General features: G+C 46.8%; 1 protein-coding gene and 2 long non-coding RNA genes across 9 annotated transcripts; 1 reads left to right on the top strand and 2 right to left on the bottom strand.

Moving 5' to 3' along the window:
* Nucleotides 1-41,424: 41,424 nt before the first annotated feature.
* Nucleotides 41,425-107,607, bottom strand: Syk (spleen tyrosine kinase). 6 transcript variants are annotated; one of them, XM_006516895.4, is made up of 15 exons: nucleotides 106,612-107,607; nucleotides 93,163-93,259; nucleotides 78,965-79,421; nucleotides 77,762-77,922; nucleotides 69,278-69,416; nucleotides 67,456-67,537; nucleotides 66,941-66,972; nucleotides 65,441-65,509; nucleotides 58,473-58,560; nucleotides 57,152-57,329; nucleotides 51,970-52,179; nucleotides 49,423-49,612; nucleotides 48,212-48,352; nucleotides 47,065-47,177; nucleotides 41,434-44,494 (listed from the first exon to the last, which is right to left on the bottom strand). In XM_006516895.4, exons 3-15 carry the CDS (start codon nucleotides 79,376-79,378, stop codon nucleotides 44,422-44,424), a joined length of 1,890 nt encoding a protein of 629 aa, XP_006516958.1. In that variant the 5' UTR covers nucleotides 79,379-79,421; nucleotides 93,163-93,259; nucleotides 106,612-107,607; the 3' UTR covers nucleotides 41,434-44,421. The 6 variants fall into 6 exon arrangements, with proteins under 6 accessions (NP_001185906.1, NP_035648.2, XP_006516958.1 ...); NM_001198977.1 differs by lacking the exon at nucleotides 93,163-93,259 and having other exon boundaries at nucleotides 41,425-44,494; nucleotides 106,612-106,780; NM_011518.2 differs by lacking the exon at nucleotides 106,612-107,607 and having other exon boundaries at nucleotides 41,425-44,494; nucleotides 93,163-93,335.
* A 9,384-nt stretch (nucleotides 107,608-116,991) lies between these two features.
* On the top strand, nucleotides 116,992-120,337 carry Gm2848 (predicted gene 2848). Its single transcript, NR_046069.1, has 4 exons — nucleotides 116,992-117,092; nucleotides 119,382-119,517; nucleotides 119,717-119,817; nucleotides 119,943-120,337. It is a non-coding gene; the product is annotated as a predicted gene 2848 (long non-coding RNA).
* Nucleotides 120,338-132,820: 12,483 nt separating this feature from the next.
* Gm33168 lies at nucleotides 132,821-139,261 on the bottom strand. 2 transcript variants are annotated; one of them, XR_382373.1, is made up of 2 exons: nucleotides 139,087-139,261; nucleotides 132,821-133,334 (listed from the first exon to the last, which is right to left on the bottom strand). It is a non-coding gene; the product is annotated as a predicted gene, 33168 (long non-coding RNA). The 2 variants fall into 2 exon arrangements; XR_382374.1 differs by lacking the exon at nucleotides 132,821-133,334 and adding an exon at nucleotides 135,159-135,412.
* Between the last annotated feature and the right edge of the window lie 4,918 nt (nucleotides 139,262-144,179).

Here is a 144,179-nt window from a genome sequence, read left to right as displayed (position 1 = left end):
TGCATCCCACAGTCTCTATCCACTGGCTAGCTCCTCAACATTTGTCACAGAGCAGGGATGAGGGTCACGTAGGTCCCAGGCATCTGGTACCTAGCGGGGCACAGGGCAAGTGTCCAAACCCAGAGACACCTCAGCTCTCAGGAGCTCTGTTTGAAGGCCAGGCCAGACACCTGCTCTACGCTAAGTCAGTTTTCTGAGAAGAGAAGTAGAGGGTGTCCTGTGCTTCAGAGGGGGAAAAACAGAATAAAAAGAAGAATGTTCCCATAAAGATGTGGTTGTACACACACACACACACACACACACGCACACACACGCACACACACATGCTTTCGTCTGTATATTCAAGTGTCCTAGTGCACGCGTGAAGGTCAGAAGACAACCTTGCTGTTAATTTCTTTTCAACTTCTACCTTGTGTGAGGCAGTCTCTTGTCTTCCCTTGTGTGTTCCAGGTTAACTGACCTATGTGTTTCTGAGGATTCTCTTGTCTACTTTCCATCTCACAGTAGGAATACCTGGAACTCAGATACACCCTACTACGTGCAGCTTTAGGTGAGTCCTCACCTTTGCATGCCGTGGGCTTTACGGAGCCTCCTGCCCAGTTCTTCCATTAATACTTAACGTCCAGAGCCGGGAGGTGAGGTGGGAATGTGGGCTGTGTGAAGCTTTCCGACTGTTCAGAAATTGGCTCTGGATGTCTGTGAAACCCACGGGCTGTGGATGAAACCAAGCATACAAGGGATCCTCAGCAGTATCCCCAGTGGGAGGTGGGAGGGAGGTCTCAGCCCTGCCGTGGGATGGTGACTGCATCCGCCAGGAGATCAGTGGCGAGATGCTGCAGCACGAGGCTGATTGAAGCAGAGGCTTACTCTGCCTGATGCTGTCCCTGGATACTTCCTGCCTCGTGTTCCTTACCCACGGATTCTTAGAGAATCCTCAGACCCCAGTTTAGGAACATCAGCTCTCATTGATGACTGTTTAGATCAATGAAGTCCAATACTAGGGACAAAATGATACTGAAATCCAGCTTTTTTAAAAAACATATAAACATAACTATCTGAAGAAAACATTCTTCTAGCTAAAAATAAAAACAAACCAAAATCCAAAAAACCATGTGCTGCCTCTGTTCGACACAAAGCGAGAATGCACCCTGCAGCTTTCTCTCCTATTATGACTGATTTTTCTGGTGTTCTTTTTAGATTTCCGTTTGAAGATTTGAAGCCATCCCTCCTAGAATGGGGTGGAAGTGAGCTTTGCTTCCTGATGGCCACATCTGGGGTCTACGAAGGGCCCATAGATCAAAACTACGAGGAACGCACTAGAGCATGAGTCTGTCCATGTGCCCACAAATCAAACCTCAGCCCTGGGATGGGGACTGATCTGGTCACGAGAACCATCAACTAGAAATGGACTTTTAGCCTAAGAGTGAGCTGGGTGTGGTTGGATCGTGCTGCCCAGGAAAGTCCTTACTGTTTTTTCCCTAGATGATCGGGAGAGGAAGAGAAGTTGTCTGAGCACAGATCTGACCCTGGTCCATGGTCTTCTCACCTGCTATGGGTTGCAGCAGCATTAGATGCTCTTGGAGAAGAGGCCATTACTATGTGATGGTGTGTGTGCACATATGTAAGTGAGCAGGCATGCGCGTTTGATGGGAAGGCCTCTGAGATTCCCCAGTCCAGCTGTCTGGAACACTCCATGGGCTTAAGGGTTAAGCTCCCAAGTTCCAGGCAGCTAGTTCTGTTCCCACAAAGGAATCTTCAAAAGTCTAGAACATAGGAGAGATCATTTCTGAGCCTCCACTCTGCCTCAGTTCCTTGTCAGTGTCATGCTGGGCTGTCTTTGTCCCTCTGTCAGTGCCTGTGTGGGCGTGCACGTGTGTGCGGCATGTGTGAGAGTGTGTGCGAGTGAGTGCATATGTCCAGTGTCACACCGTCTTTGTAAAAAGTGTCACCCTACGGCCTCATGTCATGCTGAAGAGCCAGCACCATTGCCGAAGGTAGGTGGTGTCAGGGACTCACTCCACTACTCTTTATACTTAAACTAAAACCAAAACAACAACAAAAACCTTCCTTTTTTGATCAAACTGAACCAAACAAAACCCTCTTCTTTTTCCCAACTAACCACCAATAGATTAGAAATAGGCAAACCTCTTCAAAGTGTTTTCCTTTAGCAGGAAACTTGGTTTCCGTAGAATCTAAACATTAAAGGTGAAAAACAAAGCAAGCCAACAAAGATGTAGTTCCTTGCCATTGTGATACCAAACAGAGTGGAGCAGGAGCCGGGAAATGCAGGCAAATGCCAAGCCCTTTCTCCATTGACATTTCTGTATTGTTTCCATTTAGTAAAATCCAATTTAATTTGCTATAGGCCCTCATCCTTCTGGTGTGTGCGGTTGTTTTCGAACTGCGTGACACTGACAGTCATCAAATCCTGGAAGTGCACCAACCATTTCCTTCTCATTCTTCACTACAATGTGAATTATTTCTTTTAGGTGGGGCAGGGTGGGAGGCGGTAGCCTCTTTATGTAGACCAGGCTGGCCTGGAACTTACAGAGATCCACCTGCCTTTGCCTGCTAGGACTAAAGGCATGCAGCACCATGCCCAGAAAAGATGTGAGTTCTTAATCCTATACATTTGTTTACCCTGGTCATACTGGGATCTCTAGCTGTATTTTTTTTTTTTTTTTGAGCAAAGAGCGTTTCCTAGTTTAGAGTATTTCCTTAAGCGCTCCTGTCAGTGTGTCCTGCACAGTGCTGGATGCTCTGTGGGCCTCTTGGAGCTTAACTCCCACTGGCTCTGCTTTCCTGGTTAGGACAGACTCCCCACTTTGTCTTGCTCTAAGGGCTTTGGCCCATGGTGCTCAGCAAGGATTCCCAGCCAGAGCTCTAAGGCACTTCATTGAGCTGGTGGTTAGCTCTGCACACACTCGCAGTCAGAACCCATCTGCTCTCCCCGGGCAAGCAGTGAAGAGGAGGGGGGCAAGTGGGAATCCTGGCAGAAGGTGCTTGGAGCAGAGGGTCTTTGCATCTTCGTGCCCTCCTGTTGATTTGACTTGTTTCAAGGAGATACAATGTTGATTTGATTTGTTTCAAGGATTGCTCCTTCACAGCTTCTCAAAGCCCTGTAAGGACTTTGCGATGACGATGATGTGAACTTGAGAAAGAGGCTCTGGTGTCTGTCTACTGTGAATAGCCAGCATGCTGGCCATGCTCCCTTGGGTCACAGTTTAAGTAGGACTAGAACAACTCCCACCTCCTCCATTCTGTCTGCTCAGGAGAAAGAAAAGAAAGAGAAAGAAGCTATTGCTACCTGTTGCCTCCTCATTGGAAAATCGCAGTGGAACTGGGAACTTAGCAGGGTAGAATGCTTGTCTTGGTGAGGAAGCCTCACACTGCATGAACCAGCTGTGGTGGGCACTCTTGCGAGCATCCTCAGCTACAGAGAGCAAGTTCCTGCTCAGCTGAGGTACATGTCCCCAGATAGTCACAAGTATGTCTCGGTGTCTCAGTAAGTGAGAATATTTCGTATCAAATGAATGATTTAAACTGAACGGCTACATCAAAATCCTGTGCTGGGCATTAAAGCTCTATGGATTCTCTCATCACCTTTATTGCCATTTAATTTTATTTTTGATTAACAGATTTCTTTTTGGAAACAAGGTCTCTTTACCTCAGTGGCTCCTCAACCTTCCTAGTGCTGTGACCTTTTTAATGCAGTTTCTCATGTTGTGGTGACCCCCAACTGTAACACTATTTTCATTGCTATGTCATAACTTTAATTTTGCCATTAGGAATTATAATGTAAATATCTGTATTTTCTGATGGTTTGAGGTGGCCCCTATGAGAAGGTCATTCAACCCCAAGGGGTCACAACCCACAGATTGCAAACCACTGCTCTACATTGTCTTGGCTGTCCTGGAGCATTAGGTTGGCCTGAACGCACAGAGATCCACCTGCCTCTGCCTTCCAAGTGCTGGGATTAAAGGCATGCATCACCAGGCCTGGCTTGATTAGCATTTTTGAACATTGTACATTTCTAATTAGTATTGTGCATTTGTTGTGTTGGTTTTTTCTTTTTTCTTTTTCTTTTCTTTTTTTTTCTTTTGTATAGAATAGAGTTTATTAAGGGCATGAGGAGGGGAGTTAAGAGGGTGGTAAAGGTAGAGAAAGAGAGAGGGGGAGAGAGGGAGAAGAGAAGTAGAGGGGTAGAGGTCGGCATGAGCTCATGGGGGGGGGAGGCAATGGAGAGAGGGGGGAGGGAAGAGCAAGGATGCAAGAGAGAGCAAGAGCTTTGTGTTGGTTTTTTTTTTTAAACCTTTTGTGTATTTGTGTGTGCACATGTGCATGCTCATTCACATGTGTGAGCATGTGCACATGGAGGCTGGAGTTTGACACTGACTGCCTTTCCTTTATAGCTCTCCATACTATTTGTTTGATACAAGGTCTCTCACTGAGCTTGGAGCTTATAAATTTGGCTCGATTGCCTGGTTAGCAAGCCTCGGAATCCATGCCCCACTCCCCATTTCCCCCGCCTGAGATTTCAGCTGTCCACCTTATTTCTGTCTTTTTATGTGGCTGGTGGGGATGGAAACTGGTGTCATCGTGTCCCTGTCCCCCATCCCCCATCCCTCATCCATGCTTGTACAAGCACTTTGTTAACAGAGCTAGCTTTGCAGCCCCTGTTTTTGAGCCAGTGCTTCACTCTGTAACTCGGGCTGGCTTTCGCTCACAGCAACTTTGTTGCCTTGGTCTCCCAAGTGATAGGGTTTGAGCATAAGTCACTGGGCCTGATTTAGGCACCAGATGTTTTGAGTCATAAGGTCAGCTTGTTTTGTGGCAGTGCTTTGTAGGGCTCCTAAGTCGGAGCAAAGCAAGCAAGACGGGGACACTGCGGGAAGAAAGGAAGAACCAATGTCCCTTGTGATTTGCTGCTGGGTTCCAAGTCCCTTCAACCCAACTCTGCTTGACCCAGGCAGGTGTGTCACCATGTGACCAATCGGTGTCAAACAATTGCAGATGAGAGACCAAGCCTCTTCTGACTTGACAATGGTGGCAAAAAGGGCACAGGTGGCCCCAGGATCCCCATTCCTGCAGATCCCAACTGTAGAAGTCATTTAACCACCCAGACTGCCCAGTTCCTACAGCTGGCTTGGCTCCCTTGAGAAGCCTTCACAGAGAGATTTGCTTTGGGCTCTCTGTCTCTGCTTTACCAGTGCCTCAGCATCTTGCCCATCCAAGGAAGACAGCTTGCCTGTTGGGTATCCTCAACAGAACCAGCGTTAGCTACTTCTCTTGTTATTGCAACAAAATACTTGACAGATCCACTTAAGCAACGGTCTGTTTTTAGCTTACAGTTCAAGAGCATGGCCCATCATGATGGGAAAGGTCCCAGTGGTAGGAACAGGAGGTTGTTGTACACACGGCATCCACAGGCAGGAATCAGGAAGAGTTAGATGCAAGTTTCCAGCTTGTTCTTTCCTTTTTATTTAGTTTAGGACCCCAGCTCATGGGATGGTGCCACCCACGTTTATGGTAGGACTTCCCACCTCAGTTAGGGCAATCTAGAAGAAGTTCCTTCCGTGGGAGGGGCACTGCTGCCTAGGAGGTGATTCTGGAGTCTGTAAAGTTCTTGATTAACATTAACCATCTTAAGGCTGGGATCTGAAGGCTTGGCCTGTATCCTGCTCAACTGGAGAAGATGCGTTCAGTCTGGAGTGAAGCGAGGAATGATGGTGTCCCCATACACCCAGAGGGACCAGGCTCCCTGTAGTGCTTACCATGGTCCTATGGATTTCCTTGGGCTGGGGGACTGAAGACTCCCCACAGCATCTCTTATCTCTATTACTCCTTCAAAAAGGCAGTGCTGGGTTCTAAAAGTCCTTGGACCTTGACTGCTTTGGGGTCTGGCTCCTCAGTACACTGCTTCTTCTCTCTTTCCATTTTTACTGCCCCCTCCCCCCTGCCAGGAACCCATAAAAGCCCTGAGTGTGGAGAGACTGCTGTCTTTGTCTTTTATGTTTACTTACCTGGGAAAGTGGGTGTGTGAACCTAGTGCTGCTGACGTGACGTGTAAGCACGGGTAGAGAGACCGTGCACTATGATAAGCCACACAAGAGAGAGCAGCAGTGAGAGGGTGAGGGTCTCGTCCCAGACCCTCGAACTCAGTGACTTTCCCAGGTGAGGGAGATGGTTCAGCTGAGCTTGCCACACAGCATGGAAGTCTGAGTTTGCATCCTCAGCACATGTGCAAAAAGACCATTTTTTAAAAAAAATATGGTGGACTGTAATTGAGGAAAGACAATCAATGTCAACCTGCAGCCTACACACACACACACACACACACACACAGAGAGAGAGAGAGAGAGAGAGAGAGAGAGAGAGAGAGACAGAGACAGAGACAGAGACAGAGACAGAGACAGACAGACAGACAGACAGACAGAGAGAGACAGAGAGAGCTTACAACAATATTCCTACTCACTCAGATTGATCTCATAAACAAATATTATTTTTAGCAGTATGCACTTTAAAAAAAAGGATGTGATTATTTCTACCAAGACTGCTTGCAGAGTTTTCCCTCTGCACTGATAGAGGAGCACGTTATCTACTGTGGACACCATAAACGTGGGTGGCACCATCCCATGAGCTGGGGTCCTAAACTAAATAAAAAGGAAAGAACAAGCTGGAAACTTGCATCTAACTCTTCCTGATTCCTGCCTGTGGATGCCGTGTGTACAACAACCTCCTGTTCCTACCACTGGGACCTTTCCCATCATGATGGGCCATGCCCTTGAACTTCTCTGTGAAGGCTCCTCAAGGGAGCCAAGCCAGCTGTAGGAACTGGGCAGTCTGGGTGGTTAAATGACTTCTACAGTTGGGATCTGCAGGAATGGGGATCCTGGGGCCACTTGTGCCCTTTTTGCCACCATTGTCAAGTCAGAAGAGGCTTGGTCTCTCATCTACAATTCTTCTGCCTCAGCCTCCTGAGTACAGAGATTGTACTTTGGTTTTACTCAGGATCCAAGCATGCTGGGTGTGTGTGTGTGTAAGAACCCTCTTTATAGAGGAGGGTAGCACCCAGCAGCAGCTGTCTGGCTGAGAGGTGCCATGACCCTCAGGTAGCGCTGCTCATGACAGGCACCAGCTGGCTCACCTGCTGAGGGTGTCTTCTGCCCTATCAGGAAGGAGAAAGCTGTCTCGCTCACATCCACTTAGATCTGCCATGCTGTGAATTATCTGCACAGGGCTTCAATTGTCAAACAAAGACAAGGCCGCTGCCCTCTGCTCTTGACAAAAACAACCATGGAATCCAGCAAGATGGATCCGAAGTTCCCCTGCCAGGGAGATCTTATGACCTGAGTTCAATTCCTGAATCCCACAGTAGAAAGAGAATTGATATCTGAAAGTCACCCTATGACCTCTACATGTATGTTCTGGCATGTGTGCTTCTGCGTACACTGTCCACACACATGCACACTGCACACACACACACACACACACAAATAGAAAATTAATGGTAAGAATAATACATTTGAACAGATCAGAGGGCTGAATGAAAGTGAAGAGGAACCACCTCCCAGTCAGCCTCCTCAGGAATGGTGGCGATGGGAGCCATTGTTACCCTGGTCATGTCTCCGTGACCATAGAACCGCGTCTTTGAACATAGGAGGGAACAATGTAAGGATGTCTAGAATCCCCAAAGCCAGAACAGGGCCAGCGGTGGATGCTTTCTGTCAGGTGAAGAGCTAGGTCTCCTCAGCTACAACGAAGAAAGGACATCTGCGCTTGCAGAATAAGGAAATGAATACCTCTGTGAACTCTGTAGAGACTTGTCAGGTCTTTTATGTTCAGAGAACAAAAGACTGAAGAGAGAGAGAGGGGGAAAGAGAGGGAGGAGGGAGGAGGGAGGAGGGAAGAGAGGGGTGGGCAGCCTGCAGCAGGCCAGTGCTCAGCTGCAGGCCTTTCTCTGTCCGTACTGGGCAGGACCAGAGGCTCTTGCTGTTTCATGTGCATCACCAGACTGTGATTTGAATGAGGCTTTGATGGACATGTGTGTCAAGTTTGAAGAAGAGAACACAAGCCCTGCGCCATGCTGTCCTTCCCAGCCTACTTTGGTGACTTTCCCTCCGTACATGTCTACAGGTGTTCTAGCCTTGAGCGGCTGAGCCTGTGGAGTGGCTCTTTGCCATCCTGCCATAGAGGGCTCCATCACCTACCTGGGCTGATTCCAGAAGCAACAGCACACTCTCCTCTGATTTCTTTGCCTCACCTCACACACTCAGACCATTTGCACATTTTCTCGTTTTAGAATGAGTCAAGCGAAAAAGATTTCATTTCTTCTTAGTTCCAATTCTTCCCTGTAAAATAAGACATGTGGCTTTTTTTTCCCCAAACCATGCACAGGTCCAGCCTCCCCAGCCCCAAAATATGGAAGTCAAGATTTGAAAGTTTAGGTCACAATATCTAAGGTTTCTGACTTCAGAGCACTTGAGTTTGGGATTTTCAGATTAGGGATGCAGTCTGCGTGAAGACGGCAACATGGCAAGAGCTCTGGAATCTTACACCCATTGGATTCAATTAGTGGTTTGCTGAGATCTGGCCCTCATTGGAAGTAGATGTTCAAGAAGACTGTGACTCCGTGGGGGAGGAGTCTGGCAGATGTCCGGGGTGCTGCTGTGGCCTGACCCTCTAATTCTTATACATATAACATGTCAAGGTGGATATTCCTCTGGCTGAAAATTAGGGAATTTGGGGTCTGGGGATGGCAGAGAAAGTGGCTGTTTTCCAGGACTCATGGGTGCATGCATATGCATATGTGTGATGTGATGTGTGTGTGTGCGTGTGCATGTGTGTGTGCAAACATGTGAATGCCAGAAGTCAGCCTCAGATATCTTTGCAATCTACTTCTTGTTTTCCTTGACAAAGATCTCTTCCTTTTATGTTGTACAGATTCAGCTAGACTAGCTGGCCACTGAGCCCCATGATCCTCCTTTCTCTGCCTCTCCAGTGTTGGGTGGGGTTCTAGGAACAGGCCACAACACCTGGCTTTTGTTGCTGCTTTACATGATTTGGGCATTGAACTCGAGATCTCATGCTTGCCAGGCAAGCAGTTCTCCCAAATCCAATGTCATCGCTGTTTCCTCCTGCTTTGGGAAAGCACATTCTTGGGGCCATAGAGATGGTGCCACTGGTGACATGCCTGCTGAACGAACATGAGAAACTGAATTTGGATTCCTAGAACCTATAGAAATAGGTAGGTGGAGCTGGTGTGCCTGTGATCCCAGCACTAGTGGTGGTAGAGACAGGAGGATCATGGGGGCTTCCTGGCCAGTTACTCTGGCTGAAATGGTGAGTTAATTGAGAACATGTCTCAAAAAGTAAGGTGAATCGGGCACTCAGAAGGCAGAGACACATCTCTCTGTGAGTTCAAGACCAGCCTGCTCTATATACCAAGTTCCAGGCCAGCTAGGGCTCCATAGTGAGACCCTGTATGAAAAAATAGAGTAAAGCCAAAACCAAGGCAGAGAATAGTGGCGGAAGACATGGGACTGGTCTCTGGATCCCACATGTGCACAGCTGGGCACACAAAAGCAAGCACTTGACCTTTAATGAGAAGATAAATTCTTGTCTCTGGTTCTATATGTGTGTGGAGGGATGGGAGATGGTACGGACTCTATATTTAACATCTGCGTATCAAAGTGTATCAAACACATATGGTGACTTCAAGTTCATGTTATACCATGTAGCCCGTCCATGGCTTTCCTTCCTTTTCTTCTATTCTTTTTTTTTCCTGCCACCAGAAGTTGGACACGATGTCAGAAAAGCAAGCATCTGTTTCCCCTTAAGTAGCCCAAGAAAATAAGAACCTTTACATTCTGATTCGGTTCCATCTCTCGCACATTCACAAAAATAGAATTGCAAAGCTTGGGGTGCTTATGGCCATGAGACAGGCCTGGAGGATGACACATTCTTAAAAGGAGGATCGCTACCGGGGCCAGGAACGAAAATGCTTGCTCCTGCTTAAAAAGCTGGTGTGAGTCATGTCTGCTGAGTTCACCCTTTGATTTAGGTGCCAGCAGTGATCAGCTCTTTCAGATACATTATCCAATTAGTGGGATGGGCCTGCCTACTGGCAAGGCCTGTTAGCTAGCTGCTCATGCCAGGGCCTTCCAGGGTTGTCATGGAGACCATTGGAGCAGATTCCTTCGACTGGAGAAGGTGTCTCTTAGAGACAGGACACCGAGTGCAGGACATTGGAGTCTAAGTCAGGGCCATGTGGAGCTGGAGAAGCAGCTGTTCATACCATACTCCTAGAAGAAGAAACCCCTGGACTATCATGGCGGAGGGAACCTCCACAGGGCCCATAGGGGGAGAACATTCTAAGCTTTCCTGCAATTCCTCCAACCCACGTGACTGCCGGCTGCCAGCTGTAATCCCAAGATATTCAGCCCACATCAAGAAGGCTTTAACTCTTTGAGTGTTGAGGGGTTGGTAGGAGGTGTCCATCAGAGGTACTGGCCAGTGTCCCTCTGTAACAAATACTTAAGATAATCAAAGGACTGTTTAGGATCATGACTTTAAGAGCTTTGGTTTAGGATTGGCTGGATCCATGGCTTTTGAGCCTGAAGCAACGTACCTGATGCAAACAGCCTTGCAAGGCAAAGCCATCCACTGCTTCACGGCCAGGATGCTAAGGAGATTCAGGAAGAGAGCAGAGGTCCTGTGAAGCTGTTTTTCCAATAACCTGCAAAGTCCTACTCAGCCCCATCTGCTGAAGGTCCTGGTCCTGCCACCTCTTATGAGATTGCAGATGCAGCACAAAGCTCTTAGGGTCTGTGTCATGCAGGGTTCTATAGAGAAAAGCACTGTTAGAGGGAATATATATTACAATGGGACTTTTGCTACCTTGGATTACATGATATGGGTAGTCCAGCAATAGCTGCCTACAGATCAGAGAAACCAAGTATCCCAATAGCTGCCCACCCATTAAGTTGGGTGCCTTAGTAGTCCTACTACGATGTCAAAGTCCTGAAAGATCCACATTAGAAGGCTGAAGACAAGGCTGAAGCCCAGAGGCAGCAGCTGATGGTGGAGCAGAAACCACAATGATAAGCTGATGCACTCACCAACAAGAGTGAAGGCAGCAGGCAAACATGGGTGATTTTCCTCCCTGACCTCCTTGTGTCTGAGTAGCTGCTGGAAGGTACTGCCTACTCTGGAGGGGAGGGTCTTCCTTCTCTCCAATTGACCCTCCCTGGAAATGTCCTCACAGGCCTGTCCACCAATATATCAGTTAGTTGATTTCAGATCCAATCACGATTAACCATCACAGAGGCCATTCTAGATCTGGTAGATCGTCCCATCCTTGCCTGTGAAGCACATAATCTTGAACAATGCCACCTTTTCAATCCATCTCAAGACAGTGTAACCAGAGTAGCTGCCCTGAGAGGAAAGGCAACAGTGGGAGCTTCTGGAAGGATCCTTTGTCGCATCAAATGTAAACCCATTTTTAGGCTGGCAAACTGGAGTTGATGGGGAAGATTCTGTGAGCTTCTTCTGTTACGTAATGGATTCACCTTTAAATATACCCATCAACTCTTATACGATGTGTAGGTGGTGAGGAAGATCTAATATTTAGGTAGATTGTCTGAGAGCCCCATAGCTGTTGGCAGAGCTGGGATTCGAACCCAGGCATTTCTGGCTCTGTATTCTAACAGGATGTCACATGAACTGATGACCACGGAACAGTGGGCAGGCCACCTACAGAACTTCTCTCTTACACCGTTGCTTTGATTTGAAAACAGTGTTTGGCACAGGACAGACAATCTGGTGGCCGAGTGCTTGCTGCTTTTGCAGAGGACCCAAGTTTGGTTCCCAGCACTGATGTCAGGTGTCTTACAACCACCAGGGACTCCAGCTCCAGGGGATCCCACATCCTCTTCTGGCTTCCGTGAACTCTGCAGTCATGAGTACATACTGCTCCCCACCTCAGACATATCAGGAAAACGCAGATAAATCTTCAAAGAGGCTATTTATTAAAAGAGCAGAGAAAAGACAGAAGAGTGTTGTAGGTGGTGCCTGTCAGCCATTGTGGCCACTGTGAGATCCTGTGCCTTTACTGCGATTGGTCAGTAACAAGTGCTTCCCGATATGGGTATCCCGGCAACCCTCATGAACCCTCATGGGAGCTGAAAAGGGAGGATATGAGGGCCCAGCAGACAGCGGAGGCAGTGCCTCAGCATCCTCTCATCTTCTCTTCTTGTTGTGAACGGCAACCTGCTGAGCCCATTGGTTCTCATCTAATGGCCATGCTTCCCAGTTTCTCCTGACACTTGTGGCCAAGTTAAAAAAAACTGATGAGATGGGGAATGGACAGATGGCTCAGAGGTGAAGAGTAGATGCCATCTTTGCAGAAGACCCAAGTTCAGCTTTGAGTACCCTTGTTCAGAGGCTCACACCAGCTTGTCACTCCAGATTGGGGGGGGGCTAGTGCCCTCTTCTGGCCTCCACAGGCAACTGCACTCATGTGCACACACCACTCCAAACACATGCATGCACACACAAATAAAATAAATCTTTTTAAAGAATAAATAAGATGAGAGAAGAAACAGCAAAACCATAGTAAAGGAAAGGGATGGCCCCACTGCCTGACCTAGGAAACCATAATGGCTCCAAGAACCTGGAGCTAAAAAGCCCATGTAGAAAGCTGCAGAGTGTTCTACCTGCCCAGGCCACCTTTCTCTTAGATCAAAGGAAAGCCAACCTATTTCAGCGACTGTATTTTGGAGTTTTATTAGAATCTTCAAGCCTATTTGTAACTCATGTGCTCCAAAGGTGAAAGTTGACCTGAAGTGGATCATGACTGTAAGAACTCACCCCAGGTTGACCCAGAGTGAAAGTGCCGACTGGCTATGCACACGAGAGGCCTCCCTTCCTACCCCTGGGTAATCAGGACCATGTGGAGTGAGGAAACACATCCTTGGAGGCTGATTGCAGGTTGCAGAAGGTCAGGCTCAGCCTGACCACTGTGCATAAGTGAGGTGTGGCTTGACTCCCATTCAAAGTGAAACCCAATCTCCTTTCATTTTGATCTTCAATAGACACTGGGTGGGAAATGTGTGCGTGCAGCCTGAACTCCTGTGCAATAAATAATAGATGAGATTTCTGCAGTTGATGCAGAGAACCTAGGAGGCTCGATTGAAGCAGGCAAAGAAAAATGGAGTCATCTCCTTTTGATGTTTATGTGTGTGTTTGTGTGTGTGTGTGTGTGTGTGTGTGTGTGGCATGTGGGAGTAATGCTGGCTGAAGGCTTGATGCTCAGACTCTGGCCCTGACTCAGACCTTCATCATGTGTGGAGGTGGACAGGATGGATGTTTGTTTCAAGGTTGGCTGGCTCCATGGTTTTTGAGCCTGTGAGGAAAACTTCTCCTTGAACCCCTGCGTTATTCTGAGGAAGCTGGGCACCATGACAACAGAACACTGACTTAGCTCTGTGGAGTATCACTTGAGAACATATCTCAATCCCTAACCAACAGCCAATACAGGTATGTTTACCATCCTGCAATAAGGTCCCTGACCCCAGATGAACTTCCCAACCTGACATCAAAACCCAGAGCCATGCAGCCAAGCCATTTCCCAATTCCAGACCCTCAGAAACTATGTGGGAAAGGATTTCTGCACAACAAACAGTTTGTTAAGGTACATATAGGAGCTAATTGTAGCTTTAGTGGTAAGTGCTCACCCAGCACATACCAGGCCTGGGGTTTAATCCTAAGCACCCCCTAAGTAATGTCCCTATGCCCAATGTAAGTGTTATGGTTTCATTTCTGTTGCTGTGATAAAATTGTTTGACAAAATAAACTTAAGGGTGGAAGGGTTTGTTTTAGCTCAGAGTTCAAGGAACGGGCTCTGTGGTGGGGCAGCAGGAACTTGAAGCAGTTGGCTACATTATGCCAGAGCATCTATCATGGATGAGGTGAGGCAGCCCCTCTCTCTCTGCTTCCTGTTCATCGGGCTACATGAGGAAGCCCCCACATTCCCTCTGCAGTGTCCTGAACAGCATAGGTACTTTTGGTGACAGCTCCTGGCTGTGAGCATTCCTCTGTGAATATACTCATGTCTGAATCACTACTGGGAATGTACATAGCTCCAGGCCTCATTCCTGCCCAGCCTTGTTTACAGATTATGTCAGCAATGGAATGCGACTTAAATTATTTTAATTTATTTGAGAATAAAATTTATGTTTTCAAAGGTGGAAGCCATGGACCCTGCTGGTCTCATATGTTCTACAAACTGATAGGTCCTTTATGACATGTGATAGAATGGGTCAGATGGTAAATGACCATTATAGTAATGTCATTAGGTTCCCTGTCCCTGTGGGAGGCTGGGGAAAGGACCATGGGATCACAGCCCACAGTGCCAGAATAGGTCAGACTTAATAAATGGAACTCAGGCATAGCCAGCTAAGCATAACTGGAAGTCAACTGCACTCAGCCAGCCACCCTACCCACGAGTCCTGGCATTTCTCATCCTAATGACCTCATAAAATTGCAACAAGGAATAAAATGAGGTCTAGCTAGTGCTTGAGCGTCAGAGTAAGATGGTTATGCTCGATGGTTTCTGAGAACAATTCTGATTTAACGATCTGAGGTCATCTGCGCGAGGCCATAATTTTCATACAAACTGTGTGCATGAATCTAAAGGTGAGCAATTTGATCCGATGGCCTCGCCATCTTGATGCATTCATTTCCTTCATTTCCTCTTTATTGTAAGGATTTAGATTGTGCGCCCAGAGGCCAGAGGAGGGCATCAGGTTCCCTGAAGCTGCAGTTACAAGTTGTAAGTCCAAAGTGGGTGCCGGGAATGGAACTCCACGTGCATGTGCCTTATACTCCACACGTACTGAGAAGGACTTTTTTTTTTTTTTTTTTGGCTCAGTCATAGCTCTTGAGTTACTGCAACTTTTGGTCTGGAGACATGCTGCTGTCTTTTGGAGATACTAGACTTAAGTTTCATGAAACTTTGATATGGAAAAATGATATGAATGAGAATATTTTGCGATTCCCCGTGAAAGCAGCTCCAGCCCACAGTGCACCATGGACGGAGGGGCGGGGGCGGAGGGGGCGGAGCGTGGTGGGGCGGGGCGGGGGTGGGGCGTTCTCTTCTGAGCAGACACTCAGGAGTTTCCTTATCTGCCAAGCACTTAAGGACAATACTAGTCGATCTAAAAGTAAGCCTGCTTTTGTGTCACCACACTCTAGGGACTCTCAACATCAAGACTGACATTCTCTTCTCATTTTCCTAGAACTTCTTGTTGATGCAATTCTGAACAGCTCTTTCAGTGATAGTTACACACACGTCCACTTAACATATCAGGAAGAGACTTTCTTTTCTCTTCTTTCTATTTTTTAAAACATTTATTTATTGTGGGAATACATATATATATATGTATACGTATACATATACGTATATGTATATGTATACACACACACACACACACACACACACACATATGCCAAGGCGCATGTGTGGAGATCCCAGGGCAATTTTCGGAAATCAGTTCTTTCTTTCTACCGTGTGAGTCCTAGGGGTAGAATTCAGTTTCTAAAACTTGATGGAAAGTGGCCCTTACCTGCTGCGCCACCTAATCCCTCACCCACTTGGCAGATCCTTTATTAATTATGGAATTCATCCTCTAGGTTCACATGGGATGTGTACACATTCATGTTGAGAGCCATTGTTGTATAGCATTTTTTTTCCTAAATAAATGCATCCTCTCCTAGAAGGACAATCATTCCACACAGGAAGTAAACAAGCCTCGGAGAGTTTCAACAAGCCCATTAGCACCCAGAGATCCTTAATCCAAATTATCACCTAAATAGCCTAGTTCTTAATTAGGTCTTGGCTCCCTTTCTCACTAGCCAGGCCTCCTCGGTCCACATTTCCCTCAAGATTTTTCTTCCAGGATTACAGCCTTATGTTACTGGCACTTGGAGCTTATCTAGTTTGGGGGCAGAAGTGGCATCTTTCATTTATGGGGTGTGTTGAGACAACCCTAGGCTCCCATTCTTTCTCATCTGCCGTGACATGTATCCCAGATCTGCTTCACCAGACAGAGTCCCTGCCAGTCTTCTGTGGGAGGCGACCTTGACCATCTGGCTGAATCAGCTCCTTTGGGTTAGGACTTCCTTCCTCGCGTTCTCTGGCCATTTTACCTCCCAAGTTCTGGATGAAACATAGCCAGCTCTGCAGAACCTCCTCTGAATTCAGCATGGTTCTGTGCTGGTCTTTGATCTTTTGAAATCTATCTTCCCAGTGGACTGATGGCATGTCTGGGATGGATAGAACATCTAAGAACCCCTGAATCCCTGGGGGGTGGGGGGAGCTTAGTCTCAGTAGCAACGTGATGCTTGATGAAATTCAGAACCTGCACGGGGTGCTAGGATTAGTAAGACTATCAGGTATGCACAGCATTGGAAGATGGTAACGAGGAGAAGCATTCCTAGCCAGCCCTTTGATATCCCAGAGAGCAAACTTTCAACTCTCACTTCTCAGTCAGACGGCAAGCTCAGCTGTTAGAAGTGTTCCACTGATGCTGTCTGCAATGTGGCTATCTCAGCAGCACAAGCCTATTACTGACATCAGATATCCACCCCCAGTCCCTGCTGGATGCTTACATGTTGAGTAAATACAAATATCCTGGAGTCCCAAATTCTGCTGAGTGTAACCTGATACCACGGAACGAGCACCATCAGTATTGGCTCTAATGAGCTTCCTGTTGCAACAGCAGTTATGATGCCATCATTTCAGCTGTTCTGTGGGTGTCTCAAAGGATGGATACCACCCTGCTCTCTGCAGAGGCCGCAGCCATGGGAAGCTGAGTCCTGAATATCCCATAAGGTGTGTCTCATAGGGCCCTAGTTTGCTGCCAGGAGCTGCCTCAAGGTGTACACTTCTTTGATCATACCCTCTGAGGTGTTTGACTACCTCTAAAAGCCTCAGAAGGGTCCTGTAGACTTCCCAACTCGCTTCCCTCAGGAGTTATGTCTGCTGTGTTATTTTAGAAAATCTATTTACCTTTAATATTTAAAGTTGTTTCATTGTTCAACAGCCCTTTAAGGAAGAAAGGGTTTCTTTTGGCTCATCGCCTACCATGGCAGAGAAGTCATGGCAGCTGGTCTGTGAGGTCTTTGATCACATCTACAGTCAGGCAGCAGAGAGAGGTGAAGGTTGCTGCTTTGCTCTTTCTCCTTTAATTCAGTCCAGGACCCCAGCCTGTGGGACGGTCCTGCTCACAGTCAACACGGGTTGTTCCTCTTCAATGAACTGAAGCTAGGCACTCTCTCATAGACATTCCCAGGGTTTGCCTCTTACATGACTCTAGTTCTTGGTGAGTAGATAGTATTATTAATCACAAGGAGTGTCTATCAACAAATGGTGATATGTGGGTCTGCCTCATTGGTGGAGTGGGCATTGGGTATCAACTGCCCAGCTGTACAGGGTTTAGGCAATCTTCTATCAGGCTGATTCATGTATGTTTCTAATAGTGATGATTCTTTCTTGACTTTATTGCCTTTAAAAAAAAATAGAACCCACTGTGTGGACTATTACTGTTGGGTATAAAATCTGGTCTTAGAGCCAGAGGGAGAGACAGGTGTGGTCCCAGGAGACTTGGGATGAATATGAGTTTACCACAGCCAGCAAACAGTGTTTAAAGTCTTGTTTTGGAAATTGATACATCTATACGCCAAGTTGTGATTGATACTTGTGATAGGTTGTATATGTTGGGCCCAGGGAGTGGCACTATTAGAAGTTGTGGCCCTGTTGAAGTAGGTGTGGCCTTGTTGGTACCAGGATCCATGGGTCCAGGAATCAGGGGTGGAAAAGAGAATAGTTCCACTCACTATCACTCTTAATGACCCTCTAGGAAAATTTTTGCTTCCTGCCCCACTCCTGGTACCAGCTTCTTAGTTAGGGTTTTACTGCTGTGAGCAGACACCATGACCAAGGCAAGTCTTTTATTTTATTTTTTTTCATAGAAACTTATTTATTTATTTGTTTTTTTAATTAGGTATTTTCCTCGTTTACATTTTCAATGCTATCCCAAAGGTCCCCCATACCCACCCCCCAATCCCCTACCCACCCACTCCCCCTTTTTGGCCCTGGCGTTCCCCTGTACTGGGGCATATAAAGTTTGCAAGTCCAATGGAAGGCAAGTCTTTTAAAAGGACAACATTTAATTGGGGCTGGCTTACAGGTTCGGAAGTTCAATCCATTATCATCAAGGCAGGAGCATGGCAGCATCCAGGCAGGCATGGCATAGGAGGAGCTGAGAGTTCTGCATCTTCATCTGAAGGCTGCTAGCAGAATACTGGTTTCCAGGCAACTAGGATGAGGGTCTTAAAGTCCACACCCACAGTGACACACCTACTCCTACAAGGCCACATCTACTCCAACAGGGCTACAACTTTAATAGTGCCAATCCCTGGGCCCAGCATATAAAAACCATCACAATTCTAGTGGACCAGAATTCTTTTTTTTTTAAGATTTATTTATTTATTATATGTAAGTACACTGTAGCTGTCTTCAGACACTCCAGAAGAGGGAGTGTCAGATCTTGTTACAGATGGTTGTGAACCACCATGTGATTGCTGGGATTTGAACTTTGACCTTCGGAAGAGCAGTCGGGTGCTCCTACCCACTGAGCCATCTCACCAGCCCCGTGGACCAGAATTCTACATGGTGTCTATTTTCCTCCTAGTGTGCCAAGTCTGGGAAGTGAAAAATCACGTCTTTCAAACTCTTGAAACTAGATTTGGAGCATAATTTTCTTTCAGTTAAATTATAAATCATGTGGTGATGGTTTATAGGGCAGAAGGGGGGAGTTGTTCTTCTGTGCTTATTATTTCCATAGAGCAGTGTGAGGGAGACCCCAGCATTTTGCAGCAGATTTTGCAAAGGTCCTGTATCCAGGCCTATAGAGTGTTGAGAGCTGGGCTCAGAGCAAATAGCATGTACTTCAGCTCTGATCCCAGACTCTCAGCTAAAGTGCAGCGTTTTTGAAGCTCTCTGTGGGCTACAACATCTGAGTGTTTCTGGACATCACTTCTACCTGATCGACTCTTCGCTGAGATCCAGCTCCAAGCTGGGGTAGAGATGGGCAGAGAACTTTCAACATACATGCATCTGTCCACACTGTCTGCCTGCAGAGGAGAAGAAAATGGGACCATTGCAAGGGATCTAGAGGGGGCTGTGTGCCCCTCCTGGGTGACAGGGAGCCAGTTGCATACAGTGTGGGTCTGGGTTTCTTTCTTCCTCCCTCCCTCCCTCCCTCCCTCCCTCCCTCCCTCCCTCCCTCCCTCCCTCCCTCCCTTCCTTCCTTCCTTCCTTCCTTCCTTCCTTCCTTCCTTCCTTCCTTCCTGTGAAAACTCATCTGGACACAGTTTTGTTCTTTTGTTTTTAAAATATTATTATTATTACTACTATTATAAATGAACTAAAAAGTCTGTATATGTAGGGAGGTAATGGGAAGGCTTAATATATGTGAAAAATTAGCCTATCCATCAGCTCACATACTGGTCATCTATTTGTATTTTTGGAAGGCAGCTTTGACATCTGTGACCCATATTTGGTAGCTATAGTCCCCAGGCCCTTGGGATGGTTAAGTGACCCTCATTCCTGTCTGAGAAGACATTTCACTTTTCTACTTGCCCCCACCCCAGCACCTCCTTCTCATGTGGTTCTTGGCAGCACTCTTTAAAGCAGTGGGTCTCAACCCTCCTATTGCTGTGACTCCTTATACAGTTTCTCATGTTGTGGTGACCCTCCCCCACCATAAAATTAGTTTTGCTGTTACTTCCTAACTGTAATTTTGCTACTGTTATGAATCATACTGTAAATACCTGTTTTCTGATAGTCTCAGGTGAGCCCTGTCAAAGGGTCATTGGAGCCCCAATGGGTTGCAGACCACAGGATGAGAGCCACTGCTTTAGTGAGACAAGCTTTGAGACCTCCATGATGGCCACCAGCAGGAACCATCAGGGACTGAATCAGGTATCAGGACAGCGTGGTCTAACCCACCTGGTGCTAGGCACATGGGACTCCTGCAGGTGGCACTAGAGTCCAGGTTGCTGGATGGGAGAGCCCAACTCTGATTCCATAAAGCAGAGCAAAACATTGAGTAAGCCAGGATAAACATGGTCATAGCCGGAAACAGACCAAGGCCAGTTGCTGCAGTGCTGACAGGGCTCTGTCTTCTTTAGGGCCAGATGCATGCGTGTGCATAATCTGTGATAATTCAACAAACTATACTTAAGGGGTATGTGTGCCACATATGTTTATGTGTGTATGTATGCATATGTGCATGCATATGTGTATTGAACATGCATGTAAAGTGTGTACATATGTGAGTGTGACTGTGAGTATGTGTATCTATGTATATATGTGTATATATATATATGTGTGTGTGTGTGTGTGTGTGTATAGGCATGTGTGCAAGTATGCAGGTGTGTGTGTTCATTATAATGCATGTATTGGTACATACATGCATGTATGTGACTATATAAACGTGTATCTATGTACATACACATTTGTATGTATTTATGACTGTAAATGCATATTCATGTGTGTGTTGTTTGCATACATACATCTTTATGGTGCCTATACATGCCTGTGTGTGTTGTATACCATGTATGTTTGGGTGTTGTATGCATGTGTTTGTCTCTGTCCATGTTTGTGGCTGTTGGTATGTATGTATGTATGTATGTATGTATGTATAGATATGTATGTATGTATGTGTATATTTGTATGTGGTATTTTGGTAACTGTGAAGTGCAGGCATGTTTTTGTGTGTTTATGTATTCGTCTGTATGAATGTGTTGGATCATGCATACATGTACACTGTAAGTGAAAATATATGTATAAATCTCCAGGTGTATGTCTGCATATTGTGTGTATGTTATATGTATTATCTTTCCGCAAGTACACCAAATACCCAAGACAATCAGCTTATATTGAAAAAATATTTATGCGGCTCATACAGCCCCTGATCAGTTGGCCCCGTTGGTGGTGGGTGTGTAAGCCCCTGATCAGTTGGCCCTGTTGGCAGGGGGTGTGTAAGCCCCTGATCAGTTGGCCCTGTTGGCAGGGGGTGTGTAAGCCCCTGATCAGTTGGCCCTGTTGGCAGTGGGTGTGTAAGCCCCTGATCAGTTGGCCCCATTGGTGGTGGCAGCTGTGTAGTAAAACTTCATGGAGCAAAGCTGCTTACCTCATGACCAGGGTGTGATGTAATGAAAGAGGGAGAATAAAATGGTGCCTCACCGTTCCCGTCAAGGCCAAGGGCAGATCCCAATGGCCTAACACTTCCTTCTGGGACCAGCTACAGTTTCCACTGGAATACACTGGCCTTTGGGGATACTTCAGACCCAAATTATTGCAGTATGTATGAATACATGAGTTTATTGTGTGTTGTGTGCATGTGCACACATGTAAGTATTGTATCTGTGTGCTATGTGCATGAGTTGTGTGTGTGTATGCATGTGTGTTGTGTATATATATGTGTACATATGCATGCTGGTGTGTTCATGTACATACTGTGGGTGCACATATATACAGGCATGTGTTATAAATATGTGTGTGTTTGTATGCATTTCATATGTATATGTGTGTGCATGCATATACATGTTATATATGTATATGTCTCTCTAGACCTTAATTTAAGAAAGATCAGAGTTTGCAGTCAGGCCTGATGTAGATGTAGTGATTTTTTTTTTTTTTTTTTTGGTTTTTCGAGACAGGGTTTCTCTGTATAGCTCTGGCTGTCCTGGAACTCTGCTCACTCTGTAGACCAGGCTGGCCTCGAACTCAGAAATCTGCCTGCCTCTGCCTCCCAAGTGCTTCTTAAGACATAACTGCCCTTAGCCCTAAGTTCTTGTCTGCTCCAGTCTATGTTGCTCCCAGGCTTGTAAGTGCTGTGCTCAGGGAGGGGCATTGGCTAAGATGAGCAGTCACTGTCGGTATATCTGGGACAAGTCCTGGCTGTGAGGATGCCAAAGAAGAAAAGTCATCAGTTGTCTCCATGGTGGTGGCTGGTGTCAACACGAGCACTCTAGGCTACCCTGAAAAATGAAAGCCCCGGGCCATGTTTGATCCTAAATTGGGAGGCTGAGAATTGGAAAGGGGCAGAAGCAAGATGGACAGTTCCTCCTCCAAGACATAGGAGGGGGCCAAACATCACAGAGCCAGGTAAGTAGATGGGCTCTAAGCTCATACATTATCTAGAGACTAGGATTTTGTTCAGTTTATATAGCTTGATGCCTGCAAACAGACTTCTTCAAATGGAGGAATTCATTTAGCCTTCAAAAACACACTGGCACCCCAGATAAAAGAGGACAGAGAAATTCATAGCACCTACTTCTTCATTCCTGCTGAAGTGCAAGCACATTGTAGGTAACATGCACGTGGACCCAAGAGTGCACGTAAGGATGTACACATGTGCAAGTGTGTACACACACAAAACACACTTACCAATACATGCAGACCCATTTTTAAAGCAACAGGCATTTTCCTATTGGCACTTTCACCTATTCCTGGATGAGAAACTAGACATCCATCCATTAGACTCTTCCCTCTCACTGGAAAGTCCATCCCCAGATCACGGAGCCTCTCCCTATCTGATTTTTCCTTTACCCTAGAGTTGGAAAGAACAGCCTTGAAATTCCTGTTTCCCTTTCAGTGAATGATAGAATGTCACAAATCATAGCAACCACTTCCGGTCTTCCACACAGGCTCAGATGGGACCTTGGTCCAGTCTTTTCTGCAAATGGGTACTTTAAAGTCAAAAGGTCCACTTAAGTAATAGAATTGTGTTTCTGTGGCCCCTAGGGCTGGTGGGTTCATTTTTACTGGCACAGTCCCAAGACTTCATCTGGAAGCTGATGCCTACACTGGCGATGTGAGGGTGATCAAGTCGCTGTGCTGAACACATTCCTGTTCCTGAAAGCTCACCAAACCACACACCCAGAAATGTCACAGCTCTGATCTGGACACCTTGCTCCACACAGAGAGAAGTCAATGGCTTTCTGGGAAAGGACTGACGACCAGGGCATTGTGTCACACTCTGTGTCCCTTAAGTCAGTTCTCTGCATCAGCCAGCTGCATATCATGGCAACCCAGGAAAGAGGGAAGGCAGAGGGTGAGCTGCCTGGTCTGTCACTTCTTCTTATTTGTAGGACAACCAGAGGTAGGTCACAGAGTGTGCAGGGGTCATGGGATAACCTTGGGCAGTGCACAGAATGTGTGTAGATAATGGGATAATCTCAGGCAGTACCTAGAGTGTTCATAGGTCACTGGGACATCCACAGGCAGCACACAGTGTGTGTGGGTCATGGGATAACTTCACGAAATGCACAGAGTGTGCACATGTCAATGCGGTGGAGTAAAATTGCAGAGTTAGGAGCCAGGAAGATTCACAGTGGTGAAAGCACTGTTGGTTAAAGTCTTCGTAAGCATGAGGACTGGAGGGCAGAAATTCACCCAAATGCTGAGAAAGCATCCCAGCCTGCTCACCTGTCTGTAATCCCAGCCTCAGAAGAAGGAGATAGGGTCCCCAGAGCAAGCCAGTTGGTGAGACTGGTCATGAGCAAGCTCTGGGTTTGACTGAGAAACCCTACCCCAGTGAATAAGGACAAAGAACAACCAAGGATTCTTTTTTCTGACCAACCTCTGACTTCCACATGCATGTGCATGCATGCGCACACACACATGCGACATATGCATGCATGTACCCATGCATGTAAACATGTACACACTCATGTATCACAAACGGGCACACATACATGCACGCACTCACACATTAAAGCATTTACTTATATAAGCCCATGCACACATGTGTGCGTATACTCACACATGCACAGGAACATTCATGTAGGCACCCACACACGTAAGCACATAGACATCCATGCATGTGTACACACACACACACGGCCACACACATGCACTCACATGCTAAGTTAGTTCTGGGCAGTGTGTCTACTGTTCTGGTGAGAGAAAAACCCATTCATATGTGAGATACTGTGTTGGACCAATAAATAATTCCTCATGGATCTTAAACCTTCTAGTATTTTCACCTAAAATTGACACTACACAAATCATCTAAAGCAGCGATTCTCAATCTTCCTAAAGCGACCCTTTAATAGAGCTCCTCATGTTGTAGTGATCCCCCACCATAAACTATTTTTGATGCCCCTGTGATTCTACTATTGTTATGAACAGTAATGTAAATATCTGACACACAGAACAGTCTTAGGAGACCCCTGTGAAAGGGGTCGTGACCCACAGGTTGAGAACCACGGATATAAAACTTGACCCTGATGACACATCGAGTCATCCCAGCAAACCCAGAAGCCCTTGAAGGAAGAGGAGGCTTTATATTTGGTAGCAGCACACAGCCATCCTGCGTTGGGTAGAGGTGCCCGAGAGAGCCAGCCCTGGCTAAGGTGTCCACCAGACTCAGAGACCGTTCTTTAAAAATTGACTTTGACCTTCAAAGGTAATGAGGAGTTATGGTTAGCTTACGGGACGGCAGCAAGTGCTGGTGGAGCTGTCACAGGCAAGGCAGGTTTTAGGAACAATAGGTAGGTGGGTAGGAGGCCAGGGAGATGGGGACGCCAACTTCTCCCCATGGCAAGGCCTCTCTTCAGAGCTTCTCTTCCCAGTGATGTAGTGTGGCCCCAGGGCCATGCTAGGATCCCAGAATGACCCAGGCGCAGTCTGGCTGGGCGCTGTCACTGTAGGATGATGGGCTGAAATACTAAGGATGCTTTGGAACACAGTGTCCTTGTGGTCATGCTGAACCAGAACCTGGATTGTGTGGTCCCCTAGGGAGCCCAGTGAGGGCATCAGGGACGGCACAGGACAGGAAGGTCCTGTACTGTTTGGGGAGATGCACATGGCCATGTCTGCACTGTAGGTTCATGTGCTGGTAAATTGTGCTTCCACACAGAATGACAGACATACACAGTACAGATAAATAGATATGTACACAGACATATCGCCACAAGGAAATAGATACATATACAGACATAAACACAGGTATACATAGAAATGTATACACACTTGTACACAGACACATATAAGCATGTATACATATAAACACAGGCATATGCACAGATAAACATACACGGACACAACGTACAGATACAACATACAGAAGCAAATAGGCATACAAACACAAAGAGCTGTGTTTGAAAATGCATAGACAAATATACAGACACATAAGTGTATGGCATACACAGATATACTTGTGCATAGATTCCTACAGAAATGTACACATACATGTGTTGTGTAGACACAGACAGACACACAAAAGCATATAGGCATACTAACATGCATACATACACAAATACACATAGGAATGTGCACAGACATACAGACATGAATATATAAAGAGATGTACTGACAGACATCCAGGCATGTAGATACACAGATACCCAAAGATACCCAGGAATGGATAATGTCTCTACATTCTTTAAATACAATTTGTTCTGATGAAGCCTATGTAAGGCACTGCTGACAAATGTGCCAGACAAGCTTGGCCCCCTGATATTTCTGTTCTGTAGTCCCGAAAGAGGCCACAGTAAACGCTCTCAGCCAGAGCCATCTAAGAGGGGAACATGGGAAGAAAGTGTTTGCAGGACAATGTGGCTGGGGACAGTGACTCTGGGCAACAGTACACTGAGGAGATGGTGTGGCGGGAACTTAGAACAAACCTGTAAAGAGAAAAAAGTTTGCTTGGGTTCAATGCTAGAGATTCTGGGCCTCCATTGGGAGGTGCCCATGGCAACAGCAGAGAGCACAGAGAGAAGCAGCCAGCTCCCATCGTGCCAGGAAGCAAGAGGAAGAAGAAGAAAAGACTGGGTTCTCAAAAGCCTCTCTGAGTGCCTACCCTGGTGACCCAAAGATTTCTTAAAGGTTTCATGATATGAGTGCCAAGGCTGGTGATCGAGTCCCTAAACTGCTAGGCCTTTAGGGAATGTTCTAGACCCACATTGTGGCAAGAGTCTTGGCCCTGGGCTTTGGGCATGGAGAAGCAGCAGCTGGTAAGTACTGTTATTCTCATAGCTGAAATGCTCTGAGGAGGACATAGAGGCAGGGACCAAAACCATCACCATGGTGACTACCTTGGACAGCTGCAGAAACAGCAGCCCGCACTCTGAGAGGCTAGACCGCATGTTCAAGGCCACCAGGCAAAGAAGCACAGCAAACATCCTCAAGTTGAAGTGTTCTTGACTCCTAAAGCTGATCCCATCTTCATGAAGGGTTTGAGGACGTACTTAAGGCACAATAGAGATGCTGGGACTGTAGCTGCATCTCAGCAGCTCAACGCAGGCCTGGCAGGAGCTCTGGGCAAGCTCTTCAGGAGGCTCTGTAGGGCCACATGACTGGGATATGTGGGCACCAGATGTCCTGAGTCCTTTAGTTATGGAAAGTTCCCAGGTATGGTTATTCTATTCCTTCAGTGGTGACTTCTAAAGAAATGGTTCAGAGACATGAAAGCTCCAGTGACCTTGCTGACAGAGATGATGTGGGTCTGTGAGCCAGTTCCCCCCAAGCCACCTTGTCCTCCCTTAACAACTGCTTCCCTGCCGAGCTCCTGGGTCTCTGGCAATGACTGTAGCATGAACAGAGTGATATTCCGGTGGTCAGAATACCAATTGCCCAGTGAGGCTTTAGCTATGAAATAATAAATTTTTGTTTCACTGGATTTAATTGTCCAGTTGTTCTGAGAGTGTAAGACTTACAGGGAACCCCCATGGATCTAGGACATGTGTTATCTCATCTACACCAAATAGACAGTAGTCATCAGGGCTCTCCAGAGAAACACAGGAGGTGAGTTTTTATTATAGAGATTGACTAATATGCTTATGGAGGCTGAGATGTCCCACAATGTGCTACCTGTGAGTTGGAGACCCCAGGAAAGCAGTGGCGTCATTTGGGCCTACCCAACATATCTGAGAACAGAGTAGGCCAATGGTACGTATCCAGCTTTAACTTTAAAGAACCCCTCTCCCACAAAGAGGAACCTCATTGGCTAAGGCAAGTAGGTGGGTGTCTTAGGGTTTTACTGCTATGAACAGACACCATGACCAATGCAAGTCTTATAAAGGACAACATTTAACTGGGGCTGGCTTACAGGTTCAGAGGTTCAGTCCACTATCATCAAGGTGGGAGCATGGCAGCATCTAGGCAGGCATGGTGTAGGAGGAGCTGAGAATTCTACATCTTCATCTGAAGGCTGCTAGAAAAATACTGGCTTCCAGGCAGCTAGGATAAGGGTCTTAAAGCCCACACCCACAGTGACACACCTAGTCCAACAGGTCACACCTTCTAATAGTGCCACTCCCTGGCCTGAGCATATACAAACCATCACAGTGGGTGTTCTAGGTCAAGCTCAGAGAGCAAATCCACCCTCCTGCATGTTCACACTCTATTTAGCCCCTTCATCAGCTTGGATGGTATCCACCCATAGTGGATCTTACCAGTTCAACCTACCAATGAATAGGCTACTCTCTCTTTGAAATTTCCTCCCAGAGCCACACAGACACAATGAAAGCTTTACCATCTCAGATCTATTGGGTGTCAACTTGACACCTGTGTGTATCTCCTCAGATGATACTTAGCCACCGGTCAGACGCTCTCAACGTCTTAATGATACCTAATATGATATAAGTAGGCTGCGCAAAATTTCAAGCTCACTAATCCCTCACCAGGAGAGAGGGAAAAGCTTTCGAGTGACATATTCTGTAATCTAGACTGTAAAACTTAACTGTCCTCATCCCCCATAAAACACCCTGACCACACCAGTTAGTTTTATGTCAACTTGACACGAGCTTGAGCCGTTTGGGAAAAGGGACTCTCGATTGAAAAGATGACTCCATAAGATTGGCCTGTAGTCAAGTCTGTCGGGCATTTTCTTGATGAATGGTTTATGTAGGAGGGTCCATCCACTGTGGGCAGGGCTGCCCGCCTCTGGGCCGGTGGAGCTGGGTTGTACATAGGGCTGAGCAAGCTAGGGGATCGAACCCGTAAGCATCGTTCCTCCTCAGCCTCTGCTTCAACTCCTGCCTTGAGTCCCTGCCCAGGCTTCCCTCAGGGGCTCACTGTGCTGTGGAACAGAGGCTGAAATAAGCCTCTCCTCCCCAGATGCTTTGATCATGGTGATTGATCACGGAAACAGACTTGGGGGTGGTTATTCTAGTTCACTACTCAAGGTTACAGGGAAATAAAGTCAAGACAGTAGGAACTGAGAAGTCATGTCATATCATGTCACATCGTGAGGTCAAGACAGCAAATCCATGCCTGGCTGCTTCTCAGATGACCTTCGCCACTCTTATACACAACCCAAACCCATTTTCAGGCTGGATTTTCACCATGAATTAAAGCAATCAAGATAATCTTCCATAGACATTCCCACAGGTCAATCTATTTAGAAACCTCCACATTGAGACTTTCTTCCCTGGCGATTCTAATGTAGCACCTTGGCCACCCCAACTGTAACACTTACCACCACTCAAATTCTTATGTAAAGTTGGCATGTTGTGTGCTGTCATTTAAGAGAAGGAAGCAGAGCGTTTTATTGTGTTGACACACAAGCATATCCATAGCCATTGGATATAGCCAGCTCTTGGACCTGGACCTGTCTGAAGGCTACAGCTGCCTCACCGCCTCTTCTGCTTTCCCCTCTCAGTCTCCAAGCCGCTCTACCTCATCACTGCCTTGTGGGGTGATCCACGCCATCTTTCCTAAAGGATCTAGACCCCAGAATCTGACTTGAGTTGGGTTTCTGTCCTTTGGGCAGATTAAACAGGTTCGTGGTTAGCTGCAAGCCACCAATAATGTGTCAGTATCACATTGAGGAAAGAAAGAAAAGCTCTTGCCCTTGGAGTCATTTAGCCAAGAGGGATTTCAGATTCAAATTCTCCACTCCATGCTCCCTAGGCCTTCTGTCTTCTGTCTACATGAGTCCAAGCCTGTGCCTGACTGAAGGCTATCCTTCGGATCGTTCCCTGTATCTGTCACATGGCTGTGTCTGTCTCTGTGTCTGTGAGTGGCGTGACTGTTCTACCTAACACAGGCCTTTGCTCTGCCTTTATTGAGAGTCATGGAAAGCATCTCTCGGGGAAGGAATGGGATTCTTTTCAGAAATCTTTAACGGAGGTTTTATAAGGGATGAAGTCACTGGCTCCAACTGGTCCTAACTGTCTCAGACAACAAACATCACTGCTTATTGGCCAGCGTCCATAAGTGGATGCCATCCACCTGTAGGATAGATTTTAAGAAGTTGCCTTCAACTTCTGTGTTTGCTGTTTAAAGCAAATGATACATATGCCTTGTTCCAGGTTGGGGGCATAGAAGAGTGCATAACTTAAGATTGCAGCTATGCATTAGCTTCGGTTGTAAAAGCTGATTACATGGGAAATCCTAGGCAAGCAAGCTTGGTTATTACAGTGTTCTCTTAGAGGCAGACTAAACAAACAGTTTGAGTCCACAGTAGGATAGCAGCCTTAAGTCTTAAGTGACCTCAAGGTGCATTATTAACTCTGGCTGTGAGGTCCAGCAGAAGTTCCAGTCTTGTAGAATATAAGAGATAATTTTATTATAGTGCATCGCCGTAGTCCTTGACTTTGTGTGCAAGGCATGGTAATGTTGCGATGCATTGTGGGTCCTCCTGTGCTGCAGGCAGACTCCTTACCACCTCCTTTGCGATAACCTACTTTATTTTCTCTTGGGACATTAAAGCAGACACCGACAGTAACTCACTTTTAACTCAGAATTATGAAGGATCCCAAAGGGGTCAGATCAAGTCTTCATATCCACTTCCGTGCAGCCGAGTTCTTGCTCTGTGCTGGAACTATCTCCTTCCCTCTGGCACTAAGATTTCAAGCCAAGCAGAGCATTCAGTCAGAAGAATGGGGAAAAAAGAAAGATGTTGCCAACGTGCCACTAGGGATTCCAGTGAGTGGCACCATCCCATGTCCACTCTTTGATCTCTGATCTGGGATCCCTAGGGTTTTAATCTCGGATGTCTCCCATGGGAATTCCCAGTATTGATCCCAGGTGGTGGTACTGTTGAGAGGGGACATGGAGCTTTTAGGAGGAGGCGGGGTCCAGCTGGGAGAATCAGGTTGTGGGGGTGGGCCTTTGAAGCTCATGGCGGCCTCTGGGCCAGTGCTTTCTTTATCTTCCCACGATGGGAACAGGATTCTCCATCTGTTTTGTCTCTTGGTGACTGAGCTTCTCTTCCCTCCATGGGCCCTTCATGGACCACTGCCCCCAAACCGGGAGCCACGAGAGAGACAGCTCCAGACAGATGATGTTAATTCAGGATATCTAAGTCCCAAGGAGAATCTCCGGGGTAGTCATGATTATTCAAAGCACTGAATAGTAAGCTTGGCTTCCTGGCAATGTGCTCAGGTTAGCCCCCTTCTCCCTCCTGGCACCATCATTAGGCCCTGATCGCAGTTAGCAAAAGGAAGAGCCTGTGCAAACAGACACATTTCTGCACCACCCAAGCCCTGTCGATCTTTCTGGCATTTCTCAGATATTTTCTTGGTTGTGTCAGGAGGATTGCTCATCGTTGGTTTTGACTCATGTCTCAAAATCAAGGAGAGACATTAGCTGTCCCTGTCTTGCGGTTTTTCTCAACACAGCTAGCATGCCTGGGCGTGAGAAGGTACTGGGACGGGGAGAAGGACCAGGTGGAGGCAGGGCAGAGCCTGGAGCCAGGGTCTTCACCTATGCCCATCCGAAAGCATCTCAAATGTGCACAATGCTACGCCCTTGCCTGGAAAGCACAGGCTGGGCTTGAATAGCTTCTCCCTGGCTCCCGGATGCTGTAAGCAGGAATCTTCTAGTCTGGAATAACTCATGAGTCAGTCACAGTTTGGTTTTCAAACCGCTCTCCCTTGGTCAAAATCCCAGGTTATCTGAGTGCCATTAGCAAGGCTGAGCATTCGTGTCGTCCTTGAAACCACTGGCTTCCTGGGAAAGGTCCCGAGGTTCCAGTAATCAAGAGACACTGGAGCAGAGACCAACAGGCTTCTCGCTTAGTCTGCACCCCACCGTTGCCAATCAAAGCCACCAAGATGACTCTATTTTGATGTCAAACTAGCAGACATGATTTTGTGCAAAGTGGACTCTCCTCCCCAACCCCCTTTTGAGACAGGGTCCAGTCAGGCCTTGCGTTGATTATGTAGCAGAGCAGCAAGCGAACACACCCGCTTTTACTCAGTACTCAGACTAAAGCACACTAGGCAAGCTGTCTGTCGACTGAGCCACCCGCCACCTAGGCTCCGAGTAGATTTTTAAAAGAGTAAATAAAGAGATCCGTTTAAATTCCCACTCAGCAGTACTTTGATGTCCAAGATTAGAAATTGCTTCCTTGTATATTATTTCTGCACCTGCTGGAATGTGATTCCTGCCGTGTATCCACTTGGCAGCGCTGACTCTTGTTAAAACAGGTACTTTGTTAAGGAGGAAGCAGCTCTTTCCTGCCTGTGGCCCCCGTGGCAGTCCTGTCCGAGGATCTGCTGCCACCTACTGGACACATGAAGAGTAGCACTGACAGGCGAATCCCCAAAAGTTGCACTGACTTTCTGAGTTGGTGATTGATAAGAGGGGGGTCTTGTCCAGCATAGAGAGGGGCCCACTGGCCAGGCACGTTCATCTTTGTGTTAGGGGCTTGGTGATATGATAGACCCTCCCTTCCTGCTCTTGTCTTCCTCTTCTTCCTCCCATATCCTCTGACCTCCTGGTAATGCTTGTGTTTATTTAACATGGTCCGGGCTAAAAGATATGAACCAGAAGAGCCAACGGCCACCTTCTGGACATTGCTTCATGATCATCTGTGTGACCTACCCTACTTCAGGATGTCCTTATCTGTGTGACCCATCCCCCAGGTATACCCCATGACACGTGCAGGAGGGCTGGCCGAAGGCTGGGTTGGTGTTACAGGGACGGCATATTCCAGGGCTGAGATTCATATGATGGGCCCTGGAAATCCTGGTGCAAGTCAGGGAACCCAGGGCTGAGCATTGAACTTGGAATCCTGCTGCTGTGTGATGCCTTCTGAGGGGTTCACAGTACGGATTGCCAAGAAAACACCCTGAACTGGTGGCCGAGGTACTTCTCGAGTGTGGGCTCAGAGCTGGTGCTGGGTAGTCTGGTGACTGGCTGTGAACAGACAGACAGATACTAGGGCAGGGTATGGGGACACTTGGAGCAGTCCTGAGGACATTGTCACATTAATGCCCACCCCCCCTCACACACACACTGTTACAACCGTTGCTGACTAGACAGTTAAAGGGAAATTCGTATGGCTTTCTCCAAGCTGAGGGAGGGGCTCTGAGAACGGGGGCCCAGTTGCTCTCACTAATTGTTGGCATGGCCAAGAGCGGCTGGGACTTTGTGAGACATCACCTCGGCTCTCAGCTTCCACTCCTCAGAGGAATGCCCCTTTAGAGTTAGAACAAGTCTCCACTAGACCAGGGCACAGCCAGCCGAGCCTGGCTTCACAAAACGGCTTGGGTCTTCTGGTGCTGTGGAAAACTTCCCCAGGGTTTCCCCTACATCGCGCTTGTCCCCTCTCTTCCGTCTCTTTCTGTATATCTGTGTGTACATCATTAATGTTGTCTCCCTTGTTCTCCCTTCTTCCCCTTTCCTTGTTCTGTCATTTCTCTCACACACATACACATATGTGTGTGTCTGTATGTGTGTCTGTGTGTGTCTGTGTGTGTATGTGTGTCTATATGTATGTCTGGATGTGTCTGTGTGTGTCTGTATGTGTGTCTGTGTGTTTATTTGTGTGTCTCTGTGTCTGTGTGTGTGTCTGAATGTGTCTCTATGTTTGTTCTGTGTCTCTATGTGTGCCTGTGTATGTGTCTGTATGTGTCTCTGTGTGTGTCTGTGCATCTGTATGAGTGTCTGTGTATGTCTGTATGTGTCTGCATGTGTATCTGTGTGTGTCTGTGTGTCTGTATGTGTGTCTGTGTATGTGTCTGTGTGTCTGTATGTGTGTCTGTGTGTGTCTGAATGTGTGTCTGTGTGTGTATGTGTGTCTGTGTGTCTATCTGTGTGTGTGTGTGTGTGTGTGTGTGTGTGTGTGTGTGTATCAATCTCTGTGTGTGTCTCCAGAGATCCCCTAGTCCCTCTGGGGAAGGCTGACAATGACGATAATGTTCATCTTTGTTCTTCAAAGTGTACCCCACCCCCACCCCGAGTGCAGAGATGGCTCTGTTCCTGGGGTTTTTGAGAGACCAGGCAGTTAGGAGATAGGACCCCTGGGTGATTATTTGTGTGGGAACCAGAAAACAAAGCTAGGACATCACAAGTCTTGCTGGATAAAGCCACATAGGCTGCTCAGATAGCAGCTAGCCCAGGGTTGACTCCACCAAGTGGAGTGACTCCAGCAGTGGCATGCATAATTTCCCTTTGAGCTTCTTTGTCTCACCTGGTGGCACTTGTTCTCTGTCTTGGCCTAGAAAGCCCATAAAGCTGTTTAAGGTGAGGAACCTGACATTAAAAAGGACCCTGCCTCACCCAGACGATGCCAGGACATCACCCTGCCTGTGCCATGTCTCTAACCAAAGTGGACAATGGCCACTGAAGAGGGTGTGTATGCTATTTGAATGAAGATGCTAAGAGCTAAAAGCAGCTCTGTTGGAAGCTGATGATGCATAGACCCTGGGAATGGGGAATGGGGTGGACATCAGGACAGAGTGGGCTGTGCTAGTGGATTGTCGGGGTTACAGCCTGGGCCCAGGAAGCCCTATCAGGCTATGTTTGGCCCGCCACCCATCCTTAATATGACCATTAAACAGACGGGTCTTAGTAAAAAGTAGGGAAAGAGATACCTGGTGACCCCCTAAGTCACCTTTAGGGTCCTGACATTAAGTTTAGGCTTAAGTAGAAGATAGGTCAAAGGTGGAGCTCTACCCGCCACTAAGCCTTCATTGTCTCAGCCCCAGTTTCTCCTGCAAAGTCACTACAGGTTGTCAGCACTGTGCGAATCTCTTCCCAGGAGAGAAAAGCCCTCAGCCTCACCCTGCCTGGCCAGTACTAGACGCTAGCACCTCTTCCCTCCTCCAGCATGAGACGCCTGGGGGAATTCCGTTTCCTTGTGGATGTTGTCTCAGAAGTCTGGGGTGAAGGGCTCTCTCTTTAGAGAATCTCCTTTCTACAGAAGACAGTTAGGAAACACAGCAGGCTGCCCACAGGGGAGGGGCAAGGTGCCCTCCATACAGGAGCCCTCACCAAAGACCATAGTGAAACATATTTATTTAGGACAATTTGGCCACATCTGAGGTTGTCCAATTCAGAGACTCCAGCTCTGGGAATGCTTTCCCAAGCTTAGACTTGACTTTTTGGGGCATTCCCTCACTGGCCTGTTGTTCACATCATTTATGCCCAATACAGCACCCCACTCCACTTCTTCTCTCCCTCTTTTTCCTAACTCCTCTTCTCTCTTCCTTCCTTTCATCTGTACCTCTCCTCCCATCTCCTTCCTCTCTTTCTCTTCTCCCTTCTCCCTTCCTCTCTCTCCTCCCTCAGTCTCTCCCTCCTCCCTCAGTCTCTCCCTCCTCCCTCAGTCTCTCCCTCCTCCCTCAGCCTCTCCCTCCTTCCTCAGTCTCTCCCCCTTCCCCCAGTCTCTCCCTCCTCCCTCAGCCTCTCCCTCCTCCCTCAGCCTCTCCCTCCTCCCTCAGCCTCTCCCTCTTCCCTCAGTCTCTCCCTCCTCCCTCAGCCTCTCTCTCCTCCCTCAGCCTCTCCCTCCTTCCTCAGTCTCTCCCTCCTCCCTCAGCCTCTCCCTTCTCCCTCAGTCTCTCCTTCCACACTAGTCTCCCTCTCCCCTTTCCTTCCTCCTTCCCCCTCTTGAGATATTCCTTCCCATCTTCCTTCACTCCCCCCTTTCTACTTTTATCCCCGCTTTGTTTCCTTTCCTCCTCTCCTCCCCTGCCACTCCCCTTCTTTATCATGTCTCCCTTTCTGTCTCCACACTGTGTTCTATCCTCACACCCCGTTGTTCTCTGGCACGCTGTCCCCTGGCCAAACTGCCACCGCGACTCTCTGTTTCTGGTGTCTGCATGGGCTCCTTCCAAGATCCCGAGAAAGGATGTACCAAGGCAGTCACTTTTTTTTTTTAAAAAAAGAACTTTCCCAAATTAACACATTTTTGCCTGCAATCTGTCAAGACAGCTGTCTCTTTGTCCCTTGAGTTCCTCGTGGCTAGCATCAAAAGCAGCCAGGGGCACTTTTAAGGTTTGGGAGGGGGAGAAAGAAGTCTGAACTCTGGCAGACGTGTGAATGGCGGACTTTCCTCCCTTGTGGAGACTAAGTCTTTGCAAGCTACCAAGGGCAGCACGGCTCACCCTGGACTTTACTGTCCACTTGCTTTTGAGACATGAAGGTGACCTAGGATGCACACATGTCAGTCACATGGTGTACACACATGTCAGTCACATGGTGTACAGTCCTAAAAGCACGAGGGAAAGAATCTTGGTTTGAGAAGGTGGAGACAGTGTTACTTCCAGGCCTTACATGGCTCAGAGGAAGTTCTTGTCATGGAAAAGGGATTAGGGAAAGGCCTCTTACAGAGGAGGCATCCTGGGGAGCTCATCTCATGCAGGAGGCTTCAAGGAGGACTTGCTCACTGCTTTGGGGCTCATGGATGCTCTAGAGGAAGGCTCAGTTCTTAAACTCAGGGTGAATTTATCTTCTTAGACATACGCAATTAGACGCATCCCAGGACTCGGGGTTTCTCTTGTGAATGGAGTTATGTAGAAGACAATCCAGCAACAGTCCCAGCTGGTGGCTGTCCCATGCTCAGCAGCCATATACGGAACTGCCCGTGGCTCTCAGCCATGGGACTAGCTGTAGCTATGCCAATGCTGTTGGTTCTGTAACTCGAACCACAGCCAGTTCTCATGGTTTCTGGCAACGCAGCCCTCAACATTCTTTTTTTCTAAGAAGCTTCCCCAAGCCACGTGAATATCAAGTTCTGCATCTTCCCTGACCCCCGAGAACAGCCTTGGGAGACCCTTGGCTTCTCTGGTGAGAGAGGCACGTGTCCAGGGATGACATCTTCTCCCACACGAAGTTCAACACTGAAGGCAGAGACTCCGGGGATGCTGGTGTGCGATGGTTTCAAGCTGAAAATACCTCAGGTGTCGTTCACCGCTTAGAATCTGCAGAGCGAACTGGGGTGGGCACGGTTAATGTCAGGTCAAGAGCCTCAGGCACCCAAGGAGCTGAGGTTAAAAAAGGTAAAAACGCCTATGCAACAGATACATGGCTCCACATGTGTAGGAATACACCCCCAAAGAATGAGACATGTATGTTACACATACACACACTTAGCACATGGATGCACACACATATATCACATTCACAGCACATGCACATAGACATATACAGATGCATGTTGGAACACATCACCATACATACATATACACATAGAGAGACACACACTATACATAGGCATATCCATATTCAAAAACACATACTACATGGGTAGCACATATAGATCTCTTTTCACCTCTCTCTCTTACACACACACACACACACACACACACACACACACACACACACACACACACACACACACACACACACACACACCACATAGAACCCCTTCCATAGCCATATACATACAAAAACAAGCACACAAAAACATAGACACACAAATCACACTACAAAGGAACAAAGGCCCAGCACCCCACTCTAGACTGTGTCTCTACATCTCACGTGGGGTGCATTAGCTGTGCAGGTGCATCGGGCCAAATGCAGCCCTGCCTGCGCAGACCTTGTGTAGGAGCCTGGCTACTGCTTGGTGCTGTTGTGTGACACTATTTCCTGGGGAGACATGAACAAGCCACAGATAGGGACTCCATATAACACGACAAAGTAACCTTACCACCAAAATTAAACTCGGTCAACCAACAAGTTTACTGGCATCACTAGCAGGAGTATGGGTGCGGGTTTAACTGTGGGGGCAGGGATGACTCAAACGCAATGGCAACACCAAAAAAGCCCACCCTAGCATGGGTGATGGCTCATGGAAGCTAGGGCCTCGGAGCTCACTGCACAACTGCCAGGCAGCTCAACAGGTTGGAAGAAGCATGTCTCTTCTAGGCAGCTTGGGTCGTCTGGTCTCTCAGCACTCCTTACTGCTTAGATAAGCTCGGGGAGGGAGCTTGGCCTAGTGCATTTATTCAGTTTCAGGAACTTCCTGAAACTTTTGAGTTGTTCACTACCTGAATCTTGAGGAGATTTCCTTGCCAGATGAAATGTTACATCAGGGAGAGAATTGATGTAAATGGGGTAATTGAGAATAAAAAGCTAGGAAACACCGAGAAAGATGGGTCTCCTGAGAAAACACTAAAGTATAGTATCTTATTAACTTCAAGGGAAAATTCATTCATTCTGGAATGAACATTTGTCTAATTTTTTTTTTTTTTACTCACAGGAAAACGTATCAACCAAGGTGTTTACACCATGTTCCCAGGACTCTATCTCTCCACCCTCCAAGACCTGCCCTCCTTCCTGACGGAGGCTTGCTTAGCTTCTGGTCTCTACTCTGTGGGGTTCCCCTGATGCGCTCACAGGCCTGTGAGGCACACAGCAGAGGTCTCTAGGAGTGGCTTTATAAGCAAGTACTCTCTCCTCTTCGCAGTTGACTATTAAATAAAACAAGAAGGAGGGGTGACCACTGTAGGAGGCAGTGTGCAGAATACGACCTGTCTGGAACTTTTACAGCTGGGAGGAACTGGCCTGTCTAAAACGCTCTGCAAACCTCCATGTTCATTCCAGAACCAAACCTCACGTGGTTTGGTGCAGTGACGGCACCGGCTCACCCTGCCTGGGAAAGATACTTTCTGTCTGGCAGTGAGCTTTCCTGAGTGGTGGGCTTTCTATTTCCTCACCTGCTCCCCACCCTCTAGGGTAGAGGCCTTTCTTGTGTAAGGGACAGAGGGACACGGGAACTTGAGAACCTGTTCCCAGGCAGTAGTCTTTATGGCCTGTAATTCAATGGTTTCGTCAGCCCTGGTGATTTATAGAAATTGATGCTGTCATCTGATAGGAGCTGTGGGGAAGAAACTGTCCCAGACACTGCCTCTTTATTTTCCATGAGTGAGGGAGAGTTGTTTATGAGTAGTCTGCATTTTGAACTCTTTGTTCCATGGCTCGATGACAACCTCGGTGCACTGAGTCACCCACAGACCTCAGAGACTGAGCCCTGAGGCCTGTGACTAATGGCTTCAGTGCAAAATAAATAAATAAATAAATAAATAAATAAATAAATAAATAAATAAAATAAAATAAAATAAAAATAAAAAATGCTTAGCTTATAAAAATAGAAAAAGGAAAAAGAAAGAAAGCAAGCAAGCAAAGAACTCGGTGGGTTTCCAGCTCTGATGGTGGCCGGCAGGGACAAGCCTGGAACACAAGCTTAGCAGCAAGGTGGGCTTCGAGCTCGGTAGCTGGAGCATCCCGGCGACCATTTCCTGGGTTTGGTAGTGGCAGCTTTGGAAGTGCTTTTCTTCCTGTGGCTTCATTTTGCAAAGCTGTAAACTATTAAGTGGCTGTAAAGACAGCTTTCTGTGATACATTGTCAAAAATCAGTCCTCTAGCGCCCTCTGCTGTAGACAAATGATACCAAGTTTCTTTTCTTTGGAGGAATTATTGGTTCTGTTGCCCTGGGGTGTGTGGGTGTGTGTCTGATGGGCAAGGAGAGGGGGGTGGGGGGCGGAGGGAGGGAGGGAGGGAAAGGAGGGGAGGGAAGAGAGGGAGTAAGGGAGGGAGGGAGGGAGGGAGGGAGGGAGAGAGAGATGCCTGAGGCCCTTGTTGGACGGTAATTATAGGTCCTTTGTGGCTGGAAGGACAGCTCAGTGGTTATGAGCGCATACTGCTCTTCTAGATGACCAGAGTTCAGTTCCCAGCATCCATGTTGAGTGGCTCACAACAACCTATTACGAGCTCTGGGGTGCCAACATTCTCTTCTGTCCTCAGAAGGAACCCTTGCACACATAGCACACACATACACAAGCACACACACACATGCGCGGGTGCACATGTGTGTGAACATGCACATACACACAAACAAATAAAATAATAAACTCAAAGATCTGGGGCCTTGTGAAAGGGAAGCCGTTCGTCAGGAATGCTGTTGTAGATGTTGGGAACCGCTCTCCCTCTCTCTCTGCTTCCTGACCACAGTAAGAGAGGAGCTTCCTCCACGGTGTGCTCCTCTGGTGAGAAGCTATGCCACCACAGACACAAATCAGCAGCGTCAGGTACCCACAGCTTTACCATCCTGGCAGGAATAACGTTGCTGTAGCGAGAGCCCCACGCATCTCCCTTTGACCATCAGAGCAGCAAAGCTGCAAACCAAGGAGCTGGTGGAGAAGGATAAGGCTGAAGCCCGGTGCCAGCCAGGAGGGGAGCTGGTCTCCTGGGGAGAGGTTGTGTCAGGGTGCTGCTCATGGGAGACTGGAGCTGAAACGTGTTGCCAGATGGGAGCATGCCTCCATGGGGACATGTTGCTGGTCCTCTCTTTAAACCTAAGCTTCGTGCCAGGACCCCAGAAGATGGGCTTAGGAGGGTCAGCAACCATCTTTGTCCCTATCTCTGATGTGGTTACATTGGCTAAACCTCCAGTCTCTGCTTTGCACCTCTGTATCCTGCATTGGCTGGATGTGGCTTGGTAGGCTGCCCAAGAGCCTGGGCTTGAACCCTCACTCCAGGAACAAGGCCTCAGAGACTGCTGCCAAGACAGGCCTTTCCTCCTTTTAAGTTGCTTTACTCAGGTATTTGTCACAGCACCGGGAAACCAATTGGTACAGTGTGGGAGCCTGCCAGCTTTAAAAGTCTGTGGCTCTTACACAAGTCCACATGTATGGATAGACAAGTGTTGATGCGTGTGCAGGCAATGCTCTTAAATTGAGGTTGTTCAGAGGCATTGCGTTCTTTGCCATGCGTGCGTGCATGTGTGTGCTCATGTGTATGTGTGTGTGTGCATGAGTGTGTGCATGCATGTGCATGTGTTCACATGTGCATGTTTGTGTGCACATGTGTGCATGCATGTGTTCATGTGTGCATGTTTGTATGTGTGCATGTTTGTGTGTGTGCATGTGTTCGGGGCTACATGTTTGTATGTGTGCCAATGCATGTGTATGTATGCATGTGTGTGCATGCATGTGTTCATGTGTGCATGTGTTCAGGGGTACATGTTTGTATGTGTGCCAGTGCATGTGTATGTATGCATGTGTGTGCATGCATGTGTGTGCATGCATGTGTTCATGTGTGCATGTGTTCAGGGGTGCATGTTTGTATGTGTGCCAGTGCATGTGTATGTATGCATGTGTGTGCATGCATGTGTTCAGGGGTGCATGTGTTCAGGGGTGCATGTTTGTATGTGTGCATGCAGAAGGTTGACACTGAGTGTTCTCTTCAGCTGCTTTCTCCTTTATTTTTCTAAGACAGGATCATAAGACCTGGAATGTGACAACCGTGCTGGGTGAGGCTGGATGGCCAGTGAGCTGTAGCGATCTGCTTCTCCCTCCCCAGAGCTGGCGCTGCGGGCATGTGCCAATGCACTGCCTCTCTACATAGGCACTGGGGGCTAAACTCAGGTTCTCTTTACCATACACTCTCTGTACCATGCTTAGATTAAACTATGAACTTGACACAGCCTAGAGTCACTTGGGAAGGGACTCTCCATGGAGGGATTTCCAAGATCAGATTAGCCTGTGGGCAAAGTGGCATTGCGAGTGGGGATGTGTCAACATGTACATGTGATTGTGGATTTGTGTACACAGGTTCATGTCTGTGTGTGCAGTGTGCATTTGCAGGCATGTTTTTAATGCACGTTTGTGCATGCATGTGTATGTGTTCCTGTGTATACATACATAAGATGCTTGTCTATGCACACATGCAATTATATGTAGTGTATGTATGTGTGCCTGCTCATAACTCCCTATAGAATGAGAGGAGCCCAGGGCTCGGGACCTTTACATCCTCACCTTCTCTGCTCTGATGCTTTCGTGTTGTCTTCATTGACAGTGGCAAAGCTCACCCCGCCCTCTCTGGCCACCTTGGGGTCTCCTTGTACCACTTTCTACTGGGTTTGAGTTCGGCTGTCAGTTCTCAGCCTACGAATCTCAGACACAGTTGTTTCCCCTCACAGGACCGGGCTCTCCTTGCAGGCTTCTGAAGCGGCAGAATAGGTGAGCTCTGGAGTCTGCGTTCCCACCCAAATGTAGCGAGTGGTATGACTGAGGGCTCAGTATTTCACAAGCAGGTTGCACTTACGAAGATGCTGGCCAGCTCTAGTCAAGGGTGTATATCCCATCATCTCCTGTCTGCATCCGTAAAGGTCATCACAAGACTAATAGTAGATCTTTATTTAAAATAATTTCTGAAATAACAGGGAATCACTGTGTGCTGCTCTGGGTGGCAGCATTCCCAGAGAAGGACAACCGAGGGCTTCCCTCTGCAAGGAGCAATGCAATCACAGACCTGGCATCCCTGTGGAGTCACTGTCTGGCACACAAAGCAGGCCCGGGGTACAGGGAGGACATGTCCCAGCGCACACAGAGACAGGTTTTTATGAATGGCTGGCTGGGGTGTTTACTGGAGAGACATTCGGTTCCGCATGAGGTATGTGGTGTTTGCAGTCAGTGGGAGGTGGCGAGGCAGCTTAGGTGCTCCTTGTACTCTGCTGACCAAGGGTCATAGGTAAAAGCACACAGGGAGCCCAGCTGCCAGGCAGAAGGGGCTCGGAGCATCAGAGGCAGCTTGTGGAGAGACCAAGTTAAGGATAGATGCCTGAGAAGGACCTTGGCTAGTTTCTGACCTTGCAAATTTAGTGGGCATTCATAGTCTAAATCCTCTAGGGAGGATCCTCTTGCCATCTGCCCTCCTCAGTGGCCCAGGGGAGAGAATTAATCTTGACAGTAAGACACAGTTTTCACCAGATGAGAGCCCTGGTCGATGGCCACATGTGACTCTGCACATGGGAACCGGTTTCGGCTTTCTGAAGGGGGGCAAAGCCCATCCCTCCACTCTGCTCAGTCATAGCCAGATAACGGTCAGTCCCAAATCCCTGGGAAGGAGAGGCACTGCTAGAGAGGCCAGGAAGAAGGCAGAGGCCTCCACAGACTTCTCACACATGCTCCCTGGTCTTCGAGGTGGCCTTTCTATAGCCCTGGGGACAAGGGAAGGTAGGCTAGGAGCTCAGCAGAGAACTTCTTGCTCAGAGCAGACAGTCCTGTCTCCATAACTATACAGTGGCCCTTCCTCTCCTGACTAAATCTACAGGTGGTCTGACCCATGGGACTTCCTCACCAAGGCTGTGTTCTGCAGGTCTGCTCAATGAATTCAACATACAGGGATTTCCTCCACCCCCTTCCTTCCCTCCACAGGACGGTTGACCTACTAACACAATTCCAAGACACACCAATAGCTTCTAAATACTTCCTAACCATGCTCTAAGCATAGTGCCTCCCTATCAAAGGCAGTGGTTCCCAACCTGTGGGATGTGCCCTCATTTCACATATCCTGCATACCAGATATTTACATATCCGATATCCTGCATATCAGATATCTACACTACGATTCATCATAGTAGCAAAATTACAGTGACAATGTAGCAACAAAATAACTTCATGGTTGGGAGTCGCCACAACGCAAGGACCTGTATTGAAAGATCTCAGCATTAGGAAGGTTGAGAACCACTGGTCTAAAGAGAGGCACCCATTTCACCATCGTCTCTGTTCATTGAGCCCACCACCAGCAGGGACTCCTGTACCATCCCTGGCTGTGAATGTCCCAGTGTCTCAGAGGTGAAGGTGAGATGCTCCCATCTGTACATGTCCCTAGACCTAGATGGAAGGCTATGCAGCCTTTGTAGCTTTTAGGTCCTCAGCAAAAGTGCCGTGAATGGGTGACATTCGGTGTATGGTCAGTAGTTAGCCAAGGCTAGGAGGACAGAGGGGGAATTCTCAGCTTGTGTGTCCTCAGCTCAATGTCGCACTTAGCAAGGCTTCCTTGTGGGGAAGGTCACATCTCTGGTTTTATGGCGAATGAAGATTCCATTCAGAAACTCATCCTGAGATGGTCTTGGTCACCAGGCTGCCATCGGCTCCAGTATGAATGTGTCCCCTCAGAATTCATGTGTTGAAGACTTAGTACCTAGGTTCACTTAGTACCTAGGTGTTTGGAGATAGGGCCTGGGGGGAGGGGAATGATCCAGATGAGGGGGGTCCCAAGGGGGAATCTGGGATGGTAAACGGGGCTCATAAGGGGACAGACCTGAGATGGCTCACCCGCTCTGTCAGGATACCACACTGTGTAATCATTCAGGAAGGCCCCTGCCTGGCACTGCACCTTGTGTGCTTGAACATTTGGTCCCCAGCTGTTGGCATTCAGTGTCTGAGAGGCCTGTGGAATCTTTGATAGATGGATCTGAAGGAACTGGGTCACCGGAGGTGGCCTTTAGGGCCTTATAGCCTGGCCCCACTTCCTGTTCATTCTTTGTTTCCTGAATGTGGATGCCATGTGACCTTCCAGCTTCCTTTTCATGCCACCAAGCCTTTCCTGCCTGTTGTCTTTTCCACCATGATGGCCTATCCCCTCCAACTGTGAGCTCAAATGAGCCATTCCTCCCTTAAGTTGCTGGTTGGCAATTTTTTAGTGGCAGCAACAAGGAGTCCTGGATGCATTCCCTCTGCAGAGAGGGGAGTCTGACCCTTGCCTGACACACTTCTGCTCAGTCGCAGAGGATCATGGGAGCTCACCTCCCCCGGCAGCCTCCACACAGAACGTTATTCACACCTCCTCCAGCAAACACACACGACTGCAGGGAGGTGGACTCCAGGGGCGTGTCAGCCAAGCCAGCACATCTCAGCATGTCATCCACACAGTATCTCTGTCTCAGCGCTGAGAGTAAAACCAGTGTCCAGGCTTGTCATTGTCCTTAACCACCTTCCAGCTTGCTGACTGCACCAGCGAGGTTTCTCTTTATGTCCTTTGCTGGAGTGGCAAAGCACTTTTCTTTTCTGATCTTCAGGGGACACTGAAATCCTGGACCCAGAGGAACGGAATGATGTCAAGAGAATTTGGAAATGGCTCCCAAACGTGACCGATAGCGAAGACCACACAGATGGAAACAAAGACCAGAGAGACGACTCCACAGGCCCCAAGGTCTTGCTGCTTGTCTGTCTCTGGGCACCAGACCTGTTGTGAGGGTGAGTCCTATGTTAGCTTAGCTCTCACTCCGGGCAGAGGGAGATGAAACTCTGAGAGCCAGTTCATCTGAATGAATTTCCTGTGATCGCTTGGGAATCCGTGGTGTGCACGGACAGGCGCCGGAGCTGTTAGTTAACCACGTCGTAGTAGTAATTGCGAAGCCTCAGTTCCACAGCTGTGAATCCTGGCCTGTTCTCCACACTGAAGAAGGAAGAGAGAGCTGTATTAGTGTTTATCCATAGGCTCATGGAAACATGATTAAGTCGCCGTGCCTCCTGGCAGTGGTGAATGCTGCTCACTGCGCCTGCCTCCAGCATGGTCAGAAATGTCTCTTCCTGCTCTAAACTTACAGAACTCAAGCCTGCATTTTATAGCATCCTGGGGATCCATGTCCTTGTGAGCCAGAAGAGTTTTGCACTATGGTACAGAATATCTTCTGTGTCTGAAGGCCAGAGGACAACCTTGGTGTCCTTCCTCAGACACCATCTACCTTGTTTTTTTTTTTTTTTTTTTTTTTTTGAGACAGGGTCTTTCAATTGCCTAGAACTTGTCAAGTTGGCAAGGCTGGCTGACCAGAAAGCATCTGAGATTTTCCTGTCTCCATCTTCCTTGCTGGTGCTGGGACCACAAGCACTTGCCACCAGGCCTGGTGTATTTTATATGGGTACTAGGGACTGAAGTCAGGTCCCTAGAGTTACACAACAGTAACTCTTTACCAACAGAGCCATCTCCTTAGTCCCTTGGCTAAAAATCTTAAGAGGAGAATATGGACACAGCTGTAATATACCATACCCACGTTCAAGCTGGACTTTCAAGGAGAGGGGGTATTGGTTTGTGCTCTTGCTAGAACTCACAGATTTCTGTGGCTGTGGTCTGGTTCAGAGCCCAACCCTGTGCATCCTAAGTCTTTGCCCAGCAAGTCTGTGCTGTCGCCTACAGGTTAGATGCTGAGGCAAGCAAGCGATGAAAGCAAGCGATGAAAAGACTTAACTGTAGCTGCTGGTTCATGCCTGGTGTCTGCCTGCCTAGCGGACTGGTCTGCAGCTGCTGAATCACATTTGGTGTTTGCTACAGGGCTGAGCTGCTGCCCAAGAGGATCAAGCTCGCCCCCCAAAGAACTATTGCTGAACAGGTCCACTTCCCCCATAGCCGAATAACTTTTATCTTCTGCTACCTCTGCTGAGTGGCGGGCTAGAGGGGAGGTTGAACCTTTATTAAAAATACGTTGCAAAAAAAATGTATGGCTACATTCAATGTCAGCTTTCTAACATCGAGTGCCTCACTAGCACCGAACAGCTTTATCACGGTGGCTGGGATCCTTCCCATAGGTAGGGCAGAGCATGCCCAGTGGCTCACAGTGGATTCACGCTCTCACCACGTGCACGGTGTCTGTCCTGCTCAGGGGATGGAGGGGAAGGCAAAATACACTGTACCCAAGAATAGGGATGGGGCTTCCGACCCTATGGGCTGAGCAGTGGTGAACGTGGCAAGTGGCAACTCTGCACCACTATCGGGAGACTTCTGGTACTGAGCTGTCTGTGGTCAGCAGGAGCATCTAGCCTCGATGTTAGGATTCTTGGAAGCAGTGATGCTCCCAGACATGTCTGAGTTTGTGGAAGGCAAGAGTGTTCTAGATGCTTGAGTTGACATCTGGGATTCTGTGACTTCTCCCAATCCACATCACAGTCTCATAAGATTGTAACAGCTGGCGACTTTGCAGCTGCCCTAGTTTGCTTACGTATGCTTTATGACATCCCCACAGTTACAAAATGCATATAGTAGTATGCCTGCCATGAAACACCATGATTGGCTAGTAACACAGCCAATCTCTGGCACCGCCTCCTGTGATGATTTACATAGAAGGTGGCACATTCCTGATGCATCAAGAGAACTCACGCTTCATTTTAATACCCAGTGTGATGGCTCAAATCAGGCATCCATCTTGGTACCTTCTAGGTGTTTTTTGTCTCTGACTCCAGTCCCTGGAAGATACATTCCCAGTTACCCCGACTTGTGATCTCCACCCTAAAGGGTACAGATGTGACTGGCTACTTGCCATGCCATGACTAACTGCCTTTTTAGCTTCTGTAACTTGCTTATGCAGATACCCGAAGATTGTTTTGAGTTGCTTTGGCCAATTAACTTGGGAGAACAGACCAATTTTTGGTTGCCTGTTTAGATATGGGAGGTCTTTCCATGGTTTTCCTCTTAAAAAACAACAAACAAACAAACAAATAAAAACCCTCAACAACAAACCCTTCCTCATATCCCTCCTTCACAGCAATTTCAAAAATTGGCTCAGAGATTGTTCATCCTGCTGGCAGCTAATCGATACAGCTTTTAATTATAATTGGATCGAGCCTGTGGTCTCTTCCCAGGGATCACAAACTCCATAACAGCAGCTGTGGCTCGTTTTAATTGTCAACTCTACACAGTCTGGAACGGCTTGGGAAGAGAGGCTCAACAAGGGCCTGTCTCCAACAGGTTGGCCTGTTGGGGAATTGGCTTGATTGTGTGAAGACTCAGGCTACCACGGGTTGCTGTTGGACCGGGGAATCCTGGACTTTCTAAGAAAGGAGATAAGAGAACTGAGCACCGGAACTGTGCACAGCTCTCTGATGTGTTGTGAGAGCATCAAATGGGTTAAGTTTCAACCGCCCTGACTTTCTTGTGAGCATTTTATCACAGCGGCAGAAATGAAGCAAGGACAGCAGCCACACAGCCCACTTCTGGAACCTTCGGGTCGATGGCAGGAAGGGCTGGGCACTCACTCGTAAGTCCAGCACAGGTTCATCAGGTCGTACATCTCTCTCGGGCATCCTGCAGGGCACCCCATCCGCTCTCCTTTCTCCAGCATGGCGGTCACTTCGCTCCCTTTCATCCCCTGAGACGTGAAAATGCACACAAGCTTTCAAAACACATACAAACAAGAGTACCTCACCTGCAGACACACTGGGACACAGACACAAGCTGCTTGATTTCAAGCGACATCAGTCATAAGACTAGGGGCCCCTCCTCTGGAATCCGAGAGTCAGATGTGGCTGCCCAGTGAGAGGGCTGGGTGTGTAGGGGAGAGGGGAGGCTCTAGAGTTTCTGTTCTGATTCTTCATTTAGGGAATGAGCTTTATGGGACACTTCATTTGTGACAACCCACTGAGTGACACCCTAGGATCTGCCTGCACCCAGGAACCCCCACACCTCCCACCTCCTATACACACACACACACACACACACACACACACACACACACACACATGGGATAGTTCAGGCTGCAAAGTGCTCACCTTGCAAACACAAGAACCTGAGTTAAATCCCCTAAACCCATGTAAAAATACAAGCGTGGTATTGAATGTTTGTGTGCCCAGTGCTGGGTAGAGAGACAGGCAGATCCCTGGGGCTCACAGGCTAGCCAGCCTGGCCTATTGGGTGAGCTTAGGCTAATGAAAACACTGTCTCAAAAAGCAAAGTGGAGAGTCCCTGAGGAATGACACCTGAGGATGGTCTCTGGGCTACACACACACACACACACACACACACACACACACACACACACAATGTGTTTGCACATACACAGGTGTGCACACACATGAGAACACACACGCTTACAACTAAAATACTTGATGTCATCCATCCGTATCACCATTTCCACTTAACTCTCAGGAAGGATGGCCTGTGCCTGGTGCACGTATGTGTGTAGCACAGTGAGAATGCATTCACTCAGTATCACATGTCATTCTCAAGTGAGTACAAGCGTAAGTTAGGTTGCACTAGCCGCCCACTGTTAGAAGGTGATGGGAGACCCCAGGGTGTCCTCAGATTCCAGGGGTTCAGGTTCTTGTGGCAATAACCCCATACTGAGGGATGGTTTCTTAAGTCCAAGAGGCTGAGACACAAAACACACAGCTAAGCATGGCTCACTCTGTAGGGCTTCTGCCCATAGGAGAACGCTTCCCACATCAGGACTCCGAAGCTCCAGACGTCACTCTTACTGGAGAACTTGTAGTAGTTGATGCATTCGGGGGCGTACCACTTCACGGGCCACTTCCCGTGGGTCTGGGCCTGGAAGCAGAGTGGACACTCTGTGATGCGTTAAGTCAGGTGTGCACACCCCGATGCACAAAGGAGCTGGGTTTAAGGAGTGGGGTAGGAAAAAGCCTCTGCTGAAAGTCACAGTGTCAATTCAGTGAAAAGGACTCGGAAAAATCTCTCAAGGATCCACCAGTTTTGGGGCCAAGGAAGTGGCTCAGTTAGCAGTGGTTTCCTTTAACACGCATAAAGCCCCCAGTAGTTCTCAGCCTATGTAGTGACCCTTTTGGGGGTCACATATCAGACACCCTGCATATCAGTCGCGAAATTACAGTTATGAAGTAGCGATGAAAGATTTTAGGTTGGGGGTCACCACAACACGAGGAACTGTGTTAAAGGGTCATAGTATTAGGTAGACTGAGTAACCCAATCGTGGTGGTGAATACTTATAACCCCAGCACTCAGGAGACAGATGCCAACCTGGGCTCCATGAAACCCTGCCTAAGAAAAGAAAAATCAATTTGTTTGATTTGTATGTTTCAAAGCAAGTTGACGCAAGCATTTAGAGGCCAGCAAGATGGCTCAATGGGTAAGGTGCCTGCTGCCGAATCCGAAGATCAGAGTTCGATTCCTCCGATATGCATGGTAGATGGAGAGAATCAACTTCTGTAAGTTGTCCTCTGCTCTCTATTAGAACACTACGGCACACATGACTCCATACACAGAGCAAGATAAGTAAATGTAAAACGAAAAAAAAAAAAAAAAAAACCACCACCACCACCAAAAAACTCAACATAAGATCCTAGTCTGAAAAAGATTCCAGTTGAGAAACATTACAGTATTTTTGGTTTGTGTTTCTTGATGGACAGAATCGATCTTAAGAATACTTTTCTCCAAGGTTACTAGTGAGATTTCTACCATAGTAAAATACAGAGAGCACACATTTATCTTTCTATATCTTTATAACCTGCAACCTTAACTATGCATGGAAGCTGTCCCCTCAGCTGCTCTGTGAGCCTGTACTGAGCTCTCAGCCTGCTCCGTGAGCCTGCACAGAGCTGTTTCCTCTCCCTGTTCTGTGAGCTTGCACCGAGCGCTCCTACCTTGTAGTAGTTTTCATCAGCACGCAGGGCTTTGGAAAGACCGAAATCGCTGATCTTGGCATAGTGCTGTGTGACCAGAAGCACGTTCCGCGCAGCCAGATCTCTGTGCACAAAGTTGCTCTCTTCCAAATACTTCATCCCCATGGAAACCTGGTGAACCAGCTCTATGATGTTCTTATCCTTAATGTGCCTAGAATCACACGACATCATTACCAAGAGTGGACGGCGGCCATTCCAAACACACAGCCGTGTCCCCCGAGTACATGGAAGAAGGGTCGGTCCACTCGTTCCTTCTTTGTCGACAACAGGACAGGCTGGGAAGATGACTCAGGGCGAGGACAGTTGCTGCGTGCACAACCTGAGGACCTAAGTTTCGATCCCCAGAAGTGATGGGAGAAAGTTGAGTGTGGTCACCTGTGCTGTAATCTCAGCACTGGGAGGGGATGGGGACAGGAAGAGGCGGAGGCTTGCTGGCTATCAGAATAACCAAAACCACACCAAATCAAACCACGCCAAACCAAACAGGCAGGACTTTCTGTTTGTGGGAGAACCTTTTTTGTTTGTTTGTTTGTTTGTTTTTGACAAGGTCTCCCTCTGTAGCCCCAACTAGCCTGGAATAAACTGTGTCGATCAGACTGGCCTCAAACTCACAGAGAGCCACCAACCTCGGCCTCTTTGGTGTTGAGATTAAGGGTCTGTGCTACCACACCTGGCTGTGTTTCGAGGGAATAAAGCAGAGAGTGATTGAGAAGGACACACACAGTGGCCTCTCCTGGCCTCTGCACGTATGCATGGGCATGCATACCCATGTACATGTGCATACACATATACACATACACACATGTGCATACACATATACACATACACACACTATATGATGAGTGTGCTTCATTTTCAGGCATGCTTTGAGATGGACAAAAATTCATAGCGCTATGGAGAAAGCTTTTTAGGAAAGCGCTCATCCTGCAAGCAAGAGGACTTGAGTTTGATGCCTGGCGCCCTCGTGAAATAAAAGCCAAACATGGCGGGCGGCCTGCACTTGTAATCCCAAAGCCGGGTAAGTGAAACGGGTGGATTCTTGGTGTTCCCTGCCCAGAAAGTCTAGCTAAACTGATGAGCTCTGGCCCATGAGGGACCTCTGTCTCAGAGGAAGCAGATGGTATTCTAAGGGATGGGCATGGGTTTGGCTTGACCTTTGGCCTCCACCTGCTGCACATGCTCAAACTCACACATCCATGTTGGAAATGATGACGAAAAGCTGTACAGAAGGAACCCCGGCTCAGAGGAATCGGGGAGTTACTCTATGTTGACCGCAGCATTAGAGCACCTATGTCTGGACCAGAATCAACGAACTGCTGCTGCCTCTTCAGATGCAGGCACTCAAGAGGTCGGCCAGACGAGACACAGATGGTGCCCCAGGAACATGTTTGTTCCAGGTGTTTACCAAAGAAGAATGTTCTGCCTGCTGGTGGGCAATGCCCTGTCCACACACATTGAGGATTTTATCACTGGACAGGGCTAGGAAGGTGCCTTAGTTGGTAAACTGTTTGACTTATAGGGATGAAGCCTGAGTTGGGACCCACAGTGCTCATATAAAAGCCAGGTATGCCAGTGAGAACCTGTAATCCCTGGGGCTCTGTTTGGCTGAATTGGTGAGCTCCGGTGTTAGTGAGAGACCTTGTCTCACGAAATAAGGCAGAGAGCTAACAAGATAGTTCCTTGTCTCACGAAATAAGGCGGAGAGCTAATGAGATAGTTCCTTGTCTCATGAAATAAGGCGGAGAGCTAACGAGATAGTTCAGTGGTTAAGAACGCCTTCTGTTCTTTTTTCTTTTCTTTTCTTCTTTTTTCTTTCTTTTTTTTTTCTCCTTTTTGGTTTTTTTTCGAGACAGGGTTTCTCTGTGTAGTCCTGGCTGTCCTGGAACTCACTTTGTAGACCAGGCTGGCCTCAAACTCAGAAATCCACCTGCCTCTGCCTCCTAAGTGCTAGGATTAAAGGCCTGTGTCACCACTGCCTGGCTACACGTACTGTTCTTGCAGAGGACCGGAGTTTGGTTCCCAGCACTTATGTTGGGAGGCTCACAAGTGCTGTAAGCCCAGCTCCGAGGGATCTGACCAGCTCCTCTAGCCTCCATAAGTATCTGCGTTGTGTGGCACACACTCACACCAACATTCACATAAATAAAAAAAAAAAATTAAGTTGGAGACTGAGAGAGGAGAGAGGGTGATCTCCAATATTGACCTCTGGCTTCCACATAAACACATCCACACAGGTGCACACCCTCAAAGATGTACACACACACACACACACACACACACAGAGAGAGAGAGAGAGAGAGAGAGAGAGACACGAAGAGAGACAGAGAGACAGAGACTCAGAGACACAGAGAGGAGAGGGAGAGAGAGCTTCCCCTAGAAATCAGGCCCGGCACAGCCCAAACTCGGGGGACAGGGCGTGTGTGGGGGCGGGGCCCCGGCACAGCCCAAACTCGGGGGACAGGGCATGTGCGGGGTGGCACCGCACACAACTCGCATGCCCCAGGTCACCTGTTCTGCTGCAGGTACTTGTTGAGCGGCCCCAGCTCCGCCATCTCCATCACCAGCATCCAGGACTCCGCCTCGCAGATTCCGATCATGCGCACAATGTAGGGGTTGTCCAGCTGCTGCATGACGTTCGCCTCTGCCAGCAGCTCGTCCTTCAAAGCCGGGTCGTTGGCCTCGTTCTTCAGGATTTTCACAGCCACGGTTTTCACAACTCTGTGACACAGATTGTAACTTGTGAGAAACTTTCCAAACTGCCTAGAGGTCCTCTTCTCTGTAGTCACATTGTGTGTGTGTTGGGGGGAGGGGGGTGGAGGGGAATGGTGCTGACACCCGCTGCCCAATGAGAATCTCTTAAAGCCATTCAGAAAAACAAAACAAAGCAACCCAAAAACAAACAAACAAACAAACGAAAAAAAAAAAACAAACAAGAAACGGCCATGGGCTGGGGAGATAACCCAGTGTAAAAAGCGCATGCAAGAGTGAGGTTAAGAGTTCAGATCCCCAGAACCCACAGAAAGTTGGATAGCAGATGTCTGCAACCCCAGGGCTTCTAGGGGAGAATCTATGGAGATTCGTGGGGCCAGCAGTGAATCCCCAGAGGCGGTTTGAAACAAGGTGAAAGGTAAGAGGTGACATCCAAGGGTTGTCCCTTGGCCTCTATATATGTGCTGTGTCAGGAGTACCTGCACACACACACACACACACACACACACACACACACACACACATCAAGATAAATAGCTAGTACCATTTTTCTCCTTCTTGTGAAAATTTTATCACAGGTGCAAATTTTCCTTCTTTCTTTCTTTCTTTCTTTCTTTCTTTCTTTCTTTCTTTTGGGGTTTATTTGTTTGTTTGTTTGTTTGTTTGTTTTTGTTTTTTCGAGACAGGGTTTCTCTGTGTAGCCCTGGCTGTCCTGGAACTCACTCTGCAGACCAGGCTGGCTTCCAACTCAGAAATCCGCCTGCCTCTGCCTCCCAAGTGCTGAGATTAAAGGCGTGTGCCACAACTGCCCGGCAGGTGTAAATTTTCAAATCACACATAGCTGATGTTTATTCTTTCATTTAAACCACAGTTTGTTAGAATACTTTCAAGAGTTCAACACGATCTATGTGATATTTTTGTGAGAAATTGAAAAAGATCTGTATTTTCGAAACATGTTGAGGCTTGCTTAAAAGTAACAAAGCCCAGTGGGAGAGAAGTGTTTCTTTCCCTTTAACTCTGAGCTTGAACAACTCGTGTGCTTCAGACCGGCCATGGGGGTGCTCACCTGTGAGCCCCAGAGCCCCAGAGGTGGATACAGGAGGATCGTTGGTTTAAGATCATCTTTAACGTCCTCTGAATATAACACCTGCTCTTTCCATCTGATCAGCTATGCCTTTTGCAAGAGAGAAGAAAGACCAGCTTCAAATGCTGGTGCTCCTCCATATAAGGAAGGGGTGGAGATGCTCACTGGACTGTTACCCTGATTCCTGGAACTCCCCCCGGCGCTTCCCAGTCATCTGTGTGAGATCCTGTCCTAACTGAACATAGACGCACGGTCTTGGGAGGTGCTAGAGCATACGACTGTGAAAGCTAACAGGAGCCCGAGAGGGGGCATCTAGGGGACCCTACATCCTGTAGAGGCCACCATCCACACTGAGGCCCAGACTTCTCAGCGGCACACGCAGCTCCTGTGAGTAACCCCCACATGCGTGCCCAGTCACTGGTTCCCCAAATTGGACTTCGGGGATTGTTCTCTGGTTTGTGGTTGGTGCTCTGTATGATGGTAATGATTCCATACAGTACACAAGAGATTCTTTCTACAGCTGTTCTTTTACAGACAGAGGAACCATGCCCCACTGCCTGTGAACCCCGGTGTAGTGGACAGCAATGGAGAATGGTCCAGGCTGAGGAAAGCCCCGAATTGTGAAATATTCAACCAGCTTCAACAAAGTTCCCCTGTTGTGACACACATACAGCCTGCTGCAGTGTCATGTGGTTTCCCAGCTAGGTTCTGCCTACATGCATAAAGGAATACAAAGTTTCTTTATGATATTGCAAATGAGCCTCTGGGCCCAGAATTTAAAAAATAAAAATACATTGCTTTGCTTTTTTTTTTTCTTTGAGTCCGGGTCTTACATAATCCACTGTGGCTTGAAACTAGCTGTATAGTAGGAGATGACCTTAAACTTCTGATCCCCCTGTCTCTACCTCTGGGGCTCTGGGGGGCCACAGGTGTGTACACAACATGCCCAATCAGAAGCACACATTCTGTTCAAGCTCAGAGTTAAAGAGAAAGAAACACTTCTCTCCCACTGGGCTTGGTTACTTTTAAGCAAGCCTCAATGTGTTTCGAAAATATGGATTTTTTTTTATTCCCTCACAAAAACATCACATGGATCATGCTGAACTCTTGAAAGTATTCTAGCAAAATGTGGCTTAAAAGAAAGAACAAACATTAACTAGGTATGCTTTGAAAAATTACCTGTGGTAAAATTTCCACAAGCATGAGAAGTTGTTTCTTTTGTTGAACCTTCAAACCGATGAATCAAAACAGAACTATTCAGGAAATGGGCCGTGTGGGGGCTCAGGTGGTAAAGATACTCTCTGCCAAGCTTGGTGGCTGGAGCTTGATCCCCAAACCACATGCATGTACGTACACACACACACACACACACACACACACACACACCTAACAAATACACTAGGTCAAATAACAGAATTAGTGGGACACACACACACAGGAAAGTACACACAGCTAGTGTGGTGATCTAGAACACAGCCTGTGGCCTGACAGGAGGATTTAGATATTATCATCACCCTAGAAGCCTCTCTGGGCCCTCCCGGGAACATGGGAGGCTCCATTCTGTCATCTCTAGCCACCTATTTTGGCTTTCATAGTTGGGTCTATCATTACATCTGTGGTGTGAGGCAGGGATCTAAATTAAGAAGTTAGAAAAGGTTTCTTGATTCCTCTAGACATTTAAAAAAGAAAATACCACGTCTTCTAGAAAAGCAGAGGGGAAAGATAATATCCCACTAATTCTAAGAGGCTACTATTGTTCCAATTCCTGACTGTTTACGGTGGCCCAGGAAGAGACTATGAAACTCCTGGTCTTCCAAGCACTGAGCTCTTTTACAGGTAAGAGAGTAAGACTCCATTATGAGAATTGTAAGAAAGCAATTGACTGATAACTTCACGTGGTGGTTTAATGAGAAAAACCTCGGTAGGCTCATATATCCGAAGGCTGGGCCCCTAGTTTGGTAGAACTGTTTTGAGAATGTTTAGCAGGTGTGTCCTTGTTGGAAGAGATCTGTAACTGGGGGTGAGCTTTGAGGTTTCTTGCTCTCTGCCTCCAACTTGCAAATAAGATATACACTCAGCTACTGCTCCAGTGCCATATCTTCCTGCTGTGACGATGTTCAGAGACTCACCCTCTAAAACTAAACAAGCCCCCAATTAATTGCTTCCTTTTATAAGTTACCTTGGTCACGGTGTCTCATCACAGCAATAGAACAGTAATTAGGACACTTCATGAGCACAGATAGGAAAAATTCTAGGAGAAATACTCATGGGTTATATTCAGTTGCTTATGGAAGGAGATGTAATGAACAAAGGTGAGGGAGTTTACCCCAAGATGGAGGGACATGTTTAAGGTCTGAAATCTATGGCTGTAACTCATCACAGGAAAGAAAGAGAAGCACAAAGTGAGCTCAGTGGAGTGGGGGAGGGGGGGTAGTGGGGGGGTGGGGGGGTGGGGGATGGGGTTCAACAAAATTCAGCATAGATGCAGGACTAAAGAACTTGCAGAATTATCGGAACAAAATAGCATGTCTTCAGTCTGTCAGACAGCAGTCATCATACAGACATAAGCCACACCCAAAGGAATGCTGGGATCTCTCTGTAACCAGGCACAAGACTCCTGCCAGTTCTAAAACACTACTCTACAATTCTTAGTTAATGCACCAAGGTGAGGACAAACACCCAACGGATCAGGAGTAGACATGGTTTTCTTTTAAAAAGTATCACTATTGGGCTGGGGAGGCAGCTCAGTCTGTAAAGGGCTCGCCGTGAAATCATGAGGACTGGGCTTCGACCCCCAAGACCCCAGCATATAAAAAGATGTTTGTGGTACACAGCTATAATCGCAGCACTGGGGAGGCAGAGACAGGTGAATTCCTGCGCTTCTCTGGCCAGTTTCCATAGCCTAATTGGTAAGCTCCAGATTCCAGTGATAGACCCTGCCTCAAAAAGCAAGGTGGACGGGGCCTGAGGAACTATTATTATTATTACTATTATTACTATTATTATTATTTTATTATTATTACTTCTAAGGGCATTTGTACCTGCACAAATGTGTACTCACAACCCACACATACTTGTGAACATATCTGAACATATATAGTCATACCCACCACATGTATGCATACAGAGAGAGAGAGACAGAGACAGAGTCAAAGACAGAGAGAGAGAAAGACAGAGATCTGGCATTCCTAAGTGACACATTTCTGTATTAAAGGATAGCTAGATAAACTGCTACAGGTCACAAGTGAACTCAGTTGTGTTGCCGGTTGTCACATCTCTGTGTAAAATCAATATTAGTTCATATATAAGGTCTAGACATGGAAAATGCTACACGATACACACATTACCAGCAAACTATTAAGAGTACCAAAAGCACTTACCATTTACATACAAAACATATAAAGATCCAATAAATGCCTACACCAAGGTTAGTCACAGATATTTGTGTTCTGGAGATAGAATATATTTTTATTTTCTTATGAATTTGCTTATTTCTATTTAGCTGTTTTCTATACTATACTACATTCTAATACAAACATGTCACTACTGTCACCACAGTTAGCATACACAAAGGATGCTTTTACTCTAAATGAGTCAGAAATGAAGACTACAAGATGGCTCAGTTGGTAAAAAAACAAAAAAAAAAAAAAAAAACTTGTTGCCAAACCTGATGACATTAGCTTAATCCCCAGAACCTGTGTGAGGAGGAGAAAACCAATTGATGAGTCCTCTGACCACATAAGCGCTGCAATGTGTATGTGTGTGCGTGCAATAAACACACGTACTTGGACGCCAATGTCTGGGATTAATTGAGCAGTGTAGGTACGTTCTGAGAAGTTTTCAGAATGCACTCTCACACTGAAGATGACAGCAGTGCAATGAGTCAACGGTGCTTACTTTTTCATTTGGTAGTATCCCTTTTTCACAGTCCCGAAGTTACCGGAGCCCAGTTCATTGTCCTCCAGGGTCAGCAGGCTCCTGTCCAGGTAGACCTCTTTGGGCCGGATCTCTTCAGGGTCAGCATAAGGGCTCTCGTACACCTCTGTGTCCATGGGCAGGGCTTCTCTCTGAAGGCCTGCAACGTAGTCAGGGAACAGATGACTCCAGTCTGGACTCCTGTGACATTACAACCCTTGCCACCCTGCCCTAAACTCCTTCCGTCTAAGGGACAGTTGCATGCAGCGGAGAAGCGAAGCAAGGGAAGAGACAAGATGGTTCTTCTACACCAGTACTAATGGCAGATAAAACCTTCCTTAGACTTTAAGCCAGCTGTGACAGTCTCCTATTGAGAAGTAGCACCAACGACACAGTCCTTGTTGGCTTTTCATAACTGAACCAACAGAGCTCAAGAGAAATGATATGTGTGCTTCTCAAGGCTTGAAAAAGCCAACATGCTTCATTTCTAAGATGCTAAGGAGTTCTACTGCTCTGAGGCTCATGTGAGACAGGCCGTGAACTCAACACAAAGCCAGCAATGATGCCGACGGTGTATACAACACGATGCATGGCTTCTGCGGGTCTGGGGATGAAACCCGGGGCTCCGTGCATGCTAGACAAGCACCCTATATGAGTCACACCTCCAGCCACAAGGCATAAATGAAATGAGAGATAACTGACTCTTGTTGCTTTAAGCCTCTATTCGGAGGCGAACTATAGCAACAAACAAACCCCAATCTTGTTAGTAGAAAATCAGATGCAGACACTCATGAACCTACGAAAGGTACCGAAAAAACCCATTTCTGGGAACAAGTCTCCTGCGCCCTCCTGCACTGTGTCCCCTGTGGCCTCCCAGTCATCACAGCTCCCTGAACAAATCTAGAAGAATCTGTGAGTTGTGCCTACCGTCAAAGCCACCCAGAGGTTACAGTTATGCTTTGGCAACATTTTCTTCCAAGAATGGCAACCAGGGTCCCCGGAATGTGCCAGACACACAGCATGATGCTGCCGATGCTAACAACTCAGGGTTTTTGTTTGTTTGCTTGCTTGCTTCTTTTAATTATAAAAGACCATTTTCACTAGACAGGACTGCTTGTTTTATGGATAGGTGATATTTTCTACCTGTGGCTGGTGGATATCACCACTGTTTAGTGTGGACCATCACTGTAAGGCAAAGTTGGAATGGTGCCAGGAATTTGTAAGCTGCCTCTACATGCTGGCAAGCCTGTGTGTACCCTGCTCGAATGTTTAATTGAGTAAAAGTGCATCTTTCATCTCTCACCTCTGTCTGGGCCCCAGGGCCCTCCCGTTGGCTCATAGGGGTTGAAGGACACAGTGCTCTCTGGACGGCTCCCTTGGGGTGGGGCAGGCTGAAGCACACAGATGAGAAGATGTTATTTTTCTGCCCCGATGCCACCATTTCCAAGTGTTCACAGATAACATAAGCAGGGGAGGCAGAGGATTAGGAAGAGGTCAGAAAGGCTCATCTCATTCTTCAGGCAACTGTTTGGACCTGAGAAGGCTAGACAGGCTCATGGCTTATAGCTCCCACCCCTGAAGTGGCCTTAGGGAGGGAGGGAGGGAGGGAGGGAGGGAGGGAGGGAGGGAGGGAGGGAGGGAGGGAAGAGCATCTGTTCTGACTATCCCAAGAGAACTTCCTTTCACACCTCCCAGAAAATAGCAGGACCTCGCAGGCTCCCTCCCCATGGGTTCATTTCTGCTTTCATCTAACGTCAGGCAGAAGTTATTTAAAAAGTCAAACCGTGTCCACCTGTTTTGCCTTCCATACAGATTGAGACACCAAGGCATTGCTACCACAGGGTAGCCCAGGCCAACCAGCTGCAAGTCTCAGAGAGGAAGGCTGTATCCTGCCTCACCCCCACCCCATGCACTTCGGTCATTATCGTGATAAGGACCATGATAATGTCATCGGGCACATGCCCTGTCAAAGAGACAGTCTCTCTGTCTTCCTGAAGGAAGAGAACTCTTCTGGTTTTCCTGTGGCTGTTCACTAAGGCACACTGGCCCTTATACACGGAGATTTCTCATTCGATCCATCAATATCAATTTGTTTCATGAAGTAGGCAGAGGGGGTGAATCTCCTTATAGTTCTATTTGATACATTTTTAAAAACTTTTCTCTGGCCCATCTTTACTCACAAATTAAAGCAAAGTGGTGGCTATTAAACCCATCTCACAGGCAAACCGCCGTCCAGCTCTGACGGCTCTCTCCTCCCATTTCTGTCTTGTCTTGAATATCTACTTACCTTATCAGCATCCACACATTGCCATGAAGTAGTGAGATAATGCCAGATTTGAGGGGAAGTGTAGAGAAACAGAGACATTCAGCTAACATTACACAGCCACCATCTTGAAGCACATATCAAAAATCCCACCCGCCTCACTGACGTGACAACCCCACCCATCAATGTTTAGCAGCTGGGTCACACTCGGTCACTACGACTTGCTGGCTTCGTGGTGTTAACCATGAGTTAGAGTCTGCCAGCACCTGTGGGAAAGACCTCTTTCAGCAAAGCCAAAGGACATCCAGTCTCAGATGTCACAGGATCCATATTCTCCTGGCCTCTCTCAACACTCCCGAAGGACTGTGTGATAGAACTAACCATGGCAACAGAGCAGAAGTTATGCAGACTTAGGCATTAAATCAAAGCTCAGTAGCTGGGCCACGCTGGTAACGGATGCTAAGGAGAAACACACAACACAGACGTGTGAAAGGATGGATGATGGACACATAGGTGGGTGAATGGGTGTGTGTATGTACGGACAGATCCATAGATGGATGTATGGGTATGTGGACAGATATGTGGATGGATGGATAAATGGATGGCTGAGTGGATAGATAGGTAAATGGATGGACGGTTGAATCAGTGAGTTGGTAGATGGACAGAAGGATGCGTGGGTGGATAGATGGTGGATGGTTGAACAGAGAGACCTTTCAGAAGATGGAGATGTGGAATGTAAACTCACATGGTTTGAGATGAATTCTCTCTTCAGTCTTTGCTCTCAGGAAGGGAACTAAGCATAGGCAATCTCTTGCGAGCGACCCTCTTAAACATTTACACATCACTTCAGCAGAGTTGGCTGTTGCTTAGAAGCCCTGCCTAGGAAGAACTACCCTAGTTTATACTTGATAATAGCTACCATCATCCAGCTGCAGTCTCCAGATGTCTTTTCCGGTTAGCGTGACTACCATGTTAAGTCTTTTGATTTTTTTCCTCTGTACACAAGAAATGTCTGAGATCCCCAAGACAATCTGACCATCATGAAGTTAAAGGACACCCCAGGGTAGGGAGGACAGGCGTAATCCTTCCCGTGGATAGAAGAGCGTCTACCCTCTGCCGCTCAGTGTCTCAACTGGGGGCTTCATGCAGTCTCTCTGGAATTATCTCCGGAGCAAGGGGGCTTCAAAAGACTTGTTATAATAAACCAGCACTCACAATTTCCTAACAAAATCTCTTGGAATATTTTTAAAGCAGAGCTGAGGGTCTTAGGAAATCAGTTTTAAAAAATGGCAGTATATCAAAAGGACGTAGGGATCAGTGGGGGGAGGGACCCCTGAGCATCCCAGCTCCTGGAAGGAGTTCACACCCAGATAGACAGGAGCTACCCCTATGTCTCGATGACAGACAAAAGGACAAAACAGGCACCTCCCTTGGAAACTGGGATTCTTCTTTAAGTGGATGTAGCTCAGTGCTTCATTTCCATGCTGCCCAACAGAAAGCACCCTATGAGTCCAAGCATTCAAGATCCAGACAGAGCCCCTGAGACCCAAGAGATTCATAACCCTTCTCATCTGGATGCCTCACCCTTAGGACCCACCACCTCCTGCCTCCTGCACCTAGGTGGCAGCCTAGGGAACTGGGACAATCATGGCACCTGGCTTGAGTGTCCTGCAGAAGGAATGGGCAGGGCCAGAGCAGTCATTGGCTGCTTTGTGGTGCAGATGAAGATACAACCCTCCTCCCCTCCACTACCAGCTCCACTGTCACCACTGAAAGCTCTGGAAGCAAAGCTTCAGTTGAAAGATGAAGGGAGGGAAATGTGAGCTGTCGTGAGAAGCATTGCTGGTAGACAGCGCTAGCATGCGTTATCCATCTCTCCACTTTGTACTTGGTGGTCTGGCCCTCCCTGGCATCTCTGTTCTGCACTGAGAACAGAGCTGTAAAGGAAGCGCTGACAGCTTCACCCTTACCCTTTCCACTTATGCACAACTTCTAGTGGCCCCTAGATGGCGCCAGGAATCCAGCCTTGGGTAGATAATTTTCAAGTTCGAACTACTCTGTCACAGTGTGTTAAAAGTGGGGATGCATTAGACAGGCTTGTGTGCGTGCGTGCATGATATTGTGTGTGCGTGTGTGTGTGAGCAGTTGTGTGTGTGCATGTGCCTGTGAAGGACAGAGGTCAACTTTCAGGAACTATCCACCCTAGCGTTTGACACGGGGTCTCCACTGGCTGAATGGCTGGTCAGTAGGCACCAGGGACTTGCCTGTCTCTCTCTCTAGGCCCGTGATCACCAGAGCTCTGCAGCACACCCTCTGTCCTGTGGAGCAGGTAGCCTCTGCCCTGTGTCCTGCTTCCACAATCTTGCCTTTTGCTTCCTGGACCTTGACTTTCACTCCCAGCTTCCTGCCAGTATTTTCAAACTAGGCAACGGTGGTGGCAGTGTGGGTGGTAACCCTCCCCAGAGGCCAGAAGCCATAGGGCTCCAGGACACTGGCTGCAATCAGCTGGCTACAGTCTCCAGTCTCAGAAGGAGCACAGGCAGTGTGATGTGGGCAGACTCTGTCAGAAGGTGGGATGCGGTTAGGTTCACCTAAAGATGAGCACATGCCCTGTATAATTATTCTTTGATCTCACAACAAAGACCTAAAACCTGGCCTCTTCCTCCTCTTTCTCTTCCTCCTCTTTTTATTTTTTTAAAAAAGTTAATTTATTTATTTACACTGTCATTCTCTCTTCAGACACACCAGAAGAAGGCATCAGATCCCATTACAGATGGCTGTGAGCCACCATGTGGTTGCTGGGAATTGAACTCAGGACCTCTGGAAGAGCAATCGGGGCTCTTAACTGTTGAGCCATCTCACCACATAGCAGCTTACAACTGTCTGTAACTCCAAGATCGGATACCCTCATACAGGCACACATGCATGCAAAACACCAATGCACATAAGATAAAAAGAAATACATTATTTCAAAAATCTGTATTTGACTTTCCAAGTATTTTTCTCCTCCTGGTGCTAAGGACCAAATCTAGAGCCTCATGGTTGTTAGACAAATACTCTGTCACTAAGCTAAGTCCCCGCCCTGGTTTCATTTTAAATTGATAATCCTAAGATCAAAGCACAGTTTTCATTAACTCTCTAGACACTAGAGTTATTTCAAGTGCTTGTTGACTGGGCTTTGTTGGTGTCGGCTTCTCTAAAAATGTGCACATGGCGTAGGTGGATTTCTATGTGCCTGCACATGTATGTGCATGTACGTGCGATTGCTTATGTGGACATTCGGGGGCCAGAGGCTGACATCCGATATCTTTTTCAATGCCTTCACCACCTTATTGTTTGAGGCAAGGTCTCTCACTGAACCTGGAGCTTGCCTCTTTGACGAGACTGGCTGGCTGAGGGGCCCTCCTGCCTCAGCTCCTCAGCACTGTGATGGCACCGTGTGCCACTGTGCCTGGCTTCTTACTTGGGTGCTGGGCATCTGAACTGAGGGGCTCGTGCTTGGGTGACGAGCACTTTGCCTACTGCGCTATCTCTTCCAGCTGCAGCGTTGGCTTTCGCTATGACAACTGGCTCTCCTGAGTGGTCAGTACTGAGTCACGCAGAAGACCCAGCCTGAGGCAGTCCTGCTGCTGAGAAGGGGCTCACTGATGGGCTTACAGTCCTTAGTAGGTGACTTCCATCATGAGGATGATCTCACATGGGCCTGACTCAGGTGAGCATTCTTAGATGTAAGTTTAGACTTTCTAAGGAAAGGGAAAAGGGGGCGGGGAAGGGAAGCTGACCCCTACCATGCAGCAGCTTTCTTTAGCAACACCACTGAGGTTCCACCTGGCTCTGGATCCCCTCTGCTTGACAATCTCTCCCATGGACATTGCAATCACTTAACTGGTCTGTTTAACTCTGTAAGTCCTTGAAATACATCTTTGTGTAGCTATCCGCAGGCAATCCATTTGCCATGTGTAAGCAGCAATAGATGCATACACAAATACACATACTATGCAGATGCATATGTGTGTATATGGTGCATATTCAGGGCATATGCATTTCAAATATGGTATACGACTATGTACACACGGGCACAGATATTTCCATGTATGAGTGTATATATGAGTGTGTCATACATGTGTATGTGTGCTCATGTACATACAGCATCTCTGGTTGATATGTCTCCGGGGGAACCCAAAAGATAAACTTGAGATGCTGGGATGAAAGCACTCCTTGCCAGGACTGTGCAGAGCTGGGGGCTGTGAGTTAGCAACAAGCCTTGGGCTACGGCAAGTGGAATGACAGGGTGTCATCAGAAGCTCTTGAAGAGTCGGTTGAGGAGGGGGAGACACAAGGCTTGCAGTGTCTGTGAGGCTTGTTAAGTGTGGTGTCACATTCAGGATTACAGAGTCTGTGAGTGGCTGCTGGCCTGAGTGGACACCTCTGAAGAGCTTCCTTCATCAGGCACGTTTAAGTCCCTTAGCCTGTGAGGTACCGTGTTGCCTGGCTCTCACTGGGCTTGCTGGCCATGAGCTACCCCAATCACATGGGGGTGTGTCGGGCTCTGAGAAAGGTCCAGGCAGCCGCAGACTATCCTCTAACATTCTCCTCACTGACTGAGCTTAGCACAACATGGCTGCCTTCCTGTTCAAGCATCATGCTCCTTTCTCCGCTGTGCTCTGGCCATCAGGGTTAGGACCCTCTAGGAAGTGGCCAACAGAGCAAATAGTTGCTGAGTAGAACTCGTGGGCATTTATGCTGTCTGTTGCTAATAAATACCTTAATATACAACTCTGTGTACACTGGCTTAATCATATGCCCACACGCTTGGAAAAAACATTGATATAAAATTGAAACAACTATTAATAAAGTTAATCTTTACCTAAAGAAGATAAAAATAAATATGATAGAACAACCTATACATATTATATACACAGATGTATATAATACACATTACATATGTGTATATATATGCACATATATCTGTGCATATACATACATATACACATATGGGGGTGCATGCGTGCGTGTGAGTGTGTGTGTGTGTGTGTGTGTGTGTCTGTGTGTGTGTCTGTGTGTGCATGCTTGTGTATGTAATTCACTATAAACAAGTCAACACAAAGGTCAGGGTAGGACTTCTTATAAGTCTGGAGCTTGGGAGGTGGAGTTAAGTTCAAAGACAACCTTGGCTACAGAGTAAAATCCCGTCTCACAGACTAACCAACCAAACAAACAAATAAACAAACAGAAACCAGGAGCTTGGGCACAGCTCAGTGGTGAAGCGCTTGAGTTTGATTCCTAAACCCTGAAAATAAATCTGTGTAGGAGTCAAGGCCCATACATGGGGATCAGAGGCAACTCGCAGGAGTCAGTTCTGGCTTTCCCCTTCCACCCTGTGTGAGTTGCAGGAAATCACACTCAGGCTGTCAGGCTTGGTGACAACTGCCTTTGGCCTCTGGGCCATCTTCCCATGAAGGCCTTTTTTTACTGTCCCTCAAAATTCAGCCATGTAACAAAATGCAGAAATCAACCTGCTGTCTCAGGGGGTAGAGCTCCCCTGGGGACCTTGGTTGCCTCCACTGGGAAGAACTCTATGTGGCAGAAGCCCTGATGCTGCCCCTTGTGACTCTGGACACTGAAGGTGAGTTGAGCGTGCAAAGACTCTCTGGAATGAGAGCCAGCAGGTGGGGCTCACTGAAGTGACTGGAGGTACGTGTTGTAAAGGGCAAGGCAACGTGGACAGGCTGCGCAGCGGCGGTGACGGAGAAGCCACAGGCAGGGAGGGCATGTGTGCACTGTGCAGGGACTGCAAGGCTCAGTAGGAGCACAGGAGGCAGGGTGTAAAGAGAGGTAAGGAGACAAAGCATGGGGCTGCGAGGCTCAGCGGGTATGCTCGGAGCTGGGCAGGCGGGAGGCACAGAGGCAAAGCCGCATTGGGTACAGGATAGCCAGCCAAGCACGGGCTGCAGGAGGGTCTATCCTACCACTCAGTCAGGGACAGCAAGCACGGGACGCTTTAGCACCTTTTTGTGGCCAGGCTTTGGGAAGGAGTAGGATTTGATCCTTGAGATTATTCCACCCGGTGACCAAGTCTAGAAACCACAACGGCAGAGAGGAATAGAGCGTTTAGTTTCAGAAAAACACATGCAAGGATATTCTTCGTCATGACATGCTACCTGGCCCCGATTCTGCAAATGCCCTGCCCGCTCCCTTCACCTGCCCCAGGGAGATTTCCTGCATGCAAGTCCGGATCATTTGAGAAGCTTCCAGAAGAGCCTATCATTCTGGCAGAGAGGTCAAGAATTTTCAATAAATAATTTCCCACTGAAGGCTACAAAATTAAAGCTGAGACAAGAAGCAGCCACGTTGTCTGTGGAAATCTTGTGTCTCAGACTCCACAAGAGACTCTAGTCACTGGCTGTTCAGTGGTGTCAGTGGTTGCAATATAACATTTTCATTTACACAATCCTGGGACATACGCAACCCTCGGGTCACAAGTTAGACAGATCTGTCTCAAGGGCACAGAATGATAAACACCAGGTGAGGCCACCAGGGGGCACTGTGGTTCAGAGGACCCTAAAGCTCCAGGGTGTGTTAGCCAACTCAAGGGCTCTCAGTCTGGTAAGAAGTACTAACCCTGGAATGAACAGGTTCAGTAGCAAGTGGCCAACCGCCCCTGTTGGAGACAGAACATGTGCCTGGTAGATATTGGGTTTTTTAGCATCTAGCAAGATAGAAGTCAAGAATTATTCCCTGGTGGTGCTAATGAGCTGGGATGTGCTCGCTGAAGACCCTAGATATGAGAAGAGATGCTCTTGTGAAGTAACCTAAGTACCAGCTCCGACATCCCAGATGGAGAGGGGACTTGAGGTTCTTCTCTCTTTGAAGGCATGGCAATGAAAGGGTTAACCCAACACAGGGCCATCTGGGCTCCGTTCTTATCTAGTGAGTGGCATGGAGTGGAATGTGCATTCTGGCCAAGACTCCTTCCTTCTCTGGACCTTTCTCTTGAAATCTTGCCAAGTGGCCCCTCCCTGCCTCCCCTAATCATTAGTCAAATCAATTTAAGTCAAGTCCCTAGTAATAAGGTGTCAATTGGTTGGGCCAAAGAAGTTGGGTAGCCAACCTCAAGGAGATACCTATCCGCTGGCCATGTTATACTGATATGCATGTTGGCAGACCTGTGCATGGCACACACGAGTTCACACAGACAGTACAAGACTGAACGTGGACGATATATTCCCCTTTTCTACATCTGACCGGTGGATTTTCTGATCTCCTAGGGGGTTTCTGTCTCACTCTGTATACTTCCAAAGAATGAAGAGAAAATAAAACGGCCGAGAAACCATGAAAACACGTCTAGCTGGGCGGTGGTCACAGGCTGAGGCTTTCTCAGACTCACTGGATTCCCAGATCTTCCGGGATGTGCTCAGAGTATCCATCCCGTGCTGACTAAAGCCTGACCTTCCCATGTGTCCAGACACAGCTGCTTCCCCAGCAGAGACGCCTCAGAGAATACTTACCACGGGATGGGCATTTGGGCTTCCTGGGTGGCCTGGAAGGAGAATATGTCATGGTTACAGTTCTGTGTACTTCTGTGTTTGTTCAAACCATCTACTTCTCAGATCTATCAGTATGATGGGAACATACTGGGGAGACTCAACTTTCTGCATCTGTACTTTTCTCTTTTACTGGATTTTTCACACATTCCACCAAGTAAGCTTTTCTCTTTGAGACAGGGTCTGACAGTGGCCTTGAACTCACAGATTCCCTACCCTGCTTTTTTAATGCTGGGACTGAAGATATGTGCCAACATCCTGGCCACACATGCAATCAAAATCTTCTAGTTTTTGTTTGTTTGTTTGTTTGTTTTTGTTATGGTTATCTTTCAGCTAATGATTCCAAGAATTTGAGTGACATCTAGTTTAATCACACGGTAAAGCCGAAGCCTCACCCTGTGTGAGTTTGGCAAATCTGACACCAGGTTGACAATGGCTAGCTCCCCCAAAACAGAGCCTCTTCTGTGCCGATCACTCACCCATCTGTGCACCAATCTTTTGGCATGGTACCGTGAGGACTCTTAGTAGCCCATCTGGCTTGTAAGAGTAATGTTCCACTAGCTGGAAAAGAAACAGGGAAGAAAATGGTTAAGAGAGAGAGAGGGGGAGACAGCGGATAAGTCACAGCCCTCACAGGTTTTAAAACCATCTAAACCCCAGATAGTCTCTTTTCCACAGGGTACTCGGGGGATGGGCCAAAGATGTCCTTGGATAGAGTCAACAAACTTTTTAGCCTTGAAGCAGCTGGTCACATGCATAGTCAAGAGTGGAGAGTGAATGAATGCATGCATGCTTACTGCTTAGTGAGCACTCTCTGCTCTTACACAGACCAGAACTCAAGCTTAGGGAATGGTGCCACCCAACAATGACCTGGGTCTTCCCACATCAATTAATGTAATCAAAAGAATCCCCATGGATATGCTCACTCTCTAATCTACACAATCCTTCACTGAGGCTCTCTTCTCAGGTGATTTAGATGGTATCAAATTAACAACTAAAACTAACCATCACGGGCAGGTGAGATGGCTCAGTGGGTAAGAGCACTGACTGCTCTTCTGAAGGTACTGAGTTCAAATCCCAGCAACCACATGGTGGCTCACAACCACCCATAATGAGATCTGACGCCTTCTTCCGGTGTGTCTGAAGTTAGCTAGAGTGTACTTATGTATAATAATAATAATAATAATAATAATAATAATAATAATAATAATAAAATTTTAAAATAGTTTAAAAAAAATAACCATCACGTAGCCAGATAGGGATACATTAGGGGTTCGGGGTCTCCATAGCATCTCCATCACTTAGTCCTTTATTGACTTAATTTTTTGTTTATTTGCTGAGATAGGATTTTTTCTATGTAGCCCAGGCTAGCCTTGAATTTACTACTTTTGATCCTTCTGCATCCACAGTTAATGTAGTTATGATATCAAATTAAGGAAGCGGAATGTGCTCAGTAGCAAATGTGGGGAGCTGGGTGAATAATGTTGGGGTGCTTGAGTTGCCTTGAGGCTTACTGACAGCTAGGTTGAGAACACATTGCAGAGCAGGTATGGGGTGCTCTTTGGACAGGCAGCTGTCTGCAGCCCAGGAAGAGTAGACTTGCTTTCTAAGCTGTTTTAACTTCCTGTGGTGGCTCGGCTATGAGGATGCTTGCCTAGGAGGGTGCTTCCCATATTGGTTATCCACTGGGATGTCACCTGAAATTCAGTGTCTACCCTGGCATTTCAGAGCTCCAGGACCAGCTAGGTCACAGTCCCTAGGGTTTTTGTTTGATCAGTTACAGTATGTGTGTGTGTGTGTGTGTGTGTGTGTGTGTGTGTGTGTGTGTGTGTGCATGCATGCACATGTTATTCCAGTCCCTGATGGCATGGCCTTCTGTCAAATTCTTAATGCTGCCCTAAAATACATGATCTTGAGGCACCAGGAACTTATGGCTCTAACCAGGTGACGGAGCCTGTTTGTGGCTTCATTGACTTGATGACGGTCTGTGTGAACATTTCTCACACAAGTCTTCTAGAAATCAGAAAGTGGGTTGATGGAGGGTATGGGACAGATAGCCTCGTTCCTCCTCTTGTTCCTAAGAGTTTTGGAACTAGCATCCCAGTGGGTCTGCATTGTGCCCTCCAGGAGGGAGGGAGAGACAGAGAGAGACAGAGACAGACAGGGAGAGACAGAGAAGAGAGTCCAGAGAAAGAAAGAGTCTAGAGAGACAGAGAGAGAGGCAGACAGACAAAGAGAGAGAGATACAGAGACACACAGAAGTGAGTCCAGAGAGAGAGAGACAGAGAGACAGAGACATACCTGCCAGAGGGTGTCAAACTTCTTCCCCTCAGGAATGGAGAGCTTCCCGGTCTTGTCCCTGTCAATGCGGTAGTGCAATACTTTCCCTTCGTGCAGCAGGCACAGAGCATAGGAGCCGCTGTTGTCTCTGGCCCTGATCCTGCGAGAGAGAGCACACACCATATTACCCCTACTGCGACCTTTTGACCTAGGAAGCAGTACCGTCACTACAGTTGGTGGCCCTGGTGGGCAGCAGGTGCTCTCCAGCACCAGCAAATGGGCAGGTGGTGGGCACGCAGCACCCAGACCTCGAGATGACAGGAGGGCTCTGTACCAGAGCCAGCGAGTTAGCCAGAGGGAAACGCCAAGGGTTGGAGATGGACTATGGCAAAGATCCAGCAGGGCCATGGCGCTTTGGAGATCAGTGAAAGAGCTTGGGGGGGTGTGGCTCAGGGCCACAGGCACAGGCTTTGGGGTGTCTGTGAAGCCCCTAGACTCAGGTGAAGGACAGGTGAGGAGTCTAATGAGCTTGTTAACAGAACTTTCTGGAGCACACAAAGGAGGTTATGAACTCTTCTACTCCTATGGTCTTCTTCCCTTTCTCTTCAGTGCCAAGGCCGGGTTTAAGACATTGTTTGACATTAGCAGGTAGCATCCCCCACCTGAGACGGGAATGATAGCCACGTGGCATGAGCCAACAGAGACAGCCCAAGGCCTGAGGCGTCTGTAGGTGAATGAGACTTCATTGTTCCACTGGTACCAGGAGCTACATGTAGGACTTCAGGCCCCCATGGCGAGTGACAACATACAGGTGCACCCTTGAACCTCGAGACACAGGCACAAGGCAGTCCTGACATCATAGGAGGAATCAGTACTTAGGAAGGCCCCGGAGAAGGTGAGATCTGGCTGGCATGGCAATAGGAGGTGTGACTCTCCCAGTTCAGAGCCTCATTCCTCTGAGGCCATGCTATTCGCCGCCTTTCCAGCAACTCATGCGTTCTAATCATGAGATCTGGGGAAGGGCGAGTCCGTGGGACATCTGCGGTCTGGGAGTCCCTGAGGCCTCTGTGGCCTCTGCATTTGCTAAAGGAAGGAAGATGAATTTTCAGAGCATCCAGCATAAATGCACTGGACTTGGGAAGAGCTCAATCAAGTCCCAGCAGCCTGGAGAAGGGTGTCTGTAAACTGGGGTGGTTTGTACAGCTTTCTCCAAGCACACAACATCAAGGCCACAGCCACAGTCCAGGCTGAGCTGGGCCTTGGGACCGGAAGTGACCTCACTTCCCTTTCTCCTGCCATACCCATCTCCTCAAAGTAGGAGGAGGTTGCAACTTTACGAATGATTTCTTTTGAAATGGCGCTTGCCTGGCAGAGTGGCCAGGGCTCCCTCCAGGCCCCTGCTTGAAGCTCAGAGAAGCTGGTGAAGGGTGAAAGACCCTTCTCCGCCATCGTAGATTTGTGTTTTGAAATTTCACCACTGTGGAAACACCTCCTCCCTCCTACAGTCAGTCACGAGCACCCTGAGGTGCCAACTCCTTTGGGATGACTATGTGGCTGATAAAAGCCTGGTTGGTCATTGGGTAACGCCCAGTCACACAATAAAACACCATATATGAATAAAGGGTTGAGCCTGTTTTCTAGGGAAACCATTCACAATGTGTGCTGGCTTGCAGAAAGGACAATGTGTGAAAACACACACACACACACACACACACACACGTGTAAGGGGCTGGGATATGGTTCAGTGGGTGAGAACACTTGCGGTAAATCAGGCTGGACATCTTCACATGTGCCTGTAAGCCCAGCGACGGAGGTTGGAGAGAGACAAATGCTATGAGCTCCCAGGCTGACCAGCCCAGCTGAGGCAGTGAGCCTCTGCTCAGAGAGAGACCCTGTTTCAGAAGAATAAGTGGGAAGTGATAGAGGAAGATTCTGGAAATCTTCCTTGGGCATCTGCATTTGCATGCATGGGCATGCACATCAACACACATAAGTAGGCATAGAATACAGAGAGAGAGAGAGAGAGAGAGAGAGAGAGAGAGAGAGAGAGAGAGAGAGAGAGAGAGAAAGAAAGGAGGGGGAAGAAGGGGAAGTGGGAAGGTAAGGGGAGAGAGAGAGGAGGAGGAGAGGGAGGGTAAGGGGGAGGGTAAGAGGAGCGGTAAGGAGAGGGAAGTTCGGTAAGTAGTAGGAGGAAATGTGTATGTGTATGTACGTGCATGCTCGGCAGACAGACCTTGAACTTGCCCCTCATAGATGTGAGAGAGGAGGGTGTGACTTTTGCTGGAAGGGCTTAACCCTCTTCTCTACCTTTGTGTGCCCTCCAGGGTAAAAGAATGTGTGGGTGGTGGTGAGACCAGGCAGTGAGTGGAGGGCCTGGGAGATAATGAGATACTGAAGGCTTCGGTGTGTAAAACTCTAGGGATGCGGTCTGCATCTGATACAGAGAGAGCAGGACAGCAGGTTCACTCCAGCCTGAGTACCACTCAGTCTCTGTGGCTATCGTCCAGGGGCATCTGTGATGGGGTCAGAGTTGAAAGGGGAGGGAAAATGTCTGAATGGGCAGGAGGAGAGAGGATGGAAGATGGGCGGGGGAAGAGGAGGGGAAGGAAAGAGAGGTGAAGAGAGAGGGGAATAATAGGTGGGAAAATGATCATTGCTCAGAGCTAAGAATGCACAGTAGCCTTTCCAAGAAGGCTAGGAAAACAGGAGACAGGGATCCTGGAATAAGTGACATTTGGTACAGAAACGCTGTGCCTGCCAACACCTTGAAGTAGCAACACTGGGTGTTGTCTGTGCAGATCCTGAAAGCAAGATCGGTCCCTAAAGCAAACCAGATCTGAGGCATGCCAAACTTGTGTTCTCTACCCATGCGTCTTCTGAAACATCTTCCACAATCATCTCTCCCTGCACTGTGGAGAGGGTGCAGTAGGAAAAGTGCTTGTCTTGCAACCAGGATGATCTGAGTTCAACCTTTAGAATCCCTATTAAAGCAAACAAACAAGCCAAGCAGTGGTGGCGCACGCCTTTGATCCCAGCACTCGGGAGGCAGAGGCAGGCGGATCTCTGAGTTCAAGGCCAGCCTGGTCTACAGAGTGAGTTCCAGGACAGCCAGGGCTTCACAGAGAAACCCTGTCTTGAAACCCTCCCCCACCACCACCACCAAAGAAAAACAAAAACAAACAAGCAAGCCAGTTAGCAAGCTCCCCAAACAACAAACAGCAAACAAACACAGCCAAGTGTCATGATTTTGCTTACAGTCCCTGTGCTGGGAAGGCAGAGGCAGAGGCAGAGGCAGGTGGATCTCTGGGACTTGCAGGTAGTAGATGTCCTAGCATAATCAACAAGCCCCAGGTTCCAGGGTGAACTCGGTGGACAGCTCCCGGGGACTATCTCATGGGTGGACAGCTCCCAGGGGGACTATCTCCTGAGGCTGACAGCTGGTCTGTACAAGATAGGCAGGCATACACCCAGCCCCTCGCTGCTTTCTCTTTGTCTTTCTGCTCCAGTCCCTAGGTAGAGATTCTTTTTTGTGGCTTCTCTTCCAGCTTCCCAGGGCCTCTGAGCAGCATCAGTAAACTGACACTGACATCAGTCCACGGCTGTCTTTGAACTTTCCCTTCAGACGGGCTAGGATGCTTCTTTTGATCGCCCTGGTGGCAAACCCACACAGATCAAATGAATGACCTGCTTTGATCACCCATACCAGTGTGGGAAGACAGACTGACTGACTGACTGAACTCGGCTTTCGCCGTGGCCCAGGAGGCTCACAACAGTTACTGTCTCATTCCTTAACGAACAAAGAGAAGGGTTTCTTTGATGCCCACAATATAATTTTGAAAAGTAGGCATAGATCACCCCGTAAGCTGGAACTTGAGGAGGCAAACTTGTTTGGCAAATGAAAGCAACAGCACGAGCTTGGGGCTGAGGAGGAGATAGTCCAGTCAGTAAAATGCTTGCTGAGCAAGTGGGAGGAGATGGAAGCGAGGGTGGGGCAGGGGGCATATCCTTTAAATCCCAGCACTAGGGAGGTGGAGAGAGACAGATCCCTGAGACTCACTGGCCAGGAAACCTAGCCCAATTGATGAGCCCCAGGTCCTAGTGAGAGACACTTTTTGAAGGAGCAATGTGGTTGGCTCTTGAGAAGTAACATATAAGGTTGACCTCTACCCTCTGTATGTATGCACTATCATGTACACCTGCATACATTTGCATGTGCATGTACACACACACACACACACACACACACACACACACACCAGTGTTAGTGGAGTTGAGGACAAACACAGTTACCAGCACTACAGTGGGCAGGAGCCAGCCTTTAGGGTAGCAGCCGCCACTTGAATCCTGAAGGAAAGCACTTGAGCACAGGGCATTCTGCATCCCCACAGATGAGTATCAACCAAATATGAACTCAAAAAGGTCACCCCAGATGTAAGTAAACATGAGTTATGATAAAAGAGGCATCGGATAAGAGAGAGACATGGAGGAAAATTATATGTATACCTGGATATGCTCAGTATTAAAACTATGAGATGGGATACAAACTAGCGATGATGCATGGAACGCTTAAAGAAACAAAACAGGAATCAGCAACCAACCAACGAGATGCTCCTAAAAATGCCGAGGAACAATTGTGAAAAGTAAACAAACCCTACTCCAAATTTAATTTCTGGACATTGAAAGATGTAACTATTTTTTAAAAGTTAATGAGCAAAAAAAGGACAGATTAGACAGAGATCAAACAAAAGTTAATATGAGAAGAAACATGGTGACAGGCCCACGTGACATGGGGGAGGAGAGGCAACAGACATTAAGCAGGCTGGAGAGGCTGCAGTAAGGAGCCCACACTTCCTCTGAAGGACAAGGGGAAGGTAGGCGTTCTTTAGAGTTGATTGGAAACATCGGTGGATGTAGGGAGCACAGGTCTACCACAGTCCCCAGCTTGTCTCCGAACTTGACCCAGTTAATCTTCACAATGGAACATTGTGGATGGTGGAACAGGAAAGCAGACATTGATCTACAGGGAGCACTTAACTTGACTCCCAGCAGATTCTTGAAACTAGAGGGTACTGAACTAAGTACCACATAAGCGCAGCTTCTCTTGGGCATCATTAGTCTTCGTCTGGAGCCATTACTAAGTAAAGTAAGGGTTTTAACACAGTTGCCACGACATCATAGGGACCTCCCTTCCCATAGCTGGTCACATGCAACATGTTCTGGCAATACTGGGTCACTAAGGCTCTCACAGATACTTCTTCGGCTAGGGCATGCCCTTCCTCAGCTAACCTCCTCTTTCTCTCTCAGAGCCCCTTGGACGTCCTCAGAGAGGTCCTCCCGTTGCAACACTATACAAGTTAAGATTACAGCTGTTGAAGACAAGAGGCCAGTCCTTGCTCCCAAGACACCCAGAATGGATGGAAAGTTATAGAGAGACATTGAGTGTTGACTTCTGACCCCTCCCTAACACACACACACACACACACACATGCGTGCATACATGAACATAGATGCTCATGAATATGTATATACATAAACACATATTTTATGAGACACCATGGCAGGAAGTGGCATGTTATCGTGTCACAGGCTCTGTAGCATGTGAACCTGGATGGCTGGCATCTTCCCTGACGTAGAAAGCATGATGATGTATGCTTATCTACTCAGACACACGGCTCTCTTGTTGAATGAATAACTGCTTCTGTGTTCCTTTTTGTTCTTCTTCTTTGCACAATGTATGTCACAAGTCAGAAAATAGGAACTGTGGCTCACACAGCAGTTGAGTGACTTCCTGGCTTGATGACAGCACAAATAGGAAATTTACAGCTCTGAGGAATACAATGGTAGCCTGCTGCCTCCACAGCTGCCCTAGAGACTCCTATACTTTGTGCATTTCTGTCAGCAGCCCCTGTAGGCTCAGGCTGAAGGCCTAAAGTTTTATTCACTCTTGAATTCCTCAGTGTGAAGGGGCCTCGGAGGATGAAGGATGTGGTAAAGAGTCTGGCCTGTCAAAGTGGCACTTCAAACCGTGTGAGTGCAGGTAGGCTGTGCTTGCTTTTCAGTGAGGAGGGAGCTTTGGTGCCTACTCCCGTTGACTTGGTCTTCCCTGTCATTCCTCCACAGGCAGCTGGGAAATTACGGTGGGAAATGAACAGAGGGTGAGGAAGGAAAGAGAAGAGGGGAAGGCTTCCAGAACCTTCTGGGCTCACACCTGAGAGAAGGCAGCAGGGCATTACTACTAACACGGGATTCAAGAGTGCATCCCATCCCAAAATGGAGGACTTGCTGTACACTGGACCATAAACAGATCCAGTCTTCTGTTTCTACCAAGATCTCCTGTGTGGCCATCTCAGCTTTCTCCTTGCTGTAGTGAGCACTAAGAACAAGACGGATAGTGGAGATGGATGAGGTGTGCTCTGTGCACGAGTTCACACCCAGCAGGGGTGTGTACAGAAGTGACACAGAGACCTTGCCGAGTACCTCATGACAGGACTGAGAGGACACGGGTCTGTCTTAGCATGCGTGGCATGGAAGATGGCACACAGAGTGACCTGTGCATCTTGTATTATACTCACAGAACAGCCACACACAAGATACCTGCCCAGATTCGGGACTTTGAATGGCCCATCCCAACATGTACCCCATCTATGAACTGCCGGGCTGGTCCTATAGATCCAAAGCTACAGGATCTCCATGACATAGGGCAACACCAGGATATCTGAGAGGAATCCCAGTGAGGTTCCAGTGTTAAGAGAGTAGCAGAAGCCAGAGGCTTTGTACAAGACCAACAAGTCATTGCAATGAATATTTGCAAGCACAGAAGTGTGAACAAAAGGGTATGCTCTGGGACACACTGTGACATACTACAGCTTCCATGAGATCTTTTTTTCCTCTGTTGGCAGGGAGTTTGAAAGGGTGGGGGAGGGTACAAGGGAAGGGGGAGATAAGAGAGATTGGGGAGCATGATTTAAAAGTCACAAAGAACCAACAAAAGGTTTTTAAAAAGAGAAATGATTAAGATAATCTAAAAATAATCTTCATTTTACTCTTTTCTTTTTTTACGTCTCTGTGTGCTTTGCCTGCACATGTGTCTGTGCACCATATGAATTCCTAGCTCATGCAGAGTCCAGAAGAGGGCACTGGATCCCCTGGGATTGGAGTTAGAGACAGTTGTGAGCCGCCACGTGGGTGCTGAGAATTGAACTCGGCTCTTTTGGAAAAACAGCCAGTGCTCTTAGCTACTGGGCCATCTTTTCAGCACCTTAAATTTTTTTTTTTAATATCAGAAGTAAGAGAAAATTCTTTAGCTAGATGCAAATGCAGAGGAAACACCTATATTTCTAGGAAGACAACCTGATACTGATCATGTTGCCTGACTGTAAGGCCACACCCCTGAATCTAAGAACGTTTCACTGGAAGGAATGGGGTGGTGGTTCCCAGAAGGCCTCTGTGTAGGGACATGGGGTGACAAATGCAGGCATTCCTACAGCACTCCCTCGGCAGGTGCATCGTTACATGAGAAGGCTTAACCACACAAGGACAGCTCCCAGCCTCTCTGCACCCCAGACTACTACTCTGCTCAGTTACACTGCCCAATTTGCTCCAGAACCTTCTGAATTTAGGCTCACACTGACCCACTGCAGATACCCAGGTCAAGAATCCAAGATCCAAGCCTTCACATTATTGAGCTGTCCAGACTGAAGACCACAGAACTATTTCTGTTCAGACAGAAGATTCCTGGGGGGGGGGGAGGGCTGCTGACCAGTCAGTATAGACAAATCAGCAAACCCCAGCTTCTTTGAGAGACTGTTTCTCAAAATACATGGTGGAAGGGAGGGCCAGCGAACAAAGGTGGTTGCCGCACAAGCCTGGTGACCTGGATTCAATCCTTGGAACCCATGTAAAGGTGGAAGGGGAGAACTGACTCCATGAACGTTGTCCTCTGACCTCAACTGTGGCACAAGTACTCCCCACCCACCAGCATGCACACGCACAATAAGAAATAAGAAGGAGATACTAAGATATATAAGGTAGAAAGCAACTGTAGAGATACCTAACGTACACCTCTGACCTCCATTCACAGGTGCACATACATTTACATGCATTAGCAGGAAAACCTACACACACAGGAAATTGATTGCCTAGAGATTATAAGCATCAAGTGCTTCTAAAACATAAATGAATTTCTAGGGCAGGCTTAGATAAGATACTAAGATTTCTCGTTACATGTGTGCAAATATTCCTCCATCAGAAAATACCTCCAATCCAAAGAACTTCTGCTCTCACCACGGATAACATACCCAACCCTCGTGGGACTGAACACCATTTTCTTTAGGCACGGTATCAATCTTTACGGGCAGGCTAGATAAAACACATGCTGGGTCACAAGTGACAGCAACTCCCGTGTTGGTAGATGATGGTGTGTGACACCTTCCCAGGCCACCTGGGTTCTAACTGGGGAAGCTGTTAGCTCTGGGTGAGGAGGTAGGGAGATGGCTTGTCACTCACAGGAATTTTCCATTGGTCTTTGACCCTATGAGGACCGTCTGCTCTGATTCATCTCTGGAGATGTTGCCATGGAACCAGGGCATCTTCTCATGGGCCGTGGTGGCGATCAGCTTCTCCAGCTGGGGCTTCTGGCTGATGATGGCTTGCTCCAGAGCCTGGCCCTGCAGTGAATGGAGAGAGACTGAGCTGGCCAGGTAGAAAGACATTAGACCCATCTGTCCCAGGTCCTATCAACACCAAACTCTGCTTCCCTCTAGATCATCTTTCTCTCATTCATAAGAAAACCAATAAGACTTTTGTATATTACTTGCATGTCATCAAGTGTATAAATAAAGGAATATGCTTCGGAATGAAGAGATGGGCCCTTGAAAAGCCATACAAATATTTGAATATATAGATCATAAACCAATGGGCTAAGAGAATAGATACTCCAAAGCTCTATACTCAAACTAGTTTCAGTGTGAAACCTGGTAATTTCATAACAGCCAAGGAGCTATAAGATGTGTGTGAGGTTGGGGGTCCTGAGACAGCTCCGCAGTAAAGATGCTGGCTGCTGAGCCTGGCCGTCTCAGCTTGACTCCCGGAACTCCATGAGGTGGAAGAGAGACTGACCCCTGCAAGTCGTCTGACCTCCGCATGCATGCTGTAGACCTGTAGGCACCCGCCTCCAACACACGAAATCAGTACATGCAACTAAAGAAAGTTTAAAAGGATGACATGTGTAAGGAGGGCACCTGGGGCTTCATGTCTATCAGGGTTCAGCCATGTCGTCGGTCCCATCTTTCCTACCCCAACACTCCTGCAGGAAGTCCATCAGAGGAGGCCCTGGCCAGCAGCCTGGACCAGGAAGAAACAAGGTGGAAATAACAACATGGAGATGGATTAAGTGTGGAGAAGGCTGGTTCCCTTTTCCTTCCTAGTGAGAGAACAACAGATCTTGGTAATGAATAGCCAGAGTTGGACTTTCAAAGAAGAAAAACTCAAAGGAATAAAGTTAAAACACAACCTTCTCCTTCGTGGTGAAAGGAGGAGGGCAGAGAGGATGTGAGGACTCCGCTTTGGTCCCATGAGCAGATGGGGTGGGAAGAGAGGCAGCGAGGGGCAGCAGCACACAGGCATCTGCTATCCTAGTCTTTGGGTAAAGGAGGCACAGGCTCTGAATATGTTTAGAGAACTCTGTGGGCTCAAGCCCAGCAGACTCACCTGAAGGTTCCAGGTCTGTTTCACATATTCCCTGATGAGGTTCTCCTTCAGGTCCTCAAAGGGTCCGGTCTTGGGCTGTACTCCCGGGGGCCGGTTGAAGGGCTTCTTAAGGAGGCAGATAAGGCCATCAGGTTCCTGGGAGTGGTAATGGCAGAGGTCTGCTGGGCTGGCATGGGCCCTGCCCCCGGAGATGGCGTAGGTGCCATTAAGTTCCCTCTCGATGGTGTAGTGGTGTGCCTTCCTGTTGTGAGCCACCGACAAAGCAAAACCACCCAGGTAATTGCGGCTCTGGCGTAGCAGGTAGAGCCCATCGGTCATGCCTCCCTGGACCAGGTAGTCTTCAGCCTCTTCCCGGGTGATGTTGCCAAAAAAGTAGGTCAGGTGGTTGGCGCTGTCCACAGCACTTCCCGCCATGTCTGCACCCCTTCAGAGTTCTGGGAAGTGTATGGAGAAGTACCTGGGGCCCACAAAGACGGGAGAGTCACAATGCAGAACCCAAACCACAAGAGACACTGGCTATGACTACCAGAACCGTTTCCACAGGGATACAAGCTTAGAGTGCTTACACTGGTGTGTGTGTTTGGTGTGTGGTACTTTCTATTATTACCTAATTCCCACGGTCTCCCAACACACATCCTGTGGTTAGCTAACCAAACCCACGGCTTTTGACGAAGGTGACCCAATTCACTATCATTCTTTTTTTTTTTTCTAGTTAATACAAGGAATTCTAAGAAGAAACTGAGAAAAAGAGAAGTGCACAGTAGTCTTTGGACACAGTCCTCAAGGGCGTAGTACCCTGAGGGTAGACAGTGGTCCACGGAACAGAACCAGTGAGAACTCAAAGCCCCCGGTGGGCCCCAGTAGGCACAGAACGGGCTAAGAAAAGCTATGCATCCCTCCTCAGTCTCTTGGGTTTTAAGTTACCCAAGATGACCTTGAACTCAGTCAGTATGTAGTCAAGGATGACCTTCAACTTCTAATTCCCCCGCCTCCCTCTCCCCAGTTTGAGATCAGAGGCACGAACTACCACATGTGGTTTATATGGTACTGGGGTATAACCAAGAACTTCACGAATGCTAGAAATGTATCCTACAGATGAGCTTCATCCCAAGGCTGTGGAGCCTACTTCACATAAACAAGCATTGCAGTCACATCTCAGAGAGCCATAGGTGTGGCCTCGTTACCACAGGCTTTCTCATCTCCTGCCTGGGGTGGAAAGAGCAGCAAGTGGCTCCCTGAGTTATAACCAGTGCCATCTACCCAGAGTGCCCTCTCCAGCCTTGGGTGCCACTAGGAGAAACATCCAGAGCCCTGGACAGTTCGGCCCACCTCCCCTGCATAGCAGATGATCAGTCAGTAGGTGGAGGTGTGTGAGGAGCTTGCCATGGGGAGATGCTACCTCTGAGGAACGCACTCTGCAGAAGAGAAATGAATGCATGGACACAATTGTGAATGGAAAAGACACACAGCGCCACCCAGAAAGTGTTCAAAGCATGTTTAAGTAAAAAATGCTGGTCGTCTGGAATATGCTGGACAAGGAAATCCTTTCACCTGGGGAGAGAGCATTTACCTCTCGGTGTTTTCAAACTACCTCTCATGCACACAGCATACTGTAAACACATATCCCACACATACCACATGCATGTACCACACACACACACCACATCGTAATATATTCCACATATCACACATATCGTATATCACATGCACACATACCACATGGTACACACACCATCAACACATCACGCATCACAGGTACACACAGCACACAGACATCATAACATATAGCCCACATATACCACATACAGTATATACAGCCAGTGCATGTACCCAGAACACACAAGCACACCTCACACTGAACACACTTAACACAGCATACACACATACCTCACATACACACACCACCGTGTGAACACATAGGCACACGGTGGTGTGTGTATGTGAGGTATGTGTATATGCTGTGTAACTCATGCCACATGGAGTTAGATGAACAGCCTTCTCTCTGAAAGTCATCCTCCCCCATGTGGCTGCACAACTCAAAGATGTCATGTGGGCACAGGTAACATGGTGTCCTGACACGTGTGCTCCTCCAGGCACCACTGAACTCATTGTACCAACCACTGTGGCTTGCATGTCACATCTGAGCTCCCCTCTTCTGACGGCAGAGAGAGTTCATAGCTCACAATGCTGTTATCACCCTCAACAGTCCTGAGACACTTGCTCTTCCTTCTCAGTGCAACACTATCTTTGCGCAGTTTGACATTGACAAGTGTGTGAAGCCACTTTGTAAAAGCATTAACTTGAGGAAAGTAGTAAGACCCCAGTCCTGACAAAGCAACCCCCTACTCCACCTCACTGTACCTGTGCCCAGAGTTGGCCAGTACTTACCTCTGCACACACCTTACAGGTAGCTCTGCTGCCGTGAGGTATATGGGGAGCCATCAGAACACAGTAAATCTCTCACTCTTTTGAGGCCTTGTAGGATGTAAATTATGCATGCAAGACCTTAGGAGTATGGAAATGTATGTGTGCACACATGCTAGTTCATGTGGATGCTTCTGCATGTTTACATTTAGAGGCCAGAGGTCAACTTCAGAGGCTGTTTTCAATCACTCTCCTTTTTTATGAAACAGTCCTCTTATTGGACCTGGAGCTTGCCAGATACTCTAGTCTGGCGGGTTGGCAAATCCCAAGATCCTCCTGTCTCTTTCCTGGAGTGGGCCACCATTTTTTGCATGGCCTGTGATGGGTGAGCTCAGAAAGGCAAGACTACAAGAGATTTCCTGTCATTATTGCGTATTCTAATGACTCCTGGGCACCCTGGAGTCTGTTGGGCAGATTTTCTGCAGATCCGTCAGGATGTACTCTCTTGTAGTAATGCTATGTAGACAAACCGATGATTTTGTAATTCCTAATAATGATTATAATGGTTATATAGAATTCCTAAATTTATACAAGTAATTTTGAATCCTCTATTGTATGGAAGCTGCAATTAGAGTTCTGTAACTGTTCATGTGTCACAGGCTAATTGCACTAAGATAAGGAAGCAGGGTTACAACAAATTTATGATGAGGAAAAAAATATTCCCTCTAGGCAAGCTGAGAAACCATTATCTGATAACTGAAGGTCATAAACTGGGAAGGGAAATTTACTGCAGGTAAAAGGACAGAGGATAAAATATTGACTGGATTTACCTATACAAACTTCAAAACTAATGAGACACAAGGCAAATAATTTGCCTCTTGACAAAACCATGCTAACTTACACCATAAGAATTATTGCTTTAAACTTTTAATGAGCTTATGGATCTAGAAGCTAGATAGTGAATGTTTATTTAGATACTAGTCTTAATGGAAACACATGGAAACACGTTTGCTGTAACTTCTTGTTCGATTTATTGACGTGAATTAGTGTCTTGAACTCGCTATGAACCCTTTTCAGAATGTAAAGGTGCTTGGAAAACCATGCCATCTATTCTCCTGAGAAAGTGTAAGAACTAAGAACGATGTCAGTAGGACACAAGCCTTCTTTCATTCAGCAAGAGAGGGGGGTGGGTGAGGCATTTTTCTCAGCAATAAAGAGGATGAGATTTTCTTACTTATGAGCCTTTCCTTACTTTCAGCAATAAAAAGGCAGAAGCCTCTTCTTTTTCTGAGCAATAAAGATTGGAGTTTATTTTTCATCCAGAATGCGTGATTTTTTTTCTGTGTTGGCACTTTCTCAATGGAACTTGCTCATGGGAGCTTTTGCTCTACTAAATGTGTGTATGTGTGTGTGTGCATGAATATATAAGTATAGATGTCTGTATGTAAGTATGCATGAACAGTTGTGGAGTTGAGACAGTTAGTCGGGCCCAATCAGAAGGTGTGTGTGTGTGTGTGTGTGTGTGTGTGTGTGTGTGTGTGTGTGTGAAGTGAATCAAGCCTCTTTTCTTTTTTCATCCAAAGTCTGCATGTGTGTGTGACTGATGTCTCCCTTTCTTCCTTTTCTTTTCTTTCTGGTTCACAAAGAGTTGATAAGCTCCCAGCCTCTCCCCTGACCAGCCAGGAGCTCCTGAGCTGGTGAGAGAGAAGCACTTGCTATTAAGCCATTTTTCTTCTCAGTTCTCTGCTGCTGCTAGCAAGAGTTTGTAGCTGGAAGCCAATGGCTTTTGGCCTTGGAAAAGCAAAGAGTTATGCGCAGAGGAATTACCAAAGATAAATAAACTCTGGCCTCCTTGCTGCCTTCCCAGTGAGAACTAGTGCTGAAGACTCCCTGCAGGATTACAAACACTTGTGAGCCACCAAGCTTAGCTCTTTTGCATGGGTTCTGGTTAGTGAACTCAAGCCCTTGTCCCCGCAAAGCAAGCACCCTACCCACTAAGCTACCACCCAGACTGAGGGGATTTTTTTTCTTTCATATTTTGAAATCCCCTTGGTGTTTGTCTCCCCTCCCTGCTTCAGTCTTCTCCATGGTCCAGTGTAACAAGGTGACCTCCCTTTAACATATCAGTAGAGCTGGCTGTGGAAGATATGAATGGAACCATAATTCCTCCATGCCTGGAGCAGCTCTTGATGTTTGGTGGAGGGTCATTCATTTTTTTTTCTGACCGTAATTTGCTGATTAAATGGACATCCAGTCTTTCTAGTGAGGTCAACCCTATGTGTTGGTTCATCTAAATTACTCTTGGATGCCCAAGAGGTAGCTCGACCTTCCCAACTCCACTCCTTACCCTGAACCCTCATCTGGGGGGACCACTACATTGCTTTCTTCCCTAAAAGAGGTGATAGCAACTGCAATAGCCAGTGAAGATGATACTGAAGAGTGTTTTGAGCCTTCCCTCTCTCCTGTCTTCCATAGATCATCCCTAGAGTCATAAAAGATTGTTCTCTCTCTAAGCATGGACACACATGGAGTAGACTAGTCCCAATCTTCACCAATGTGGCCAATGGCTGAAGGGTCTTGAGGGAGTTTCCTAGCAACACAGAGTCTGTAAATGGCTCCCCAAGCCACTGGTGCTCTTCACCCATTCCCAACACGGCCTGTGTAATGCCCACCTCCCAGTTTTACCTGGTCCTCTCTTCTGGGCCTCATTCTTTGTCCATTTTCTCTTTAGCAAGTACAGCCCCGGCCTACAAGGCCCTCCTTGGCCTGACTCCAGCCACTCCAGCTGTGTCCCACATTGTCCTTCCAGGCCTCGGATGTCAGGCTTATCCTCTCTTGGTTACAGCATTTTCGCTAATGACTTTCCTCCTTCCCAGGCCTGTGGTCTAAGATCCTCCCATCCCCCTTGATAGCCTCATGATCTGATTTTTCAGTGTGTGCCTTTAGCCCTCAAATTGATCCCCAACACATCCTCATTTAAATTCACTTAAGTATCCATTTCCCTTATAGATTGCTTCCATCTTTGCCTTATATGAAAATGTAAGTTTCAAAGGTCTGGACACTTTAACTCGGTGGCTCATGTTTCAGGGCCTACCAGATGTCCACAAACTATGTGCCTAACGGACACATGCTCTTCTTTAGAGAGTTTACTGTGGCTATAGGCTATTTTCCTAATGAAAATGCTAAAAGCCCAATTTGTATAAGTCCAGAGGATCCTGGAGAGCAGCGCACCAGCTGTCCAGATGTCTAGCCCAGTGTCTGTGTTGATGGAGCTCAGTCATGTCTTACACAAACTCATGGTTTTTTCAAGGAAGGGACCTCTGTCACCTGCTCCATGCTTCAGTAATGAAAGGCTGTCTCATTGGATTCCCTGCCTTTTCTCTGAAGCCCTAGGACATCATTGGCATATATTGTTCTTAAGTACCTCAAAGGCCTGCCTACAGGCAGTCAATACATTCTTCCTATTCGTCAGTATCTCCAGCATGTGCATATTTTTCTTAATTTCCCCACATAATTTCATGTTGTATAAGCTTCTTTAAATAAATAAATATATATATATATATCACCAACCCTGAAGCTGCTGCTCTGATCTCCTTGGTGTAGGCCAGGGATCAACAAACACAGCTGGGGATGGTCCCAGCTGTCCAGCATCTGCCCTAAGCTCCCGGAGAATGATGAGAAGTTTCTCTTCCACATGTGGTCTTGACACCCTCCTCACCCTCTATTTACATACGAGGACATCTGCATTGCCACCCCATCCCACCCATTAGGTTCTCTAGAACTGTTCACAGTAGCATCTCGGAGCTGCTCAGCCTGGGTAGTCTTGACAGAGAGACTGGACCAGTCCTTGGTATGTGTGTTTAGGGTGGGGGGGGACTTCTCTTCTACTACCACTAGATTAGTTGCAGTGACGTGAGCACAAATTTGATGCAGCCTGTCTTAGAACCTTTGGTTTCACTAATCTATTAAAATAACTCAATGTACCCTCATTTATTTGAAGACCATTTTCAACAATGAGCAGACGTTGTGGAAACTCCTCCCCAGAGATGACATAAACATCTCCCCCTTCCTCATAAGGGTCCAAAGAATTTTGAGTCCACAAAAATTCACTCTAAGCGACCAACGGGTTTTTTAGGCTTAGTTATAGAACATGGCCAAGGGGTTTATGGGTAGGGGACCCTAAAACAACTACACTAGAAGATCAGTACCCAGCATGGATGATGGCTTCCCCATGGCTACATAGCTAGAACTCCCATTCTCTAGCTAGTCTTTCCCATCCTACACACTCCACCCCTTCCCTGAGATGCCAAGCCATATGTACACATAGGTAGGGGCACAATTACAGATGACTAGGCTGGGTGTCTATAGTATTGCTTGAGGGTCCAGTGACCCCAACCACACCTTCCTTCTCTGAGGTTGCAGTCCACTGACTGGCTCCTGATGGACTCCTGCAAGCAGGAGCAGCCAATCTGAGGAGGATGCCAGCTCTGTTTCTCTAAGCATGGTGCTGTACAACAGCAGAGGTCAGGAGGCCTAGAGGGACTCTTGGCTATGATGCTCTCTAAGCCTAGAAGGCAGCAGGGATGCAGAGCAGAAGCTAAACGCAAGCTCTGCAGGTGTCCTGTCTGGCTCTGCAGTACCTTGACACCTGTGCACCTCCCCAGCTCTCCTATGACTATGGAGGGCAGTGTCAGAGCGACTGTAGTGCTTTGATTATGCATGGAAGATGGGAACCATGGCAACTGGCACCTTGGGATGGCAAGCTCTGCGCAGATAGGAAGAGTGGGTTTCACAGATATAAAGAGGAGGAATAGAAACACATGATTTTCAGGAAGGGAGGTGCTCACCAAACAGGGACAGACACATCAGGATGCTCAGAAATGATATCATCCCACCCTCAGAACACAGTTGGGTACCAAATGGTGTCATCCCACCCTCAGAACACTGTACCGGTCAAGTCCAGAGCGTGGCCATGCTTCTTCACAGGCTAGATCCTTGCTAGGTTTATGCCAGGGGCTAACCAGAGCACACTTCCTGCAGTCTTACAGACACTAACAGACACCCACCTCAGAGATGCCCACGAGTCTATGACTGGCTTCCTGGGAGCCCTAGGACTCCAGGAAAGAAATGCTGAATCCAGAGGCATGGCAGCTGTCAGTGTGCCTCTAGCTCAGACTGAAGCCCTCAGAGTTGATTCTCACCTCCCTCTGCTATAGGGAGAGGTCAATGGCTGCCTGAATTTGTCAAGCAAACTCCATGGGTGTGCAGAGTGGAGCATGAGAGGGGCTTGCGCTTAGAGACTGCAGACATCAAAGGGCTAAGGCACTCTTCCTACCTAAAGGTGCCGTTCCTCCAAAGCTGTAGTTTAGCTAATGGAGGAAGCCGAACGCTTTCAGGAAGCTGCCTACATGCTGGGTGGTTTTCCTCTCCCTCTGCTAGCCCTGAGCATTGGTCAGCAGTCATAACCAGTTACGGGGAATCATTTCGCACTAATGTGTGCATGTGATTGCGTGTGTATGCGTGCGAGTGTGCATGTGTATGTATGTGAGCATGTGTGCATGTGTGTGTGCATGTATGTGTGTGAGAGAGACACAGACAGAGACAGAGAGACACAGAGAGAGGAGAGAGAGGCAGCCAGAAGACAGAGAGAGAGAGAGTGAGAACACATAATCTATGCACACATAACATCTGGTATCTTCCTCTCGTTTTTTAACATTGTTTTCTGTAACAGAATCTATCATTAAACCTAGAGCTCCCTGGCTTGGGTAGACTGGCTACGGAGCTCCAGGGCTCTGCCTAGCTTTACTTCCCTAGACCAGGGATTACGTTTTCCAGCCCTGCCCTTGTCATGGGTGATTGTCAGCCCATGTCTCCATGCTGCAGAGCAAGCACATTACTCACCAACTGACTTCTGACCTTCCTTTCCCATTAGACAATCACATGCCTGTTCCCCAGTCCCAGGACTAAGGAGGACTGTGTGACCTTTGTCTTATCACAGGCACCAATGTAGTACTATCTTGTCAGTCAATGACCTCCAGAGACACTGAGCAACAGCCGTGTCTGCCCGGCTATTGAGCTAATTAAAGAATTGAATTTCTCAGGGCAGACACAGGCAGCTCCTTAGATCCTGGTACCCAAAGCAGATACCCAAAGGCAAACCAGAGGCACAACCAGCGACTAACAACTATCTCGACATACTGTCAACAAACCAGTGGTCTGGGCTCTGGTAGCCTGGAGAAGACTTTCTGGTACCCAGATTCCAAGAGAGAAGGAGAACTGAGGTGAGGAAAGAAGTTGCACATGGCTGAGGGTGTGTTCCAGGATGCTGCCAGCCTACCCCTATCTCCCCTCACTTCTCCATGTTTACAGAAAGTCCAGGGGCCAGAGTACTCTGCCTAGATCCCCTCAGAGCAGCACCATCTGAACCTAGGACTTACCATCTACTGTGGTTAGGGTCAGGGATGAACCCCAGTGTTCAGGTTATTTTACCACCACAAGCATCAGGGCTCACACATCCTCTCTCCATTTCATCCATTCCCCTGACCTTGGTCCTACTTTCCAATGCATGACACTAAATATAGTTACTTCCTATGATGAGCCGTAGATACTTCCCACAGAAGTGCTAGAATTTACAAAATTTCAACCACTCTTTCTCAGGGAACTTTTAAAGTTAATCCTGGAGATCCCCTGATTATACTTCTGCCAGCCAGACAAGGAACAACCTTGTAGCAGATATGCATCTGTTTAAAGAAACAACTCCCATCCATTGTCAATACACTGACATTGAGTTCTGGGCAGGACTCCAATACTTGTAAGAATCTCACCCAACATGGGAATTTACTTAATGAAGCACATAGCAGCCTTTTTGTGTTTAGGGACAGTAGGCAGCACTTTAGCCCCACGCTTAGGACTATTTTCAGTAGGGATGGCACCAACAAAAAGCACGGAAAAAAATCTGTTATTAAAACGTGGCCCTAAATAGATCAAGAAAATGGGCACTGTTTATGTTGTGAGACAAGAAGAGGGCCACTGTCCTGGTTAGCTAACCTCATCTGTTAAGTTGACAAGCAAGGAGTCATCCAAAACCTCGATTGAGTGATTGTCTGGGTCAGACTGGCCTGCATCCATGTCTGTGAGAGATTGTCTTGATTGATGGTTTATGTGGGAAGGTCCTGCCCACCATGGGCGGCACAATCCCTAGGCAAGCAATCTTAGGCTGTATAAGAGAACTACAGAAGCACAGGTCAGAACGTGAGCAGCAAGCAGGATCCTTACATGGTTTCATTTCAAGCTCCTGCTTAAGTTCCCACCCTGACTCCTCTCAATGACAGACTGGGACCTGAAAGGGTCCAAATAAACCTTTTTCTTGCCAGAAGTTGCTTTTTGGTCAGGTTTTCTCACAGAAACAGAATGAAATCATTCCGTGCATGTCCACAAAAAATGACAGAGTGCTATAACTGACTAGACTTGCAAATACATTTTAGTGAAGTGTGTGTGTGTGTGTGTGTGTGTGTGTGTGCATGCGAGTGTGGATTATATGTTTGTGTGTGTGTGTGTATGTGTGTGTGCATGCACATCCAACAGAGATCAACCTTAGCTTTTGTTTTTCAGACCCCCTCCATCTGTCTTGCTTCCTGAGACAGGCTATCTTACTGGCATGGCGCTTTCCGAACAGGCTAGGCTGGCCAGGAAGCCCCAGGAATCCCTGTGTTCAAACCTCTCCAGGACTGAGAAGTATGAACCACCATGCCTGCTGCTACTGGTGTTGTTCTGTAGGCCTGCATGGGGTTGACCCCAGGTCCTCATGCTTGCAAGGCAACACATTGACTGGGTTATTCACCCCAAGATCAAGAAACAGTGAATCCTTAAATAAGGAATCCATGATCAAGAGTTCAGTGGCTCTAAGTAATTTCTTCCCTCTCCCCACACTTCCATGAAAAGACCCAATCTCTTTCACAAAGATCCAGAATGCTACAGTTTAGAGAAAACCAGTTATTTGTATGCTAAGACTATATTCACCTGTATGCAACTATATTTTATTAAAAGTTATTTCCCACACTTTCTAGCTAGACGTGGACTGGAAGAGAAGAGACAGCCTGTGCCATATTCCCTTTCTTTGATTAGCCTCTGTCCTTGTTATCAAGGGGGGCTCTGAGCAGTGGGAGCAAGGCCTCAGCCCATTTGGAGTCCACCAGAGCATGTCTTCTGCAGGCAAGGCTCCCCTCCTCTTCCAGCTACCCACCCCCCCACCCCATTCCCTGCAGGACTCTGTCATCAGTTCTTAGTCATGTAAGACTGCTGGTGCTCCCATCATGTGGCCACAAAAGCCCTTGGTGTAATGTGGACTGTGGTTGGAGGAGAGAGCTCTCTGGGAAAACACCACCTAAGGGTAACATCTGCCCACTCTGGGCCACACAGCGGAACAAAATCAGGAAGATGCAAATACAAGCTTATAACACTTGAAACCACACGGCCACTCCAATGCAAAACAGCCCCACTCAAGTGTACCTGGGAAATTTCCTTGCAGCCTGAAGTTGAGTAATTAAATGCTAGAACTTCATTTAAAAGAAAAACTTCCTCTGGGGGATATGGTAATTTTCATTTAAAAAAAAAAAAAGAGGAATGAGCCCAGCCTGGTGGGAGAGTCAGTCTCACTAGGCTGGTCAGGCTGGTTGGTGACAGGCCACCCCACTGCACTGAGCTCTGCAGCTGGCTACCCTCAAACTGCTTTTCCTGGAGCTGCAAGCATTCACACGGCTTCTTCTCGAAGCTCTCACCATGCAGAAAACACATGGGCCCCAAAGTGGGGCTTAAGCAGGGAGGAATGGAGCCCAGAGGGTCCTGGGCCTGAATGGGCCTGCTCAGGGCAGCTACGTCAGCTTCATTGTCAGAGATTGGCTTGCCCTCTGGAAGGCTATCTTACAGGGCCTCTGTCCCCCAGATTTCCTCGACCCTGCCTGGATGTCACACTGCACAGACACCTAGTCTCCCAAGGAGGAGCCACACCTTTATCTGAGGAGCACCTCCCTGTTCCATCCTGGCAGCAGCTCAGGAGATGGCAGGAGATGTCTCAGAATCCATGGCCTGTACTTCAGAGTCAGGAAGCACAGCCAAGCCTGGCCTGCTTGATGTCCACCATCATTCAGAAATAGAGAGCCAATCAGACACACAAAACCACACCCTGACCCTTGAAAACCAGACTGGTGTGGGGCAGCTTCAGAGCAGAGGATCCCCAAAACACACCCGGCAGAGGCTGACCCATCTCAGCAGGCCACTGGATATCCTCAGATCTCACAGGCAAGCTCTCTAAGCTGGCTCTCTATGCCTACGGGATGCCATCAGCACAAGTCACAGAGGGTGCCTGTAGTCCACAGAAGATGAGCTGTTTACTTAGAAACAAGCAACCAGCCTACCTAAGTGCACGTAATATTTGTACATGCTCATGTGTGTGTAGGTATTCATATGTACGGAGGCCAGAGATCAATCTTAGATGCTGTAACTCAGGTGCCATGCACTGTATTTGGAGACAGGACCTCCCACTGGCTTGGAACCTGCCACAGAGGCCAGGCCACCTAGCCAGCAAGCCCCAGAGATCTGCCTCTTTCCATACTCCCCCAGCTCTGGAATTACACGCACGCGTCCCCACACTCAGCTTTTGGGTCCGGAACTCATTTCTTCGTGCTTGCTTGACACAAACCTTATCGGTTGAGCTATCTCATCAGCCCATGTTGTATGTAACTCTTGAATCTAAGTCACAGACCCACCGGACAGACCTGCGGAACGGATGCCACAAGCTAGTTAGCAAGCAACTGTGCCGGAGGGAACATGAACACCCTGTTTCCCTAACAACATGTAGAGAAAGTTCTGGAATGAAAGCTGCCATGATCTAGCGAGAACCATGTGTACCCTGATTCTCATGGATACTTTTTGCACCTTATGTGACTGGCTGACATTGCCTGCAGATGACTCTGGAACAGAGGAAGAGAGTCCTCGCAGGTCCAAGCTTCTGCCTGCTCAGGTGCCTGCTCCACACACGGTTTTAAGCCAGTGCAGACTTGGAAAGGAGGCCAAAGAACAGGAAATCAATACAGACATCTCGCCTGGTGATTTTTAAGCAGGAAACATGGAAACTTCTGCTGGAAGCCAGAATTTTCCTTCTTGAAGTGACACTGTCTGTGAGGGAAGCACATAGACCATATTCCCCCTAGCCTGGCAGGCAGGCAGGCAGAGCAAATGTTCTTGAATAGTCCCTTGCACAGCAGAGAAACCAAGCAAGGACAGCCGTCCAAACCACTCCCCATGTTTGTGGAAGCACTTATCATTAATCCCAGCACTGTACTGTAAGCTGGGAGGTAGAGACAGGAGAATTCCCTGAAGCTCACGGGCCAGGCAGCTTATATATGCAGCACAGAATAACAAAGAGGTGAACACTCACTCAGAGTTGTCTTCTGACCTCCACGTGTGTACCACAGCATGCACATGACAGCTCTCTGTCTCTCTGTCTCTGTGTCCCCCATCTCTCTCTCTCTCTCTCTCTCTCTCACACACACACACACACACACACACACAAACACACATACACAGACATACATAAATATACCATACATAAAAGTATGTATATGTATATGTATATGTATATGTATATGTATATGTATATGTATATGTATATGTATATGTATATATCACACACACACATACACATACACCACACATAAAGGTATATACACATATATAAGTACAACATACACCACAATACATACACATAAAGGTATATACACATACATATGTATACCACACACACATATACATAAAGATATATATATATATATATATATATATACCACACACACACACCATACACACATACACATAAAGGTATATACATATATGCATACAACACACACACACCACACACATACGCATCAAGATATATATATATACACATATATACACACCATACATACATACATACATACATACATACATACATACAGGTGTATATACACACAACACACACATACACCATACATATATACATATACATCTCTCTCTCCACCACACAGACACCATATGTACAGCTATGTACATATACACAAATACACTCACACATAAAATACCAACAACCGACCAAGTTGCAGACATTTCCTGATAAGACTGTCTCCTGATTTTTCCTGCCATCATCTTGGGACAAAGTACTCAGGATAGGTGGAGAGCCAAGTGACAGTATTCTTCTGGTTCCCACCCCAAGTCCCATCCCAGGGAATCCCAGCTGGGTGGCTGGGGTTGAGGCCACAGTGAACGCTGTGCCCAACAAACTCCATTTCAGTAGGCCGTGGGGGCCTGGCTGAAGCTGCTGCTGTCTAGGCTCTATTTTTACTTCCCCATCTGCCCACCTCACAAGGACAATATGTACAGGGTCCTCAAGGCCTCTAGAGAAACCAAATGACCCACATTCGACACAAAGGACCTGTCACACCTGCTCAAGGAAATCTTGGTTTCTCTGAAATTCCTGACTATGAAATATTCCAGGAAATTACAGTGGAGTTACTCCCGAGACTTCACAGCTGTATCTAAAGACACGAATTAACCCCAGTGCTTAAAGAAAGTACCGGCTATGTGCTCAGGGAAGAAAGATGTCTCTGCCATGTGAGAACTGCAGTAATTATCAACTCCATAGCTCAAGATGAACGAATGTCAGCCAGGGCATGATGTAGCCCAGGGGACGGTATCGGCCAGGAAAGCACATACTCGGATACTGGCGTGCTCTCTAATGCCCACCCATGGTGCAGAGAGCCATGAGGTCGCCATTATTGATTGCTACAGATCTGACTTACCTTCCTGTCCTGGAGTCACAGAAGGCCTGGGCTCCCGGGCACCAGGCAGCATGGAACGTTGAAAGGACCAGACTGGCAGTCTTGAAAATGGGAATGGCTGCAATGGAGAGAAGGCAGAGGAGAGCAAGTGGAGGTTTCCTGCTGTTAAGTGGTGTCTGTAACTAGGGAAGTGGCTTTTCCTCAAAGTGTCAGCAAGCAAGACAAGCCAGAAAGCAGAAGTAAGAGGGTGTGTGTGTGTTGGGGGGGGGTGGTGCTTGATAATTTCATAGTCAAAATGAAGTTACAGTCAGAAGGCAGGGATCCCAAACAAACACCTGCCAGTGGAGGAGGATCTTGGCGATTCTTGACCAGGATTGTCACGCTGATTCTTAGACCTAAGCTACACAACCTGGCTAAAACTGTGTGCCAAGCTTAGGGTATGTCAATTTTTCTTCTCATTATATTACTGTATATCATGTTTGACGATTTACTAATTCTGTTGATCATTTTAAAGGCTCCAAGTAGGTTTTCTTCATTTTTGTTTAGTTTCCTATTTTTGGCTTCAGAGTTTACCATGTTACCTCCTTTGACCATCGTGGCCTAGGCTTAATGTACTGTAATTCTTGATAATTCTTATAAAACTTAATTTCCTATAGTGAGAGCACATCCTTGCCTAAAACTATAGGTGACTGAGTTGACACAGCTCTCTTTATCTTCTACATCATCGGGGTTTGGGTATGCCGCTCCAGGGTTCATGTGCTGGGAGCTTGGCTAAGGTGTGGCACATTCGAGTGTCATAACCTTTGAGAGGTGGGTTCTGAGGTACAAGGGAGCGAGTTCACTGAGGCACCAGCCTTGGAAAAGACTAATGGCTATCTCAGAGGACTAAGTTAAGTCTCAGTGAACTGAGTTAGTTACTTTGACAGTGAATTGTTATCAAGCAAGGTCATCCCACCAATTTGGTCCCATCCACAACCATGATTCATCACAGCCTTCCACCATGTGGTGCCATCTGCCAGGATGTCATGCCATGTAAGGGGCTCACCTGACGTGGCAGCCTGAACTTGGGCTTTTAAGCCCTAAACTGCGAGCCAAACTAAACTCCCTTTCTTTATAAAGCACTCAGTCTCAAGGATTTTGTTATAGCAGTGGGCCTAGTGTTCGGGATTTCTTTCTAAGCACTACTTTTAGCATCATTTGAAAAATGTTGGTATAGCATATTTTATTTTTTAAAAAATATCATTATTTTATGTATATGAGCATTTTGCCTACATATGTGTATGTGTATCATGCATGTGCTTAGTACCTATGGTTGTCAGAAGAGGACAGCCGATACCTTGAGAATGGAGTTACAGACAGTGTGAGCTGTCAGTGGGGTGCTGGGAATTGAACACGGGTCCTCTGCAAGAACAACAAGTGCACCCGGTTGTTGAGCTAATCCTCCAGGGCCTTGAATTCTCATCTGTATGCTAGGTAAAATATTTTAAGAGTTCTTTTGAGACTTTTATCAACTCACAGGTTATATAAAAGCCCATTATTCGCTTTCCAGATACTTTTTTTTGTTATGGATATATGGTTTGATTTTGTTGTGTTCTAAAAAACAATTTACGTGGCTTTTTAAATGTAAGCTTAGTGGGTTTTCCAAGCAGGTACTTTATTTTGGTAAATATTCCTTGAGTGCTTGAGAGGAATGCCTACTTTGGTTGTTAGAGTCAATGTCTTACAAATGTCAGGCTGGTTGACAGTGTTGCTCTGGTCTCATCATGGCTATTAATTTTCTTTTGAGCTATCAGTTATAGAAAGAGAGGAACTGGCATTCCAGACCACAATAGTGGCTTTGTCCTTTTTTGTCTTCCATTTTGTCAGGGTTTCCCTTATGCATTTTGCTGTCCTGCTGATCTGTGTATACATGGCTAGGTTGCTATGTCTCCTTGGGTATCTGACCCTTTTGTTATTATGTAACTGTTTCCCAGACTCCTCTCCAATGTAGAGGTTTTTGTCCCATAAGTAACCCAGAAAGTAAGGAGGGTTCTGAAAGGAAGAAGAACTCTTCTGAAATTCTTCTGAAGAATTCTGAAAGTAAGGGAATTCCCAGCTGGAGTGTAGCTCTAACCACGTGGTTTGTCCTATGCAGAAGGATGTAGGTGCTTTTCATAGTTATTGCTTGCTTCCTCCCTGACCTCTTTCTCAGATCTTTACAATAAAATCCTAGTGAGCTGTGTGTATTAACGACAGCTTTTTACTGCCTTCATCTCCTGATGTTGGGGGTGCTATCCATCCCAGTACTGACCTACCTCTAGAAAGTGAAACATTTCGCATGTAACAAACCAATCCAAAAATCTACCTTGAACCACTTCCTTTATCAGGCTGCCATATGCCAACCTTTAGTCCCCTGCCCTGATCACTCCACAGAAACAGGCAACCAGGGAAGGCTGTCCTCTCTCCAATGCCTGGCATCAAAGAGTTAACAGATGCCCCAAGAGGGTAACTGAGCTGAGACTTTAAGACCACAGTTGCCTTTTAAGGAAAAAAAAGAGTCAGGTATGAAAAGACACTGGGGATCAGGCAACTGAAGGGTGTGTGTGTGTGTGTGTGTGTGTGTGTGTGTGTGTGTAAGACCAGAGAAGAAATGGCCTCAGAAGACAGGACAAATATTGAGGGTACAGGGAACACACAAGAGAGACGGCTTGAGAAAAATGAGACAGAACTTAATGAGTTCAGGATTCCAAAGGAATCCACTTAAAGGCCAAGAGCCAAGGTAAGTAAGCCTGATATTCCCCCCTCCTAAAACACAGAAGTAAATAAACATATTTACCTTAGAAGTTCATTGTCAGAAACCAAAGAGGCCTCGTCTCTAGGGGCTAAAGGGACATCTTAACCCCAAGAATAAAGAAAAAGCAAATGACCTGATCTCAGCTGAAACCAGAACTAACCCTACCTCTGGGCATGCATCTCCGGGATTTGAAGTCATCTGTGGAAGAGATATTTGCATGTCTGCTGTTTACTGAGATGCTACTCACAATAGCCAAGGGGGAGAACCAAGCTGAGGGCCCACCAATGGCCGAGGGATGGATGAACAGATAAAGCAATATGGTAGGCATAGACTGTGGAGTACTATGTAGGCATGAAGAGGGAGTGAACTACCATTCGTTAAAACAAAGGCATGGATCTTTCAGACATGAAGTGAGGCTGGCACAGAGACACAAGCTGTATTTCACGTGGATGCTGTGGAACTATCTCCTCAGAACTGAAGCATTGCCTCCTGAAGGGAGGCTCACAAAGCATAAGGGAAGGAGACTGGGAAAAGGAGACTCTTCTGTGGGGCTGTGGGCAAGTTGGGCAGGAAGTTCCAGGGATGCAGCCTTGGTGAGCTGTTGATTGGAGCAGCTGCGTCCAAGCCACCTGTGCTCCTACTGTCACAAACACACACACACACACACACACACACACACACACACACACACACTGCTCCCATAATGCCAGTAAACTCACTAATTCACCAAGTGTGATGGTTTGAATATGCTTGGCCCAGAGAATGGCACTACTAGAAGGTATGGCCTCGTTGAAGTAGGTGTGACCTTCTTGGAGGAAGTGTGTCACTGTGGGCGTGGGCTTTAAGACCCTTGTCCTAGCTTCCTGGAAGCCAGTCTTCTCCTAGTGACCTTCAGATGAAGATGTAGAACTCTCTCTCAGCTCCTCCTCCACCATGCCTACCTGGATGCTGCCATGCTCCTGCCTTGATGATAATGGACAGAATCTCTGAACCTGTAAACCAGTCTCGATGAAATGTTGTCCTTATAAGAGTTGCTTTGGGGCTGGCAAGATGGCTCAGAAGGTAAGAGCATTGACTGCTCTTCCAAAGGTCCTGAGTTCAAATCCCAGAAACCATACAGTGGCTCACAACCATCCGTAATGAGATCTGACACCCTCTTCTGGAATATCTGAAGACAGCTACAGTGTACTTACATATAATAAATAAATAAATCTTTTTAAAAAAGAGAGAGAGAGTTGCTTTGGTCATGGTGTCTGTTCACAGCAGTAAAACCCTAACTAAGACACCAAGCTAGACTTGGTGCAAATGGTCTCTTTGGGGTGAGCAGACATTTGCTCACATCTCCCCGAGAGAGAGAGAGAGAGAGAGAGAGAGAGAGAGAGAGAGAGAGTAATGAAACAGAAGTGAAGTACAGAACTCTGAAACTCAAAGAAACAAAGGCTCTGCAGCTGTGTGAGCCCTTAGCATTGTGCAGAACATGCCTGTTGTCATAGTTACTTTCCTATTGCTGTGAAGGCAACTTAGAAAGGAAACCATGCCCAGTTATCAGGGCTTTCAGTTCCATGGGTCAGAGTTTGAGACATTATGGTGGGGAAGAGGGCAACAGGCAGGCATGGCACTAGAGGAGTAGCTGAGAGCTTACATTTAGATCCACATGCAGAGAGAGACACATTTGTGTTGCAGAGAGAGAGAGAGAGAGAGAGAGAGAGAGAGAGAGACCCAATCATTCCCAAATAGTTCCACCAACTACAGACGAAGTCTTCAAACATATGAGCCTATGGAGGCTGTTCTCACTCAAACCAACACACACACACATTTTCACACAGGCTTTATCCATCGCTAGATTACCTATGATACTGGGCTGGAGAGATGGCTCAGCGGTTGAGAGCCCTGACTGCTCTTCCAGAGGTCTGAGTTCAATTCCCAGCAACCACATGATGGCTCACAACCATCTGTAATGGGATCTGATGTCCTTTCCTGGTGTGTCTGAAGACAGCAACAGTGTGCTCACATAGATTCCCTATGATACATAGCACATAGTGAATGTTGTATAAATACACTGTACTGTCAGGGAACCAGGGCATGAAGGACAGCGTGCACACAGGACAGAGGCTGAGGTGTCTTTGAATACTTGGTGTCTGAGACTGGGTCAATCTTCAGGAAGCTGTGGCTGTGGGGGCTCCATATGCACAGAACCACCCTCACTATTTAAGGTGAGGAGGTGAGAATTTACAGTTTGTCAGAGGCTGTGTTCTCATCTGTAAGACTTCAGCAAGACAACCACTGGGACCAGTTCAGTTTTCGTTATGACTCGTAAGTAGCATGCCACTGAGTGGACCGCCCTGGTGTGTGTGTGTGTGTGTGTGTGTGTGTGTGTGTGTGTGTGTGTGTGTGTAAGAGAGAGAGAGAGAGAGAGAGAGAGAGAGAGAGAGAGATGGGAGGCTGCTGTGCTAAGGTAGCAAGAGTTAGGCCCCTAGGTCCTCTCTGATCAGGACATTAGATCTCTTTAAAAGGAGTGACTTAGCTTTAATTGTCAACCTGACACAGACTGGAGTCCCATGACAGGAGAACCTCAATGACTTCTCTCAGTGATGAGAATAGGTGTAAACTGAAATAGACCCTTTCCTCCTCTGAGTTGTCTTTGGCCGTGATATTTGTCAAGACAATTGAAAAATAAAAAATAAAAAACAAACAAAAAAAATGGCACTGGGGACACTGTTCCTACAACAGAAACCTGACAAGTACTACCCATGACATACATACACCGTGAGCGACAGCATTCACAGCCAGGCAAGGCTAGCAAAACTCCTCTCAGACTCCCCCCACCCCCAAAGCCTCTGGATGTGAGGCCAGGGTCAGGTCTATCTTAGGGTCTAACAGTCCTTTCACCCTAGAAATGCTAATCTACACTGACATAGTCACAAGCTACAAGGCTCTTACAAATTGGGCAACATGGTCCAGAATTGAGCCATCAAGTTTGTTTAAGTTAGTTGGAATGTACATGGCTATATGCTACGTGTTGAACACCATGACAGGGGAGCTAGAGAGAAGCCTCCTGAGCCCACCTGGGTGGTACGCATGCCCACTCTGAGACTAATGGGAAGAGAAGCCATGATTGGGTAATGTGTAAACACACAACCCCAAGGGACAGTCTGTGAGCTCTACATATCTCTCCCTTCCACAGTTTCTTCCATTAAGACGAAACTTGGAGGTTGTAGATTTTCTTTTTTATTAAAAGGATGGTACATTCTGTTCCAAATATCTGCAGGTCTGATACATGAGAGACTGGTGGATAAATAGGTAAACTGATGAGTGTATAGGTGGGCTGAAGAGATTGCTCAGTCAGCAAAATCCCCCCCTCCCCATGAATGAGCCAGGTTTTAGCATTTTTTAACATGAGATTTTGGGGCCTGGTGGTCCACACTTGTAACCTCAGTTCTGGGGAGGGAAAGAGGGAAAGACAGGAGGATTCCTGGGTCTCACTGGCCAGGTAGTCCAGTCTACTTGTTGGGCTCCCGATGATTAAACAGAGATGGCTCAGTGGCTCAGAACACTTGCTGCTCTTGCTTCTGGTTCAGTTCCCGGCACCCATATCAGGTGGTTCTCAGGCACCTGAAATTCCAGTTCCAGGGGATCCAACCCCCTTTCCTGGTTTCCACGGGCACCCCCATGCCTGTGTGCACATACATATACTCAGAAACACAAGCATCTAAAATGAAATCTTAACAGCAACAACCCCAAGGCAGATGTCATTTGAGGAATGACAGTGAAGGTTGATCTCTAGTTTCTACACATACTCACAAATACCTGCATCATGAATGTACACACACACACACACACACACACACACACACACACACACACACAGAGTACACCTGAGAGACTGGACAAAGGCTCCAGAAAAAGGAGATTCAGCATCATTTTGCAGATGAGATAACATGAACCTAAGAAACTGAAGAGAAATGGTGGAGTCAGGATCCCAGGATCCTCTGTCAACTATGCTGTTCCGAGGACCCTCGGAAACCACCATTTCCGAATTGGCCAGGTGCTGATCAAAGCCACAGTTTCTGAGTTTGCATCAAAAGGTGTGTGGGACAAGTCCTGGTGCTTTCTGTTGCGAGGGCAGGAGTGCTATAGACACACTTGGAGCTGAGCAAGTGACCACACACACCGCCGGCATATGGCCTACACGAGAGCAGCCTTCTGGCCACCTTCCGCTGCAGCCTGAAAGGTCCAGACATCAAGCCACAGTCACCCAGAGACCATAGCCCAAGCTCTCAACCAAAAGGAAGGCAGCTTGAGTCCTCGTGAGAAAAACAAAAAGACCAGGTCACAGGAACAGGCATGGGGCCAATGCTATGATCCCACAGAACTGGGGCGGACTAAGAAACACATGAGAAAATTATCAGGAAGATGGAAACTGTACCGAGAGACTTGTGGATAAGTGGTACTCGTGGGTGCACACTTTCCCTCCCCGAGACTTATTTTATGTGTATTCATCTCTTGCTAGTGTGTCAGCTGGCTGACAATAGACTCACATTCTCAAACACTCAAACGCCCTGAAAATTTCAAGACTGGCAGATTTTTATGAATGTAAAGGAAGGAAGGAAAATGGTTACGTGGTCTCTCTACTGTGCTCTCTCTCCTGCTCCCTCTCATACATACATACATATATACATACATACATACATACATACATACATACATACATACACACACACACACAAACACATACACACAAACTAACAATACACAAAACAGCCATTATACCCAGCAACTCTCACAAATTCCTGTGCAGTTGAAATTCCTTAGCTCTCAAGACTGTCTGGGCTAGTCATCTCATGAACTGTTCTAAAACAGTTCTTTTCCCATTGCTGCAGATAGAATGGGGCAGAAGGCCACACCCCAGACATCTCTGAAGCTCAAGCTGGACCTGTGTAACATGAGCCCAGGTCCATTAAACAATAAACAAACAAAACAAACAAAACAAAACAGAAACAAAACACCCTTTGAGTCTGCTTGACCTTGAGCAATCCTCAACCTTCGGAGGCTTCGGTTCTTGTTTAGAGACAGAATCTGCCCAACTGTTGTGACAAATGTCATGTTTCAAAATTAGTTTCCTTCCTGTTCTCATTTGCCGTCCATCCTTCCACTGAAACTATCATCATCATCATCACCACCACCACCACCATCATCATCATCATGCTTTTGACCTTGTAAGATCTACAAACTTACAGAAAAAAGTGGAATGACAACGGCTGTCATCACGTCCTTCAGATGAGTTTCTGCTTGCTATACCTTACCCTTCTCCTGCTTCCCATATTGATTCAAAAACAGTTTTGCAGAGTTTGTATTTACAGCCTATGATATTCACCTCCGAATTAAAAAAACTGAGGGGAAGGTCAGGCCTGGGTTTCCCAGAGATCCCACCATTCCCCTCTCTCAGATAATAGAGCACTGGCGATGGGTGAATACATTTATTTAGAACGTAGATGCCTAACTGTTACATTGGAGGCAAAACAAACAAACAAACAAAATCTTACAAAGCATGATTCAAAATATATTCAAATAGAAGAAACCACAGAAATCCTATTGCAACTAAGAAGTAACCACAGAAATTAAAAGTTTATGTGAAATGGGCCCGGCAATTATGACAATGGGTTATGGTAATACCATGTATCTATTCAATGGCCTGTCAAAAGGCAAAGCAGAAAACAGTGAGCACCAAGGCAGATTTAGTCAACAAACTCCTCAAGGGATTTCTTCCTGCAGTTCTTAACATATGTGCAGCCAGACTGAAGAGCCTCTAAGACTGGAGCAAGACGGAAAGCAGTTTCGGGGAGAAGAGAAGGAGGAGGAAGAGGTGGAGGAGGAGGAGGGAAGAAGAAGAAGAAGAAGAAGAAGAAGAAGAAGAAGAAGAAGAAGAAGAAGAAGAAGAAGAAGAAGAAGAAGAAGAAAATGGAACTGAGAGATAACATGGTGTATTTTTGAATGGGTGGGAACTTGTGTCAAGAGAAGCTTCAGTTTTATGTCATAAATTTGAAAAGAAAATTATATTAGGTTCTGTGCAATCCAAAAATATGACAATAACAAAGTTTTGCCCTAGGAACAGCAGAGAAAGGCAAAGGAGGAACAAGGAAGGAGGTAGCAGGGCATAGCACAATGGGCCGGTCTACACTTTGTTGCTACAATAAAATACCCAAAGTTAGGTACTTTATAGAAGTTTTTTGAGTTCACAGTTTTGGAATTCCAAGACAGGGTGGTCCCATCTGTTTAGCAGCTAGTATAGCCCTGTGAGTCACAGAATGACATGGCCGAAGGAACATTGGCAGGAGTTATGAGTAAGGAAGTCATCATATCATCATCAAGTCAGGAGCCAAGGACAATAAGAACCCAAGCTTGCTGTTTCAACTCAGGGTCCCTGAAGGACAACCGGTCTCTTCTGAGGACAGTGCCTAACCGGGGCCCAACTCCCTGGTTAGGACCCACTTCTTAAGGGTACAACTGCTATTCAACATCCAAACACCCACACTGAGACTTTAATGTAAGCACACCAGCCTTTAGGGCCATAGGCAAACTATTCAAACCATAAAATACCCAAGGGGTCCTACTGCTCATAGCTGATGAGGCTGCCAACCCTGAAGATTACACAGGAGTCCTGGGCATGGAACACCATTGGGGAGGATGGTGGACTCTGGTCAGGTCTTCTGAGTAAAGATGCCATGACAAAGTGTGGACTCAACAAGTCATGAATGATAGTAAGCACAGGCCGTAAACACTTGCTGAAACCGGTTAACCCCAATCACAGAATAATTACCATTGGAAGGTATGGGAGTCTGGCTTCTAACCACTCCTCATTCTCAGCTACACTGTCTGAAGTCAACACATGAAATAAATTAGCCAGTATGCCTTTCAGACATACTGCTTCCAAAGTGAAAAGCTTGCTCCCGGGAAGCTGGACTATGAGACAGAAAGACAGATGCAAAGACTGAAAGGGGGAAGGGAACTCTCAGGTAAATTAAAACAAAGTAAAAAGACAAAATTAGCCCAGGTCACACTAAGACATCTCCAGGGCCAAGCCATAGGAACCACCAAGTGAGTGACATTCGAGGCTGATCTCCCTAGAACAAAAGTCTACCAAACGTGCGAAAAGAGGCAGGAGTAACTTCTACTGTGTGGATTTCAATACTTTTTATAGACATGCTGAACCCACATAAGGTCATCAGTATTAGAATTACAGTTTTCCCTAACTGTCCTGAGCCCTTCCCTCTCTATTCACAGCACCGGGGTCTGCCACACGGCTGTCTTGTTTTACCTTTCCTAGCTGACCTACGCCCCCCACCCACCAAGCCTGAAGACTGTTCTAGGATGCAGGTCACACACAGCTTCCAGGGTCAGGACTGTGTATGGGGGAGAAAGGGGTTCCTTTGCTCTTCCCTCAACACAACCACTCTCCACCCCAAGTAGCCACTACAACACTGAAAACATGCCCACTTTCTCCTCCCACCCCAAGTCTCCAAGAAAGAGAAGACAAAGAGAGACACACTGGTTCTACTAAACTGAGTGTGACATAAACATAATGTGCTTTCTTTGCATGTCTTGGGTTTTAACCATGTTTGACTATAGTTAATATTTAAATTCAGCCAGTGAGTTGTAAGAGATACAGAGCAAAAATTGCATGGGTTTGGTTTTGATTTTGTTTTGTTTATTTTGTTTTTGAGACAGGTTGTCATGTAGCCCAGGCTGGATTCAAACTGGGTAAATGTCCGAGGGTGTCCTTGGACTTTTGACCCCCTTGTCTCCAATTCCCAGGTACTAGGATTACGGGTATGTGCGGCCACATCCAATTTATTTGGTGTTGGGAACTTCATGCATGCTAAGCAAGTACTCTATTGACTGAATTATATTCCTGCCACTTCTCCCATTATACTTCCTTTCCTTTCCTTTCCTTTCCTTTCCTTTCCTTTCCTTTCCTTTCCTTTCCTTTCCTTTCCTTTCCTTTCCTTTTAAAAAGAGGTCTCATTTAGTCTAGGTTGGTCTCAAAACCTTGAACTCTTGATTCTCCTGCCTTTGACACCCAAGTGTTATGGTTACAGATATGTCACCACACCTGTCTATCCAATCGATTCTTTTAAAAACTTATTTATTTTTATGTATAGGTGTGTATGTATTTGTGTAGAATCATGCATCTGTGTGTGTGTGTGTGTGTGTGTGTGTGTGTGTGTGTGTTTGTACACATTTGTGCACAATCATGCTTGCTTGTAAAAGTCAGTAGAGGGAGTTGGAGCCCCTGGTGCTGGAGTTCCATATGGCTCTGAGCCTCAAAGTAGGGGCTGGGAAATGAACCCCTGCTCCTCTGCAAGAGCAGTAAGTGGTGTAACTGCTCCCATAATTGATTCTTAAAAGGAAACAAAACAAAACAAACAAAAAACCCTCAAATGGGTCTAGGCTAACATTTTTGTCAAAGTTATAACGAAATACAAATGTCCCTCAAAATGTATGAAAATGCACAAATCTACATAAAATCCGGCCAGCCTCATTAGTATTTTAATCTTATACAATATTTTCATAGGAAAACCTTTTTTGCCTAGTGTTCAAATACAAGGTTGAATATTACGATGATAAAATCCAACGGAGGTAAGGAATTAATCTACATCACTGTTAGGACTCTGTCTTCTGACATAAAAAGAAAAAAAAATCAACCCATAAAAAATGAATGTGTGTGTGTGTGTGTGTGTGTGTGTGTGTGTGTGTGTGTGTGTGTGTATGCCTGTATTTTTTCACCCTCCCAGTTGTCAACAATACTAATCCAGAAACAAGAGAAAATGTCTTGCAGAGGAGGGTAGACAGGCCAGCTGGGGCAGTTGGAAACAGGTTCCTATGGTAAAAGCTGAGATGCTGGGCATGGGCATTGGCTTGCATCTGAAAGGAGACCCCGCCATTCTAGGGCAGAAGGAACAGAAAAAAGTCAACAAAGGCCCAGCTGCAGAGAGAACCGGAAACTTGTCTTCCAAGGACTGCAGCTGTGAGGGATGGCCACGCCCCTTCCTGGAGAGTCTTGTGCTAACTCCTGAAGTCACAGGAATGATGGGAACATGTCTCTTTGAAACTTTTATCTCTAAAGGATGAAACCCTGTACTCTTGCTTGGACGTCTTGGGATTTAGTTAAGATGCTTGAACTTTCAGTAAATCCTCGCTATTTCCCGACAAAGGGGAACTGCCCACTAGATACTGGAACTAATAAGTGTCTGGCAGTAAATGCACTTGACTTTCAAAAGCCCAGCACAGTTTAAGGAGTCCAATACGGACCTAATTCTTGAACCCCTGGATTGAAAAACAAGGCTTGTTTTTCTTTATTTTTCTCGATAAGTTTTAAGGAACCACATTGAGTGACAACACCTGCTCTAAACGGACACAAGCTATTTATAGTTGATATCTACTCCCCTCGGAACATGAAGAAACAACGGTGCCCGGAATAACAAAATACTGCCCGACAACGCCAGAGTGATCGCAAGCAACGGTGTTCCTCTATACAAATGCCTTTCTAAACTATAAATGTAAACCTTAAATCTTGAAAACTAAATCCCAAACACGCAATGAATGATGAGGGACAGTTTGCTGGGTAAGTTCTACCAAGAGGCCTTTGCTTAAAAATCAAAACTCTAGTTGGAGAGATGATACCTACATGTAGAATATTAAAGATAACCTTTACAAGACCAAAGCACCATTCACACAAGCCTAGCAATAAAATCGTATTTTTTAAAAATCAATTTCATCTCTCAGGGGTGAGATATATTCCCAAAATATATTCCCCACTTTCATCCTAACTTTATTTTTTTTAATTTTCCATTTTTAAGACTTTTTATTAAATCTGGCATATCTAAGCATCTCAAATACAGAATGCCCAATAATCTATGGTTTACGGCAAAATTTCCTTAAACCTATTAAAATTATTGAATTGGATAGAAAAAATGATTTGGTGAAATAATTTCAAGTAGCAAAATTTACCACTTAAGACACCTACTATCTTGTAAGTATTTAAATCATTTTACTCAAATATAAATATATTTACACAGTATTTGAACTGTCATGTGGGGAGAGGACAGGCACATGACTACGTTTAATGACATTCGATTTTAAAGCCTCCCTGTTGAGGCTGTGGGTTTGATTTGACTAAAGCAACGGCCTGATCCCGGTACTCCAGGAATGCCCCGGCATCACAGGCGCGGTATTTTTTAAACATTATAATTTAGTGGTGTCGACCCGTCCATCTCTTTTGAATGCCAAATGCTGAAATGTTTCAAGAGTTTAAAAAAGAGAAGACGCCAAGGAAAAGAAAAATATCCCCAGTCGAGAATTTTACTTAACTTTGAACATAATCTTTGGTCAGCCAGGTAAAAATTAAAAATTAAAAAAAAAAAAATACAAGCAAAAAAACCGGGAAGCTGACTTCTCCAATTCTTTCTACTCTACGGACTTTCAAAGGAGTAGGTCTCCTTCCAATGGCTTTTGGGGGAGGAAGGGGTTTTAAGTTTTGGGAGCCATACTGATATATATCCAAATGTGCATTGTAGTGCCTCAAACAGTCTCCAAGGATCTGGAGAGGTGATTTCACAAAGGAAGTCTGCCAGGCGGAGTGAACTTGCCGGCTTTGGCAGGGTTCAGAGTTTGCGGAAACTGCTCTTTCCCTCACCTACCGCATTTCAGAGGCGCTGGGACTCTGCAGCAACTCACAGGCGCGCACGACGACAGTCCCGGATCTCAAATGCTTGGGGACGTTGTTTTGCTTCGGGGGCGCGCACCGTGGAAGTCTCCCGGTTCTCCGATCCTCCAGCTGCCGAGAGGCGGAGCTCCGGGCTGGGCCCCACTCCCCGCGCCCCGGGCGCGCGCGTTTGCAGGCGGGAGTTCTGGTCCCGCGCGCCGGAGCCCGGCGGGTCCGCGCTCAGCCGCAGTCACTGGAGCAAAACTGCGGTCCAGCCTAGTTTAGCCAAGGTCTGTCGCCTGGGGGTGGCCGAGGCCCTTTGCTAGGGTGCGGCGAGGCGGAGTGGCTCCTACCTGGGCAGGTGGCCGCGTCCTCCAACCCCCTCTCCTCCTCCCTCCTCCTGTTTCTCCGCCGCCGCCTTCTCCTCCAGCCTGGCACACCCGGGTCCCCAGTTCTCCCGTCCGCCCGGCTGGCCGCTTCCTCCTCCGGAGAACTTCCTCAATGCGCCAGGACAGCGCCCTCGCTTCCTCTGCCGCCTCGAACCTGAGGCACACGGCACCCCGCCCAGAACCCAGCAGGGTTAGGCAGCGCCCAGAACGGAGCCGGGCCAGCCGCGCTGGGAAGTACCCGGAGATCCAATATAGTAACACCCCCCACCCTGAACTCGAGCTACAATCGGGACAGCATGCTGAACCGAACCTGAGAAAATTAGGATCCGGAACTTAGACAGGACAGCACGCCCAAACCTAGCCGGGGCAGTACGTTTAACGTACTCAAGTAGCTCTAGATCCCTAAGTCAAGTCTCAGCTGATGAGCACGGTGAACCTGAGCTGAGCCGGGCAGAATCACTAAGCTAGCTTGTCAGCACTGCTGAACCAGAAGAGGGGCAACGCCCCAAACTGAGCTGGAGCCAGGCAGCACCTCTAGACAACTACTGGCTCTCAGTCCCCTAGCAAGACAGATTCAGAGGAATGGGTGTGTCCTTCTCAACAGGCCATGATACTTCTGCCAACACCATGGCATGAGAACCTAAGTGAATCGAAAGATGCCCCCCAGAGGCTTTTGCCTGACCAAAGCTGTTTTTGAGGGCGTCACCTGTTACCCACAATCTTGACTCTTATCCTGCAGTCCTTGACATGCTTTTTGGTTTTGTTTTCTGTTAATCTGTTAACTCTGTAAGGTTCGAAATGGTCACTTTTGTTAAGCTCTAACTAATAATAAGTAGAGCATTTAGATATGGTAAATAAGTAAATGAATAGATAAATAAAATTGAGATTCTAGATGCTGTTTGTGGTAATTTTTAAAGAGCAGTGTCCTGCCTAAACACAGAAACAGGGATGGAGAGATGGCTTAGGAGGTAAAGTGCTTAACATGCAGTTAGAAGGACCTGAATTTGATCCCCAGTACCCATGTGAAAACTGGGGTAGAGGGGCATGTAGCAATAAATAATAAATAAATGGGAAGGCAGTGAAGGATGGTACTTAAGACACATGGAAATGATAGTAAGAACGACCACAAAATACTTTTCCAAAACCATAGCTTTGTACAAAGGCCACCAGAGCCTTACACAGAAAACCTTTCTGCACGGATGTGGAGCTAACTAATTCCCGTGTCACTTTAATGGATATTGCTCTTATTAGAGATCTTGCAAGCAAGGATTTTTGTTTTTACACAGAACTGGGGCCTGGCACATGCCATTAAAAGCTCCCCCCCTTTTTCATCCTTTGTGACTACTCTCCTAGTGTACTCTGGTGTGTATAGTCCCAATCCAGCACTATGAGACTACCAAACAAATTCATTGTTTCTGTAAAATCTTTGTGCCCTTTGTTTTGTTTTTTGTTTTGTTTTGTTTTAGTTTAATTTAAACTTATTTTTAACTGGTTAGTGTATGTTGTGGATAGGTGTTCCTATGTGCAAGTATGTGCAATATGCACACGTATGTGGATGTCTGTTTATGTGTGCACACAAATGCATGTGGAGGCTAGAGGTCAACACCTGAATTCTTTCTCAGTCTGTATCCACCTGAGATTTTGAAACAGGGTCTCTCACTGAACCTGTAGATTACCTATTTGACCACATTAGTTGGGCAGCAGGCCTAGGGTTCCTCTAGTCTCTGCAGTATGGGTTAGGGTTACTGACAAGAGTATGAATGACTACTCTAAGGCAGCTAAGAGAACCCATACCAGAAAGCTAGGACCATGCAGCTCACTTTATGACTGGCAGGTAGCTCAACAAGTCCCAGAGACTCTCTTCTAGGAAATTAGTCTGGTTTGCAAGTGCCTCTCAGCAATCTGTGTTGCTTATATAACCCTGGGGGTGGTGGGAGGGACCTGGTGTACCTGGTCAGTTTCAGGGACTTCCTGGGGCTACTGCATTTACTTCCTGAGTCTTAGTGAATCTTGATTAGTTTCCCTCCAGACTCCAACTCAGAGGAAATTGCTACACAGTAGTAAGAAGGTGTCCATGGGCTTTGAATCTGTGTGCAGAATAAAGCCAGCCTTACCCAACAGGACAGCGTCTCTCTGGAGTTTCACTGAGTGGAGCTAAGGTGACATAATGGTCCTTCCTACCTCTGAGTCATCTTCAGTGTCAACTGCACTGAAGCTTACCACACAAATACCCAGAAAAACACAATCTTCTTGCCAGTCATGGTGTCTCCCAGCATTTCTTCTCTGCCTCATGGTCTTCTGAAGACTGCCCTATAGGCTTCCCCCTGAACACCCTTGAATGTTGCTGTGACCCTGTGCTAACCCCAAAAGCCCTCCTACCTAATCTCTTCCCAACACAGTCACTGTTTTGAAAATTGGGGGCTTGGGGGGGGTTATAGGGAACTTTTGGAATAGCATTTGAAATGTATATAAAGAAAATATCTAATAAAAATATTATTTAAAAAAAGAAAATTGGTTTCTTATCTACAGGATCTTAATAAAACTTTAAAAATAGCAAATGCAGTATGGTTGTCTCTATGCTAATTCTGACTCATGAAGTCTTTCCATATTGGGTTATTTTGTCTGAGTTTTCTGCTGTTCCTTGCTCACAGTGTCTCACTTCCTTGTGTACTCAGTGACATCTGACTGTGAGCCATTCACCATCCCTGAAATTTTATTTGTAGGAATTGGGTGACGCCAGAAGGAAGACATTTTCATTCAATAAGAAAGTGCCTTTGTTTCTGACAGAAACCTAGATTGTAATTAGTCCTTGAATGGCTTTAAGGTACATGTTCAGTTTAGGTGCTTAAAGTAGGCTGGTGATATGAATTAGAGTACAATTTCTTTATTTTACTCTACTGTTTCTCTGAATTGTATTCATTTGTTTGTTTATTTTGCTCTGTGCTTTTGGTTTTTTGTTTTGTTTTGGATTTTTTTTGTTTTTGTTTTGGTTTTTTAGTTGTGTGTGTGTGTGTGTGTGTGTTATGGCAATTATCTCAGGAGCACCACATTACACATTTTAAAATACATAACTTATATTTGTCAGTTGAACTTCAATAAACCTGAACTTTTTGCATGTAGAGCTTGGCAGACAAAATTTCACCTTTTAAGTGCTGGAGAGATGGTTCAACAATGAAGAATGATTGCTGTGCATGGTAGGCGGTCAGAATTCAGATTCCCGGCACGCACATGGTGGCTCACAACTGTCTTTAACTCCAATTCAAGAACCCCTTGGGTACTGCGTGCAGGAAAATACTCATATACATTTTTTAAAATCTGAAATAATTTAAACCTTCCAATAAAAGTAAACACAATGCCTTGTTCACCTTAGCCTTACACTTTCTTCTCTAGTTCTTTTTACAGTAGAATTGTTTCTTCAGACCTCTCTTCCCTGAGGTTTATTTTAACTTGGTATATGATATGACACATAAGTTAATAGTTGTCTTCAAAATGAAGATATAATGAAACCAGTTTGTTTCTTAGTCTTCCCCTTTCCCTCCCTCCCTCCCCCTCCCTCCATTGCTCCCTCCTACTCCCCCATGATGTGTGTATGATGTATCCACAGGCATATGTACACAGTGTAGACGTGCAGTCCATTCTCTCCTTCCACCTTTACAGCTTGAGGGTATGGAACTCAGGACATCAGCCATGTGAGGCAAGTGCTGAGAGCCTTCACCCACCAAGTCCTCTCACAGGCCCAATGATACCAATTGTAATACTCAAGCCTTCTACCCTGAGTTATGATGCACAAAGCAGATTCCTCTAGTAATTGTCACACTGGGTCTATTTCTAGCCTTGGTCCATGGATCAATCATTTCTCTCTCTCTCTCTCTCTCTCTCTCTCTCTCTCTCTCTCTCTCTCTCTCTCTGTTTTTTTATGAACATATGTGGTTTTTAAAAATGGGTACTTGTGGAAAGACAGTGTCAAGAGAAGGAGAGGACAAACAAGCCAGGAACAAGACAGCAGTGGCAGCATCACTGTGCAAAGTGCTCCAAGAGCTGAAGACAGCAGCAAAGACTCCGATTTCAAAGGGCAGGGAGAACTCAACCATCTGTCCAGGGAAGAAGTAGAGCTGGGGAAGAGGAGAATGAGAAGATGCTTCCGTTATTGGATACAGGGATGCAGAGTAAGGCAACAATGAGCTTCCACCACAGAGCTATGGGACTAGTCAAAATACAGATGCTGACACCATCAAATGCTGGCAGGATGGGGAACAGCTGGTGCTCTGCCACTGCCAGTGAGAGCAAAATGGTGAGGTCACTTTGGGGCAGATTTTATTTGCCTGTATATGAGTTTTGCTGTGAGCCCAGAACTGTTCAAAAAAAATTATCTTTGATTTTGTTAAAATGCCTGAAGTAAACACAAATATCCAGAAAATAAAAAGACAACAAATTCAGAACTTTTACCTGAGGCGCCTATTGTAATTTGTCCAACTCAGAGGCTTGTGTTTGAACACTTGGTCTCCAGCCTGTGGTCCTGCTTAGGAAGTTAGGAAGTAGGGCTTCATGAGATGAAGTGGGTCCTGTGTGTGTATGTGTATGTGTGTGACTGTGTGTGCATGTATGTATGACTGTGTGTATGAGCATATGTGAGTGTGTGTGTGTGTGTGTGTGTGTGAATATCCATGAATGTGTGTGAATGTGCATATGCAGTGTGTGAGTATGTGTGCATGTGTGTGAGTGTGTGTGCATGTGTGTTAGTGTGCATGCGTGTGAGTATGTGTGCATGTGTGTATGTATGCATGTGTGTGAGTGTATGTGAATATGCATGTGTGTGAGTGTGCATGTGTGTAAGTGTGTGTGAATATGCATGTTTGTGTGCATGTGTGTGAGAGAGTGTGCATGTGTGTGTGAGTGTGTGTGTGTGTGTGTGTGTGTGTGTGTGTGTGTGTGTGTGTGAGGCTTGAGGATTTAGAGATGGGACTGCTTTTGTCCTCTCTGCTTCTGGTCCATGGAGATCTGAGCGAGCCACTTTGAAGCCCTGTCACCACAGCCACAGGCCATTTCTGTCACACTTCTCAAGCTGCGGGCCAGAAGAGGCCCCTCCTTCCCTGCACTGCTCTTGACAGGCTTTTATTCACAGCCATGAGAGAAGTAGCCGAGGCAGTGACCACAGAGCTCTCTTCCCATGCACACACTTGACAACGACCTCACTTGAACTAGAATACCCTCCCTAGATACCCTATGTCCATAAGAAGAGGACAGTTTCACCTAACAGAATAAACATCTAAGGTGAGCTGACTTTATGGAAATGACTATCACAAATGAGCTGCTTTCTGGAACTACCACTCTTACTAAAGGAAAACAAGCAGTTTGGGCCCTTTTGCCAGGCAGTCAGCTTGAATGTCAGAGTTAACTCCTCACTGAGCCTGGAGATAACACCCTCTACTGCTCTGCTATGACCTGACTCCCACAGTGCTTCTTGTATGAAGGTTAGGTCAACAAGCTCTCTTCTTTTTAGCTACAATCTCTCAACTAGTTATTCTTAGCTCTGGAGTTAAAGGGCTCTGTTAACTTCGGGGCCTTTCCCCCAATGTTTCTGAGAGGAGTCAGCAAGGAATAAATAGGCAGTTGGGGAAGAGGCTGGAGGGAAAGAGATAACATTCCTACATAGCAGCTTGACTAGGAAGAGAGCTGACAACACCGCAGCCTCCCTCTGCAGCTTGGGTGCCTCCTTACTCACTGTGGTTATCTTCCTGGGCCAAGGACTGTCCAAAGGAAGGGATGACTGAATGGGAGAGAAGCAGGGGGAAGCGGGAAAGAAAGAGGGGTCACAAGAGACTGAAGTAGAGAGCCCTGTAAAAGATCAGCCCAGACCACAGGTCACTGCTCTGCCAGTTCTGGGGATCATACTTGCTGGAAGGGTGCTCCCGGCTTCAGCAAATGCCTGCTTGTCACCCCTTCTGGGTCCTTACTTCCTTTGTCTCTGTGTGCTCAATTTTTTTCCTTTGTCCAAAAAAAGAACACCCTCTCCTGGGCAGCCAGCCCTCTCCCTCTCCCTCTTACTGTATTCCCATTTCTAATTCCTTTATTTGTTCCGACCAGTGGCCCACCTATGAAACCGGACAGTCGTCTCAAGTTTCAGGGTGGTCTGTGTCACCATCTGCGGGGAATGGCACGACCACACAGGCTCGCGCTCTGCTTCCTGCCTCCTGCCTCTTGCCCAGGACTGGTTGAATTCCTTGTTCTGACTTGGAAGCATTACGTGTTGCTTTGAAGAAATCCGGGAATAACCGGTCTCCTTCTCTGTCTAACTTCTTACAAGTTGCTATTTTGTTCTCTTTTCTGTCCATGTAACCAAATGCCTAAGGCTGGAAAGACTGTGGAAGGCTTATTTAGTTGTTGGTTTTGAGACAACCTGACCTCAAATTCCTTGTCTCCCTGCCTCAGTCCTCCTGCTGAGACTGTTGGGGTGCACTACTACGCCCCACGAAAACTGTATCTTTTCATATTTTTGGAGACTGAAAGTCCCACTGGTCCAGCCTCGGACAAAGACCCTGTGGCAGTGTATTCCCAAAAGAGGCAGAGAGACAGGATCCCAGAGAGATGTGTGAAGCCAGGTTTGTCCTTTCTACAATACTTTGCTCAAAAGAACTAACACAGTCCTAGGAGATCTGCATTAATCCCTTCTGATGGTGGCTTCCTAATGACCTGCCTACTCCCCACTAAGATCCACACCTACAAAGCTGCATCAAGTCAACGCTACACTGAGTGAGGACTGAGCTCCCAGCACACGAGCCTCAGGACAAGTGACACCGGAGCCTCAGCACATGTGACAGCTGACACAGCTTTCTCTACACACATCCGAACAGCTACTGTTTTGCTCTCCTGTAGTTAGAAACGATAAGGGCAGGGATAAGCTGCAGACTCTTAGCTGTTCTCTCAGGGGTTGAGTGAGATGAACAGGCTGGGATTTCCAGACAAGGGTCGGGGGAGCATCTGTCCTGATCATGACCCTCTCACACTTCTGCTTTCCATGGGAGCTGCTGACGCCTAGCTACACCTCATGCAATGCTTCTCTTTGTATTGCTTTCTCTGTTCTCCCTATGATTAAAATGGGAGGGTGTTTCTCATGATGCTTTGGGACAATCTTACTGCCCTTATCCCAGAATTTAGTGTCATGTGTTTTTAGTATAGGATCTACCCTGCACCTCCTACTCTCTTTCTCTCTCTCCATGTGTGCATGCGTGTACGTGTGTATGTGCACACATGTATGTACACACATGTGTGCAGGTGCATGCATGCCATGGTGTGAGTGTGGAAATCATGGGTAACTTTGGGGACTTGGCTCTCACCTTCATCTTTGTTTTTAGGCAGAGTCTTTCATGTATCTGCTACTGGGTGGTGCAGTCCACGCTAGCTGGCAGGTGAGCTTTGGGGGAGCTCTCTGCACAGCTTTGCAGGCTGCTGGACAGTCTGACGTCTCCTCTGCAGTTCCAATGCTTGCTCGGAATTTCCTCCTTCAGCAACTATTCCTTCCTTTTTTGTGCTATCTAGGGAGGAGCGTGAGACTCTTCCAGGTTTCGGTTCTCCCCACATGTGACCTTTCATCTACTCCCTGGGGATTATGAGCCCCTCCTCCCCTTCTCCCTTGCCCTAGCACACCATTGCTCTTATTTCTCCTTCACCTTTGCCTCTGCATCACCTTTCTCTATCTGGGCATCGCCCCCATTGTATACCAGAGAAAAATCAGGAACAGGGATATGACTCACAAACAAATGGCTTGCTAGAAAAAGAAAATCTTTGCCGGGGCCTTGGAGAGGCAGCTTGGAGGTTAAGAGCACTGGCTACTCTCCAGAGGACCTGGATTCAGTTCCCAGAACCCACCTGGAGCTCACAACTTTCAGTCACTCCAGTTTCAAGGGTTCGGATGCCCTCTTCTGCTCTCTATAGGCACTGCATACACGTGATGCACAGACATACAGGCTAAGCACCTATACACATAAAATGAGGGGAAAAATGGTTTTGAGCAGGGAGGGCATTTGTACAGGGAGAGAAACAAGATGATATTGAGTGATTGTGATCGTTCTTATAGTTTTATAGGAAGCTGTGTTACGTTTTTGCAATGCACACTAAAAGATTATGTTCCTATGAACTCCTGCTTAGATATTGCTTTAAAATATTGACTGTGTGCATGCACTTGTGTGTGTGTATATGAATTTATGCAGAGGCCAACACTGGGTGCCTTCCTTGATGGTTCTTCACCCTATTTTTGGTTCTGTTACTGTGAGCTCAGGTCCTTACGATTTGATTGCGAGCATTTTATCTAGGAAGCAATCCCTCCATCTCTGACAGAAGGATATTAAAATTATGTTTTATGGGTGCTGTTAATTGTTAATTCTGGAGAATGGGAACATAGATATTCATTTTATAAATTACACACATCATAAGATAATGATAATCCTACTGGGAAAGAATAAGAGCACTGCCACAACTTTTTCGCCAAATTTGAAACAATTGGCCAGGATGATGGACACTAGCCTGGTCCATACCTGGGATTCCCAGGGAGTGGCCACAGGTTATGTTAGTCAGGTGCTTATAAAGGCAAAACCTGTAAGGCTGCGTACTTCTCATCCTCAGCCAATCAGAGGCTGCACACATCCTGACATACTTCCTGCCTCTGTCTCTTCTGTGTGATCACATCCTGTGCAGATGAGACAACCAACCTTGTATACAAAAATGAAAACACAGGGCTTGTTATCTTACACGAACAACAGCCCCCAGCATTTCAGGAAGTTCTCTGTCCTTGGGCAAGTGGGCCTGACAGGTTAGAGCAATTTTGTTTTCCAAATCTCTTAAACACAGTAATTAAAACTTAAAACATAATGTTAGCCCTCACACTATTCCAATCTGTTTGGGGTCAGATGGATGTTAACTAAGTCTGAGTTTGATCCCTGGGTTCTACATGGTGGGAAACCAACTCTCTAACATTGACCTCTACACCCGTGCAGTAGCACACCACCCTTGCATTCATAGGTACATGTACACACACACACACACACACACACACACACACACACACACACGCATACACACGAATATACTCACATACACACATGCACATACACAGATGCACACACATGCACACATACATACACACATATATACACATACATACCATATATACACATATACACACAGATTCACACATATATATATACTCACACACATACATACACACATACATACACATACACACATACACACACACATACAAACACACATATATACACACATACATGCACACACATACATACACACACACTAATAAATGTAATTTTAAAATTAAAATAAAGCAGTGTTTTTAAGGGGGGTATGATATAGTCACCCAGCAATAAACAAGCTGGACAGACAGACAGCAATGTCTGTCCTAGGGCCAGCTCTTTAATTTAGGTGAAGTTAAAATGGACACATGGGCCTTTGCCCAAAAGTCAAGATTAAGTGTCTATAAGACATTAATTTATTCTTCTGTCAACTTTTCCTGTTTGTGTTCCCCCTGTATTGTACTTCCAAGGCATTAGCATGAACTTTATGGCTTCCCTTTGCATGGCATTGTCTACGCCCTGTTTACACAGGAGCAGAGCAGCATTTAACTTATAGCGTTCACAATCACAGTTTGTGCTTTGTGGCTCCCGTGCGCGGGGAGGTCTTATTCTTTCCAGAACACTGGGCGTGCTCTACAGCCCTAGCTCTACATTTTATTTTATTTTGTGAGCCAATGAGTTTATTGGGCTTACTCATAGGGTCATGTGTGAGGGGTTAACCAGAGAGCAGGGGTGTGGTGGATTGAATGAAAATGGCCCCCAGAGGCTCAAAGGGAGTGGCATTATTAGAGGCGTGGCCTTGTTGGAGTAGGCGTGGCCTCGTTGGAGGAACTGTGTCGCTGTGGGTGGGCTTTGCTCAGGAGCTCAAGCCAGGCCCAGTATCACTCTCTCTGCCTGCTGCCTGCCATCCAGACGTACAACTCTCTGCTACCTCTCCAGGACCAGGTCTGCCTCTGTGCTGCCAAGCTTCCTGTCATGATGGTAATGGACTAAACCTCTAAACTGTAAGTCAGGCCCAATGAAATGTTTTCCCTTATAAGAGGTGCTGTGGTCATGGGGTCTCTTCACAGCAGTAAAAGCCTAACACAATGGGTGAGGGGTTATAGGATCATGGGTGAGGGGTTATAGGGTCATGGGTGAAGGCTTACAGGGTCATGGATGAGGGGTCACAGGGTCATGGGTGAGGGGTCACAGGGGCATGGGTTAGGGGTCACAGGGGCATGAGTTAGGGGGTCACAGGGGCATGGGTTAGGGGGCCACAAGGACATGGATGAGAGGTTATAGGGGCATGGGTGAGAGGATACAGGGACATGGTCTTCACTTTCTGGTCATTGAGATCCTCTGACAAATAACACTTCACATGTTGTTTTTGCCATGAAGGGACACAACTCAAGGGTGACCCCTGACAGCAGTGAGTATCAGCTGAGCTCAGTTCCTCCTTTTAGGGCTCAGTTCCCCTTTCCCCAGCCCAACAACGTCTACAGCTTCATTTACTCAAGTCAGCCTACTTCCCTCTTTCATCAGTGTAGAGCTTCTAGCAGGTTCTCCCCAGAAGGGACACTGAGTGGATGTTTATAAAAGCTCCAACCGTGACCTTTCTTTAATTCCTTTACATGGAGAATTCTCTGGTCCCGTCTGTGAAGTGGGGACTGTTACTGTGTCGGTCCCAGAGGAGGAGGAGCTGATGGAGACATTCTCTGCCCTGAGGCTCACAGACAGGAAGTCATAGAATCATGATTCAAACCCAGATCTTCAGGTTTCTAGAGCCCCAGAGGTCAGGTCATTCTAGTATCCCTGAGGGTGTAGAAACATGGGACAACAGTCCTGTGAAAAGCTTTGGGGCACATGCAGATGTATTTTTAGACTAACAGTGTACCAGCTTAACACATAATTAGATTGTCACTGTCACCTCAGAACAATATGAAGAGGAAAAAAACAAAAACCAAAATACAGCGGGGACTCTGTGGTCACACTTGCTGTTGCTACATACGCAGGCAGAGTCTGCTGTTGCAGGGACTTGGCTAACTCGGGAAAGCCACACCCTGGTTCTGAGGATGCTGGGCACTCAAGCTGTGACCTTCTTTGATCCAAATGCAGGAACTGGAAATGGTCCTTGAGGTTTCGGATGGGGAGGGGGTGGTGTGGGAATCATTATGAGAGAGGAGATGATTCTTCTCAGAGACATGAGAGAAACGAGGCATTGATGATTGTGATGCTACTCTTAGCGTCCCGCAGCTGTTTCCATGGAGCTATGGAGAAACCGAGCCTGGGAACCGGTATTCTGATGCACCCTTCAACCCTGGAAACACAGTCTGAAGATGGCTGTCCCTGTCGTTGGGTGCTCACATGGTCAACAGGGCTGCTGTTCTTGATGCTTATCTGTAACTCTGCAGCTGGGTATTTCCCGGTTGCCTAGCTATTGAGCCAAGCTAAAATAATATCAATCAACTTCACAACTTACTATCTAACTTTTCTAAACACTTATAAATCAAACAGCCTGTTAATTTATTTATCTAGCTCCTGGGTCTTCTATGTATCCCTGGCTAGCCTGGAGCTCACAGAGATCTGCCTGCTTCTACCGCCCAAGTGCTGGGATTAAAGATGGGTGCTACACTCTGTTTTTGCTTTTTCTTTCTTTCTTCCTTTCTTTCTTTCTTTTTTTAATAGAATTTTTATCTTTAGAAAAAAATCAAGTGCAGCTGATTTCTTTAGCATGAGCCTGGCTCATTTCTCTATCTTAATTCAAGGTCATGCTCAGTGCCAGAGAGTCTGAGGCCAGACCCAGATACATGAGACTCTCTGAAGAGAGAAAGAGGAAGAAAGGAAGAGAGAAAGAGAGAGAGAGAGAGAAAGAGGAAGGAAGGAAGAGAGAAAGAGAGAGAGAGAGAGAAAGAGGAAGGAAGGAAGAAAAGAAGGAAGAAAACAAAAGAAAAGAAAGACAGGAGGGAGGGAGGAAGGAAGGAGGGAGGGAAAAAGAAAGGAAGGAAGAAAACAAAAGAAAAGAAAGACAGGAGGGAGGAAGGAAGGAAGGAGGGAGGGAAAAGGAAGGAAGGAAGGGAGGGAGGGAGGGAGGGAGGAAGGAAGGAAGGAAGGAAGGAAGGAAGGAAGGAAGGAAGGAAGGAAGGAAAAGTAAGTTGGAGATGATGCTGTATACTGCTTAATGAGTTTCTGCCATTTCATGTCAAAAATGGCAGCCAGTGATGTTCTCTTGGACAGAAGAGGCGGTGTGAATACCTCTTGGCTGCAGAGGCAGTGTAAACCATTGCATGCCTTAAGCACTAAGTTACTCTTAGGGACGAACAGTTTGAGAGAAGAAAACTTCAAGTTGAAAATACCAAACTGAAGAAAGTGAGCTGCAAGCAGAGTTCAAAGCAGAGCCGCCAATGCCATCGCCAGCTGGCTCTGCCCCGGAGATGATCGACTCGCAAGGTTAGAGCGACTCAGTGGACACTCCCAGCAGCCATCTCCACTGGCCCCATAGAATGGATTAAAAGGGGGTAGAGGAAGGTGAAGTAGACAATGGTAAAGGCAAGAGGTGTGGAGAAGCTGCTGCTGATAGATCGGTACTGGGATGTTTGGCGCATGGGATCCGGATCTGAGCCATTTGCCTCATTCCACCCCAAAGCAGATTCTCTTCATGGAGAAGTGGGTGTCAGAAAAGCTGCTCCAAGAATAGTTGCCGCCGGGCTGGTGAACGGCGTTCCCACGGACCAGATGCAAAGTCAGATGGTGAATTACTCGGTTACCCCAAACCTGCAAAGGTGTAGTGGGTGATATGCTGATGGTGGGGGTGGAGTGGGGGGTGGTAATGGAAATCCTGGCTCCTCCTAAGAGACTCATCTTTCTTGGGACAGATGGCCTTAGACTCTTTTCTTGAAGAGGCTGGTGTGGAGATAAATCCCCAAAAGACCTTAAGCAAATCAACCTCACCTGCATGCTAGGAACGAGCCAGCGTGTGGCCCCACGCAAGGAAAGGGGCTCCTTAGAAGTCAGAAGAGCAGGGGATTGGCAGGGCTCGAACCATGACCAGGAGCAGACTGGAAAGGAAGAGATACTTCAGAAGGGAAGTGTTTTGGAGAGAAAAATCAATGATGATTTAAAAAAAAAAACAACAAAAAAACCGTATTTTGCACAGATAAAAGAAACAGAAACTCCCTGTAGAGAATCAGGCCTGCTTGGAAAAATTTATACCAAAAGTTTTGTAAAAAATCCCAGCTTCAGAACATCATACACACTTTGTACTTGTTAACTTTGTGTTAACATGCAGTGGGAAGCTGATCCTAGTTTGGGGCCAGGTGTATTGGCCCAAACCAACATGTTTTATGTGTGTGATGCCTGCAGACCCAAAAGCTCTGGACTGAGTACACAGAGGTCAAGCTGGCCACCGGACTGGGCAGATGGGTAGCCCACGGGTACGCTGGTGAGCACACTAATGTTGCAGGTAGAGTTAACACTGCTAAGAGCCCCAGCTATGAGAAGGGAGAGTGGGCAGGGAGACATCTGCGACTGAATGGAAAAGTTAATTAATTACCAAGCCTCAGGAAGACAGGGAGGCATAGTATTCCAGAGAGGAGGCTGGCTGCCAATGGCTGTCGATTTGATCCGGCATGTGTAAGTAATAGAAAGCAAGCAAAATTAATCGGCTGACACAATTCCCTTTAATGAAAATGAGGTTGATTGCAAGGAAGGGATTTTAAGGCCATGGCTGGGTCTCAGTGTAGGAGGAAGAGCTACATATAAACAGGATACATATGGAGATCTAAACTTGGTGGGGCCTTGAAAGGAACGAGAAGGTTCTCTTCAGAGTCTGGAGAATAAGGGGTGTTATTCTCTGAGAGCCATTAGAGCCTCTTCAGAGAACCCCTCCCCTCCACAAACCTCCCCAAGGGTTCTTCAGACCCAAATCCCCTGAACAAAGGAGATGTCCACCTTTTAGGGTTGGCAGGAAGTGTAATATCACGTGATTTAGATCAACACAGTAAATTTGACAGAGAGCATGGAAGGGTAAGGTACTATGTTTGAGGGTTGTTGAGCCACAGCGCAGACAACTTCTTAATTCTTTCTGTCCAAGAGAGCTGCAGTGAGGTGCGGCCTGACCCAGACTGTGGGATCTGGCCTAGAGGTGCAGGTCCTCCTCCTGCAGTAATGAGATAGACCGCTGTAGATCTCAAAAGACCAGGGTTTGGAGGTCTTGTGGGTTGGTAGCCATCGGGGATGCCTGGATGGTGAAGGCCAAGCCAGAGCCTATAGTGCCTTCAGCTTTATAACAACTATCATGATTTCAAAACAAATGCCAACTGTTTCTCTGCATTCTGTGATTTGCCCTATCCAGTCATCTGACTCTAGCTGAGGAGGGATGGTAGGGACTCAGTTTGCAGTAAACTAATCAGAAGTATAAGTCCCAACCTAGGGTTTATGGGGTTAAACCTCCAGGACCCTGACCTGACCTGTGGTATGTGTCTCCAGGTTGGTGCTGTCAAATGAGCTGAATTGTAGTATACCCAGCTGGTATTGCGAACTGGCTTAGTGTGGAGCAGTATTCCCGCAGATAGATATATGCTGAGTGTTAAGTAAGCAGTTTGCTTGTATTTCTATTGCAGTTATTTGTGTGTGTTTATGTGTTACATGTATATATGTGTGTTTTTTGTGTGTTGTGTGCCCACAGTACATTGTGGGTAGCCTGTGTTTGCATCTTTGTGTGTGCATTTGTGGGAGTAGTGTGTGTGGTACATGTTATGCATTGTGTGTGCCTGGGTCTGTACGTGTGCTAGAGTATATGTATGTGTCACACATGCATTACCTATTGTGTGTGTGTTGTCTGTATGCATTGTGTATGCTGCATGTACATTGTCTGGGTGTGCACTGATCATCTGCTTCTTGTTTGGGGAGTCTGAGTGAAGCCACATGAGCATTGTCCTATGGATGGCATAGATCTGCTGCATCATTGCTCTTAGTTAAGTGCCTGAGACTTGCTGACATGCCCGCTGAGTCACACAGTAGGAGATCACTTGCAGGAAACTACTCAAGGTTCCAAAGGGCTTGCACCAGCTCCTGGGCAGGACTGCCCAGTGCTTCCTTTCCCTGCCTCCATTCCGCCCCTCAATGCAGTCTTCATTTTTGTCTGGTGAGGATGGAGCACCACCACACTGAGGTCTGCGTTGCCCTGACGACCAGTTGAGCTGAACGTATGTGCTTACAGAGTTTCCGATTATTTTTAAAGAGAATGTCCAATAGTCTGATCAACATTTTGCTCACTGATTCCTGTAAGAACTCTCAGGGGTTTGACTCGAGTTTGCCTACTTTAAATTGAATTATCTTTTGGCTGTTAAAAGTTTTAGAATTACAGTCTGGATCAAAGTCCGTTGCCATATATACAGGGCAAGTGTTCTCTCCCAGCTACGACTGCCTTTGGCCTCATCTTATTGTCTTCTAATGAACAGAAGTTTTAAATTCAGAAGGGGACAAAAAAGGGATGTTGGTCTTTGTAAGTTTCTTTCTTTTTTTCATTGTTTAAATAAGTCCACTCGTCCTTGCAATCAAATGAGTCCATGTTTTCTTCTTCCTCCTTTCTAGTATTATTTTAAATGTTGAATGAATAGAAAAGTGATTAGTATGACTATTTTTATCTGCATTTGTGTGTGTGTGTGTGTGTGTGTGTGTGTGTGTGTGTGTGTGTGTGTAATGAGCTACACATGGTCTATGCGTGTCTTGTGGTTAACTGTGGGACACTAAGCACCCAGGGTCTTTATCTCTAATCTTTGCAACAATTTGCAAAACCTGTGCTCCTGTTCCCAAGGTTCAAGGCCTCAGGTGGGGCGATTCTATTAAGAGACAGTGAGTGGGCCAAATCTGGATAGCTCTGGAGTTCCATTAGCAGTAGCCATGCAGATCTGCACCCGTGTGAGCTCCCGGGTGCTCTGTGGTAATGCCTCCAGATGGTACATCAAAGACATCAGAGGGACATCCACTGGGGCCAGGGCAGCGCAAGCCATCCATCCCCTTCTGCACCTATGGGACGTGTGTGACTAAAGCTCTCAGTGTGAGCCTCTCACCTTTCAAATTGTTTATTGAAGGACCTGCACACTCGGAGGGCTCTTATGAAACTGCCTTTTTGTGGCTTTGGTCACAGCTCCGGGAGTGTGAGGCACCACAGGAAAGGACAATGGGGCCACCCAACAGGTGCTGGAGGGCATGGCAGCCCGACGGGGGCCAGCGGCCACACACACATCTTGCTTCTTCAGCACAGGGGGCAGGTGTGGGGTGGGGTGGGGAAGAAGTCATGCTTAGCCTGTGGCAATGCCCAGTGACTATGGAATGAATGAAAGAACTTCTCTTCTGGGAATATGCTTTCCCATTGATGACCCCTTCTCCCGGGACCTCTGCTCCCTTACTGGTCTGCTGGTTTCATGTTGAATTTTTTTTTCCACTTTGAAAACTCTGGGATTAACACTGGGTTTCTGGCATCTTTATGATAAACCGCTCTGCTGGGGGAACAGTTAGGGCTAGCCAGCATCTCCTGGTGTAAGGAGATTGGAGTTAGTCAGCCACAGTTCCTGGCTGAGGCTCCCTTGTGATGCGCACTGACTTAGGGAAGCTCTTCCAAGATCAGGACCCGCAGGGGAGAATGAATGGATTCGTCTCTTCTCTACCCCTGAGCAGGCAGTGACCTTGGGTCCCATACCCATGGTCTGCACGCTTTCAAGTTTTGCGGCTTTCAAAAGGAAGTTGGAGTACAGGTGGTGAGCAGCTTTGTTGAAATGGTGAGGCTTAACACAGTGTGTCAACCACTTACATCATTCTCTTTTTCAAGTTCCGAGTCTCCATTACTGCGAAGAGGTGCAACTGGGACTGCAGGCACCAGGGCCTCAGAATGAGCTCTGTGCACCTTGCTGGGCTCCTACTGTATCTTTGTCTTCAGTTGACCTTCAAATATCCCAGCTATGGCTGTGGAGAGTGAGATATTTTCCAACCGTAACAGTCCTACTTGACTCCCATGGAGACCTCCTCATAGGTCTCACGAGCTTTATCAAAAATGAGTGACCTAGGTTGAGTAGACCACTCAGTGTAGAGTGCTTGCTGCACATGCGTGTGTACCTGACTTCAATCCTTGGGCAAAAGCCATGTATGGCCACACACGATTGTAATTCCAGAGCCAGGGAGGTGGAGGTGGAGATGGGTGAACTCCAGGAGTACCAAGACTGCTTGGCAAAGTTCCAGGCCACAGAGCAACCGTCCTTCAAAAAAAAGGTGGAAGGCATTTGAGGAATGACATTGGAGGTTGTACTCTGACTCCCACAAACATGTGCACACATGTACACACATGCACCTGCACAGTGTTTGTGTATGTGTGTGTGTATGTACACACATACATATATACACATATACACACATATACATATACACATGTACAAATATGCACGCACACTCACACATACGCGCGCGCGCGCGCACACACACACACACACATAAAGAGAGGGAAAGGGAAAGTTTCCTAGAGGTTTTCCTTGCCCGACCTGACTTGAAATCCAGCAGAGGGCACTATACTGTCAGCCAGACAGACATCTTCCTTCTAAGTGAGCAACTGGTAACAGCTGCCAGCTTTTAGCAAAACCAGTCTCATCTGGACAAGGGCTCCCTGTCCAAAAGGAGGCTAAGAACACACAGCAAGGATGCAATCCCATTCCAGGAGAGCCAGCTCAGACATGAAGGCACCAGTGAGACCTTGTCCTCTTTAACAGAGTCCTTACATTTCACGCATGACGAGACACGATAACCGCTTTGTATTCTTCCCGGGCTCTATTTATAGCAGTTATTAATGCGCCCATAATGGAAGTTCTTCTGCTTTTGGGGAACTGACTGTGAGACTAAATGACACCATGGTGACATCCTCTGCCAGGCATTCGGTATGGGCTGCTGCCTCCGAAATTGCCCATTTGGAGAACGTGTGCATGTCACAGGTTGTTTTCAAAAACCTTGAAAAAATGTCTAGCCATAGTTGCTAGGATTCAGATGTGAATGCCAGATTATCATAATGAACAAGCAGGGATTTTTGGCTGGTCTGGGGTTAGTTCCTTCTTTAGCTTGAATGTGACCTCTATGCTCAGGTCACTGAACGAACATTTCTTTACCTGGTTTCCTGAAGCCACATCCATACACAGCGATGTCTGGTGTCCACAGTCACTGCAGACCTTCTCCATTCTGGTGAGCAAGTTATTATCAAAGGCTTCTAAGCAGCCAATACTTTAAACATTTTATGAAAAACAAAAAACAAAAGTGATTCACAGTTGGTGGAGTGTCTGCCTAGAACTCCTGGAGTCCTGGGTTCGATCCCCAGCACCACATAAATGATTTGTGCAACCTCAGCACTCAGAAGGCGGAGGCAGATGGATCAGAAGCTTGAAGTCATGCTTGGCTACGTGGTGAGTTCAAGGCCAGTCTGGGCTACACGAGATTCTCAAGATCTTAAAACAAAACAAAACAAAAAACCGAACTTTTAAGTACATCACCCACGTGACTATGAAAACTGCTCATACCAGCTGTCTTTAGCACCTGATTTGATTGGCAGAGGAATGTCCTCAAGGGAAGCCCAGCCCAGACAATGGTTTTAGGAGTCAGGGCTCCAGGGCTCCAGGGCTCCAGGGCTCCAGGGCTCCAGGGCTCCAGGGCTCCAGGGCTCCAGGGCTCCAGGGCTCCAGGGCTCCAGGGCTCCAGGGCTCCAGGGCTCCAGGGCTCCAGGGCTCCAGGGCTCCAGGGCTCCAGGGCTCCAGGTGTGGCTCTCTCCCCAACCAGTCACAGGAGCAAATCTTGTGAGGGCCGGTTTAGCTCCATCAGTCACCTGGAGTGGGGGGTGTGCTTCACCCAGGAGGAGTTTCAGACAGTGCCCCTCCAAATGCCTTTCCCGACACACCTGTGCTGGCTGTTAGCTGGTTATTTAGAGATGCAGGATTAACTCTGAAGAGTTGGCTGTCCTTCTGTACAAAGGATTTTGGACCAATCTGACTTTGTAAGCAGCGGATGCAGACCAGAGCTAGTTTATGCAGTTGTAGCAGGCGCTGACATCTGACCCCACAGAACTGGGCATCAAACCTCATATGATTTCATCTGCATCACAGGACAACCCTGGCTGGCTGTGCACCTTGCTTATCCTCTATAGCCTCACCCACCAGCCCTTTGTCAAGTTCTGTGAGGGATGCTGTCTCGCCCTCTCTGAGTCATGAAGTAAATGTGGGCGCCATCAGCTGGAGTTCTTAAAAGGCCATGCTTGTGCTAGACATTTTACAAGGTTGACTGATTGGAACTTCAATGGCTCGATTATTACAGGTCATGAGCCAGATTAATATTGGCTCCCATGGGCCTTTATCTTGCCGTGTGTTGCCTATCTCCCTGTAATATAACCAACATCGCCAGGAACTCTTCTGAGAGACTGCTACTTAGATGCAGTTGGGACCTGACTTTTGCTGCAGAGAAAAATTTCAGAACAAGTCAGTGAGTTGAAGACGGGATGTATTAAAATAAGAATGTGGCATGCTTATGTTACAGAGTATGTACCAGAGATGACCACTCTGTTTATAGCCAACTCAAAGTCTATTCCAGCGAGCCGGGACTACACTCAATTTTTCAGGGACCCACCTGTAGCCCTGAATATTTAGACCAAGGGGCTTTTAAAAGGCAAAACTATACCCTGATATCTCACTCAGCAGCTTCAGGGGGCGGTTTGTCCAAGCAAACAGTCTAACAGAACCTAAGAGGTATCCTGACTCTAGGTTCCTAGAATAGAACTGGGTTGGGTCATTTCCCATGGGATTCTCAATCAAGATCAGATTTTAGTTAAGTCTGAAGTGTCCTTGGGAAGAACACAAGGTCTTCTTGCTCTGTCACACTTAGACCTAAATGATGTGACCGTGGGCATGGAGAAAGAGAGCCTTAACATTTAACCATAGCTATCAGTATTATTTTGGGCCCTCTGAAGTGATGATGGTCGATGGAGGTCATCTCTATCCAGGTTTAAAAGATGAAGCAAGAATCTCTTCCATCAATGAGATCATAAGGAGGTCCAGGAGGTGCATTCGCACAGCTCTGTGCATAAAGGAAGAGCATTGTGCAGGTGTGTACACAACCAATGAGGGCAAATAAGATAAAAACATAGGTCCCATATTGTCAAACGCCTCCTAAATATTTATTTATGTCGCTAGATCAATGCCTTTTCTTAATATAGGTTGGAGAAGCCTCTTTCTGCTCTGTGTAGTAGCTCTATAGTGACTACCTAGAAAACAAAGATCCTTCGAAGGCACATTATCTCTATCTATCTATCTATCTATCTATCTATCTATCTATCTATCTATGTATCTCATTAAAGGGATAACTATTCCTTCCATCTCCTTAACATGGCTTAAGCAGATTCAGCCTTCTGTGGGAATGTCCCTTGGCTAGGTGAGTGACAGCCCAAATGGGTTATCTATGTCTCTCTCTATTCATAGGTAGATTCCGTTCTTTTGACCAGGAGGGTTTCCTTTAGTAATCCTTCAACCTGAGTTGGGTGGGACTCACTGTTGTCAGTGGTGCTTTTGTATTAAAACCTTTTGGGAATAAGTCCCTGAATAAATCTGGTAAACTACATTGCTTCTGGAAAAGCAGAGCATTGCCTCAGACTAGCCCAGACATCTGAGCAGCTCCTAATTAACTGACTGTACAAAGTGCCCCTGGCTGCTATATTCATACTCCGCTGGCTCCGGGCAGAACGATTCTGTATTGTTATGATAATGGAAAGGCTGCCATTTCTTTGCTATGCAAATTGTATGCATTTCAGCGAGTAAATACTTCCTGTCTGCCTGCTGCATGGATTTGAATAACAAAAATATAAAAAGTTAAGAGTGGGCTTCTGTGGTTGAGAAAGCTTTACAATAAAGAGATTGCTCTCTCTGCCAAGTGACTCAGCAGCTGCCCCAGTGGGATACAGTGAGGAAAAGCTTGAGATCTCTTGTGACAAATTCCAATTTTCATGTTTGACAGACTGAGGAAACTTGTAAACTTGGGGACTCAACTCTGAAGTTCTTTCTCCCCCTTCTTCTTCTCCTCCTCCCCCTCTTCCTAATAATTTAATGAAATGCAGGCTTCATCCACTGAAAGGTTTGGGGTTTTAGTGTTCAAGGAGGAAGACCTAGAGAAATTTTTTTTTTTTTTTTTTTTTTTTTTTTTTTGGCTAATAGGCTTATTAAGATTGTTGTGTCATAGACAGACAAGCAGCCAGCAGCATGGCAGGCAGGGGATCTAAGAAGAGTTATGCCCACTCCAAGGAGAGTAGACATTCCTTATTGCAGATTTTATTGCAAGGTGGGTGGGAAGGGGGTCACCAGGGGGCAGTGAGCTAATGAAAGTCACAGTGCTGGATCAGCCTCTCTCTTGGCCTTCGTTACTGAGACTTGATTATGTTGGTGTGGGAGGCAGGGATATAGAGAAATGAGTTGCTTTGGTTCTGGGAACCAAGTTCCTTCTGTTCCATGAAGTGTTACAGTCCAACCAAAATGGAGGAGCTTTGCAAACTGGTGTTGCCCTGGAAAACACCCACCCAGCTGTGGCATGGGTCAATGCGCAGAGAAAGCAAAAGTAGTGCTGCTTGGCAAACACGGTCGGCTGACAGAAGCCGACGGATTGTGTTTCATCCGCGCTTTGAGCATCCAAGGGTGACAGAAAATGAGATGGTGTAAAATGCTTCATGTTAATCAAAATGCCTTTAAATAAGGTGCCTTAAAACCCTCCATCCAAGTACCGCTATGGGTTTCTTTTCCAGGAACATTGTTAAACAGGTGAACATCGGCTATGAGATCTCTAGTAAGGCTGCAGTGCCTGCGGAATGGCAGGCATATATGCTTGTCAGAGATCTCTGCTTTACATTTCCTTTCTCCATAACAGGACTATAGGCATTCCGGCCTGTGGCAAACGGTAACAGTCGGAATCTGGGCAAGCTTTGGAAAGGAAGACACAAACCTCATTTGTTTCCACTTAAGGCCCAGGCCTGATTTCAAAAGGAAGGCCATAAGGCTGGACCAGCTCCAGGGACAGACCATAAAACCCAGCAACAAGGTCAGAAACCCCCTTCCAAAGAACAGCCTGGGGATAACCACAAAAAAACGGGGAAATATCTTATCTCAGGATGGGTAGTCCCATCACGTCCTGTGGTTAAACGTTCATGACACAGGAATGCAGACCACTGACCCCCTGGCACAAACCGATCAGAAGCTGACCCTTGTAACCCCTAGCATCCACCAATGAAACTTTAGATGACCTAGTCCTTCTAGAATATTCCCCTAATTCCCTGTGTGCCTTTGTCTAGGGTCACCATTTTGAAGAGTGGTTGACCCCTGCATGCAGGTTGTTTCTGCAGAATAAACACTCCTTGTCTTTGCAATAATATCTGAATCTGGGCTCTTCCTTCAGCAACTTTCAGAGAATACAGCAATGTATTTCTCTGTGTGCCGTAAACAAAAGAGAGATAACTAAAAAGTTTCAAGTTTAGGATAAGGGGGCTTGGTGATGGATTGTCCTTTGGCGTAAACGGATTGTTGTTGATGCCACAGTCAGACAGAAAAGACAGAAAGGGGCACACAGTGGCTCTGAGGAGATGCAGCTTTGGTGAGTTGTCACCCCAGCCTTGAAGGGCTTGTGGTGATGCAGTTGCCTTGAAGTCACCAGTCAACTCATCAGCTCGCCAAGCTGGACTTCAGTGACTTGTCTCTGCTCTGTTGTTGATGCTCTATCAGGGTTATGCAGATATTTGCTAGTGTCCCTCCTGGAAAAGTCCTATAACACCTTCCTTCCTTCCTTCTTTGTTGTTTTTGTTTTCTGAGATAGGGTTTTATTGATGTCAGGCTGATCTGAACTCACTCTGCATCCCAGGCCAGTCTTGTACCCCTGATGCTGCAGGTGCTACCTCCTCGGTGCTACGGCTATAGGTATGTGTCATGTATCCCATCTCTCTATGCTGCACATTTCCAGCGAGATATCCTGTATGCTTTTAAAGACAGGATGTCTATCTGCAGGAAGAAACAGAAGATGCAATCTAAATATCTTAGTGCACAACTGTAGCTCCAAGGGAGAGCTGGAGTCCTTACAGAGAGGAATCCATCAGTAGAGAATGCAGACACTGGTATTTAACTAGAGTCCTTGGCCCGCTGTGCAGTGACTGTCTCTGAGACTGCTGTTGATCCAGGAAAGATGGCGGTGCTTGATGAACACAGTCCTGAACCTGCTCTATCCATCCACACTTGGACTTTCCTCTTGAGCTCTTATCTGTGTAAATGCAAGTGCTTCAGAAAGTACTGTGTTACATCATTTGATAATTTGTTGATCCTAATTATCAATAACTCTCCTCCATTAGCAAAACAGCCTTTCTTCCGTCTTGTCTCTACATGAATAGTATACAACATTTAGCCTTCCTTGCAAAAGGGAGAGCCAAGAAGCTTGCTGGGCACCTCCTGGTTGCTCTGTGTGACTTGATTATGAACAACTGTCTCATGGGGCTTCCCTTCAGTGTCCTTGACTGGAACATGTGTAGGCAGTCTGGAACTCTGTGAAGACCACACCGAGACCCCAGATATGGGTTCATCATCAGCAAGGGCAGCAAGCTTCAGCCCTGGGTTGTCTAGAGGTCTGATTTTGTCAGCATTCTTCTGGCCTCCACAGACACGTTGGTACAGGTACCCATGTGTGAAAACACACACACACACACACACACACACACACACGTATAATTAAGAAAAAAAGTTAAATGCATATTCAATGTGCATTTTGTTATAATATGTAAGTAAAAAACATTACATTCTAGAAAGACAGGCCGAAAAAATGATACATGCCAATATACTACGACTTGGACAAAATTTCAGGTTATTATTGATTGTCAAGCGACAACGTGGGCTTTCCCATAAATCCTAACCAAGTGGAGTATTATTATTATTTGAAAGGACAATTGTCATAGCATGGCAAGCAGCTGTCATGATTATACTCTGCCACTGCCTGTCTCTTTTTTATTTCTTCACCTACAAAGTGGCCAAGTAGTATTCAAGTTTGTGAAGAGTTCCTTATCTTCGGGATACACACAGGCCACCTGTTGAGTCAGAAGATGAAGAACAGCAGAACGGAGAGTGCAGCCACTCGGGGACATAGGCATTGGGATACCATACATGTAGCATTATACATATGGCATATTAATGACTCATATGGAATATACACTATATATATGCATTTTTATATATGGTTCATATCCGTTCTATATATGCTATACATGTGGCATACATGGCATACACATGGGCAAATGTACATGGTACATACATGCTATATACACCACACATGTTAGACATGCAACCTACTATTCAAATGTATATAGATGTCACTTGTGACATATATATGGTATACAGATGATACACATGCAGTGCATGCTTGGTGCAAAATGTTATTCAAACAACACATGTGACACTCACACATACAGAAATTGGTACATACATTGTATACACATATGCACAGAGAACACAGATGGCACACATAGGACATATACAGTACGCATGTGGTATGCTCCTGGGACACAGGTGGAATGCATGTGAGTGGTGGGTAGCATGAATTCTAGGGCTTGGGGCTTGAGACAAACCACGTGAGAGATGAAGAAAGCCTGCCCTGTTTCTAGAGGCTTCTAAAAGCCTTGTTCTACCTCCCTCTCTTCTCTCCCCATCTCCTTCCAGCTTCTCTTCATCTTTTCCCTCCTCTTCCTCTTCCTCTTTCTCTCTCCTTTAAAAATAAGAAGTCAGAGCTGTGGATATCTCTCCATTTGATGTGGGGTGGTGGGGAGAGTACCCACCTTCCAGGCAAAGAACCCCAGGGAAAGACGAGGTTTCCTTCACATGCCCATAACCTGGCCACTCTCCCCCACAATGGCTTCTCTTGCTAAGGCGGGACTTAGGGACATTTTGTCTATGGACAAAATGGAACTCAGAAGCCCTTGTGAATGCTGGAAAGTATTCAGTTATGTTCAGCCTTCCTTCCCATCAATGTGGTTTAGAAAGCTTGGCTCTTTAGAAAATGAGTTTGCAGTTGGCCTATGTGTCTTTCCATAGCAGGCAGCTCTTTAGGTCTCCTGTATGCACACACACATGTCCTATTATGTGTGTGCATACCTAACAGGCATCTGTACGCACGTGGCAACTTAGATGAGCCTGATCAGTTTTTCCTGCCCTTGTGTGTATGTCTTCCTCATCAGTTTAGGCTCCATGCCGTTCCCTCTCCTTCTTCTCTTTTCCCCCATGATATTAATTTTTGTAATGGCTCGAAGAGCAGCATTGTTTCCTAATGCTTTCTCCTTGGGCTGTAGACAATGAAGTCTCTGAATACCCTGGCCTTTGACTTGTATTTACTCGTCTGCCAATATCCTCCATTGATGCAGATCACTTACTCTGTATGCCGGGCACTCAGGGCTTTTCTTTTTCTGCAGTCGCTTATCTTGATTGTCCTTATTCTAGACGGAGCACACCTCCATTTCTGATACTGTAGCAGCCTGAGAGCTTCCTCTTCGCTCAGCAAATGCTGGGTACTGTTTACACAAGCCTTTTAAAAATACAGTTTAAAGAAGTACATGGATTATCGAGCAGAATAAGGGACTGATTAAGTAGAGAGAAGGTGAAATCCTCCAGTCATTCACAGGTTCCAGAACCTTCCATGGGGACACAGACCTGTCTTTATTTCTTCTCTCTTGTGTTAAAAAAATTACATGTTAAAAATATTAAAATTCACACACAGTCTTTTTACAGAGTGAGGCTGGAATGGAGTTTTAGGGTCATCGACAGTGCCAGAATACAATCTTGGGGTCTCACAGGCTGCAAGTGTTTCCAGAGGATCGGGTCTGGGCCAGGTGTCCCCAGGTCCTTGGTTGTATTAGTTACTTTCTGTTACTGTGACAAAGCTCACTCCAGTGACTCACCTACTCCAACAGAGTCAGACCTCCTAATCCTTCCCAAACAGTTTCCCGAACTGTGGACAAAGTATTCAAACATGTGAGCACATGAGCACATGGGGTCCATTCTGATTCAAGCCACCACATTGGCCTCTTACGAAAAGATCTGAGCACGGGGTTTTCATTATGTGTAACGCAGCAAGTGAACTCTTCAGAAGTCAAGCCAACAGAACAGATCAGAAGTACGTGCTCTCGGGTAGCCGTCCACATGGATGAGAAGTCCAAGGCCCCTAATGTTATTTGGAGTTTTCTCCTATGGGTTCAAGAAAAGGAAGAGTTAGCTACTAAGGGAGAAGTTCGGTTGATAGGTTAAGCTGTGTGTTTTAGAACTTTATTGCTGTGAAGAGACACTATGACCATGGAAACTTATAAAGGAAAGCATTTAATTGGGGCTGGCTTACAGTTCAGAGGTTCAGTCCATTATCATGGCTGGAAGCATGGCAGCATGCAGGCTGACATGGTGCTGGAGAGGTAGTTGAGAGTTTTACATCCAGATAGATACTCACGCAGCAGGAAGAGAATGCTACCCAGGGCCTGGCTTGAGTATCTAAGGTCTCAGAACCCACCCCCAGTGGCACGCGTCTTCCAAGAAGACTTGACCTGCTCCAACAAGGCCACACCTCCTAATTGTTTGACTAATGCTGAGCCTATGGGGGCCATTTTTATTCAAACTACCACACTGAATATTTACTTTCCATCTGTGAATGTCCTTTTTCATAATGTATCTGAGCTTAATCATATGCATGCCTACTTATGTATAACACGAGGGCCTCCCTTTAAGTTCTTTTGAAGGACGGTTTTGTCTTACAGCGTACCCACCCCAAACCAGCTCAGACTGGATCATCATTTTTATTCTCTATGTTTAGATATGTTAAGAATACACTTGAATGAAAACTGTCTAAATTTGGTTGTTGCTAGGGGCAGGAAAATCTACACTGGTATTCAGGAGAGAGGGGTGCGTATTTGGCCCAATTTGAGTAGGGGTTCTGAGGTTGCAAGGTGCATTTTTTTTTGAGAGAGAGAGAGATGTATGTTCATAGTCATTTCGGGTGATGGGATTAAGCTGGCAAGTGCATTATTGCAAGCAGAGCTGTATATTACAAAAACCAAATGAGGTTGCAGGTAACTAAACTGTCTCTCATATTTACCTCTCTCAGGAGGAACAATGAGCCACAGAGGAAAGCTCCTATGGTGATACTTTTTTCCAGGTGAGTATGAGATGTATCACCTTACCTGGGAACTAGGTGTGGGTGTAGCATGCCAGCCTTACTCTGCACAGAAGGAGGAAGGGACCAAGAGCTATGTTTGAGGGCTCCTGATACAAACTCAGTGGGTTTGGGGCTTGTCTTTACAGGCTTGCCTGCAAAAATCTTAAGGGAAACAAAAAGATTATAGTGAAGTTTCTGGTATTCCAGGTGCCTAGCAACAAATGAACTCTCTTCAGAAGAGTAGATTTCAACTCAAGCCTTGAAGAATTACAGCCCCCAGATCTCCCCGCACAGCAGAGAAATAGATCAGGGAGCAGAACAGAACTGGGGAAAGGAAGACATGCCGAAGAGGGATCAGTTTAGCAGCCTAGATACACTCAGACATGAAGGCTAGGGATATCAAATGTGGAGTAAAGTGTTTGCTATGCAAATATGAGGTACTGAATATCCAGTCCTAGAAGCCTCCCAAAAGGCAGGCACATGCCATCCCTGTGTGGGGAGACAAGTGGACCTCTGGGGCCAGCTGTCCTAGCTTGATAGGTGAGGCCCAGACGAGTCAAGGACACTATCTCAACACAGCCAATGTGAATAGCCACTCAGGGATGGCATTTGAGACTGTCCTCTGACCTCCACACACATGTACGCATGCATGTGCCCATACACATGCGTGGAATTGCACACACACACACACACACACACACACACACACACACATGTACACCGAGCATTCAAAGTCACAGAGACTATAGATTCCAGCCAGGAAGTGAAGAACGAATCAGATGCAGCTGAACACACCTGTGGCTCTCGTGAAGATTTGAAAGGTAAAGAGGAATGGGGGGAAGGGCAAAGAGAATAAACACACAGCCAACAGACGTGAATTCTGTTTAATACAAGCCAGCGGAAGTGGATGAGAAACTGAGGCTGAATCTACAGTCTGAGCTCACGGGTGTGGAGCGCAGATAATGCATCTTGAGATCACTACGATCTTTGTGCCATCTGGGAGCGTGGAGGAGGTGGTGCTGAGCTGTGGAATACAGGCAACCCGCTGAAAGAAGAGTCATGAGTCCTAGGAACATCACATCAGTCAAGGGAGTGGAAGGTGGGGTCAGTGCTGCGGTGGCGTCTATCCAAAGGGAGAGATGAAGAGAGGAGGATAAAGGCAATAAGCAGAAAGTATAACATAAGATGTCCCAAGTGAAAGCATCTACATATGTGCGGGCAAAACATCACTCATCGGGAGCAAGAGAGAAAGTACTGTTTGGGTATGGTGATTTGAATGGGAACTGTCCCCATGGGCTCTCATGCTTGAACACATAGTCTGCAGTTGGTGACACTGTCTGGGGAGGTTATGGAGTCTTTAGGAAATGCAGTCTTGAAGGGAGACACACACTGGGGACAGGTTTTGAGAGTGCACAGTCTCACCTTACTTACAGTTACTCCCTCTGCTTTCTGCATGCGGATGGAGATGTGGTCTTTCCACCTACCGCTCTGACCTCTTACTGCCTTATCTCCTCCACTGTTATGGATCCTCTCTCTGAAAATGTAAGCTCCAAATAAACTCTTTCCTCCATAAGGTGCTTTGGGTCATGATGTGTTTGTTACAGCAACAGAGTTCGAGAAAGAACGGTAGCTTACTTGGCGGAGTACTTGACTCAGCTGCACAAGACCCTAGGTTCCGCCCGCAGCACCAGCTGAAACTGGGTGCCTATAATCCCAGAGCTTGGGAAAAGACACAGGATGGTCAGAAATTCAAGGTTGTGTTCAGCTGTATAGTGAGGTAAGGGCTTCCCTGGGCTACACTGTCTAAATATTTGTTCTAAGAGGGTACAGATTTAATGAGTGAGAGTCAGGAGTGGAGTCTCATAATTCCTATTTAATGTAACCTCTAACATTTCCGAGTCCAGCGAATGTGCTATTGAAATTGATGAGTTACAAAATGAAAAAATGATTTGCTGAGTCAGTCGGCTCTGTAGATGGCGGCTCACACGTTTGAAAATGCAACATTTACAAAAGACCATTATTAATAGCATAGATTTGAATAATAAGGAAACTAAGGGCGAAATAAACAGAATTTGGGCAGGATATTTACATAGAAGAGTTTGGTAAGACATTATGCTTCCAATCATTCCAAATGCAATGATGACCAAACATGCCAAATGCATATTTGCATTCAGCATGTCTCCGTACTCTAGGAAGTTGATATTTATGATTCATACATAATACCGTATTACTTTTCAAAGTTATATAAGTCATGATGGAGTACATTTAAAAAAAATTTTATGCTCTGAAATTCTGAAACTTTACTGCAAGATTTGAAGAAAAACTACATATATACCTTTGTTGAGAGAAATACTTGGGATGGTGGAAACATTATTTCTCCCCTGAATGGCACTATAGTTGATATTTGGAGATCCAATGAACATACTGACAAGGTTCTTCTATGTAAGTGTAAATGTCCAGAACAGGAAACTCCTGGATGTGGGAAGGGGACTCTCGGCCTGTTCCTAGAGGCTGACTAAGGGGGTGCAGTAGGGTGTAGGAGGAGTGCTGCTAGCACAGAAACACATCAGGAAACTCAGTATAGAGACCCTGAAATCTACCAGGCCCATAGAAACCCGCCTGTGAAGAGACGGCCTTTGATCTCAGTTGGAAAAGTTGGTGCAGTGATTTCCCAAGGGAAGAGTAATGTCAGAGCCAATTAAAGACTCATGTAAGAAGTCATATTTTAGCGATTGCAAAAGATCAAAGGATGCCATGCGGAAGATGCTAACATGCCAACCTTAAAGGGTAAGCTTGAAAATTTCTAGATCATTAGAAGACACAATATGCAGTTTTTAACCCAGAGAAGCATTGCTACAGAGCACATTAGAGATTCTGTTAAAGCGTTACCAAAGGGGAAATGCTCTGCTGAAAACAGATAAAAGGCACGAGACTGCTTGCAGATAAAGAAGCAAGAAGCACAGGACTTAGCTTCCGTATAAACTATTAAAATACAGGTTATTTTGTGTCCATGCACATGCATATGCACATTTTCATGCATGCATGAATGTCCATGCACGTGTGGTGTATGCTGATGTATGCAAGAATATGTGCACCTGTGTAAATGCAAAAATGGAGGCCAGAGAACAGTGGGTGTCTTCCTCTATTGCTTTGGCACTGGTCTCTCACTGAACTGAAGTTTTCCCATTTGGCTAGGCTGGCCAGCAAGCACCTAGGATCTACCTTACCTATCTCTGACCGCAAAGCAGCCATGCCTGGCTTTTAAGGGGAGCTGGGGACTTGAAGTCTTCATAGCAAGTTCTTATTCTCTTTGCTCACCAGCCCTGTGAACTACAAATTTAAGTTTAACTCACTTTGCTTTTTTTTTTTTTTTTTGATCCATCTTTATTTTCTTAACTAAGATTTTATGTAACGTTTGAAACCAGTGAAATCTTAGGAAGTCTGGTTTTAGATGAGGGCTCAAGAAAGCCTGCGCTCTCAGTGCTGAGTCTGTCCGTGTGGACAAAGCAGGTGCTGATGGGGATGGGGCTGTCTGGGCCTATGGTCCCTGATCGGTAACCCCAAGGAGCTGGTGAACAGAAGTGGCTCATGCTGGGACAGTTTCTCAGAGGAGCCCTGGGGCTACTACCATGGGTCACTCTTTCCAATATCATATATATTTATGATATATATATATTATTTAATGTACACGTACACTGTCACCGTCTTCAGACACATCAGGAGAGGGCATCAGATCTCATTACAGATGGTTGGGAGCCACCATGTGGTTGCTGGGAATTGAACTCAGAACTTCTGGAAGAACAGTCAGTGCTCTTAACTGCTGAGCTATCTCTCTAGTCCTCTTTCCAATATCTCCCCCTCTTCACCCTCCCCCACCCTCGGGCTTGGGTTTGTCATATATGAGAGTCACCTGCTCCAAGGTATTCCTTGAAAAGTCAAGGCCAGGAGAGCTTGTCTCAAAAAACATGTCGGGCCACCGAACCTGGTGATCTGAATTTGATCCACAGGCCCCATATGGCAGAAGCAGAGAACCAACTCCTTTGAGCTGCCTTCTGACCTCCCGATGCATATGCTGTGGCACGCATATGTCCACACACGCTCACACACAAGTGATCAGAAGAGACAAACTGAAACAAAGCGGATGGTGCCTGAGAAACAACAGCTGAGGTGGTCCCCTGGTCTCCCCATTCCTGTCACACACAATAATCCTTTTGGGCTCCACCTGGGAGGGTCTCATGAGGACATTGCAGTCACCTCCCTGTGCCCTAGCTCACTGCCAGCTCTTACCCCATCCTTCCGTCTGGCTTTCTCCGGCTCAGCCTTGGGGTCTGGGCCTCACCGCTTCTCTGCACCCACTGTGCTGTGCGTACCACAGGCCAGTAGGCCTTTCCTTCTCGAAGCCAATGGCTGACTCTCTAGCACTTCACTAACTGCCACAGGCCACTGACTTCCTTCCTCCCGTGCAGATTTCCTTCTCAGAGCTTATGTGATGTGGCTGGCTTTTATTGTGCCGCAGGCCAGTTGTTTCCTATCTCTGGCTGCCAGCAAGGGCCGAGGGTACCACTGAGACAGGCTTGCCCATACCTGGGTGAGTTCATGGGATCCCACTGCAGGGAACTGGTGTATTGAGATGGTGTTTACCTCCCGTCCTGAGCGCATCCCTGTAAGAATGTGATGTTAGAATTCACCCCCTTTGGCCGCTGCCTCTCTCCTCTCACAGACATTGGCAGGCCTCCTATGGAGTCACAGTGAAATCTCAAGCTAACAGATGTGTAGGCGCCTACCTAGATTTCTTACCTGGGGAAGTGACTTTGCATCAAAGAGAGTTGTTGGTCACCATACATCCTGCTTTCCTCCCCCTCCGAGTCTCCTGGTTGGGAGTCAGAGGGCCTGACTGAAGGCTTATGTAATGAAACCACCTCGGTGCTGACTTTTTTTTTTTTTTTTCAACTTGACACAAGCTCAAGTCATCTGAGAGGAGGGAACCTCAATTGAGAAAATGCCTCTGTAATCCTGGCCTATAGATAAGCCTATGGGGTACTTCCTTGATGGTGGGTGAGCCCTGCCCACTGGTGGGCGATATATGAGAAAGCAAACCCAGCAAGCCAAAGAAGTCTGGCAGTTAACAGCTTTCCTTCAGGACCTGTCTTGAAATGTGTGTGTGTGTGTGTGTGTGTGTGTGTGTGTGTGTGTGTGTGTGTACTGCCCCCGCCACCATCCATGTGCTTCAAGCCCCTCGGTAATCGAATGTGACCTTAGAGTTTAAGATGAAATTAACCCCTTCTCCCCCAAGTTGCTTGGGTTATGGTGTTTTAACCATAACTCAGTAGAAATAAAAATAAAAATAGAAATCAGCAATAGAAATCCTGACTACCCCACCCTCCACAAAGCTGTCAGGCCCCCAGCTCTATGTGTAGGATAGGTTCTGCTTCACAGCCCCCACCATGCTGTCTCTGGTGCTAGACCCTGAGCTCTCCTTAAAACCATGCTGCTCTCTCTCTGTAGCATCAAATCAAGTCCTGAATGCCCAACCATCCATCTCAGTGCCAGTCACGAACCCCACAGTGGTGCCCTCTCATTCTCTGGGCCCAGAGCTCACAGGGTTACCTGCCTACCTTTTATCTCCCACGCTGTGGCTTCTGAGAATCTCAAACATAACTTGGAGATCAAACCAGTAGGACCCTCCAGCTTCCCTTCTGAACTCAGTTCCAGGGCCTTTCCTTTCTTCATAAATGGCATGTTGTTCATAGACAGCTCAGGACAAACCTAGCCCTCCCTCCTGATTCATCTTCCCAGTGTATCTATAGGCAGAGGATGGAGACTGTGAGCCACAGGGATGGCAGGACAGGCACTAGGCCATCAGGTATCATCCCAGGCCTTTCCCAGGATTAGGGTGCTTCATATGCACACTAGTATATTTGGTTTTTATACACAGAAAGATGTATATCAACCAAGAAGGGAAACATATAAAAAATGATCCTGTGGGGACTTCCAAGATGACTGGCTTGGCAGATCTACCAAGGTGTGCTGATGTAGCAAGAGAGAGGTGTGCTTCTCATTTAGCCCTCTGTGGACTTCTGAATTATATCCCAATCCCTTTGATAACTGTGTGGTGTCCCTTCTACTCTGTCAGGGAGCTCTGTCTGGAGATGCTAAGGCTGACCAATTCCTACCGCAGAGGAAGGTTTGAGGTGTGTGTGTGTGTGTGTGTGTGTGTGTGTGTGTGTGTGTGTGCCTGCCTGTGTTCATGTGGAAGGCAGAGGACAAAGCTGGGTATTATTCCTTGGGCATTGTATATCTTATTGTATTTTATGGGCATGTGTGCCTTAGTCCCTGTTAGGTTGCTGTGAAGATATATCATGGCCAAGGCAACTTCAATGAAATAAAGACTTTAGTTGAGGGCTTGCTCACAGTTTCAGAAGTTTGTCTAGTATCTTGAAGGCAGTATGCAGGCACGGTCCTGGAGAAGTAGTTGAGTACTTATATCCTGATCCACAAGCAGAAAGGGAAGGAGAGGGAGAAGGAGAGAGAAATTGGGTCTGTTACAGGCCCATCAAAACCCATCCCCAGTGACACACTTCCCCTAACAAGGCCACACCTTTTAATCCTTGTAATCCTTTCAAACGGTTCCTGGTGACTAAGCATTCAAATATATGTGCCTACAGGGGTGGGGGTGAGGGTGGGAGGTGATTCTTGTTCAAACCACCACCGTGTATGTGAATGTCTGCATATGTATGTGCACTGTGTGCATACCTGGTTCCCTCGGAGCCCAGAAGAAGGCATCAGATCCAGAGCTGGAGGCATAGGTGGTTGTGAGCTGCTGTGGAATAAATGATGACCCACCCACTGAGAGCCGTTCTGTGACTCCATAACCCAACAGCCTCCTCAGGTCTCCAGACGCTGGGAAATCAGGAGGGTGTTGTTATAGTGGGTACCCCTTAACTAGATGTGCCTCCCGGAGACTCCCTCTTCTTCCCCTTCTGCCTAGAAATCGGAGCTAGCTGACTGTAAGCACATGACACAGAGAGCAACCATAGGTGTATTGTAACCTCTTTATCTGTGTCTCAAGTTGGTAGACTTCAATTTCCAATGACCTGTGTCATTTGATCACATGAGGCTCCGTATCACACAATATATGACTGATGAAAATGCGTGTATTGAAAATGCTGGTTGTGGAAGCGTGTCAGGAGAGATACACGCATCATGGATGCTTTGTCTTCATTGGCCCCAGCTTTATTTTCTCATCTCAGTGATAACATTGAAGAATAGACAGAATAGAGCTCTATTCTACTGACCAGTTGCTGTTGCTGCAACAACTAAGTTCAGCTGCCACCACAGAGCAACAGAGAAAAGGATCCCCAAGAAGTCTCTCAGTCATGATATTTGCACACCCATGCACAGTCATTGCTGCTGTACTGATGATACCAAGGAAACTGAACCAACGTAGATGCCCATCAACAGATGACCAGATAGTGAAAATGTATCTCTGAAAAATGGAATACTATACAGCCGTGAAAATTGAACTCACAAAATTTACCGAAAGAGGATGGGTACGGAAAGTATGACACTGAGCAAGGTGACCCAGCTCAGCTGTAGATTCTGGCCTCTAATACGTATATGTGAAGAGATGTAAGTGTGGCTAAAGTGTAACACTCAGGAAGGAGGCTGAGAAAGGGTAATGCCAGCTGAAGGAGGTTGAGGGGATGTAGGCAAAGGGACTGGCTGTCTTAGGGCTTCCATTTCTGTAAGAGATACCACGACTGAGGCAACTCTTATAAAGAACATTTCATTGGGGCTGGCTTACAGGTTCACAGGTTCAGTCCATTATCATCAAGGCAGGGACATTGCAGCATCCAGGCAGGCATGGCGCTGGAGGACCTGAGAGTTCAACATCTCCATCCAAAGGAACCAGGAGCAGACTATCTTCAGGTAACTAGGAGGAGGGTCCCACTCCCATAGTGACAGGTTTCCTTCAACAAGGCCACAAATACTCCAACAAGGCCACTCCATCCCCAACAAGGCCATACTCCTTGGGCCAAACATATACAAACCACCACAGGGACATAGCTCATGACACGGGTATAATGCTTTTTTATTTTTTAAAAATTTATATATACATATATATATATATTTATTAGGTATTTTCCTCATTTACATTTCCAATTCTATCCCAAAAGTCCCCCATACCCTCCCCCCCACTCTCCTACCCACCCACTCCCACCTTTTGGCCCTGGCGTTCTCCTGTACTGGGGTATATAAAGTTTGCAAGTCCAATGGGCCTCTCTTTCCAGTGATGGCCGACTAGGCCATCTTTTGGGGTATAATGCTTTTTAATCCCCCTTCTAGTTTCAGCTCATCATAGATCTCTCTCTCTCTCTCTCTCTCTCTCTCTCTCTCTCTCTCTCTCTCTCTTTCTGTGTGTGTCTCTGTCTACTTCTGTGTGTGTGTGTATGTGTGTGTGTGTGTGTGTGTGTGTGTGTGCAGAACACGAATAAAATTCTAATTGATGGTAAAAGTATAAAATCCTAAGCGAAGTTCTATGGCTTTGGAATGGTCATTCTAACTGCATGGAGCTCACTGAGATGGGCAGGGTCTGGGTCTGGACCTGTGCCTGAATGGCTTCCTTAACCTGTCTGGGATGGGAAATGTCTCTCATCTTACATGCAGGAGAGACGTTTAAAGAATCGAGAGACAATATGATGCCGGAGCACTTCTGTTTGATTGCCACAGAGGCACAGGGTGACCAGAGCAGAAGCACTTCCACTGGAGATAATAAAACCAGTTCTTCAAGAGAAGATGAAGCAATTAATTATTCAAGGGCAGTGAGTTCTCTGCCCTTCATTTCTGCAGACCACATTTCCCTCGGCTGTTTAAAGAAGAAATCAACAGCACACGCAGCTGCTTGCACTTCGGTAAGGAGCCAACTGCCATTCCACTCAAGATCTCTTAATTCAAGTATCCCTGGTTCTAAGAGGATTGTCTGAGGCCCAAGGAAGAAACCCGGATGCCTGCTTCCTGATGTCAATGGTGAGTGGGGCTGGCTGCAGTCCTACAAGGTCTGGGGACAAACATTGGGACAGCCCTCAAGGTCCCAGCAAAGTGTTGCTATCTCCCTTGTTTTTCTCTGAGCCACTTGGGGTATGAGGCCCAGAATACCCTATTCTAAGGGTAGAACTCCTTTTTTGCTATTCTGGGAACTGAACCCCAAATCTCATGCTTTAGGCAATTGCTCTGTTCTGAGCTGTATCCCCAGCCTCTGCCAGGACTCTTTTGAGTTGGGGATACATCTAGGGAAGCCCAGCACTCTGGATAACCCACAATGCTAGAAAATGAGCAACTGTACCCAGTCCCCTCCCCCAACACATCTTCCTTCTTAAAAATGCCCTGAGCTTCGTTCCTTGTCTCCAAATATGTCAAGATAGCGTATTAATTTCGGCAAGCGATGCTGAGTCATTTTGAATGATTAAGTGCAGAGAAATGTCAACTGTCCAAGCGTCTGCGGTAAAAGGAATTGGATTAGATGTCACTTGGTATTTTGGAAGAAAATTATTTACTGCCCAGGAGAATTTTATGTGTATGTAGCCTACTTTAGGATGCCCAGAGTCTGCCAGTGTGGAGCTTTCCAGTAAATGCTAACAGTCTCCTTGGCACTCTTATGGTGTCAGGGAAAGGGGTAGCAGAAAGGGACCGGGTGTCCCACTACTTCTGGTCTGATGAGCTTTAATCCATGTCAGCACCTACGCACACCCAGCCATGGGCTCAGGCCTTCAAAGTGCATTTGCAGGTGAGCTGTGAACCTTGTGTGTTTGCCCTGCTTTCAAATCCAATCTGATATGCGCACGTATGTATCCATTAACGGGTTAAAGTGGTATTTTTCTGAAGGGAGGAAA

The sequence above is a fragment of the Mus musculus genome, chromosome 13, assembly GCF_000001635.26.
Source record: "Mus musculus strain C57BL/6J chromosome 13, GRCm38.p6 C57BL/6J".
In the NCBI taxonomy this organism is placed as follows: domain Eukaryota; kingdom Metazoa; phylum Chordata; class Mammalia; order Rodentia; family Muridae; genus Mus; species Mus musculus.
The sequence above is the reverse complement of the archived record's forward strand: the minus strand, read 5'-3'. Positions and strand labels throughout refer to the sequence as shown.

What these genes read in the sequence shown, in the direction of transcription:
- Syk (XM_006516895.4), bottom strand. Translation starts at nt 79,378, where the DNA reads ATGGCGGGAAGTGCTGTGGACAGCGCCAACCACCTGACCTACTTTTTT. An exon ending in CAAAGCCTGGCCACAAAAAG is followed by an intron (nt 58,561 to 65,440) that starts GTGCTAAAGCGT and finishes TGTGTGCTTCAG; the next exon opens with CCTGCCCCACCCCAAGGGAG. An exon ending in GCCCTGGGGCCCAGACAGAG is followed by an intron (nt 57,330 to 58,472) that starts GTGAGAGATGAA and finishes ACTACGTTGCAG; the next exon opens with GCCTTCAGAGAGAAGCCCTG.